General features: G+C 42.1%; 6 protein-coding genes and 2 long non-coding RNA genes across 18 annotated transcripts in view; 1 reads left to right on the top strand and 7 right to left on the bottom strand.

Annotated features, from left to right (window-relative positions):
- LOC143136705 (uncharacterized) overlaps positions 1-9,076 on the bottom strand; it is a 19,068-nt gene extending 9,992 nt beyond the window's left edge. Inside the window, exons 1-7 of one of the 2 annotated variants that reach the window (XM_076297407.1) lie at positions 8,791-9,076; positions 6,786-6,878; positions 6,288-6,467; positions 5,089-5,156; positions 3,595-3,646; positions 1,564-1,846; positions 499-566 (exon numbers count right to left, since the gene is read on the bottom strand). In XM_076297407.1, the coding sequence (XP_076153522.1) occupies positions 499-566; positions 1,564-1,846; positions 3,595-3,646; positions 5,089-5,156; positions 6,288-6,467; positions 6,786-6,878 (744 nt within the window). In that variant the 5' untranslated portion in view covers positions 8,791-9,076. The remainder of the gene's footprint in view (positions 1-498; positions 567-1,563; positions 1,847-3,594; positions 3,647-5,088; positions 5,157-6,287; positions 6,468-6,785; positions 6,879-8,790) is intronic. The other variant, XM_076297414.1, reaches the window with a different exon arrangement.
- Positions 9,077-11,210: 2,134 nt separating this feature from the next.
- LOC143136637 (uncharacterized) lies at positions 11,211-30,230 on the bottom strand. 6 transcript variants are annotated; one of them, XM_076297357.1, is made up of 10 exons: positions 30,000-30,230; positions 29,320-29,398; positions 28,819-28,998; positions 22,343-22,410; positions 22,123-22,174; positions 21,064-21,313; positions 20,889-20,981; positions 18,307-18,374; positions 18,068-18,221; positions 11,211-16,647 (listed from the first exon to the last, which is right to left on the bottom strand). In XM_076297357.1, exons 1-10 carry the CDS (start codon positions 30,110-30,112, stop codon positions 15,881-15,883), a joined length of 1,824 nt encoding a protein of 607 aa, XP_076153472.1. In that variant the 5' UTR covers positions 30,113-30,230; the 3' UTR covers positions 11,211-15,880. The 6 variants fall into 6 exon arrangements, with proteins under 6 accessions (XP_076153472.1, XP_076153485.1, XP_076153480.1 ...); XM_076297370.1 differs by having other exon boundaries at positions 18,068-18,215; XM_076297365.1 differs by having other exon boundaries at positions 22,123-22,171.
- On the top strand, positions 22,593-25,996 carry LOC143137167 (uncharacterized). 4 transcript variants are annotated; one of them, XM_076297568.1, is made up of 3 exons: positions 22,593-23,039; positions 23,841-23,936; positions 25,211-25,996. In XM_076297568.1, the coding sequence occupies exons 1-3, from the start codon at positions 22,737-22,739 to the stop codon at positions 25,220-25,222; spliced, it is 411 nt and encodes a 136-aa protein (XP_076153683.1). In that variant the 5' UTR covers positions 22,593-22,736; the 3' UTR covers positions 25,223-25,996. The 4 variants fall into 4 exon arrangements, with proteins under 4 accessions (XP_076153683.1, XP_076153681.1, XP_076153682.1 ...); XM_076297566.1 differs by having other exon boundaries at positions 23,841-24,054; XM_076297567.1 differs by having other exon boundaries at positions 23,841-24,068.
- Positions 25,999-27,182, bottom strand: LOC143137659 (uncharacterized). Its single transcript, XR_012990051.1, has 2 exons — positions 26,847-27,182; positions 25,999-26,351 (listed from the first exon to the last, which is right to left on the bottom strand). It is a non-coding gene; the product is annotated as an uncharacterized LOC143137659 (long non-coding RNA).
- A 39,137-nt stretch (positions 30,231-69,367) lies between the features above and the next one.
- On the bottom strand, positions 69,368-75,770 carry LOC143137325 (uncharacterized). Of its 2 annotated transcripts, XR_012989894.1 has the most exons (7): positions 75,635-75,770; positions 73,927-74,065; positions 72,821-73,456; positions 71,945-72,142; positions 71,763-71,805; positions 70,417-71,601; positions 69,368-69,556 (listed from the first exon to the last, which is right to left on the bottom strand). XR_012989894.1 is itself a non-coding variant. In XM_076297578.1 (6 exons), the coding sequence occupies exons 3-6, from the start codon at positions 73,207-73,209 to the stop codon at positions 71,572-71,574; spliced, it is 660 nt and encodes a 219-aa protein (XP_076153693.1). In that variant the 5' UTR covers positions 73,210-73,456; positions 73,927-74,065; positions 75,635-75,770; the 3' UTR covers positions 69,594-71,571. The 2 variants fall into 2 exon arrangements, 1 of the variants encoding a protein (XP_076153693.1); XM_076297578.1 differs by lacking the exon at positions 69,368-69,556 and having other exon boundaries at positions 69,594-71,601.
- Positions 75,771-77,857: 2,087 nt separating this feature from the next.
- LOC143137449 (ribonuclease inhibitor-like) lies at positions 77,858-99,974 on the bottom strand. The gene is made up of 3 exons (XM_076297648.1): positions 99,805-99,974; positions 90,877-91,047; positions 77,858-78,070 (listed from the first exon to the last, which is right to left on the bottom strand). The coding sequence occupies exons 1-3, from the start codon at positions 99,921-99,923 to the stop codon at positions 77,884-77,886; spliced, it is 477 nt and encodes a 158-aa protein (XP_076153763.1). The 5' UTR covers positions 99,924-99,974; the 3' UTR covers positions 77,858-77,883.
- A 1,959-nt stretch (positions 99,975-101,933) lies between these two features.
- LOC143137680 (uncharacterized) lies at positions 101,934-123,127 on the bottom strand. The gene is made up of 3 exons (XR_012990060.1): positions 123,002-123,127; positions 119,831-119,947; positions 101,934-102,084 (listed from the first exon to the last, which is right to left on the bottom strand). It is a non-coding gene; the product is annotated as an uncharacterized LOC143137680 (long non-coding RNA).
- Positions 123,128-137,414: 14,287 nt separating this feature from the next.
- LOC143117038 (NACHT, LRR and PYD domains-containing protein 14-like) overlaps positions 137,415-144,179 on the bottom strand; it is a 23,058-nt gene continuing 16,293 nt past the window's right edge. Inside the window, exons 5-7 of the mRNA XM_076278490.1 lie at positions 143,174-143,350; positions 142,132-142,308; positions 137,415-138,489 (exon numbers count right to left, since the gene is read on the bottom strand). Of these exons, the coding sequence (XP_076134605.1) occupies positions 138,480-138,489; positions 142,132-142,308; positions 143,174-143,350 (364 nt within the window). The 3' untranslated portion in view covers positions 137,415-138,479. The remainder of the gene's footprint in view (positions 138,490-142,131; positions 142,309-143,173; positions 143,351-144,179) is intronic.

Below are 144,179 nucleotides of genomic sequence, written 5' to 3'. Positions count from 1 at the left end.
ACTCAGTCCTCGCGTTTCCATTGGAATTGAATAGAAAGAATAGAATTTAGAAATTGGAATTGAATAGAAAGAATAGAATTTAGAACGTAGAATTGGTCGAACTCGCCAGCCTCTGAAAGTTTGTTTGCTGCATGATCGCGACACTAATTAGATTAATTAAAATGACATAGCAGCTGCATTAGGAAGACATGAGTTCTGGGTGCATTTGGGCCTCAGACTCGTGGTGTGAGCGGTTATCGGAGCGGAATTGGAGCGGAACAGATCGGCCGCTCCGGCCTCTAAATTAAAAAGCGCTCCGCACACTCCAACACAACTCCATCCGCTCCGCTCCTCGCTCACGTTCTGCTCCGCTCACTAGCTCTGACACACACACACACACACACACACACACACACACACACACACACACACACACACACACACACACACACACACACACACACACACACACACACACACACACACACACACACCATCATCAAATATCCAACTCAGTACCTGGGTCTGTTCAGTTTTAACGTCTGCAGCTGAAGAGATGGTCTGTTGTGTTCTGGGGTCAGCTGTCTCTACAGGAGAAAACAGAACAGACTTTAACATTCACATCAATTCATTCAGCAGACAAGTAGTGAACACATTTCTAATAGGTGAGCTCAAGTTAGGTTGAGTGTGTGAATGTGAGTATTTAATCAACTTTGAGGGACAGATAAGACCATGCAGGATCATCCAGATCAAAGGTGACAATTTTGCTACATACTATTCCTATTTATGCAAAAATTACCTACATGGTTTAGTTCTTGTGCTATGGGCTTGTGAACTTTGACAAAAAAAAGCAAAACAGGCCGACTTGACTATTTACATTGTAGATTCTCACTGAAGGCATCAAAACTATGAATGAATGCAACATGTTTTCAGTTATTTCACACTTTTTTGTTAAGTGCATAATTCCACGTGTTCATAGTTTTGATGAGTCTACAATGTAAATAGTCATGAAAATAAAGGAAACGCATTGAATGAGAAAGTGTGTCCAAACTTTTGGCCTGTACTGTATGTACTCACATACTCACTCACCCATACACACACCCACACACACACACACAAGCTATTGTTTTTTCTGTGTCCACATGTTTACCCACATTGCTGTGTGTCTATTTTCTTTCTACTGTATTACCTGTAACACTGGCTTTGGCAACACTGTGTGTCTATCTGTGTGTGTGTGTGTGTGTGTGTGTGTGTGTGTTCCTCTCCACCTCCTTACCATACTGACTGCACTCCTCATATCCATGTGTGTGTGTGTGTGTGTGTGTGTGTGTGTGTGTGTGTGTGTGTGTGTGTGTTCCTCTCCACAACTCCTTACCATACTGACTGCACTCCTCATATCCATGTGTGTGTGTTCCTCTCCACAGCTCCTTACCATACTGACTGCACTCCTCATATCCATGTGTGTGTGTGTGTGAGTGTGTGTGTGTTCCTCTCCACAACTCCTTACCATACTGACTGCACTCCTCATATCCATGTGTGTGTGTGTGTGTGAGTGTGTGTGTGTTCCTCTCCACAACTCCTTACCATACTGACTGCACTCCTCATATCCATGAACAGCATTTTCTTCTTTAATCCCGGACACTGGAGCCTCCAGAAGGGTCTGACTGTGAGGTAAGACCATCAGATTTTGACAGTCAGACAACATCAGCGGAATCTGACCGTCAGGCGAGACCAGCGGAATCTGACCGGCAGGCGACATCAGCGGAATCTGACCGGCAGGCGACATCATCTGTTCTGACCAGTCCAGCGGCTCATCAGCTGCCGTCAGCTGGTCTGATTGGATAGGAGAGCTGGGACTCTTGATTTGCTGCAAAGCACATAACAGACGTTAGAATGTGTGTGTACATGAGTGTGTGTGTGTACATGACAGATGTTAGAATGTGTGAGAAAAGTGTGTAGGGTGTGTGTACATAACAGATGTTAGAATGTGTGAGAAAAGTGTGTAGGGTGTGTGTGTATGTTTGTATATAAGCAAGGTGCATGGAATCCTGATTTGCTGTAAAAACACACAACAGACGTAAAGAGTATACATCCTTCATATCTAGTCGATTAGACCAGTGTTTCTCAAACTATGGGCCGCGACCGAGCAGACTGCTGGTCCACAGAGCTGCGGAGTCAAATTATGCTTCTGAAAGAGTATTGTAGGCTATATTTATATTTCACATTAGTAAAGCAGTCCTCAGCGCTTCTGAAAGAGTATTGTAGGCTATATTTATATTTCACATAAGTAAAGCAGTCTTCAGCGCTTCTGAAAGAGTATTGTAGGCTATATTTATATTTCACATTAGTAAAGAGTATTGTAGGCTATATTTATATTTCACATTAGTAAAGAGTATTGTAGGCTATATTTATATTTGACATTAGTAAAGAGTATTGTAGGCTATATTTATATTTGACATTAGTAAAGCAGTCCTCTGACGTGCAATGAAACTACTGTAATTATATTTTACATTAGTAAAGCAGTCCTCTGAGGTGCATGTTTTCACAAACATTTTGTGAACAATGTACTTTAAACCTTGACTGTTTTGAGGAGCATGTATAACAATATAGCAGGCTATAATAATAATAATAATAATCGTGATGATAATCATAATGATGTTATGGACTACCCATATAGATAGCTTTCTGAAGAGCATGTATAACAATATAGTAATAATAATAATAATACTAATAATAATAATCATGATTATAATCATAATGGTGTTATGCACTATTGGGCCAATCCTTAGACTGGGGAGGGGGGTCGTGTTTATTGACGATAAAGTCTGCCATGACCAAACAAGTTTGAGAAAAGCTGTATTAGAGCCTACTGTTTATTTACGTCTTTTTCTGTTTCCCTGTTTCCCTCCTATAGTCATGTTCATACTCATGTTTACCTGTTTCCCTCCTATAGTCATGTTCATACTCATGTTTACTGTTTCCCTCCTATAGTCATGTTCATACTCATGTTTACTGTTTCCCTCCTATAGTCATGTTCATACTCATGTTTACTGTTTCCCTCCTATAGTCATGTTCATACTCATGTTTACTGTTTCCCTCCTATAGTCATGTTCATACTCATGTTTACTGTTTCCCTCTCATAGTCATGTTCATACTCATGTTTGGTCACGTCATATGTTTTTGTTGTGTTATTCGGTCTTTCCTTTGAAGCACATTGATGCTGCACAAATAACTTGACGTCTGTGTGTGAGTGTGTGTTATACATGTGTACATACTAATGTGTGTATGTGTTTGCATATAAATGTGTGTGTGTGTGTGTGTGTGTGTGTGTGTGTGTGTGTGTGTGTCAGACACGATGTGTGTTTGTGTGTCTACTGTATGTATGTGTTCATCTTATGTTGATCTCTCCCAAATGTGAGTGTGTGTGTGTGTGTGTGTGTGTGTTCATCTTACCTTGATCTGGCTCTCCCAAATGTGTGTGTGTGTGTGTGTGTGTGTTCATCTTACCTTGATCTGGCTCTCCCAAATGTGTGTGTGTGTGTGTGTGTGTGTGTGTGTGTGTGTGTGTGTGTGTGTGTGTGTGTGTGTGTGTGTGTGTGTGTGTGTTCATCTTACCTTGATCTGGATTTCCCCACCATGTGGCCTCTCATTCACATCCTGATCACTGCTGGGAGGAGGGGGGGGGGTGTTAATGATGTTGACTATTAATGTTGAATGCCTTTTATACTTGAATAGATTTTTACTGTTTGCTGTGAGTGTGTGTGAGTGTGTGTAAGGGCCGGGACACACCAAGCCGACGGCCGACCTTTGGCAGAAAAGCAGTCAGACTGATCAAAAAAAAGTGCACAAAAATATGTTGACCACTATGGGGGCGCTAGAGTTAGGGAAAGGCTTTCACGTATTGAAACCAAACTAAGAATGTACGCACGGCACGTTCTGCGTAATACGTAAGGGATAACAGCCGCTGAGGTGTCCTGTTAAACGGAATTAATGGACGAGGGCGACGGGCAAAAAAACTCACCGACGCGCAGCGTAGCGTTGTCTCCGCCCGAGTCCATTAATTCTGTATAACTGGACACACCTCGAAGGCCGTTATCCCACTTATCACCCGGTTGCCACTGTAAAGCCATGCCTTTCTAACTTTTGTTGGCCCTATAACAGCGATAGCATGGACAGTTAGCTTGTTTACAGTTGATTCCATTGTTGCGAAGCCTGCCTCCAGACTCAACCGTTGTCCTACTATGGTTGTTATAGTTACCATTCATAAGCATTGATATGGAACAATTATTACATTTTTTTTACCAGATCTACTTCATAGGTGTCCCGTTATTCAGAATTAAAAGCCACCCCGCCAGCCAATCAGAAAAGAGTATTCTTCTCTCCGGGTGATACATTTCATAACAGCAGGCGCCGCTAAAAGATTCATAATAACATACGTTCAGTAACTGTGTGTGTGGTAGTCCACTAGTTAATATGTTTATTTTTAGTTTATCAAAATGGGTTTCATAACTTGCATCGCTGAACGTAGAGCTAATGGTCCGAGAATGCTTAGTCAAGGGCAAGCACTCCACCGATCAGATTGGTCATTGAGGCCGACATGTCAAATCGGCCAAAATGAACGGCGATGCCGACTTCGACTGACGATGGCACAAACCTCTCCCGACTGTCCGACGACGTCCAACGGCCGATAATCGGGTTGGTGTGAATGTGTGTGTATGTGTGAGTGTATGTGTATGTGTGAGAGTGTGTGTGTGTGTGTGTGTATATGTGTGAGTGTGTGAGTAAGAGAGAGAGTGTGTGAGAGAGTGTGTGTGTGTGTGTGAGTGTGTGTGTAAGAGAGAGTGTGCGTGTGTGTGAGTGTGTGTGTAAGAGAGAGAGTGTGTGTGTGTGAGTATGTGAAAGAGTGTGTGAGACAGTGTGTGAGTAAGAGAGAGAGTGTGTATGTGTGAGTGTGTGAGTATGTGAGAGAGTGTGTGTGTGTGTGTGTGAGTGTGTGAGTGTGTGAGTAAGAGAGAGAGTGTGTGTGTGTGTGTGTGTGTGTGTGTGTGTGTGTGTGAGTGTGTGAGTAAGAGAGAGAGTGTGTGTGAGTGAATATGTGTTGAAGAGCACCTATGGTTTTGTTGGCTTTGCAGCTGTTGACGCAGGCACCTTAGTTCAGTCTTCAGTAAAACCACAGTCTACACACACACACACACACACACACACACACACACACACGCACGCACACACACACACAAAGAGAGACACAATTAACTACATTAATCACACCTACACATTAATTATACAAATATAAATCTCTTACACACACACTAGAAGAGAACTATTATACTGAATTGCTACAGTAATAATAATAACAATAATAACATTTCAACTACAGTGTAGTTTAATACGACTGCATCTGTCAGTACTAATACTAATGACTACGTTTATCTAACACTAGGGGAGACAGTGAATAACCGAATTTTATAACAATAATAACATTTCAACTACAGTGTAGTTTAATACAACTGCATCTCTCAGTACTAATACTAATGACTACGTTTATCTAACACTAGGGGAGACAGTGAATAACCACATTTTATAAAACGGTGGCGTGTTCCTTTAAGTGCTTGTGAAAGTATGAAAGGAGAAGTGGTAGAGAAGGAGGTAGAGGAGGGAGGAGAGTTCCAGAGCTAAAGCCACATAATAACATTTGAGTTCCAGAGCTACAGCAACAGAATAACATTTGAGTTCCAGAGCTCCAGCAACAGAATAACATTTGAGTTCCAGAGCTCCAGCAATAGAATAACATTTGAGTTCCAGAGCTCCAGCAACAGAATAACATTTGAGTTCCAGAGCTCCAGCAACAGAATAACATTTGAGTTCCAGAGCTCCAGCAACAAAATAACATTTGAGTTCCAGAACTACAGCAACATAATAACATTTGAGTTCCAGAGCTCCAGCAACAGAATAACATTTGAGTTCCAGAGCTCCAGCAACAGAATAACATTTGAGTTCCAGAGCTCCAGCAATAGAATAACATTTGAGTTCCAGAGCTACAGCAACAGAATAACATTTGAGTTCCAGAGCTCCAGCAACAGAATAACATTTGAGTTCCAGAGCTACAGCAATAGAATAACATTTCAACTACAGTGTAGTTTAATTACCACTGCATCTGTCGGTACTAATACTAAAGGCTATGTTTTAAGTGCTTGTGAAAGTATGGAAGGAGAAGTGGTAGAAGAGGAGGTAGAGGAGGGAGGAGAGAATTCTGCCAGTATAAGATGTGCTACGACTAACTGATTACTCACTCTCACACACTCACTCACCTGGTTGGCCTGTATCAGTGAGTAGTGTTTCTCCTCCAGGTGTTTCTGCAGTTCATCGATCTTCAGCTTCAGCTCCTTGTTTGACTCTACCTGCTCTGTCCGGCTCCGCCCAGTCTCCGCCTCCTTCTCTTCCAGACGACGAATCAACATGCAGAGCTCCTGGTTCCGACCCACTTCATGCTGATAAAGCATCAAGCATGTTAGATCACACACACACACACACAGTTCATCAGAGATGTGATAGATACGGATGGGGAGCTTGATTGCAGTTATAATATATAATAATATAATAATATAACTAATAATGCAGCTAGGTTATTCCATGAAGATGAAGACAAAGAAACTGCAAACTTTGTGCCAATATTATTTCACAATACAAATTCTACCTGTAATGCTTCCTTGCGTTTTCGTGTGCATGTCTTTACCTGTAATGCTTGTGTGATGATGATGAATGATGATGATGATGATGATGTGTGTGTGTGTGTGTGTGTGTCTTACCTGTAATGCTTGTGTGATGATTTGGGTGGCCCTCTCCAGGTCGATGCAGGCTTGCTTGTGACTCAAGTCCATATGCTGACTAACCTCATTCATCTTCATACACACACACACACACACACACACATTATTATAAAACAAGCAAACCCCCAAAACATAGCTACACTATTATAGACCCTTTCAATAGAGTTCCATTATCAGCATCATAGTTGGCCCCACAAGGCTTCCGTTTTAACATTCCATATGTTATCTTAATGCAGAGGAAGTAGATTGGGAACCAAATAGAATGTTCAAGCATTGTTTTTGTTTTTATTGTAGAAAAGGTCTATAAATAAATTCCGACATAACTGGTGTTGCGCATCTCCTGCCTTCTGTGTTCACTCTGCAAATTACTCGTCAGGAAAGCTGCTTGAACAGCTGCAGTCACAGCCAGCAGGCTAACGTGACACAGAAGGCAGAACTGATCCGTGCAAGTAGCCTAACCTGGGAGAACCCAGACGAACCTGCTAACAATTGAGATTTGACAAGCGGTCTGGGTTAACAGAACTAGACGGAAGTTAACGTGCCCCGGAAAATCGAAGACTAATGGTGGTAACTAAAGAATATATTTTCGTCTAGCGCAGTGGTCCCCAAACTTTTTCTTCCGAGGGCCAGCTCACTATGCCTGGCTCTAAGAGAGGGCCAGAGACTCGGAGTATATCAGTAACCATAAATAGCTTAGTGCTGTGAACAACAGCAGTCTACCTGAGTTAGAGATAGATAGATAGATAGATAGATAGATAGATAGATAGATAGATAGAGATACTTTATTGATCCCCAAGGGGAAATTCAAGAGACGAGGGAAAACTAGTTGAATATTACATTTAATAATAGGCTACTGCAATTTAATACCATTGTTAGCTGTGTTTATGTTGCCATCATGCCAAATCAGTGTAAAATGTAGCTCAAATGAAATAATACTAATAAAAGACTTTAGCATTCCCAAAAGTATTAGCAGGGAGTCCCAAAAGTATTTTATTCAAAATGTGTGAACTCTGAACTCTGTGTCTTTGCACAGTTCAAGTTGTGAACAAGCAATATCCTACAAATAATTTGAAGTTCTCAACCTATGAGAGTTAATGAAGTGCTGGCAAAAACATCTGAAATCACCTGATGAGAACTTTGTGAACTCTATGAACATTTGAACGAGTGAATAAAAAATAGAAATAATTATCCCAGAAATTACTTAAATAGAAGTTAGTTAGTTAGTTATTAACAATTAATTGATAAACTTTTAGAATACTTTGAGCACTGATGCAGTCAGCATAGGCCTCTTACATAGTTTGCAGGTAGGCCTATTCCGTTTTCGACGGCAAACAGCGCCAAAACAACCACCAGTGGACAAAAAGAGTATTACATGTGTACTGTTGAGACTCGCCATAGAGAATGAATGGGGGAAATTACCAAGTAAATTACGGAGGTCATAGTTTGACGATGTCGTACTCCCGTGCGGGCCAGATGCTATATACCACGGACATGTTTTGCTGGGCCACCCAAAATGAGGTGGCGGGCCGTAGTTTGGGGACCACTGGTCTAGCGCGACACCGGTGCAGAATCCGGAGGGGACACAACGCTTAGTAAAAAAGAGAAAGAAAACCGGATACCAATCTAGATTTGACAAGCGGTCTCGTGTTAACAAAACTAGACTGGAAGTTAACAAGCCCCGAAAATCGAAGACTACGGTGGTGGCTAAAGAATATATTTTCGTCTAGCGTGACACCGGTGGTGTAGAATCCAGAGGGGACACAACGCTTGGTAAAAAAAAGATAGAAAACCGTGCGGGGGGCGAAAACCTGTAGCTGTATAGGTAGGCCTACTGGGGAACGAGTGTCTGCTGCGGCCTCATACACATTGTATACAGTAGCCTAGTGTTCACTGATGTCGGATGATGTTTTATTATTGTCACTAGGCAGAACACCCTCCAGAATTTCCTCCAAACAATTTACCCAAGCCGGAGCGCGACTCCTACCTTATCCGTGCCAAATCTTCGTAGCCTCCCGGAATCGGTGTGGTTTGGCAGCGACAAAAGCTTCAGGCGCGAGGTCGAACCCTCCTGCAAGTCGTCTCCCAGCTAAGATTAGCCGGTGACTTGTGACTAGAACAAAAAGAGACTACAAGCAGTGACAAAATAGACAAGTGTTAGCATAAGCCACTCACAACAACCAGGCAGCTTTTGTTTTGTTTTTCTTCTTCTTGAGCTTATTGACAGGTTGCATACCGCCACCTACTGTACAGGAGTGTATAGAGTGTTGCAGCAAACCTTTGGCTACTCAACCAAAAGGTCAAATAAATATATAGGCTACATGATAATTATAATTACAAATAATAATCAAACATAATCCATTGCCTTTTCTTACCAGTGTTGAGTATACTATTTTGTCCTTCCTATTTTTCATATTAATTATTTTTCCTCCAACCTGTTTCTGACTATTCTGTAATAGCGCATGTTCATCACATCACCAGAAACAATACCTGTTTCTGACGTGTGTACTCACCACAAACGATACCCGTTTCTGACTATTCTATAATAGTGCATATTCATCACCACAAACGATACCTGTTTCTGACTATTCTATAATAGTGCATATTCATCACCACAAACGATACCCGTTTCTGACTATTCTATAATAGTGCATATTCATCACCACAAACGATACCTGTTTCTGACTATTCTACAAGTTTCCCAGGATGATTCCTTATGTTGGAATGTGTAAAAATGTAAAAAAAATCGTGATTCGTGCGTGATTTCTACAACAGTGGTAGTGAAAGCGTTATAAGATTCTGTCAGTCTATCTATGCTGTAGGGTAAACTGATGACACACATGTACAGAAAACATTTAATACTGAATTTATGTGCTATAATGTTGAATGTCAACAACGGTTTATTAAAACAACATCACAGTAATTTATTTAATCAATCATGTTAATTTGAATGACATTAAAATAACTAGATGTACCGCAGAGCGGTACAAAATATGACCGCCGCCCAGTCCAGCACATTTTTTCCACAAAAAGAAATCACGCTGAAAGGCCTATATGATTCTAACTGTCTCACTAAATTGCATTATCCACACTCAATTCTCACTGATATCTGCTAGACAACAAGTACCAAAACATGATTAGTTCATAGATTTCACATGTAAAATTAATTTTATACAACCCCACCTCCATCTTGCCTGTTCATAATTCTGAGAAATTCTTGAATTGTGTGCATATGTCTACTGTGTGAGTATGTGTCATACGTATGATTACTGTGAATGTATGTGTGTGTGTGTGTGTGTGTGTATCTGTTTGTGCACATGTGTGCACATGAAATGGGTTAACATGACCCCTGGAGGCAAACATACGGAAAAAAATGGTCATCCTAGGCCCTACAGTTCTCAAGATATTCACAGAGAACTGTGTCTGCCCTACCCTTCTTTCAGGGGGTCCAGTCCAGCGGGGGGGCTACAGATCAAAACGAAAAATGACGGTTCCATGCTATCCATGTGGGGGTACATGCCCACCAAGTTTTGTGTACCCCGGTCTTTCAGTGTCCCGGGAATCCTTGTTGGTGTACGTCACTAAATGTACACATAAATTATTTTATTGTAAGGCCCCCCATGAACGAAAGTACACAAAACTTGGCATGCATTCGGAGGGTGTCATAATGATCCTACACTTTAATTTCGTGCAGTTTTGACCTTGTCAGCCAGAGATATTGTGATGAAAACACCTAATTTTTTGCTTTTTAATTTTTAACTAGGTGGCGCTATACATGAAATAAGTGGTAATGGGATGGGTTGACATGCCCTCTTAAGACCAACATACATAAAAAAGGTGGACCTCCTAGGCCCTACGGTTATCGAGATATTCACAGAAAACTGTCTCCGGCCACCTACAGGCCAGTTGGTGTATAGTAACATAAATGAATTTATTGTGTGGCCCCCCATGAACGGAATTCCACGAAACTTGGCGTGCATACAGAGGGTGTCATAATGATCCTACACTTCCAATTTTGTACAGTTTTGACTTTGTTAGGTCACAGATACCTTCAATTACAACACCTCATTTTTACTTTTTTGTGTTTAACTAGGTGGCGCTATACATGAAATGAGTGGTTATGGAATGGGTTGACATGGCCCCTTGAGATCAACATACAAAAAAAAAATGGTCCTCCTAAACCCCACGGTTTTCGAGATATTCACAGAAAACTGTGTCTGCCCTACCCTCCTTTCAGGGGGTCCAGTCCAGCGGGGGGGCTACAGATCAAAACGAAAAACGATGGTTCCATGCTATCCATGTGGGGTTACATGCCCACCAAGTTTCGTGTACCCCGGTCTTTCAGTGTCCCGGGAATCATTGACGGAAATTTGGGCATGCGAAAAAAAAAAAAAAAAAAAAAAAAAAAAAAATCTGACTAAACCTATATGACCGCCGCTTCGCTGCGCGGCGGTGATAATAATGACCCCTAAAGGACGTATTCCATGCAAACAAAATTCTGCGATACTCCTTTGAGTCACACAAGCTGGAGGGTGTATACGACTATCAAACAACCAGTGACTTCCCAGCACATCATGTTCTTCTATAGAGTATATCCATTTAAAACCAACAATCAAAAAACTAAAATGCACTTTTTTTTCTATATTAGTTTCTAAAACCACAAAACATGGATAAAGAGTCGTTTTTTCATTTTTCCAATTTTGTACTCAAAAAGAAAACAGACAAATCAGATAACAAGACACCCCCAGTTTTTCTTTATTCTTTTTCTTTACTTGCCAGAACACAATTGATGTGACCTGGAAGTCACTGTTGTCCTCAAATGGAGAGGTGCCTATGGTATGTGAATTTACCCAGTCAATGTTTTCCATACATTGACTTAATTGTGGCGGGCGGCCCACCACAATATCAACATTGACCACCACACAATGATTTTCCATGTCGTACTATTTAAATTGGATGGAATTTGTTCATTGTAGAGATATGTGCACCTTTGCACAGCCTCCCCTTGTCTCTCAACAAACCTACATGCACGTTTAAAGAAAACATTAACAATCCTGCAATTGTTGGCATAAAAGTCGACTTGCTAAATTGTGCTTATATCTGCATCATAACCATGATCATAACTGCGCTAATTTGTTAAAAACTGTTGCATTCAAGTTAATTCTGCAAACCTACCACCATAAATAGAATTCATTTCTGTGGGAAAAACTGCAACTCTATTTATTTTCGGGAGTCAGTTAGTTTACTGATCCAATGTTGTTTAATGAGTATGTCCACACATAGATTACGGGGGATTAAAAACACAGATTGTTCCTATAGGTCATTGCAAAATAATTCCATCCGATAAGCAAAAACAGCTGTTGACACATCAAAGATATGGCGATATTGGCCAATCTCAGATCTGACATGTTAAAGAAAAGGAAAAACACGTCACAATCCAAAAACTTTTGGCCAGTTTTTATTTTTTAAGTAATAGCTGAGTTTTCATGTGGTGAAAGACCCAAATGCATTTGAGCATTTAAAAACCCCAATTATGTGTACACATGGCGCAGGTTATTATGTCAGAGACTTGTCTGGCCATAGACTGTAGGCTAACATGAACGTTGATTATGTAAACTGAAGGATTTCACATTTCAAGTGAATTGCCAAACTGCAGTTCATTCCTGATCTTATACTGCCACCTAGTGGATAATATTTGCCATATCTTTGATTGACATGCTCAGCCTTCAACAGCTATTTTTGCATATGTAAATGGAATTATTTTGCAATATGTACAATTTTAAACTCTAGTATGTGTGGACATAGTTTTTAGGTAAATTAACGTTGTAAGCTATGCTTTCTATTTGAAGACAACAGTGACTTCTGGGTCAAGCTAATTGTGTTCTTACCCTGGAAACCCAGAGTTCTCGCGAGAGCACAATGGAATTGTCTCTGCGAGACACTCTGGCAATGAGCAATGATGCACGTTACTTTTACCCCTTGCATCCCGGGGAACCAGCTAAACTGATGAAGACAGCGCTGTAACGCTGTAAAGGACAGTAAATATTGGTCGTAGTGTTATCCGATTGCGTTGAAGTCCAGAATCATTCAGATTAAACATTGGTCTAGTGTTATCCAATTGCGTGCAGTGAGATTTTTAAATGCATGCTTGTTGCCGTCCCTCGAGTTGGGCCATTACATTGTTCGTGGCCAGACCCTTAATCTTTCTAGTCTTGTTCTAGCAAGTAAACAAAATTACTTGTTCTCTGTGTTTTTCATTTCGATTTTAAAAACGAATTCCATAATTTCCCAACTATTGGCTGCGGCTTATACAATGATTTTGCAAAATTTCTTCAGCTATGAGGTTAATACACAGGGGCAGTTAATATGGTATTAATATGGTTTTGTTTCTTTTAACTTGCATAAAACACTATCCTGCAGCTTACAGGGATTAAAGTGAAAAAAAATCATTTGACTGAACTTTTTTCAGGCCATAAGTCATACGTTGTTCTTATCTACCTATAGAGATAACACCACTTTTGCAGTCGCGACCTATTGGTTTTTAATGTACAAAAAGATGCAAACAGCAAAGTAAAGGGAGTATTCGCCTTATTCACACGGCGGCCATTGTTTAAACCAAAACGAGGCTACAGGGTACACTTACTATATAATTAATGCCACCTACAGGTGAATGCATAGAACATAACAATCCTATGGTTTGTGTACCCTGTAGCAAAGTCCTTTTAGACAAGTCCCTCCACTCGGCGGCCATATACCAACGTTTTATGGGCACTCATCGGGCACAGTCTTTGGGTCGAACTGCGCGTGCGCAAGGCTTCACGACACCAATCTTGCTCCAGCGGCGAGATCACAACACATGATTGGCACGATGTCTTCACAACACACCATATGATTGGCTCAATGTATTCACATCACACCACATGTTGGCTCAATGTATTCACATGTCGACGTTTTGCCGAGGAGAGGGTGGGATATGTGTAGACAACGGCCATATTGGCGTGACAAACTAGCCCCATGCATTTCTATGGAGTATTTTTTGAGTGCTGTGTCTCTACATTAGAAAGTCTCTGCCTGTAGCCTCGTTTTAGCCGCCAATGGCCGCCATGTGAATAAGGCGAATTGAGAGTGTTCTTGATTGAGATTGAGTTTTCCTGATAAACAAAAATATATTTTAGTACCATCCCTGACCATTGCTGATTAGCCATTGCTGTTCTTTTCTACTGCAGCAATATTGTAGAAAGGCTTTAACACACTCTTATTTAATTACTTCAGGCCAAAAGTGTTTAAAGGGGAGATTTTTTTCTTGTTAATATGCAATTCAACACCAAGTAAAATCTATAAAATCAAGTTTGCAAGACTTCCCATTTCCTCATCAAAGTAAGGAATCAGAGCATTCTAGATATTGTTCATATTTCCATTTGTTGCCTCATCCGCATTTAATGAAAACATGGTAATTTTGAGTTTTACAGACAACTCAGTTTTCCAATGAGCAGCAATACTGTGTGTGCTCATGCAGGAGGTCTGCGCATTTGATAACGACAATCTGGAGACGGTGCTTTTGTCTTCAGCAACAGATTATAAGGTTGACAAGAGGTTGCGATATGGTGAGGGATAGGTCGTGTTGCGCTATGAAAGAACATGCATAGCCTACTTTCTAAACGTAAAAACGGTCAGCCATAGATAAACGTAACCTGTCGTGGTGGCTAGTTGCACCAGGTAGGGAAGATGTCCTGAAGTGCACGAACGTTAACCTTAAGGCGGACTTCTGATTGGTGGCGTGCTAAAACGTTTTCCTATTGCATCCATAAACAATTTACTTGCAGCGAACTGCGCAAAAGCAAACCCCTGCACTTTATTTTTTTACACCATGGCTTGTTAGTTCTCCCCCGTTTCCAACAGCTGCCCATCTCCATTTATTTTTTAACTTTTGACACCTGCCTTCCTTTAGCAACAACGCATCCATGACAGCTAGTGGCCTTGCCAAATATACGCACACAAATCATGACGCTAATTTGCGAGGTTCTGGTAAGCCTACTGGTTATGGTTTTGTGCTATAAATTAATAATATTTTATAGCAAAGTTTTAAGTTGACTATTTTAATTGTATGGTTAGTTTTTGTCAACATACACTCACGTTAAAAGTAAGCAAAATAGGCTAAGGCTGTCTGTGCGTCACAAACAGACTGACCCCCTTACTCAACAGTTCGCGATGATGACAGTGATATTATTTTTTTTTTTATGCTAACACGCTCAGTCAAAACCTTCCGTCGCAAATTGTGAAACACATTGTTGTACATGTCATAACAGACGGGATAATAAATTGCATAGGCTACGGTTTATATTGCGTCGATTTACACATAATGTTAGTTGCATTGATTAAAAACAATAACAATAATAGTAGCCTACATCGGGTGGCATAGAAGGCCATCTGTTCAAGTCATAGGTGACACCCAAAATGAATGACCTCCCCTGACAAGAGTTCGCGATAGTAAGAAATTGTCTACATTGATGCACGGAATTCTCCGAATTCGCACATAGAGCTCACAATATCATATCCAAAAAAGTTAAACGGATTGGCCAACCTCATCAGCTGTATCTAATGTGTCACTATAATCCAACTTTTAGACCGTATAGTCCTCCATACGTGTTCTTTGGAAAAGCAAAGGTGATAGCCGCCGCCGCCCCCCCCCCCTCCTATTTTTTTTCCTTATCGGATCTGCATCGATCTCAAATATGACATTTCTAAACTCAAATTGACGGAAATCCGTCCTATGACGGAGAACTTTAATCCTTGAGCTTATACACAATGCGGCTAACACACAGGAAATTACTGTATAGAAAAAATAATTGGATTTTCGTTTTTTGATTGGTTGGTTTAATGGAAAAAACAAATGAACGCATCACACACAGACCGACTAGAATGGGGTGGAGCTGCACTGGTGTTGTTTAAGTTTGTCCTCTCGAGTGAAACACTTGCCTCACAGAGTTCAGAGTTCAGAGTGCCGGCCCTTCTCCTATGTGACTGAGCTGCTGTCGTTTGAGTTTGTCCTCTCGAGTGAAACACTTGCCTCACAGAGTTCAGAGTGCCGGCGCTTCTCCTATGTGACTGAGCTGGTGTCGTTTGAGTCTACCCAGGTAAGTGAAACTCTTGCTACACTGAGTGCACTTATATGGCTTCTCTCCTGTGTGAATGTGCTGATGTGCTTTCAGATTACTGCTTTTATAGAAACCCTTCCCACATTGAGTACATTGATACGGCATTTCTCCTGTGTGAATGCGTTGATGTACTCTGAGACTTGTCTCTTGAGGGAAACTCTTCCCACACTGAGTGCACTGGTATGGTCTCTCTCCGGTGTGCGTATGGAGGTGAGTTTTGAGATTATGATTGAAAGTGAAACTCTTGCTACACTGAGTGCACTTATATGGCTTCTCTCCTGTGTGAGTGCGCTGATGTGTTTTGAGGTTACTGTTTTGATAGAAACCCTTCCCACATAGAGTACACTGATACGGCATCACTCCTGTGTGAATACGCTGATGTATTCTGAGATTTGTCTTTTGAGGGAAAGTCTTCCCACACTGAGTGCACTGGTACGGCCTCTCTCCTGTGTGAACGCGCTTGTGATCCTCGAGATGCCTACGTCGAATGAAACTCTTGCCACACTGAGTGCATTGGTGTGGTTTCACTCCTGTGTGAATACGGAGGTGAGCTTTGAGATAGTGTATGAAAGCGAAACTCTTGCCACACTGATTGCAGAAGTATGGTTTCTCCCTTGTGTGTGTGTTCTGTTGTGTTGTGGTCTTCGCCTCGGTGTGTAAGGTGGACGGGGAGGGAGATGATCCTTTTCCTGTTAAACACAAAAAAAAGGAAGACACAGTCACCTAATGCAACCTGCCATTATGGTTTTCCGTAAATATAGACCCTTTCAACAATAAAAACAAAAACAATGCTTGAACGTTCAATTTGGTTACCAATCTACTTCCTCTGCATTAAGATAACATATGGAATGTTAAAACGGAAGCCTTGTGGGGCCAACTATGATGCTGATAATGGAACTCTCTTGAAAGGGTCTATACACGCCACTTCAAAAATAGCCAACTCGCTATCAGCGTGTAAGTCAACGATGCGTAAAAATACACGCCACTTGTGAAACACAAAAAAAGGAAGACAGTCACCTAATCAAACACATACTGGACCAGGTCAGTTTTAAGTTGCAGCTGTTGCAGTACTGCAGCTGAAGAGATACACAATTCTGTTCGCACTGGTACTGGCTCTGTCCTGAGTGAATGCGCTGGTGTTCTCTAAGATCTGAAGCACAAGTGAAACTCTTGCTGCAGTAAGGACAGGAGTGCGGCCTTTGTCCTGTGCCTGTGGACTCGTGTCTTAACTACATTATGCAGTGTAGATGATCAACTCCCTAAATACTATCACAATTTCATGTTAAGAAGCATTAAAATTACATTGTGTCATCATTTGTCCACACAGGTTTACACAGAGTGATGAATATCCCTACATCTTTACTTCTAAGAGACCCTGCCTTTCTGGGATGCTCCTTTTCATACCCAATCATATTGCCAGTTACCTTAATTAGTTGACACATTCTTCATTTTGTTTTCTTTATAATAACACAACTTTTCCAGTATTGTGTTACCCCCATCTCAATTTTCCATGACATAGTCAAATTTATCATGTTCAACATCTGATATTTAGTTGTAAAAAGGACAAGGCCAACATAAGAGTTTACGACATTTGCAGATTATTACATTCCGTTTTTATTCACATTTTACGCAACGTCCCAACTTTTTCTGATTTGGGGTTGTATGTTCCCGGGTGTCCTATGTTCTCGGGGTCCTCTGTTCTCAGGGTCCTATGTTCTCAGGGTCCTATGTTCACAGGGTCCTATGACTTACTGTACCAAAAATGAACCGTACTGTGACCTAAAAAACGAGGTACCGACAGAACTGTGAGTTTTGTGTACTGTTACACCCCTAGTTCCTATGGTCCTGGGGGACTATGACCCCCTAGTTCCTATGGTACTATGACCCCTAGTTCCTATGGTCCTGGGGTAGTATGACCCATAGTTCCTATGGTACTATGACCCCTAGTTCCTATGGCCCTGGGGTACTATGATCCCTAGTTCCTAAGGTCCTGGGGTAGTATGACCCTGGGAATATAGGGGTGACTCCTCCTTTACAGGAACAGAGAGGAGTGGTGTATTTATTGGTGTAATAAACTGCTGGGAGTCCGACTTCTCTGACGTCTCTTACTGTTCTCAGATGGGTCGGCATCTCTGCTGTCCTCCTCTTTCTTCTCTTGTCTGTCCTGTGATTGGTGATAGTCCACCAGCACCACGCAGACTGTAGGGGATGGGTCTGGTTTAACCCTGAGGACTGGAGCCGTGTTTGATTGTTCCTCCTGTACCTAAAACATATGAGGGAGGTGAGAAATGCAACAACTCTACGCAAAACACACTCACAAACCCTCCATCAAATATCCAACACAGTACCTGGGTCTGTTCGGTTTTAACGTCTGCAGCTGAAGAGATGGTCTGTTGTGTTCTGGGGTCAGCTCTCTCTACAGGAGAAAACAGAACAGACTGTAACATTCACATCAATTCATTGAGCAGACAAGTAATGAACACATTTCTAACAGGTGAGCTCAAGTTAGGTTGAGCAGGTGTGTGTGTGTGTGTGTGTGTGTTTATTTAATGTTAAGCTATTGTATTCTGCTTAGTTTTTCTTTCTTTTCTCCCTTTTTGGCTTGAGCTACTTTTGTAAACAAATACCACCAACATGGTTGTGGGGCTCTTCACTTCTTAGGTTGGTTTGACTTAAAGAGGCCCTATGCAACAATTTTAGCAAAAATTACCTTAATTATGCAGGTTGAGTCGTTCTGATGGTTCTACAACACTTTTTGGGTCGTTTGGTGGGTGCTTCGTCTCCCCCTAGTGCTTCTCCGCGGAAAAAACGAATATGCAACTTTCTGGCCGCGGTCCGAACACATCCGGATGTTACTCAGCGGAAGTATCCAATCGTGCCTCGAAAATGTAGTCAGATTGTAGTTTCTAAGAAGACTGCAAAACGGACTCCGACTTGGCTTTGTTGCTGTTGAAATTGTAAGTAGCCTACCCTTGGGTGAACTTCGTTTTTGTAATGTGATTTGATAGTCTCTTGAACAATGTGTTTGATCGACCATTTTATTGAGCCCTGTATGTGTTTAGCTTGGTTTCTTGATGGCTAGCTCGCTAGCTAGTGGGGGTTTAGCGTAGCAGTCACTTGCTACCGAAGCTCCAGGGGGAGCTATGTCGTGAAAAATGCGAGCCCAAATCAGGCGAAAACCCAGAAACAGCGAAGAAATAACCAGACCTGCATAGGGCTTCTTTAAAGTTGGTTAAACTTCAGAGTCATAACAGTGTAAGTCTAACAAGTCTAACCAAAAAACGTCAAAGGCACACTGCTTTTTATAGTTAAAAAGCCTTTAATTTAAATAGGCTTACGAGTTGCGACAAAATGTCTTCATCAGAGCATATAGGTTGCATGTTCACAGGTACTGGGTAATTTGGGGGCCACCTGGTAATAGTTGCCCAGGTCTACAAGTCTCATATCCCCGAGACCTCTGTGTTCAGACCGTCAGGCTACTAGCCTCTCCGGATTACACCTCGACACGCCTCCGCTTGTGAAAGTCGCGTATCTCTATTCTGTATGCTATCGAAGTCAGTCACCAATTTCCACCCTTTTACATGTATGTCACTTAATATTAATTTCTATACAAAACCAAACCAAAAGAAACGCACACACAACATAGGTGTATGAAAAGATGCTCCTGCTAAGAACCAAACCAGACTTTGTTCAAATATACACACCTATGGCTACTGGAAAATGTAAGGTTCATTTATCAAATGTTATTTTGAAGTATTAAAAAACATCTTTATTTTAGAATTTTCAAACCAAAGGGGCGGGAATTGGAGCTTTTTTTGTTAGTTAACTCATAAGTTCACTTTTTACTGTGCTACATGGCGACCTCTGAACAGAGTTAGCCTATTGGCAGGCAAACATCTTTAATACGGACGTAACCGCTATCTCTAAACTCGGTGTACTGCTAGCAAATACTGCTGTGCTTTCATAGCCATTCAATCATGTTTCTCGACTCCACACACAACGGGTTGACCCCGCCTTCACCTTGACCCCAACCCTAGCCCCTCTCTAGCACTAAGTGGCGCAGCGTTTAGGGTGGGCCACAAATAGCACCAAGTGGCGCAGCGTTTAGGGTGGGCCAGAAATCAGGGGTCAGTAGCACCAATATCGCCCCCAAGTGGCACCAGTTAGCACCCGCACCTGAAGGTGTGAAAGCAATTAGCCCCGGCACAGCCTGGCTAGCTCGGCTTTTGGCTCGGCGGTCTGAAGGGGGCTATTAAGAGTCACTATTTGAAATATTATATATATTAATATATATATATATTATTATATAATGGCCAGAGCATTGTGTGTTAGAGAAACTTAAATATGTTTTTTACAATCTATGCTAGTAAGATATTCTAAAACCTTCAAAGGTGGGACCTTACTAAAAACATCAGCTATACAGTAGACTTTTGGTGATAAAATTGTTGTCTTCTGGTTTATATATTTTAAGGTGATCTGACATGGTGACACGGTGGTCAGTTCCTCCCCGGCTGCCAGAAGTCGGACAGTATTTCTAACCAGTATGCATTGCGTCCATCCCAGTATGCATTGCGTCCATCCCAGTATGCATTGCGTTTATACCCAGTATGCATTGCGTTCAACCCAGTATGCATTGCGTTTATACCCAGTATGCATTGCGTCCATCCCAGTATGCATTGCGTTTAAACCAATGTGCATTGCATTCAACCCAGTATGAATCACATCAAGTCAGATCTGCGATCTGCATCAAATCGAATAAGCCATACCTCCATGACTACCTCTGATTGGCTCTGACCCAGAGACCTAACCCTACTCTATGTCTGATTGGCTATGATCCAGAGACCCGACCCTACTGTGTGTGTGTGTGTGTGTGTATGTGTGTGTGTGTGTGTGTGTGTGTGTGTGTGTGTTCCTCCCCACAACTCCTTACCATACTGACTGCACTCCTCATATCCATGAACAGCATTCTCTTCTTTAATCCCAGACACTGGATCCTCCAGAGGGGTCTGACCGTCAGACGAGACTGAGAGAGAGAAAGAGAGAGAAAGAGAGAGAGTGAGTGAGTAATTGTGTCTCTGTGTCTGTTCCTCTCCACAACTCCTTACCATACTGACTGCACTCCTCATATCCATGAACAGCATTTTCTTCTTTAATCCTAGACACTGGAGCCTCCAGATGACTTTGAGACGAGACCATCAGATTTTGACCACCAGGCGAGACCAGCGGAATCTGACCGCCAGGCGACATCAGCGAAATCTGACCGTCAGGCGACGTCATCTGTTCTGACCAGTCCAGCGGCTCATCAGCTGCCGTCAGCTGGTCTGATTGGAGAGGAGAGCTGGGACTCTTGATTTGCTGCAAAGCACATAACAGATGTTAGAATGTGCGAGAAAAGGGTGTAGGGTGTGTGTGTATGTTTGTATATACTGTAAGCAAGGAATCCTGATTTGTTACAAAAAAACACAACAGACGTAAGAATATACATCTTTCACATCTAGTCAAATTATGCCCGGTGCTTCTGTCACTCGTATGATAACCGCGGACCGACAGAAAAAGAAAGAGTATTGTAGGCTATATTTATATTTTTATAGTCAGATTTGAATATAAAATGGCCAATTTGTTAAGGCTATAATGGATTTTTGCAACTTCAATAAAAACGCAGCAGGGACTGGATAACACACTGTCTAGCATTGAATATTGTAGGCCAAATGTCAGATTTGAATATATCGGGGCCAAAAGCTATTGTAGCCTACTTCCTGTTTAATAAAGATCTCTCGATCAGTGATTTACGCCCATCTGCTCCGCTGTTTACCAAACACAAAAGCTGGTAGTTGTGTTTCCTGAATCCTTACATTCAGACATCCAAAAGTAATTTAATTAAAAAGCACACATATAATTGGTGTTGTTTCTGGAAGTATTTTTCATGCAAGCATCACACATTTGGGAGAGCCAGATCAAGTTAAGATGAACACTTACTTACTGAATAATTACAATGTTTCTATGTACAATAGTTTACTCAGCATGGTTGCGTGTGTGTGTGTGTGTGTGTGTGTGTGTGTTCATCTTACCTTGATCAGGCTCTCCCAAATGTGTGTGTGTGTGTTCATCTTACCTTGATCAGGCTCTCCCAAATGTGTATGTGTGTGTGTGTGTGTTCATCTTACCTTGATCTGGATTTCCCCACCATGTGGCTTCTCATTCACATCCTGATCACTGCTGGGAGGAGGGGGGTGTTAATGATGTTGACTATTAAAGTTGAAGGCCTTTTATACTTGAATAGATTTCATTTGTGCAATTTAGCCATGCCCTCTGTTTGCTGTGAGCGTGTGTGAGTGAGAGTGAGAGTGTGTGTGTGTGTGTGAGAGAGTATGTGTTGAAGAGTACCTATTTCTTTGTTGACCTTGCAGCTGTTGACAAAGGTCCCTTAGTTCAGTCTTCAGCAAAACCACAGTCTACACACACACACACACACACACACACACACACACACACACACACACAAACAATTAACTACATTAATCACACCTACACATGAATTATACAAATATATCTAAATATATCACACACACAAAACAATATTATATTGTATCTTATTACAGTAATTTGGCAGACACTTGACTTACAGCAATTCATAGTTATCACTCACGTCACGTTGTTAATTGTTACGTCATCCGCTCTAGGTACCCAGTGAGAACTGCGCCATTTTGAGTACCTACTTGCGGCTTCCAATGCCCCTCCCCCGTCAGCTCAGCTGTCAGACGTTAACTATCGCCTAAACATGAGTCTGTCACATCTAAACAGCGAGGAAAATCGGAGATACGAGGAGAAAATTGCGTGTATTGGGTGTGATCCGTATACAGTACCGGGAGAGTTTTTTAAATCAGTTTTGTCCACCAACACACTGCCTGACATCCACTTCCACGATATTTACATTTACCTCATACATCATCCATCATCGTACACCGGAGCATCGCTTAAAGCTTTTAAGAGCACGGAGGCGTACAGGTATTTTTTTGCGGGCTGGGTCCTTGACCCGAAAATATGTCTCTTCAAGAAGAAGCACTTTCTCGTCAAAGGAAGGGTAAGTAGGCCTACTCTTTTTTATCAACTTTGTAAACAGCTGCTCACCGATATCTACCTCAGCTGTAGGCTAGCTGATACTCTTAGCTGCTAGCTTGTCACTGTAGGTTAGCTAGAATGAGGCTAAGCTAAAGCATCAGTACCATGGTCTGCAAACTACTTGAAAGTGCTGTCAACGTTAACGTGTTTATCACATCGACCTTTAAAAAAAAAAAAAAAAAAAGTCTTACAAAAAATAGTGTAACTTCAACTTCAACGCGAGCACTCCACTATTGAGTTGTATCATCTTTCAGAGCCTCGCTCAATCCTACAGCTACAGTATGATATCATAAACTAGAAGACTTCGCCTAATTCATGCTTAGCCTAATGCAAAACATGACGTTTTGGATGGTTGTTGTTGACGTTTTCATGTTTTGGGGAAGAAAAGCACAGGCGTCGCTGCTACCCCAAGCAATGTGCAGCTTGTCAACTCTCTCAAGAGTAGAAATAGATAGATAGACTTTAGACTCCCCAGTGGAAATTCAAACAACCGATTTGATTTGATTACTGAAGTGATTACAAGGCCTGATAGGGACTGATCCTGTGATACTGACCATGGTAAAGTGCTATGGTAGAGTAGCCTAAGTTCAATAGTGCAAAAGTAAACAGTGCAAGGATAGGCTTGGCAATAATCTGTTGTGTAGTGGATGGCATGTCCTTACCCAGGATTTCCAGTATTCTGTTTAGTGGATGTTAAAACAAATCAGATGTCTTAACATTGCAAATTCTTGCTAAACTAATTGATCTTACTTCCTCACTTCAGGTGAACCACTCTCAAGCTGTCAACACAACATCCACACAGCCATGGATCGTGGTCCATGAGGATGGGACCATTCGTGTGGCCCACTGCACCTGCAAGGTGGGACTGGGTGAAGCTTGTTCACATGCAGCTGCCCTCATGTATGCCCTCTCAGCTGCCGTTGAACAAAAAGACAACGTGTCCTGCACGGACATGCCCTGTGCCTGGGCCCCGCCAAGTAAGACCGGCAAGGTGCAGTACAATGAACTGTCAAGTATTTTTGTGCCACATAGGCCTGTAATCAATATACCATCACCCAGCATAGTTCCTACAGAAGCCGAATATATGGAGCTATTCAACAAGCTTTATGAGTGTGACATGGAGGCCAAAAATAGCAAGGGGACTGCTATTTTGTCAGTAATTGAGGGTCATTCAGATAGGTATATGCCGAAAACTTTGCAGCTAAATTTGCCCGAGCCACTTTCAAACCTCTACAACAGTGCTCTGATAGGCACTGATCTAAGGACGTTACTAGCAGAGAGTGAGAGGGTCTTCAAATAGAGGCATCATGTTGAAATAGCATTAACCGTCACAAAATATTTCAGTGCTTATCAGTTGAAGAGGCAACTAGACAACAGGCAGGCAGTAAGCTTTGGTTTGAGCAGAGAGCTGGGAGAGTAACAGCATCAGTGTTCCATGAGGCAAGCAGGACAGACAGCGCTGTGTCCCTGAGGATCATCATCCTGTAAGTTGTCCACAGAGGCTATGAGGTAAATATTTAAATGCATAAGGAAAGACCACATAACTAAAGGAACTCTCACAGTGCTGGTATTCATTTCATTTGTCAAAGACATTTGAAGCAATACACCACGGTTGATCATAGGGTTGGCAATGGATATTCCCACGAGTCACAACTGCGTTTTACCTGGGCCACCGAACCATCTCCTTGGGAATATCCATTACCAACCCCACGATCATTGGTGCTATATTGCTTTAATACAAACAATTTTGCCATCAACTAATTCATATTTAAGTACCACACTTTTTACATTTCTTCTTAAAGTGCTATGATATAGCCTAAGTAAATACAGTGTCTGTGCAATGCGCTGACAGCATGCTGTAGGTGGAGTGGGTGTTTCACGACTGGTCCCCTTCTTTCACACCTCTTCCTAATTGATTAAGGAGCCTAATACCCATGTGATGTGCCACACCCTGTGCAATACTCCCCCTAATGGCTAGGATAAGCAATAGCGAACACAATTAAAAGGTGAATCATATAAATGATGCTCTCCATAGAAAAGAGTTAACACAGTAGTTTGGAAGTGACGTGGGATACTGTAGTTTTTTAGTGAAGTATAAGAAGCCTGTCTAAACAATTCTTTGTATTTTTCTAGATGGGGAAATAAGAATGAGCCCACAGCAAGGACACAGTACATCACAGCGATGCAAGGGCACACAGATCTTCAAGTGCAGACATCAGGCCTGATCATCAACACATCTTGGCCATGGATCGGTGCCCCTTTACACTTAATAAAGACTCTGTTATGAATAGCTGCAACACTGACACCAATTTCTGTCTATTGGCGAAGGACAACGTCATAGCCCTAAAACCGAATCACAAGTACATGTCACAAGTCCAAGTCCAAATGTGCATTGCAGGGGTACAGTATTGTGACTTTGTTGTCTGGAGTCCCACTGAGATGTTCATACAAAGAATTCAGTTTGATGAAGTGTTTTTTTAACGAGACATACAGCAGAGTAGAGCGATTTGTTAAAACAAAGATTCTGCCAGAACTTCTTGGAAAGTATTACACAGTACCCCGCACAGTGTTTTCTTCAAGCTCAGAGCAACAGCCCCAGTCAGGATGCTACTGTGGTGAACCGGATGGTGATTCAGAGAATGTGGTTATCTGTGCATCTAAACAGTGCAAAAGAGGGTTCATGTTTCTTGCTTGCAGCTGACTAGAATTCCTAAGGTGTGGAAATGTTGTGAATGTAGGAAAATACAGAAAAAATGAAGCACTTTTTTTATATTTTAAGTTGTCTAATGTTATTGTGATGATATATTGGGACCTTACCACTTGAAATGCAATCTGTAAATAGTGATTTTGTCTTACCATGTGATTTCTTCTGTCCCAACATGGGTATTTAAGTAAAATGACAAATTGACTACACGTTAATCCTCTGTTCTCAAAACTTTCTTTAATAGATAGAAACATATACTATGTAATTGACAGAAGTCATAGATGTACAGGCCATCACTCTGATGGAACAACAGGGGCACAAAAATTACATAGGGCACAACACACTCTCACCATCTTGTCCAGTGGACAGAGTCCATCTGGAGATGCGTAACACAGTGATAAGGGTATGGTTCCCTGCAGAATGGTGTACTTATTCCTTACAAGACCTATTACCCTTTCTATGTGAATGCGCACAGCCGCCAGTCCCCGAGACGACTCAATTTCAGCTGGGTGAAGCTGCACAATATGGTTGGAACAAAGTCGGGGCACAGAGGGTTTGAGCTTTTCCCACCTGTCAAGACAAAGGTGGGAAGCACAACTGACATTACAGAATGAATAAACAAGGTAATACAAGGCAGAATTTAGGTTATGAATAGTAAGCCCAACTGTTTCAGAGCAGCAACAGTAGTCACTATTATATATATCTTACTAGAAAAATATCCAATGTCATTCAAATGAATGGTATTCACCACATAAAGTTGATGCAGAACAGTGGCTACAAGCATAAGGCTGTCATGATGAAAACAGATTGTCCTGCCTGGACACTAACACTAGTTGCTTGTGCCATTAGTTTGAGAAAGCTACATTGTAAAGCCCACAGTGAGCTACTACTCTAACCTTGTGCTTCTGTTAGACACAGTGTCTTAATTCCTTCTTAATGCTTAACATTTGTCATGTTATAACATATGTATACAAATATCTAGGTTAGCATAGCTCGCGATAGCTAGCTCGCGATAGCTAGCCATAGACAGTAGCTAGCTCGCTATGTTATGAAATCCTTACTCACCAGAGACAAAATGTGCACTGCAAAGTCGACTGCTACCGGTGGGTGTCCATTCTGCCCTTTTAATCCCTGCAAGCCATCGTTGACGTCTATCCTCGTCTTTGGGAAGTCTATAAAATGACACGTTTGGTCCCCTTTTTTGTTGCTACATCCCACAGCACAACAGATTGAAGGCATCTTTGTTTAGGTATAGCGGCTGACGAGCGAGCTCGGAGTCGGACTTGGTACCCAAACCAATGCGTTCTATACATAGACTGTCAGTGGGTACCAAGGTACTCAATATGGCGGCGGTGAGTTTTATCGAACGTCTGTGAACGTCTATGACATCAGCTGATATTTATGAATAGAATAACATTTGAGTTCCAGAGCTACAGCAATAGAATAACATTTGAGTTCCAGAACTACAGCAACAGAATAACATTTGAGTTCCAGAGCTCCAGCAACAGAATAACATTTCAGTTCCAGAGCTACAGCAATAGAATAACATTTGAGTTCCAGGGCTACAGCAATTAGGCATATTCGATCTACGTAATAATCAGATAATAACGTTCGCAGTGGCCATTTTGTTGATATAGAAAATGCATAGGTAGGTCTATTTAATGCAGCTGTCAATTGACAAGCGCGACAGCGCCGGTATGATCGCTGTAGGCTATTTATTTATTTGTACAAAATTTAACGTGATGGTAGGCCTATGTTGTGCAATAGTACAGGCCGTTCTAACAACAGCAAAGAGCCCTAGAGTCACCCACTGTCAGAAACATACCTGTCAACTTTTTTCCAGCTGTCTTCCTGTTTTAATATTTTCCCGTAAAATATCCCATATTTTATTACTCTCATAACATTAGCCCCATCGGACTTGGCCGTCTCTGTACTGTTGTCCTGTACCCCCTGCCCTTCCAGCGAAAATATGTTTTTTAAAGCATCGTTTTGCTTGCCTGAAGGCAACCTTAGAGTGATCAGAACAGTGTGGGAGAGAGCACGATTTGACGCCAATCTTTCAAGCAAAGTCTCATTAGACCTAGCTTCACACCTCGTTTAATTAGTGCAGCAGTTTTGTAGTAGGCCTACGAATTCTTGCTCTCAGCAGAGGGATAGCAACAGAAAGACGAATGTTGAAATTTCCCTGTATTTTGGGTGAGTAACCCGGACAATCTCCCTTATTTTCGTTGCTCAATGTTGACAGCTGTCAGAAAACGAGAAGAGAACGAGACTGAGAAGTAGTTAGCGCAGGAGAGACTTGTGGCCAGGATAAATAGCTTAGGCTAAACTTACAGCCAACTCCTCACATCCATCGCCATTATTATATTTGTATTAATACTATATTATATTGTCCTCTGTGGGCTTAAGTTAAATAAGTTTTAGACAGTGCAGACAGCTGCCCCTATGCAATGTGGAGACATCAGCAGTAGCCTGATGTAGTCGCCTACCTTAGATTACCTTTGGACATTTTGCATTTGCATAGATAGCATTGCTAGGTAGGCAATGTTAGCCAACGTTTACAGTAGCCTATAGGCTAATATATTTATTCATGATACGCCCTTAATTCTCAGTGGAGAAAGATATCAGTAGATAATTCTATTTGTATAGTGTTTTGTTCACTTGGATTTTGGAAATGTTACAGAGAAATATGTTAGCCCTTTCTGCCTCCAGACCATGTAGTTGCATCATAGATCCTCTTGTAGAAGTTATCAGACAAAAAGCCGTAGGCTGTGCTCTGCTCAGCTAAAATCTACGCGCTACAGGCGATTGTCACATAGAATAGCCTATAGAACTGGAATGTCATATCAACAATATGGCGGCGGTGTTTGCGAATAAGCCCAATAGAATAACATTTAAGTTACAGAGCTAAAGCAATAGAATAACATTTGAGTTACAGAGGGAAGAGGAGAGGAAGGAGGTAGAGGAGGGAGGAGAGAATTCTGCCAGTATAAAATGTGCTATGACTAACTGATTACTCACTCACTCACACACACACCTGGTTGGCCTGTGTCAGTGAGTTGTGTTTCTCCTCCAGGTGTTTCTGCAGTTCATCGATCTTCAGCTTCAGCTCCTTGTTTGACTCCACCTGCTCTGTTAGGCTCCGCCAAGTCTCCGCCTCCTTCTCTTCCAGATGACGAATCAACATACAGAGCTCCTGGTTCCGACCCACTTCATGCTGATAAAGGCAGAAACACATCAAGCATTTTCGATCACTCACACACACACACACAAACGCGTTAAATCACTCACGCAGGCAGGCAGGCAGGAACAGTTCATCAGAGTTGTAGGTTATTCCATGAAGGCGAAGACAAAGAAACTGCAAACTTTGTGGCAAACTTCTCACACTACAAAAATACAAATTCTACCTGTAATACTTCCTTGCGTTTTCGTGTGCGTGTCTTACCTGTAATGCTTGTGTGATGATGATGATTATGATGATGGTGTGTGTTTGTCTTACCTGTAATGCTTGTGTGATGATGATGATGGTGTGTCTTACCTGTAATACTTGTGTGATGATTTGGGTGGCCCTCTCCAGGTCGATGCAGGCTTGCTTGTGACTCATGTCCATATGCTGACTAGCCTCATTCATCCACACACACACATACACAATTATTATACAACAAACAATCCTCCAAAACATAACTACACCATAATAAATAAATTCCGACATAACTGCCAAAAAACACTCATATTATGTGCGGCTGTGCCATGCTAACCGGCATCTCCTGCCTGCCATGTTCAACCTGCAAATTACTCGTCAGGAAACCTGCCTGAACAGCTGCAGTCAGAACTGATCCGTGACAGTTTTCAAGACCTAATAGCAAATAACCTGGGAGAACCCAGACGAACCTGCTACCAATTGAGTTTTAACACGCGGTCTTGTGTTAACAAAACTAGACTGGAAGTCCCGATGGTGGCTAAAGAATATTTATATATATTTTCGTCTAGCGTGACACCGGTGGTGTAGAATCCAGAGTCCCCTTGTAAAAAAGATAGAAAACCGTGCGGGGGGCGAAAACCTGTAGCTGTATAGGTAGGCCTACTGGGGAACGACAGCGTCTGCTGCGGCCTCATACACATTCTATACAGTAGCCTAGTGTTCACTGATGTCGGATGATGTTTTATTATTGTCACTAGGCAGAACACCCTTGATAGAATTTCCTCCAAACAATTTACCCAAGCCGGAGCGCGACTCCTACCTTCTCCGTGCCAACTCTTCGTAGCCTCCCGGAATCGGTGTGATTTGGCTGCGACAAAAGCTTCAGGCGCGAGGTCGAACTCTCCTGCATGTCGTCTCCCAGCTAAGATTAGCCGGTGACTTGTGACTAGAACAAAAAGAGACTACAAGCACCTTAGTGACAAAATAGGCAAGTGTTAGCATAAGCCATTCACAACAAACTGACTGAAAATTCTTCTTTGCTTTATTGGCGGGATTACAACTCTTTGGTCCATACCGCCACCTACTGTACAGGAGTGTGTAAGGGACTTAACAGACTGTTATAGCTAAAGTTTAGGAGGACGGGGGGGGGGGGGGGGGGGAATAAATAAATAAATAAATAAAAAATAGGATCCTAGATCATTTTAATTAAACCTGTATCATTCAGAAAAATAAATACGGATTTGATCCTATAACTCTGCATTCCTTCTTCCTTAAGGATGTTCTCTATCCCATTTTCAGTCTCTCTTTCTCTCCATTGCAGCCTGTGTCCTGTGTATTTGTTGCAATTAAATAAAATATGATCTACATCTTCTATAGCTTGACATTCAGTACATGAACCCTTTCTCTTCCCAATTAAATAAAATATGATGTACATCTTCTATAGCTTGACATTCAGTATATGAACGCTTACTCTTCCCTATTAACCGTAGCGTGCCATTAAGACCTGTGTGACCCAGTCTTAGTCTACTATAAACCACTTCTTCCCTTCTGTTGAGATCTAATGTAATTCTTTTTCTCCACACATTTTCCTGAATCGTGTGATAATGCCTTGCATTGTACTCTACCTTCAATTCATTTTGCCATTTCAGTAGAACTTCTGATTTAATTTTAGATTTAGCTTCTCCCTTCCCCATTGAAATATTAATTCCTGTATGTTCTTTTCCCAGCATTTCCTTAGGAATTTTGTCAGTAACTTCACTTGATTGAAAATTCGTTTTCTTTTTATATGGCGGTTGGCGACCAGCTTTTTGGTGCATTACCGCCACCTTGACTGGAGTGTGGATCAAAAGGTCAACCTACACTTTCTTAAATTCTTTTTAATAACCCCATTACATTAAAAAAGAAAACAAACAAAAAAAAGAAAACTAATTTCACCAGATTCTCTTTGCAGTATATCATGTAAATTTAATGTCATCTGGATTTCACCAAGTTGAGAGATCAATCTTTGTCTGGCTTGATGGTACTTAGGACAATACATAATTGCATACTCTATGGTCTCTTGACTATTGCAATATTCACACATTCCATCAACATGCTTTTTCATGGTAAACAATGGTCTATTTAATCCTTTATATCCTAGCCTCATTCTAGACACCACATCTTCTTGCTTATTTCTGCCATGGACTTTGAACTTTCGAGCCCCTGGGCCCAGTTGTATTAAGGGCCCCCCACTAATTGTCGCATATGTGTGAAGGGGGGTTTGGGGGTCCTCCCCCAGGAATTGTTTTATTTGTATGATGTGATTTCCTGTATTCTGGTGCATTTTGGGGATGGCCAATACTAAATTCAATCAGATTCATAGTGTAGCTACTGCTGGTGTCAATAAAACCTGGTCCACGCTTCATACTGATGTCATGACTCTTTATTTTCTTTGCTCGTCATGAGCACCGTGAAAACTGGCAGACAACAAACAAAGCACATACCATGCATTAATATTAAGCAAGAAGACATACAGAAATGTATAAAGAAAATACAATAAATTCAAGCAATTACCGTGTACGCCTTGTACCAGCGGTATTATCTCTGGAGCGTTGCAAACGCAGTGCACGCAAACTCATTTCAGAAGTCCTTTCCCTGACCTTAACGCTTCCAGGTCATATAAGTTCATTCAAGGTCACATGACATACACGGCTCATGAAATACAACCAAACGATAAATTAAACAAAAACACATGTGTGGATTGAAAATTGTCTGTGTGCTTCAATTTTAGCAACAGAAGAAAATTCCAATATGGCCGCCATTCTCAAATCCTTCGAAATTAAAGTCAGAACTTATTCGTTACTTTTTCAATTCATGAAGGGGAAAACTTTATTGTGTTACTACAGGGAAAGTAAAGTTAGAACATTATCAAATCAGACATTTATCAGACCTTAGAACGCTATATTTCTACCTTATTAGTAATGTAGAAGACAGCACTTCATAACAACAGAGTGAACAACACAATACACAGAATGTCAGAGTGAAAACCAAGCCACGAGGTTGAGACAATTGTTCGTAGACCTGGAGATTTGGATGGCTACATTCACATTGCGAATCTTAATGCTCAATTCGGATTTTTTGCTCAGATCCGATTTTTTGTTTGTCTCTCCACATTACCTTTTTATATATTTTTTTAATATTTTTTTATTTATTTTTTTTGGGGGGGGGGGCTTTTTTATGCCTTTAATGTGATAGGACAGTGGAGAACATCAGGAAGCGAGTGGGAGAGAGAGATTCGGGGTGGGATCCGGAAAGGACGGTGCAGGTGCCCCAGCCAGTCGCGCCACGGCTGGGGCCCACATTGCCTTTTAACCCTTAAAGGTGTAGGTTTTTGAACATTCTAAGTTGAATTCAATGAACCCAGATATTCTTTAGAACGTTCATTTCCCAACATTCCCATCACACCGGTGTGACGGTAGCATGTAAATTCATGTATCATTCATGTAGCATGTATGTTCTACTCCGTTAAGGGTTAAAATGGCAGGCCTGAGCACTTGTGGTCCATGGCATAGATATACATAATAAAGGCTAGATGTCTTACGGCGGAGTCTCTAACGGCATCACCTGCGGCCATCTTGTCACAGGCAAGCTATCTGGTGGGCTCTGTGGTACCTGATGTAAGGCAAAGATTGTTAAGGCGGAGCAAGATACTTCATCAGGAGCCACTTCCGGGAACCCGGATCGCACAAGGGGGGGGTCAAAATCCCCCTTTATGCAGAGCAGAGGCAGCGACTGCTCCATTGAAGAATTTTACCACAAATGCTTAGTCTTAGTTCTATAGAGTTAGGAATGTGAATTTCGGGCACGTTTTCATGATCCTCAAACCCTTGTGAACATTTCAGGTACATTTTTAGCATTTTTGAGCATTCCAGTCTGGAGAAAATCGACTTTATATCAGGTGTGCGCCGGTTATTTATGCCGCTGCTGTTGGCGGGTTGCCACGTACGCTCATCAATACGTCATCGACACGCCTCTTTATGCAGACAGGATTCGATCCCCATTTCGCGCCCATAGACATGAACTACGACGAAGTATCTTGCTCCGCCTTAACAATCTTTGTGTAAGGTATATCTCTTCTTCTACTAAGGGCAGAACAATGCCCCCAGGCAATAACAATGACACCTTCAGGTCACTACCTGTCATTACAGTGCACCATTGAAACACAATGTTGAGTTAGCGAGCTGACTGTGGCTAGATGGCCGCGAGGTGCGGACGTCGACCTCCATTGGCCAGCAGCGCGGACGAGACATTTACACGAGCCTTTATTATATATATCTATGAGCGAACCCTTCTTTTTCGGTGAGCTTTTATGGGGGTTGTTGCTAACATCCCAAACATAGCCTAGGTCAAGAGAGAAAATTTCCCTCACGGGATCAAAAGAGTATATATACTATAGAAAGGCTAAGGGACTTTGTGATATCATTATCTCTGTTAATATGAACCTGTTTAATGGGTCATTAGTATGGGGGACATTTCCTGATGTGTGTGTGTTGTGTGTTGAAGGAGACTTCAGCTACAGAGAAATAGATGTAAAAATAAATCACGTGCCTCAATTTGTTTCCACCCTCTACTCCAGTGGTTCTCAAATGGAGGTACGCGTACCCCTGTGCGGAAATGTTTTCAGTCAGAATTGCACGATCATTGGTCCAAGCTGCCAAGGTAAAAAGTTCCCTTCCACGTCAGTCAATTTTCTGTTTTCAAACAAGTTTGTAGGGATTTATTTGCGTCAATAAACTAGTGGATCGGCCAAATAAAGACCTTTGAATGCTGGAATTATCATGAACTACAATGCAAACTTTGTTCAACTATCAAACATTACCTCATTATCAGGGTCAATAAGTGGTGAGAGTCTAGGGATGGGCCATATGGCCTGAAATCCATATTGCGATTTACACTGCAACCTCTTCCAAAAACGATATATCACAATACAAAAATTATATAGAACCATTTCAGAACTTGTTACGTAGACCCTAAGGAAAGCCAAACTGCTAAGTATTTTTAAAAAAAGAAAGAAACGTAGTATGTAGTTTTGAACACATTTATTGTGCAAGCCTGTAAATATATCACATAATGTTGCAGATAAATCAAATTCAAATACACCAACTGCAGAGACTTTAACAAAGAAAAAGCTTGGCAATGCTGATAAAGAAAAAGCTTGGCAATGCTGGTATTCAGTTTTGAGGTGGTAGAAGAGATTACAGATTAGGAACTGTTGCCCCACACACTGCAGCACACTCGAGTGAAACTCTTACCTCACAGAGTGCAGTGTGGCAGCCCTTCTCCTAATGTGACTGAGCTGGTGTTTTTTGAATGCACTCATTGTAATGAAACTCTTGCTACACTGAGTGCACTGATAATTATGTATTGTGCGTTGATGTTTTCTGAGACAACTATTTTGTTAGAAACGCTTCCAACATTGAGTACATTGATACGGCAACTCTCCTGTGTGAATGCGCTGATGTATTTTGAGATTTCCCTTTTGAGTGAAACTCTTACCACACTGAGTGCATTGGTATGGCCTCTCTCCTGTGTGAATACGCTGATGTCGTTTAAGAGGTCCCCTACTCCTAAAAGTCTTGTCACACTGAGTGCAGTGGTATGGCCTCTCTCCTGTGTGAATGCGCTGATGTTCTCTAAGATATGAAGTAGAATTGAAACTCTTGCTGCAGTAGGAACAGGAGTGCGGCCTTTTTCCTGTGTGTGTGTTCTCGTGCTGTTCCAGCTTCGAAGGGGAAGGGAAGGTTTTGCCAGAGCAGGAGTGTTGGTTTGATTTTTCCGACTCAGTGCATGAGATGGAGGGGGATGGGGGAGGGAGATGCTCCTTGTCCTGTTTTCCAAAACAAAACACAAATGGAGGACACAGTCACTTAACTCATTGAGTGCCAAAAACGTAATATTACGTTTTTCCTTCCCATGCGTTGAGTGCCAAAAACGTAATATTACGTTTTTAGCTTTTTTTTTTAATTACGAAACTAGACACTCTAACACACCTTATATGTGATTTTGGGAACTCTGTGATGAATGGAAATGAAATATATGACGATCAAAAACTCATGAAAACTGGACATTTTATCTGGACATTTTATCATAACTCGGTTGCCGCTTTGGGTCGAATCAGTGACGCATACACGTCATCTCAAAACCATTTCTCCATTTCTAGAAAAAAATCTCCATTTCTCGAAAAAAACAGGGATTTAGCTTGGGATTTCTCAGGAACAGAGGCGTGTAGAAATACACGGTTTGCACCCACTGAGAGCTTAAAGTCTCACCTTTTAATCGAGCTATTGTATGTGTTCATAGCTATAACACAGAATATGCTGTGGCTGTACAAAAATCATCAACAATGGTCTAGATTGCTGGCACTCTAGGACAAAGCTTCCGAAAACAACTTGGCATTCACTGAGTTGTTTCTTTTTTCCATACTTATCCAGACCTGGAAATTATTAAAATCAAATTCCATACTTTTCCAGGTTTTCCATACTCCGTAGGCAGGGGTGTCAAACTCATATTAGGTAGAGGGCCGGATTTGTTGGAATGAGACCTCGTGGTGGGCCGTCATGGTCATTATATTTTTCTGCATGGGTATCAGAGTGTTATTTGATGATCTCACTTATGAGCAAACAAGTACAAATAATGTACTGCTGTCATACTGCTCTTTCTCTCTTGAAATACCCTACTTTTTTTCTAATTTTCCCTTCCTACCTAAAACATCTGGAGGGCCGTATGAAACCAGCTGGTGGGCCTGATCTGGCCCCCGGGCCTTATGTTTGACACCCCTGTTCTATGGTGTAACGTAGGTAGCGATAGCCTTTTCAGCAACACCTCTGTTTAGGAGAATATTGCAACTACTGTCTCGTCCACCACGCGCAAAATGGTTACGGCGCTCCCGTGACGTCACATTGTGGCATGACAGGTGGCGACAGACGGGCGATGCGGCTGCAGGCTGGACACTGGAGGATGCGGCTGCAGGCTGGAGGCTGGAGAATGCGGCTGCAGGCTGGAGGCTGGAGAATGCGGCTGCAGGCTGGGCACTGGAGGATTCGGCTGCAGGCTGGACACTGGAGGATGCGGCTGCAGGCTGGAGAATGCGGCTGCAGGCTGGAGGCTGGAGAATGCGGCTGCAGGCTGGGCGTCAGGCTGGACAGGCGGCAGAGTACCCCAGTAAGGTGACTCCTCCAAACAAGGGGAAAGGGGTCCACTGGAGTCAGTGTGGCATTATGCAGTGTTTCCCATACATTGACTTATTTGTGGCGGCCCACCACAATATCAACATTGACCACCACACAATGATTTTCCAGGTTGTACTAAATTGTGCTTAAATCTGGTTAGCATCATAACCACACTGTGCTAATTGTTAAAAACTGTTGTATTCAAGTTAATTCTGCAAACCAACCACCACAAATGACATTCAATTCTGTGGGAAACACTGTGATGGTTGGGGGGCTGAGTCTCAGCCAACTGTGTACTCACACTGTTAGGAACTGACTGAAAGCCTAGGAAACCTACCCTAACTGCCTGAACTTCTGGCTGGGGTTTGGGGAGTTCCATACTAAGCTCAGCATACGGAACAGATGAGTCAAGGCTTCTCCTCGGGCCTCCAATCTGTGAGGCAAACTTCTGCATAACAGGGAGGTCCATCAGCCAAGGCTTGGCAACAAAAGTTTGTTCCATCAAAATAACTGATGCCTGTGATTGGGATCCTGGTCATTACAGACGACATTGAACAGCTTCTGAAAGGCAAAGTTTAGGCTGAGGCTGATTGCAGTTCGGAATACAGCCTACCAAGACATTCCTTGGTCCTTGCAAAGTCCTTCTTGTCAACAGCGGCTGCTGGGTCCAATCGTTCTGTCACATTTCTTAATGGAGGACCCAAATGCAGGAAGCCAAAAACTTGGATTTCTCCGAGAAGAACTTTATTGAAACAAAAACTATAAACTGAGTTACAGACAATGAGGACCGCCTGAACTGGCCAGAACTGGCGATGCACACATTGCAGGATGTTACAAAAGGACTTCAATCCTGATAACTTAACACACAGATGTCCTTCTTGCAGATTTCTTCAAAAAACAAGTGCATTTCCACAACAAACCCGGTGCATGCTGACTTTAGGGAAAGGTGCAAAGTTCACAGTTTCGTCCACTGTATTGGAGGAATATTTAAAGTCACAGTCACTCGCACGTCTTTTAGAAGACAAAGTCGGCTTAGAGGAACATTTCATAACTTCCAGAGAATTTCACCTCTCCTTCATTGGAGAGCGCGTCCTGACATTAAACTCCTGTAAAAGAGAGGGACAGCAATATTCGGCATTCGAGTTGCGCGATGAAGAGTTCCTATCCATTCGAGTTGCACGATGAAGAGTTCCTATCCATTCGAGTTGCGCGATGAAGAGTTCCTATCCATTTGAGTTGAGGGGCAGACAGGGGACCAGAGAAAAAAACAGCTACTAAGATGCCTTAGTGGCCTTGGAATTTCTACATCTGATTTTGTGTTTTTTTTAATCTAGTCTTTGATTTGAATCTAGTCTTGTTTTTCATTTTATTGAATTTCTTAGTTTTATTAAGACTTGTGAATGGTTTGTTATTGTGGCAAATGTTTTTTTTTCCCCCATGAATGGAAGCCACAAATTAAATAAATTTACAAAGACATACATGCTACTGTGTGAAGAGTCTCTTTGGGGAAGGGGGGAGGGGGTGGCAGTAATGCTAGGTATGGCTGAGCAGCTACCACTGTCAAATTTGTTGGTGTCCCTTCACCACTCGGGGCACTATATTTGGCAACACTTTCAAAAATCAAAAACAAACTTGTTGTAAAGGCTGTTTCTCAAAGTCAACATGGGATCCTTCAATATTTTGAAGGCTATTATGTCAAGTCCCACTGAGGTACTGTTCCAATGTGAAGCATCCATCAAAGTATACTAAATTCTACTATGCCCCTGCATTTTGCCAGTTTTTAAGGATTCATGTGCATATCCTCTATCTTTTTGGAACACCCTGTGTGCATATTTATGGAGGATTTAAAATCTGTACTAAACAAGGCAGTTCACTATATTTAAACATAGAGACTGCCTTATCACTATCACCCAAAGAGAAGAAATACTCTTTTCTGATTGGCTGGTGGGGTGGCTATTAATTCTGAATAACGGGACACCTATGAAGTAGATCCAGAGACAGTTGAGTTAACTATAGAATCTTTGGTAGATCTGGTAAAAAAAGTTTTAATCACAGTTCCATATCAATGCTTATGCACGATATCGCTGTTATAGGGCCAAAGGAAGTCGTACAACAAACTGAACAAGTTGGCTTCTTTTTAAACGGAAACCGCTTGTTTCCTTTGCGTGCTATTAAGGCATGACTATTGCCTATAGTGGCAACCGTGTGATACGCGGAATAACGGCGTTCAAGGTGTCCTGTACGGAATTAATGGACTTGGGCGGAGGCAACCATAGATATATATAGAATGGCTAGATGTCTTATGGCGGAGTCTCTAACGGCATCACCGGCGGCCATCTTGTCACAGACAAGCTATCTGGTGGGCTCTGTGGTAGGTATATCTCCTTTTCTACCAAAGGCAGAACAATGCCCCCAGGCTATAACAATGACACCTTCAGGTCACTACCTGTCATTACAGTACACCATTGCATGTGACATCACGTTTTGTTCGCACCACCGCAAAATAGCCTAGTGGACAGCAAGAAGACGAATCAAATCAATGGGTTGTAATGGGACATATCGCACAGCTAGGAGATTATAGTGAGATTTAACGTAGTAATGCCCTTTCACGACTGCTGGCTTATTGTTTGGAATACAACAACATCCCATGTTCTTGCATAGATATATTTTGGTTTGTTTTCTTTGTGTTTCGGGAGTATTTAAACCACAATTGCACGGTTATCTCGTCAGTGTATGAAGCACAGCAACGGTTACTATAGCCACTATAGACTCTGAACAGGACGGCAGACTACAAGCACTTAGGCAAAGTCTATGGCAAGATCTGAATGTAAACAGATAATACCGTTCAATCGTTTCCTTTATTTCCTATTTCTGTCAATTCTTTAACTTAAGACATGTAAGAAGTAAGCTTACTTATTCGCTGGGCAACTTAAAGACGAGTTACATTAGCCCTAGCACTATGAGCTACGATAAGCGTTAGCTAGAATAGCAGCTAAAGTTATTATTTCATGTTCTGATGTGACATTCTTAACGTTTTGACTATGTTACAACTGATAAAAGGATGACAAATAAAGTAACCAAATCACTTTGCAATATTTTAGTCCAGAAATACTTATCGATATGGGTGTCATTTACCATAATGTTAATTACAGTAACGTTAACATTACAACCTAACGTTATCTCCCCTTGCTTTTACCACCAGTTTTCACATTTGCGATCATGACCCATTTCATCTAACTACACCACTGGCATCTTTCTTTGACCATCAGACCCCGAACAGCAATACATTGAACTACAAAGATGTTATAGTAATGGTGTTCAGTTCATCATAATCATTGACATAGAAGCTAATGTAATTTGCTGTCAGTCTCCTATCTTTTTGCCATCCAGAATGGCGCCATCACGTAAATAAGTCACGTCACAGGACACCTCGGCGGCCGTTATCCCTCATGTAGCATGTTTTCGCTGACATCTTATTTTGTGCGTGTGTCTGCCGCTGCTCACCGGGTGTCTTCCTTGCTATCGCTGGACTCCTTTCTCCGTGTCGATTTACCCCCAAATCTAGTGGAATACTAGCCTAGAAATCTAGACGCACCCTAGCGGCAGCAAATTACATTTACCCCCAAATCTAGTGGATTACCACTTCTCCTCCCGGTGTCTGCTGAACCTTCCTGCCCTGTCGCTGGAGCATTGTTGCTTTGTGGCTTGCTGTTGTCCGTGGATTAATGCTACAAACTTGCTCCTCCAGTTCTGTTTGCCACTGCCCGGCACACCTGCTCTTCCCCTGCATGAGCTCTCTTCCTCTCTCCCCTCACAGTGACTACTGCAGTGGTGAGTGTGTCTCTACCCTCTTGCCTCATTGTTGTCCCCAGTCTGTTGGCATATTAAACTGTGCTGATTACATTGCGGACTGGGTTGTGTTGTGAGCCTGGTTTGCTAACATGTAGTAGCGTGGTGTCGCTTGTGACAACTTCACGGTGTCGATATCATGTTTTCCGCTGGCAGCTGGATTAAAGTCCTCTCAGCTCGCTTTATGCTGTTGTGCCCGTGTGCTTTTTGTAACTTGGCAATGGAGCCTGTTTACACCCCTGCTGCTCTTAAACTTTTTCGCTGCCACACCCCTCTGGACCCGACGCTATAAACTCTGCTGCTCGCTTGGAATTACTCGTCGTCCACGCTATGCTCATCGCTTCAGAAAAGGACCGACTCTCATCTATGGACACGATGCTCAAATCCCAACTGTATACACGCCCAACCGTCGACGACCCCAGCCAAGGAACAGGGGAAGTAACCTTCGTCGCCCTCCTAGGCTGCCTCCTCCTGCCTCGTTGTCACATCAGAACTTTAACATTGAGCGCACATTTAGGTGGCCAATCACAAACAAAACGGCCTTAATAAACGATCTGATAATTGACAAAAAATGTGACCTGTTTTGTCTCTCAGAGACCTGGCAACAACCCGGTGACTGCATTAATTTAAACCTGCTGACCCCCTCTGGCTACTGCTACTTATCCAAACCCAGATCTGTAGGGAGAGGGGGCGGGTAGTAGCCTAGAAATCTAGACGCGCCCCTAGCGGCAGCAAATTACATACCGTTCACTTGTGAGCTCTAGAAATCGAAACTAAATCTGGCATTGAAATCGTGTATAGAGTCGTTTGTTGGGCTTAACATAATGATTGATGGCAGAGTTGTAACGGTTTGGCTTGAATTCCCTGCTACTTGAAAACAAATATCCTATTGCCTCCTATTGCGTGCAGAGGGAATTTGAAAGACAACTGATTATCCCGACCCTCGGACTGAGCACTGCGAACGGTGAGTGCCCAGACCCTACATTTTAATGTGGGTCTGGCTCGCCAGGCTAGGCGGGTAGTGTACAACTCAGATCTGACTATTAAAGAACTTAGGCCATTTGACATCCTTTGAATATATTGCTGTAAAGATTGGCTCTACCCTACCACTTTTACTATTGGTAATCTACCGCCCCCCAAAACCATCTGCAAACTTTGTCTGAATTGAATGAACTTCTCACTGTTATTTCATCCCTTTGTTCTGCTATGATTATGTTATAGTTTGACACAGCATGTTGACTTTCCCACTCACACTCATGGCCACACGTTGGATCTGCTCTGCTCTTCTGGTCTGAATGACATCTCTGTCTCTGGTTCCATCTCTGGTGTCTCTGACCATAAGCTCTTTGAATGCCATTTTCATATGATCTCTCCTCCTCCCTCCTCAGAGAAAACAACTATCACAGGTCGTAACATCAGATCAATTGACCACAGCATGCTTGCTTGCTGTTTGACCTGGACGAGCTCTCGTCCGCAGATAACCTGGTTGCTATGTACAATGAATCCTGACCAGCCTGCTTAATAGCTTAGCTCCTGTCAGGACTAGGCTTGTACCAGCAAACCGCACATGCGTCTGATAGATAAATAGATAGATACTTTATTGATCCCCAAGGGGACATTCTTGAACGGCTATACAAGAAAACTAGCCTAGAAATCTAGACGCACCCCTAGCTGCCAGGGCTAGTCTAGCAACTCTCCATTGGCTTGTGAGCTCCAGAAATCGAAACTCAATCAGGCCAATGAAATCGTCTGGCTTGAATTCCCTGCTACTTGAAAACAAATAAGAAGGATGTTGCTGTTGGCGAACAGTGTGACACGAGTTAAGCTTTTATTAAGTTGGCAAACGTTTGAACTATCCAACTAGCTCCGCTGGTGGGAAACGCATGGGACTCATAGCGCTGCCGCTGTCCTATTGCGTGCAGAGGATATTTGAAAGACAACTGATTATCCCGCCCCTCGGACTGAGCACTGCGAACGATGAGTGCCCAGACCCTACACTTTACATTTTCGTCAGGCTACAAGAAAACTGGCCTTACAATTCACTCCATGCTCTACACCGAACATATTCAGACATATAGGGATGCACTCAATGCTGCCCGCTCAAACTACTCATCACTCATAACCTCCTCCATGTCCAGGCCAAAAACCCTATTCAGGACTGTGGACAAACTCCTAAAACCCCCTGTCACTGCCTGTCCTAAGACCCCTGAACAGTGCCAGGCCTTCTTACACTTCTTTGATGATAAAATTAGCCAAATCTACCACTCCTTCAACCCCAATGCTATCTCTCTCTCTTCTTCTCCTCCTTCTCTGGGCCCTCAGCTCTCTCATTTCACCGCTACTGACTCCCTCACCATCACTGACATCATTACTAAGTCCAACTCCTCATCGTGTCAGCTTGACCCTGCCCCCACCCCTCTACTTAAAGCCTGCTCCACATCCCTGTCTGAACATTGATTGTTAACACCTGCCACAACTCTGGTGTGGTGCCTGCTGCCCTAAAGATTGCTGCAGTTACACCCGTTCTCAAAAATCCTGACTCCGACCCTACATCACTAATAAACTACCGCCCTATCTCCAACCTCCCCTACCTGGCCAAGGTACTGGAAAGAATGGTGGCCTCACAACTACACTTTCTTAACCACCGCAACCTGTATGAGCCCTTTCAATCTGGCTTCCGCTCATGTCACAGTACAGAGACTGCCCTTCTACGCTGCTGACTCTGGTTCACTTAACCCTTTAGGTGCCAGAGGTTTTTTTTCAAAACGATCAATTTTGACATCTTCATTTCAAAAGGCTATATCTTAAAAGTGATAAGAGATAGACTTTCTGTAAATTAGAGAAATATTAAGGATGACCCAAAGTTTATGTAGAGATTAAATGTTTATATATAATTTGCATATTATGACATCATATGGTGGCGGCCATCTTGGATTATAGAATTTTCATGAAAAGTTGCATATTTGAATGATAAAATGCACCACTTCTTTCCCCCCAAAATGTCCCTCACCTTCTGTATGCTATATTGCACAATACTGAATGCTCAGGTAAATAGTAAGTAGTGAACATACTGTGTAAATCATTACTAGTAAATGGCAGAAACAAACCAAATGCATGTAGCGGTAGACTGGCCTTTTGCTGTCGAGATTTTCCATTTACTACATACAGTAGGCACTCTGATTCCACGTATGGGGCACATATATATTATTCAGATGACACACAAACACAAGTAGACAAGATCTGTTTAGTTCAAAAGCTCATTTGCCACGGCAAGGCACAGATCAGGAGTGAGATGACGAGACAAGACAAGAGACAATGTTAGTGTTTCTTTTCTTTTTGTTGTTTTTGTTGATGTTTTTTTGTTTTTTCTTAGCTGACAAAGACACACATCACAAGGACATGAACACACAAAAAGGAACACATAGTGTATGTCCTAAATGATCAGGGAAATAGATAGCAAATCAACAGTGTAAATCATTACTAATAAATGGCTGACATTTTTTTTTTTTATGTAACAGGCCTTTTGCTGTAGAGATAATGACTCCCTATCCCTATCCATACAGGGCCGGCATTCTCATCATCTTGTGATAGACTATGCATGACCTAATGGCTCCCCTGCCCCGTGTCACCACCTCCACCATGCGGGCAGCATGGCCAGATCTGCCTCGCGCGCGCCGAGTGGAGAGAATTTGCGCAGCTCGGACTAGGCCTACTATCATTCTCATTGCGACTCCCCACACTGCCACTACGCTCCCCCCTTACTGTCCTATGAGCACTTCGACCTCATCTAACATACCCAGTGGCATTAGACAAAGGCTCCACCACGTTACTGTCGCCGCGATTGCGGAGAGGCACACGGTCAGAAGACAGAAGCTAGCGCTACATGGACATTACCTCCATCCTCGTTCGCCACACCACTAACACCCTTCTAACTTCCCAATGAACACTCCGACCCCGTGAAACATTATTCCCACCACTGACATTGGGCAAACAATTCAACGTTGGTGCTTGGTGTAAGCTAAACTCTCACTTTGTCCAGCTGCAGCATTGCAAGGCAGGGACGCATCTGAAGCCTCACTAAACGAATCACCGTCATTTTCTGAAGGCAGATATTTCCCTTCAGAATCAGGGTCCGCGAATAGAAGACCCAACACTTCATTTCAGGTAAACTTTTTTGATGCCATTACACGATAATCTAATGCAAATACTCGCTGACGTTGACAATATCGCTCTGATAAAGTGGCTCACACGCACACTAGCTCCGGTATTGCACGCACTGATTCAATGCGCTGTAGCTCAAAAGTTTTGTTTAAAGCATGACCTTTTTCGGACTCGGGGATGACGTATGACATGTCTGCCATCTAGTGGAGTGGAGGTCTAACGAAATATGACACCCTATTTGACTAAATTGGCCGTTTTATTCAGTACCGCATCTTGTCGAGTAAACTCGACCGTGGCGCCTAGAGGGTTAACATTCTCATCCTCCTTGACCTTAGTGCTGCTTTCAATACCATCAACCACAATGTTCTAATCTCCCGTCTGTCTGCTATTGGTGTTTCTGGCACAGCCCTCAATTGGTTTCAATCATACCTCACCAACAGAAAGCAGTTTGTAACACTTGGTCCACATCAGTCCCCCAAGTCCCCTGTCACTCGTAGTGTCCCCCAGGGTTCTGTACTTGGGCCCCTCCTCTTTCTCATATACATCTGTTACGGCCCTAGTGTGTTTCGGCCGTCTGTCTCGTGTTTTGCCGTTGCCCTTGTTTAGTTCCCACCTGTTGCTGATTGCCGGAAAGGGAGTTCCTAATTGGGGTTGATTGGACAGCCCTTAAAAGACCCAAGATGACATTAGTTCAGAGGGGTATTCCAGAAAGGAGGTTTAACAAACACTAAAGCCCTCCTTACACTGACAGACTTTGGAAAGATTTGGAAAAGATTTTTGAAAGACTACAGTCTCAGACCCTCTCACATCTAAAGACAAGTAGTAGAGTTTTAAGTCACAGACTATGATTTTGCAATGACTAGGGATCTTGCAGGGTCACTATTTGCAAGACTGCAACTAGATTCCTTTAAATTATTACCCATCGTGCAATAGATAAACAGGAACTGAAATGATGGCCTACTAAACTCAAAGTCGTATTTTCGTGTTTCTGCAGCATTGTTTCATGCGTGACATCCCTAACCGATATAGAGTTGTTCTGTTACGTGGAAGAGCCGACTAAATATGTATAAGAAATGACAAATATTATAAGAATAACAATTAATCATATAGGCTACAGCTGTCGCCTACTTTGCCCCTTCCTGTTTGGTGTTGGAGAGAGGTCACTATTGGTTTTTATAGTTCACGTCACTATTTGCATGAGCCACGACTAGAAAGACTTGCGATAATATCAAACATGTTTGATATTGTCGTAACGGCAAAACTAGAAAAGGACTGACTCCGACTGACTTAAAACCGCTAAGATTGGCACCTTACACATAACGATCTAGTTGACGGGAGCGCGCCGCGATTCCAGTACAACTCCCATGATTTCAGTCCGACTTTGGAAATTTAGTCGCCGACTGTGAAAACAGACCAAAATCGTACAATGTAAGGCCGCCATAAGATAAAACTTAACCTCTGGGTTGTCTGAACCTGTGGCGACTAAACCCGAGATGTCGGTTCCAAAACACCGGTTACCAGTTAGTTCAATAAACCCTGTGTTAGATAACCTAGAGTTGTGCGCGTTCACGGCGAACTTAGAAAGGCATCATCTATTGAGAGTCGAAACAATGAGTGAAACCGGCGAAACGAAGAGCACCGTATTTTTCAGAGGCGGAGTAGTCGAGGCTTACGAGGAGGAGAGAACTGTAATAACAAAAAAAAGAGCAATACTTAAGCGCCTGCGTCCGAGACCTTGCTTGGCAGAGAATAGCCTAACTGACCGTGTAAATCCGTACGTTTAGGATAGCCTATTTAATGTCAAATTGACTGCTTTGAATGATGCTTTCTTAAACTAGCCTACCTTGTCACAGATTGAGTGGGCCATAGAATTCTTTGAGAATCCCAAATGTAATTTTCTATTTTAACGCGGGTTCTGCAGCTGTGGGCCAATAAGTTAAACTTTTGCGCTCCATCATCGGAAGGGTGAATGTCGGAAGGCATGGGTAGCCTATTGGACACATTTCGGTGAACATTTGGAAAATGTAATAAGTGATGCTGACCTGCCAGTTGGTGAAACTACACATTAATGATCCTTGTGGGTTTGTGTCCAGGAAAACGAATGAAGTTGCGCAGGACCTGCTTTAGCGCAAGGCAAACTTTACGCACCGACCGACAGCTTGCCGATATGCTCTGCGTCTCCAACACTTGAGAGTGGCTACGATGTAGCAAAATACTGGCCTAGTGTGGCCAGGGTGTGCCGGTTCGGCAAAACTACTCCCAGTGGGGAGGTTAGTGTTTGTATGTTTATGTGTTTGTTTGTTACTATTTGGTTTAGGCCTAGCCGTCTTCATACTTTCAGTGTGATTTGTCTGTTTGAACTTTTATTTTGATTGTTTTATTTTGATTTAAACCGGTCATCTCAATCATTTACTTCCTTGTTTGTGTTTACTGTTCTCCTTTAAGTTAACTAGTTACGCAGCCATATGCCCCTAGGCATTTTGACATCCAGGCGTAACACATCCTCCCTCTTGGCCAGATTATTCGCAGCCACGGTCTCAACTTCCACTGCTATGCAGATGACATCCAACTCTATCTTACCACTCCCTCTGACCCCCCACCACGCTCCCTCACTGACTGCCTCTCTGACTTAAAATGATGGATGCAAATTTTTTTTCTCAAGCTCAACACAGACAAAACCGAACTAAAAGCATCCTCACCAAATCTCCCCATCTCACTCTCAACATTGATGGCTCATCTGTCCACTCCACCCCTGTTGTTAAAAACCTTGGCATTCAGCTTGACTCCACCCTTAGCTTTGATCCTCATATCAAATCACTCACTAAGATTGCTTTTTTTCACCTCCATAACATTGCCCGCCTCCGACCCTTCCTCTCTGCTAGTGATGCACAGACTTTGGTTCACTCCATCATTATGTCCCGTCTAGATTACTGCAACTCACTTTTCCTTGGTCTCCCCACTAAACCCTTCAAAGACTACAATATATTCAAAACTCTGCAGCCAGGCTCCTCACCCATACCAGATGATCAGCACACATCACCCCCATTCTCCATCAACTCCATTGGCTACCAGTTCCGTCCCGGATCAAATACAAATACTATTCACCTTCAAAATTGAAGTGTTCCCTTAATTTTTTTGAGCAGTATACAAAGCACTACTACTCACCTTTAAAGCCCTTCACAACCTTGCTCCCCCCTACATCTGCAACCTCCTGACCCCTTACACTCCTTCCCGCTCACTCAGATCCTCTGACCAAAACCTCTTGGCTATCCCCCGCTCCAGACTACCGCTACCTTGTCTGTGAACATCGTTATTTGCAAAGCCGGTGCTGGATAAACAAATAGCGTGCGTGCGAGGAAAAGTTCTTTGGTGTTGCTTTAAGGCGACCAAAAGCACACTCAATGACGATGCGTGCCCTACACAAACATAGCCCGAAGTAGGGCTGGGCGATATATCGATATAAAAAATATATCGATATATTTTAAAATGCGATATGGAATTAGACCATATCGTATATATCGATATAGTTCAAATTTGCGCTAGAGGTGGATTTTGTCATTCGTTCTCATGACACAGTTCGCGTTGTTCAGTTCGCCAAAATGATTTGTTCTGAATCGTTCGTTCAGTCGCATTTCCGGTAGCATACAACGTAGTTCAGCGGTGAATCATGGAATGCAGGTTCTCAGCTCCTCATTTGTGAAAACGGTCAACACAACACTGTAATTGTAGCGGCAAATATAGCTGCAACTTCATGATTATGTGTACTTTTAGACAAAACAGCAGTAGCTAATGTGTTCATTCACCTTGACATTACATTGACATATTGAAGGTAAATAGAGTAGACAACGGCTAGATCAGCTAATTTCTTTTTTAAAAATGTGTTCATTCATAAAGGAACAAAGACCCAGTAGGCTATGCCGACAAACATGTTTAAAGGCTTGGCAGAAAGATTATATTGATGAAAAGGTTTCAAGTCCCCATTTTGCCTAGGCTACAGATCCATAATCACTCTGCTTCTTCTGCCAAGAACGAGTGACTAACTTAACCCTTTAGGCGCCAAAGTCACATATTTGCGACACCACGCGGTACTGAATAAAACAGCAGTTTTCTACGAGTAGAGTGTTAAATCTCGTCTATACCCTCCACTAGATGGCAGACATCCCATACTTACGCAAGCACAGCATTGCATTATGGTTTCAATGCAAAAAGTTTCGAGGAAATGCCATTCAAGCTGTTGGGTGAAAAACCGGAGATAGTGAGCCACGGAGCTATTGAGCTGAAGCGGTGTTACTTGGTTTAGCAGGATTTTAGTCGAAAATGGCAAGCAAAAAGTTGACCCGTACTGAAGTGATAGGTCTCCTATTCGCCAATTCTGATTCTGAAGGAGAAAATCTGACTCTGGGAGATGATGGTCGGTCGTTTAGTGAGCGTGATAGCCACGTTGTGTCTGGCGCTGCCGGGCAAAGCGAGGAAAACACACAAACACATACACAAACACACAACCCTTTTCCCAACGTAGGTGGTAGAGGAAATCATACACGAACTCGTAGTATCAGTAGGGGAACTGATGGATGTGTTGGACGTAGCGAGATGGGTGAGATTAGCGCTGGGACCAGCGTTAGTGTTCACTCGTTTTATCAGGCCGGCCACAGTGCCTCCATGCGCGGCAGTGGAGCAGCCATGTGACGCAGCAGTGTTCACCAAGCACAAAGCACACACGAGTCCAATTCTAGTGGTGATCGCAGGGGGAGACGTGGGCGAAGTGTTCGGTGGGTGTCGTAGAGGCAGCATGGATGGTCTAAATAAGGATGAATGTAGCGATAATAACCCGTTGCAAAATGGAAGGGGGGGGGGGGGGGCAGAGCCACATGAAGTCGCAGTGTCCATAGGAGAGGTGGACGTGGTAGAGGCAACAGGGGAAGGCAGAACAGGGCAGGAAATGATGATGATAGTAATGATGGCTGGGTTTACTTGAGAGATGAGGAAGTGTATGAGGAATGGATAAAGCCATTTGATGAGCAAGTTGGATATCGTGGTGACAGAGAGCTTAGCACTGATTCAAGGCCTATAGATTTTTTGTCCCTCTTTCTGACCGATGATTTCTGCAATCACATTACAGTGGAGACAAATAGATATGCTCATCAGTACCTAGGTTCTCATGAACTAATGCCAAGTTCACGTTTTCATGAATGGTATGAAGTCACTGTCTCTGAAATGAAAGCCTTCCTGTCACTCCATTTGAGAATGGGGCTGGTGCAGAAATCAGAGATTGAGGATTATTGGGCAGAATTTTGGGCCACTCATACACCTGGATTTGGGAAAAGTGATGTGTAGGAACATATTTGAAATCATCCTGTCTTTCTTCCACTTTGCCAATAATGATGACTTATGTCGAGAGGGGCCAGCCAGGTTATGATAGGCTGTTCAAGCTGCGCCCAATCATTGACCTCATCATCCCATGCTTCTCAGCTGTATATGGCCCACGCAAAGAACTTTCATTGGATGAGATGACAATAGCTTTCAAGGGCAAGTCCACATTGAAATTGTACAATCCGAACAAACCGGATAAATATGGTTTCAAGGCATTTGTTTTGAGTGACGCCAAGTCAGGGTGGTCCCTGTGGAGTGGTCCCGGTACACTGGACAGCATGGTGATGAGGCCACTGATGTAGGTGCCACCCATCTTCTAGTTCGGCAGCTGATGGCCCAGCACATAGGGAAAGGGCATGAGCTATTTATGGATAGCTACTACACGTCACCAGCTGTAGCAAATTAATCGGCCAATAATGACACTGGCTTGTGTGGGACAGTCAGTAGCCAAAGGCGAGGTATGCCAAAGGCTATGGGAAAAACTGAGTTGCCCTTGGCCAGAGGAGATGACCCAGTGTTCATGAGGAATGGCAAAATGTTGGCATGTGCGTGGCATGACATAAAGCGTTTTCATTTGTTGTCCACTCTTCATGGGAACTCGTGTGTCCGGAAACGGATCAGATCCAAAAACACAGACAGTGGCTTTCGGAACATAAATAAACCAGTGTGTGTGGATAGGTACAATTCATTCATGGGGGGAGTAGACACAGCTGACCAGAGGATGAAAACCTATCTCTTTCCACATCGGTCAAAGAAGTGGTATAGTCGGATTGTGAACGCAATCCTTAGCATAAGCGTGGTCAATGCCCATATAATTTACTGCAGCATGACTGCCGTTCCACATGTTATTACTTCTCTGCTTGAGGGCTTCTCCAAGAGAGAGAAAAAAATACGGGGAAGGCCTTCAACACTGAGGCCACTGAGGCTTACAGAACGCCACTGGCTCTGTGCTGCTGACGATCGTCCAGACTGTGCTGTTTGCTCCGATCGTAGCCGCCCTAAAGGTCGTCATCAGACACAATACAGGTGCAAACAGTGTGGGGTAGGCCTGTGTGCTGTGCCATGCAATGAGAGGTTCCACACCCTGACAAACTATAAACAGTGTCATCTGGATAGATAGACACACATTAGGCCTCTGTACACAAATCACCAGCTTTCTGTTCATGTGTGTGTGCTACTATATGCCACAGTATATAAAAAGAAAATTATATTAAAAAAAAGTATAAATGCAAAAACAAAAAAAGGGATGCCTACTGTTTAGATGAGTTTTGCAGTATGGTAATAGTTCTGGGGGGGGGGGGGGTTCTAAATATTGTTCATCGTTCGTATTGTCTCTGTACTTTGCTTTGCAATGAGATGTTCCAAACTCTATACTATAAATGTTTATCTGGATAGATAGGCACCGATTAGGCCTCTGCAGCTAAAAAACGCCTACTGTTATTATCATTATCATATTATAATGACTATAATGATAATAATAATGAAAGAGAGAAGAAAAAATTAAATAAAAATGTTCTCTAATAGGGATGGGTGGTGGTGGGTAAAAAAAAAACAAAAACAATTTTTTTTTTACATTTTGTGTTTGAGTGTTGTGGTATAGTAATAGTTCTAGTTTACGTCTGTTGGCTTACAATTTACTTTTCTCCTGTTCATTTGATATGTGGACAACATAATAAATGGATGGAGGGGTTGAATCTGCTGAAATAAGTTCAACTCTCTTTCAAAATATCAGGTATTTCCTGAAAATCACATAATCCAAAATGGCCGCCGCCATATGACGTCATAATATGCAAATTAGATGGGAACATTTACTCTCTCCATCAACTTTAGGTCATTCTCAATATTTGTCTCATTTACACTTTGTCTCTATCTCAAACCACTTTCCAGCCAGAGCCTTCTGAAAATTAGATATCAAAATCTAGTATTTTTAAAAATAAAACCCGGCGCCTAAAGGGTTAATGAGAACGACAGACCGAAGTGAAACAGGTGGGGGGTCTTGGCGAGAACGAACGAACGAACGAGACAGATTGAAGAGACATTTATTAACCTGGCATGACACAGAAAATACAGACAGCTTGCATTTACCATTAGACAGATATTTAAATGTAAATGCCAATATTTAAATGCAAAATGGAATTGTTAATGTAAACCATTATCGTTATTTTTTATCGTATGCTCTCCCACTAGTCTCACTAGCCCATTTGTTTTTTTTTTCGTGGAAACGGTTGCTATGCTTTCATGCCCCTTATTGTGGCTAATTCGAAGAGAATGTTTTAGAAACAATACAGACAACAGCACACGATTGGTTTGGCTCTCGCCTTAGGAAGCTGGGCCATAGGCATTCACAGCAGCACTAGGTCAGTGTGATTCAGCGACGAACGAAAGAACGAACAAGAACTGGAAAGGCGAACCGCTAGGGGGCCCCCGACCTGGTCTCAGCGCGTTTGCCTGTGGGTCAAGCGAGAATTTCGAGAGATTGAATGATGTATTAAATGTATGTATTTTGCGTGCTCCTGCCCTGTTGTACAAACAGTATGTGCATATGTAGGCCCTATGCTATAGCCTTATGAACAGCGGATCTGTGTTCAAAAAAGTTCAAAGAATCCGCACATATTTAGGCAACTGTGGTAAACGTCAATCGAGGGTGCAGTGATGACTGGTCAACATCGGATTTTGGCATTTAACCTACTCAATGAAGTTATAGTAGGCTAATGTTAATGGGCAGAAAGATTGAACATGGTTTGCTACATCTATACGACAGTAAACTTCAGCTAGCTAGCGGCAGTTACAACTAGTTAAGCAAGGAGATGGTTAACGTTATGTTTGTATTAGGGGTGTCAGCCATAACATGTTAATCGCGATGCAGTAAGGACCAAGCGTTAATTTGTTAGAACCCGATTGACGCAAAGTGCGTCAAAAAATAGACCCTTTCTTCTTTGTTACATTGCTCCGGAACTGTTATTGCAGCGCAAACCAACGCTGCACACCCATTACTCTCGTTTGAATTACTCGCGGACCCGTGATCAGATAGATATGCCACGCACGTCAGATGAAAGAGGAGACACAGAGCTATCATTTGATATCAAGTACATCCTTCTGGGTTATAAAACAGACAAAGTGACAGCAAAATAATAACTTCATATAGCTGGACTTACCCCACGTTTATGAATTTTTGTCTGTTTTTGTGGCAAAGCATGTTTATAATCCAACGCTATCGTGTGTTTCTTTATGGCAAAGCATGTTCATAATCCGGTTTTGAAATCCTAGCAAATTCCTGCATGGCATCCAATTCAAGGCTCACATTGCATCCCAATTTGTTCAATAAAGAAACCCCTTTTTTGCTTCTACTTTGTTCATGGCAATGCAGTAAAAAGACGTAGAGAATCACTATGAGTGCATACACCATGCACTCAAAATTATATTTTGTGAGATACATTTCAAAATATAAGAATTTTTATAATACGGTTTTTGTATTTTTATTATTTTACATAAAAACCTAATGGTGATATAACATAATGGTTATAAAACTTGTCGGTAGGGCCCCCTTGGAATTTTTGCTTGGGGCCCCCACAGACTCTAGAATCGCCTCTGGTTCAAAGGAACTATCGTTCGCGACCGACCCACCTCTAATAGAGTGTCCCAGTGACGCCACTTCCATTTCTAAAAAAAAAAAAAAAAATTGAACGCCAGTCTATGGCGAAAAAGAAATGATTTTCTGGTCCCTGTTGACTTGTGCCTTGAATTACCCATATGATGTCTGTCAATTTTAAAGACAATTTTTCATGTAAAGACATTTGCAGTTTGTTTCGTAACTATTGAATTACAACATTGTGAAAGATCGTAATTCCAACGACTACAAACCCATCAGTCGTGCCAGTGACGTTAGCTCATTCACAGCCACACTAGATTGTACAAGCATACCACAGTAAGTTGTATTCGTCCATAGACTGTACATTAGATACTATTAAGTGACATAGCAGGCAGCAAGATGCAACCGTTAACTAGCATAACAGCTAGCATGCTAATCTTATCATTTCATTACGTTGGTGACGTACATCGTTCGAGACGAGAGATGTACTCCACTGAGCGGATTCGCACAAAACCAACATAACTTTTGAAGTTTATCGAACAACAGTACTGTCTTGACGTGAAACATTATCTTTTAAATTCACACACATCATAAGTGAAATTCGTGGCACAATTCAAACTGGACCAAAAAATAATTGTTATCTCTCCATTAACTCCCGTTCATATTTTTTTGAAAGACAGGTCCCTTGTAGCAGAAGTAAAACGGAAGTCATTGGGACACTCTATTTGCGCCGTGATCCTTGCTCCACGCAAGCCGCTGACCAGAGCTCTTTGCACTGCTGTGAAACTGCACGCTACTTTTCTCATATAAATATATTTATTTCAGAAAAAGATTGGCCTATTTTATAGGCTATTTTTATTTAAGATATTTTTTTATTTAAATGTGCACCTTACGGAACTTTGATTTCAAAAAAGGCACTCCAGTTTTGTTTAAATTTTTTTGTTATTTGAGTAGTGAGTTTTCAATAACATATTAGACTGAACATTTCATTTTACAGCTCCAACTTTGTGGAAAAAATATCGGGATATATATATCATATATCAATATTCAACCTAAATATATTGGGATATGACTTTTGGTCCATATCACCCAACCCTAGCCCGAAATACTGTTCTTGAGGTGTGGAGCCACCACTGGAATATTCCTTCATCAAGTAAGGCAGCAGAGGGTAGGCTGGGTCACCAAGAAGGAAAATGGGTATGGCCTCTTCATTGTCCACAATCTGCTTTTCCAGAGCAGGGATCTTGCCAGTCTTAAAGTTTGAGTTGAGGGTTGAATTAGCAAAAACATTGTGCATCGTGTACACTCTCAGGCCCCTTTATCACAACGTCCATGCAGTTGAACTTGTAGTCACAGACACCCTGCACATTAAGGGAAAGCTTGCCTTTGCTGTTGATGTAGTTCATGGAGTTAGTATATGGCTGCTTTATTTTGATGTGGGTGCCGTCGACCACTCCCAAACACTGTGGCATGCCATGAGCACGATGGCTCGGGCACCGTAAAAGGCAGCTATGTACAGTATTCTGAGCCAAGATGGATAGCAATAGCTTTGCAGGTCTGCCTGGCAACAACATACACAGCCTGTTGTGACATGATAAAGGCGTTAAGAGTCTTCCGTAGCCATCCTTTGTCGCTCAAGTAGTAGAGCATCAATGCAACCCTTTTGACCGTCTTCGTTGGTGCACACAGGGCTGTTGTTTGCCTTTCGATGTATGGACGGAGTTCTTCACTCAGGGCGACGAGAGATGTTCTGGACATGAGAAAGTTCTCCCTCCGTTCTTCGTCCACAACGCGGTGGATCTGAAATGTGGCTTATGTGGTTGTCCATAAGCCTTTTTTGCTCAGCGTGGTGGTGGCACAGGAGCATAATATTTTGCCGTAGTAACCTGCTTCAAATGTCTTCATAGCCTGTAGAGGTGGGTCGGTCGCGAACGAATCAGTTAGTTCGAACGGGTCTTTAAAATGAACGACCTGAACTGATTCGCCTTTCCAGTTCTTGTTCGATCTTTTGTTCGTCGCTGAATTACACTGACCTAGTGCTGCTGTGAATCCCTATGGCCCAAGGCGAGAGCCAAACCAATCGTATGCTGTTGTCTGTATTGTTTCTAAAACATGGTCATCGAATTAGCCAATGAAGGGCATAAAAGCATAGCAACCGTTTCCATGGAAAAAAAACAACAAATGGACTAGTGGGAGAGCATACGATAAAATATAACGATAATGGTTTACATTAACAATTCCATTTTGCATTTCAATATTAGCATTTACATTTAAATATCTGTCTAATGGTAAATGCATGCTGTCTTTGTATTTTCTGTGTCATGCCAGGTTAATAAATGTCTCTTTAATCTGTCTCGTTCGTTTGTTCGTTCGTTCTCACGCCAAGACCCCCACCTGTTTCACTTCTGTCTGTCGTTCCCGTTCAGTTAGTCACTCGTTCTTGGCTAGCCAGAGTGATTATTGCTCTGTAGCCTAGGCAAAATGGGGACTTGAAACCTTTTCATCAATATAATCTTTCTGCCAAGCCTTTAAACATGTTTGTTGGAATAGCCTACTGGGTCTTTGTTCCTTTATGAATTAACACATTTTTAAAAAAAAATAAATTAGCTGATCTAGCCGTAGTCTACTCTGTTTACCTTCAAGATGTCAATTTAATGTCAAGGTGAATGAACACATTAGTTACTGCTGTTTTGTCTAAAAGTACACATAATCATGAAGTTGCAGCTATATATTTGCCGCTACAATTGCAGTGTTGTGTTGACCGTTTGCACAAACGAGGAGCGGAGAATCTACATTCCATGATTCAACGCTGAACTACGTTGTACCGGAAATGCGACTGAACAAACGATTCAGAACGAGTCATCTTGGTGAACTGAATGACTCAAACTGTGTCATGAGAACGAACAATAAAATCCACCTCTAATAGCCTGATACAAAATCCATGTTACAGTACTGTTTACTCATTGATGTGAACTATGGCAGTGTACATGTTTACAGATGTAGCCATCTCATTACAGTACAGTACCTGCAGACAAAGTTAGGTGTATGGCCTATTAATTAGGGCATGTTAATTATCAGTAATCCAGATAGGACTAAATTATTAAAAGCCTTATATTTCATGCTACACATTAGTCTGGCTAACATCAGACCTCATCTCATTGGGTCTGGGAACTATCTGGCATTCATTTTCTCGTATTTGAAACGTGGTTTACGAACGCCCAGAGCCGTTTATTGGGCACTACGAATGTCTATCAATTGCGTCTGTACGTAGCTCATAACGGCTTCGGTGTGTCGTCATCGTCTTGCTGCCCTCCCTCCGTTCTGTGATTGGTCCCCTAACTGAGGCGAAAATTTGCTCCATGGTATCCAGGCCGACTAGCAGCGTGAATAAAATTGCGCGCGTAAGGCAGCATGGGAAAACCCAGGCTAGCTTCACATCTGATTGAGATTTGAACAAACTCACCTCACTGAAATCATATGGCTTTTGGAGGGTAGCATACATTGCAAACTGAAATGAACATAAAAATGTGGTAGTTGTCCTGCAAACTAGTCGTCAGTCTTCATTTCTGAAAATTGTTTTTCGGCTGTTGTGAGTCCTAACACCTTGGATAATGCCGTCTGCTAAATATCAGTCAATTTAACTTTAACTTATAAGAGGTTGATGACTAGGAGTTTTAAGTCAAAAATCGATCTAAATTACATCTCAATCTCGAACTTTTATTCAAGTGAAGAATCAACAATGCTGCCACACCCCCAATGTCACATCCAGCATGCATGCCAAGAGACAAAAAACACACTTTTTTGCTGCTTGTTTTCTCCCTCAGCTTAGTTCAAGAAAAGTTCTACCCTGGAAATCCAGAGTTCTCGCGAGAGCACAATTTTAATTGTGTCTGCAAGACACTCTGGCAATGAGTAATGATGCACGTTACTTTTGCCCCTTGCATCGCAGGGAAACATACAGATGACGAAAGCGCTGGAACGTTGTAGGTCAGTAAACATTGGTCGTAGTGTTATCCAATTGCGTCGAAGTCCGGAATCATTCAAAGTAAACATTGGTCTAGTGTTATCCAATTGCATGCAGAGAGATTTTCAAATGCATGCTTGGTGCGGCCCCGAGTTGGGCCATTACATTGTTCGTGGCCAGACCCTTAATCTTTCTAGATTACCAGGGTCTGGATACGTGAACGGTAATGTGTTTCTTTTTAATAAACTGCCTGTACACTTACAAAGTTCTCAATGCTTCGGTTTACATGTAGAGACCCTCATGCTACTGTGTAAGTGTGGTGCTATTTTGAGCCTTGTTAGTGGTATAGAAATAGCGATTTCTTTTTACTGTACGTGTGACCCGAAGGCTAGCGTTAAACGCTAATTCGCGGTTTGCAATAAAACTGGTCACATTCGACTAGCATGAAAATACATCCCAGCGAACTCGGTACACATTTGTTATTAACCCCTACGTTCATTTTGCGCCGGAATTGTCCTTTAACATTTTTTTTTTTTCTGCGACATTTTTTTTCCATTGTCGGAGTAGCGGCACTTGACCTTTTTTCAAACGTCCTGCCATTCCAACACGAGGTCATTAACAGTGCCATAGCCAGGATTTTTCAACGGAGTGGACTTTTGCGAAGTAGGCCTAGGGTGGGCCTTTATTTTTTTTTATTCCAATATGGGCAGTATAGCCTAGGCCTACAGTAATCGTCCCAACTTTAAACAACACACGATTTCATCACAGCTCAGACGATTCATGGCAAAAAAACATTGATAAATAGCAGGGGCATCGATAGGATTGGATTCTATAATAGTCTACACACAAGAACTTTAACCGAATGAAACCGAAAGGTTAGTCGCGTCTTTAAGAGTGCGCCTCACACACACCAGCTCCGTTGAACATTGTATTTTTCGTGTTTAAGAGCTAAAACAAGTTGATTAGAGAGTCACATTTGAAATGTCGGGTAGTCTAAATTATAGCCTATAGTGCGTGCGTCTCAGAGGAAGAGATTTTGGAGAGAGAGAGAAGATTTAACCTAGGTGATGATTATTTGTGTCTGGTGGTAATTAGACTTGAGTATAGATACCTACGAATTGTTTTGAATAAAAAAAGATAAGACAACAAATGAAATGTGACCCTGCAAGGCGAAACCAGTCGTTTTGGTAAAATTTACAAAATTAAGTTATTGTACTCACACGAACGGCCATAAACTAAACTTTCCAATAATGTGCATATCGAGGGTATTACAAATAGTATTGGGTATTGGATAGTCGCCGACCCTCATTAGATGTGGATATTTGGAGGTTAGGATAGCCTTCAAGAAACAAGGTTATCGCAGTTGCTGTGAGACATACGGCCCTTCTCCAGTCTCTCTCAAAATCAAAACACACCCAATTCACGCTTGGACTTTTCGATTATGTTTCTACATGTTGGGACTGATGGACACTGAACTCTGGGGGTTATTTGAACGTTCGTTGTGAAGTGGTTTACTGTAAAAGGAGCGTCGGATATCCCGCCTGTCTTTGCACAATTATAGGGCCATGATAATGCATGCGCTAGCCTAGAGTCTAGAGAAAGAAGACTAAATAAATATGCAGACATGTTATGTGCAATTCAACAACTGCACGCATGACATATAAGATATATTCCTAGCCTACATTATTGTGTAGTAAATTGAGTTTATCCAACCTGCTGGCAAGCCAAAATGCGTTGCATGGCGTACATGGCTTTATCATTGTCCTCTAAAATGCAATATAAGCAACTTGAATATATCACACACCCAGTTTGAACACCCTGATGGACACTGAACTCTGGGGGTTATTTGAACGTTCACTGAAGTGGTTTAGGCTACTGGAGCAAGAATTCCGCCCGTCTTTGCGCAATTGGCCATTGATTGACGGCCATTAATGAATTAATATAGGTGGCCTGCACGCACAGAGTTTGTTTGATGCAAGGAGTTTCCGACCGTTTTCCCCTGAGAGCTTAGAGAATAAAATGAGGAGAGCTACCTGTGTTTTACATATAATGTGTAACATTTATTCACATGGCCAGTTCAAAATCACCTAAGGTTTTGACTGAAATGTGTGCCGATATCAATTATTGGGAAAAACATTGTTTGGAGTGGATGGTGGGTGGATTGTTGATGTAGTTGCAGGTGCAGATGACATGACTACAGCTCATCCATGCATGTAGGATGTTGGAATTTGATAGGATACAGGAACTGAGATAAATTGAAAATGAGGATTGGTAATGTCGGAATAGCGGTACTAAAAAAAGTCGGAGTAGGGGCATGGCTAAATAGAGGCATGTCGTAATAACGGTATGTCGTAATAGAGGGTTGTCGTAATAACGGGATGTCGTAATAAAGAGTGAACCCCCTCCCCAATCCCAGACTTTCACATTAGTGGATTTTATCGTTCGTTCTTATGACACAGTTCGCCAAGATTCGTTCTGAATCGTTCGTTCAGTCGCATTTCCAATACAACCAGAGCCCTAGACATTCTCTGATACAACGTAGTTCAGCGGTGAATCATGGAATGCAGGTTCTCAACTCCTCGTTCACAAACGATCATGCAAACGGTCAACACAACACTGTAGTTGTAGCTGCAACTTCATGATTATGTGTACTTTTAGACAAAACAGCAGTAGCTAATGTGTTCATTCACCTTGACATTAAATTGACATATTGAAGGTAAATAGAGTAGACTACGGCTAGATCAGTTAATTTCTTTAAAAAAAAAATGTGTTCATTCATAAAGGAACAAAGACCCAGTATGCCAACAAACATGTTTAAAGGCTTGGCAGAAAGATTGTATTGATGAAAAGGTTTTAAGTCCCCATTTTGCCTAGGCTACAGAGCCATAATCACTCTGGGCTAGCCAAGAACAAGTGACTGACTGAACGAGAAGAACGACAAACCGAAGTCAAACAGGTGGGGGGTCTTTGCGTGAGAACGAATGAATGAATGAACGAACGAACGAGACAGATTGAAGAGACATTCAATTATTTTATTAACCTGGCATGACCGAAAATACAAAGACAGCATGCATTTACCATTAGACAGATATTTAAATATAAATGCAAATATTGAAATGTAAAAATGGTATTGTTAATGTAAACCCATTATCGTTATTTTTTTATGGTATGATCTCTCGCAAGCCCATTTGTTTTTTTTTCTCATGGAAACGGTTGCTATGCTTTCCTGCCCCTCTTTGGCTAATTCAATGAGAACGTTTTAGAAACAACACAGACAACAGCATAGGCTTGGTTTGGCTCTCGCCCTAGGAAGCTGATTCACAGCAGCACCAGGTCAGATTCAGCGACGAACGAAAGAACGGGAAAGGCAAATCAGTTCAGGGCGTTCATTTCATAGACCCGTTCGAACGAACTGATTCGTTCGCAACCGACCCACCACTATTTCACATTGCATGTTTGTTTGAAATGGATGCAAAACAGCCTAGGCTATTGCTGAATGTCTATAGAGGGACGAATGAAGCTGTCCTCCCGACCAGGCAACCCCATGTATTCTAAGTAAATACACACATATCTGTGTTTATAGCCTACTATATTTTAAGCAGGTGAGGCATGGAAAAGCAGTTTTAGAAAAAATTGTTTTGCCATGGAGAACGACGGCCTGTGGGTCATGAAGGGCAGTTATCTGGATGTGCGGTGGCCTTACCCACGTAAAAACAGAGTGAAATAACATTTTGTACTATAGAAACATTATCATTGGAATGTATTATTCTAGCTATATAAATAGCATAGTGCATGGAAATAACACCTATTTGAAGTAGGCCTGTTATTGTCACATATTGTGTTAGTGTAGGCTACATAGCTTAAACTGTAGGCTATGTTTAAACTGTATTTCGAGTTTAATGCGGTATGTCGACTTTAAAGTCGGCACGTCGAGATTAATGCACGGATTGCTGCGTACGCACTTTCATACATCTGAATTTTTTTGTGCGTGCGTGTAAGTAACAGAGGTCATAATTCGTCCACCGCTCACGGCCCTCGAACCTGCCACCTCGACACACACTGGCATGGGAGTCGAACGCTCTAACCACTGAGCTAATAGCCCAGGCTCCCTATTCAGTGGTTAGAAGCGTTCTTAAGGTTAGGGCTGTGAGGATTTACACGGGCAACTAGCATGCTAGCTCAGTTCACCTCTGTTACATGCGCTACTTTCCAGGGTTTTGCGTACGCAATGTTTTAGTAAGAATCCTACTCTCAAGTCTTTGTACATGAGGCCAACTTGTACATCAACTTGACTAAAGGAGCAATATAACTGGACTGCACTTTGAATCTATGTTGGACAAGCGGAGAACAATGGTCTGATTTGACAATAAAAACTTTCAACATCTTAAGCCAGTCTCAGAGTCTGTGTATACTTAATCTGACAGGGTGGTGTACATTTTTTTGCAATTGACTGATCCCATGCCCCACCTCGGTCAAATTACTGGAGTTGGCTGGAATTGCATGTTATCAGAAGTGCTAGCATTATGACCAAGACATGAGGCCTTTCCCTTTTGTCTATCGACTTATGACCTCTTACCGCCGATTTAAAGGATAATCCTGGTATTTAGCACTTTGAATCCCTTTTATTGTGTTACATGCTCCAAATGTAAAGCACTTTGAGCTGCATTCTGTGTATAAAAGGTAGCCTGGGTGCCATTCCGAACTTAGTCCCGCCCACAACGTTTGAGGTCGGGAAGTTCGGTCTGGCATTGATCAATAGTGGCGCGAGTATGCTCGCCCAAATACTGGCGGGCCAATCAAATTGTCAGGGCGGGCTTTATACGATGATGGACAGATGCTCAACAGTAACGTAATCCACCACGTCACCAAAGAGCGCTTAGGTTGAATTCGTTTACAACAACGATGGCTGCCGCTGGAGAATTGAGATGTGTAGATTCTGCTATCAGGTCTGTTCTAGAAGATATCGACAGCGAATTAATTTTAAAAGAGGAACAGAGTAACGGGATCAAGGCATTTGTTGATAAGAAAGATGTTTTTTGCCGAAGGAACTGAAATGGGCATCACGGCGATGCAACTCGGCGTGCTCGACGAGGTGGATATAGCCAGCGGTCGTTGCCAGGTCCTTTTTTGAAGCCCGGAATCCTGGCTGCTGAACAACAAGTGGAGGGACATGCTAGGCTCCGATGTTTTTCAAGCCAACGTAATGGGTATCGTCATGGACGAAGTTCATCTAACTTACAAATGGTAAGAGAGTCTAACTGTCTGACTTAGTAAATAACTCCCAATGTCGTGATCTGAATCCCATGTTGTAAACATAGTAGCCTAGGTATCGTTGTACGTTCGCTAACTCAGACTTGGTACAATCATAACGTTAGTGTGATTGTAGCGAACTAGCTGTTAAAACATTCTAATGTAGGTTACTGTTTTATTTCTATCAGTGGTCAGGCTGCAAAAGGGCAGAAGGCATTTGGGTGTTGCTTTATGTACTCAAGCACCATACCCATATTGGTAGGCTAGTCACTGTACCCCTTATAAGTGATGTATTCTTTTTAGATGTCAGTACAGTCATTAAAAAGTACTAAATGATACTACTCATAATTTCTTATTTTTACTGTTACTTATTGGTTGCTTTTTGTACTGCTATATATTCCAGGTACACCTGTGCTGACATTGACCGCTTCTGCTGATCGGGAATCCAGAGCCAGGGTTATGAAACAGCTTCAGATGGACAATCCAATAAATTTGGCCCTGAGCCCAAACAGAACAAACATCAGAGTGGGTCTGATTAAAGTACCTGGCCATACACTGGAGTGCCTACACTGGATTGTGAGGGATGTTAGTACAAAGCTTGACCCAGCAGTTAAGACGGTACTTTAATGGAGTCACTAGTTGTCTGCGGAAAGCTTTGTACTGCCATTTTGAGGAACACACCACATCTGTTGATCTAGGACATCTGTGCTGCACTCACTGCCATTCTGTTTGTTCTTGTGAACCTGAAGGTTGTGGGGAGCTAATCCCCAAATATGAACACTTTCAAGGGGAGGTTTCATCACACCACAAACACAGAATAGTCACACCTAAGGGCACACTTTTGATCAGGGAACTGTTACAAACTTACAGGAGTAGTTTACTTCAGGACCATAAAAACATACCACTTTACACAGTCGACACAGCCTGCACTGGTTTTGGAGATGAACTCATTGATCAGTTTTAGAACAGTGCACACAGATATTTGACCTGGACTTCATTATCCATAATCTCCCTACATACAAGCTGGAACATGCAAAAGAGATACTATGAATTATGCATGAGGTTTTTGATGACATCGAACAGAGTCAAACTAATTTGTTTGATGACTGTTGTTCAGGATGACCGTGTTCAGGTTGACATGGATTACACTGGTTACTTTGACGAGGATGAGGATGATAAGATACAATCATCCCCAAGTAACTTGGAATCAGGCTTGTCAATGTTGAAGATCTCAGGCTAGCTTCAAATTCAGGCTCAAATTTGTAGCTTCAGGGTCCTGTTGTTGTGCAAATTCCTTTTTTTTTACCTCTGTTACATTAATATTTTTGAATAAAATTAAAATGGTTTATACTTCTCTACTGGTTGGTGATGTTTCTGCATTTAAAGACAAACAATAAGACATGTCAATAAAGATTTTTAATATCTACACATAATAGGTAATGTTTGAAGATATACGCTGAACTTTGAACATACAACCAATAAGAAAACACAAAAATGTTTTCAAGAATGTGGATACTACTAAACTATTATATGAAAACAATTAATTACATTGTCATTTACGAAAACAATATTTACAAATTACCATCACCATTTACATTTCACATTTACTTAATTATTTAAATAGGCACATTTTGCCAGTCCATTATTTTCTCCTGGTAATTCAGCTTTGCCAATACGTTTCTCTTGAAATTCGGGAATGCATGAGACTGCCTGCCTGGGTGATTTTTGTTGGGAAAGTTGTGTCTCCCTGAAAACGTTTACCAGTGTTAAAACGTCCTGTTCTCGGGCCACATGATGAATGCCAGCCGGCCTTGTCAGCTCCAGCTCTGTGTCCGTTTTGTCCATTAGCTCTTTGACGATGCCAATGGACCTACTGATTCTGGCTGCTGACATTTCTGACATGTTTGGTCCCAATCCTCATAAATTATTTGAGAAAATTGTTTAGGTGTTCCAGGTGGAGGTCAAGTGGATGGAAAATGGGTGACAACCTGAAATATAAGTGAACACATCAGTGTGAAGAATTACAGTATAGCCTAATAAGTATAACGTGCATTGACAATACATTGGAAAATACAGACTGTTAAATATGGTGACACCAGATGCAATTGCTGAGCAGGTCAGAGAAGCACTGCCCACCCCCCACAGAGGTGCAGAGCACAGAAGTGGGGGTTGGATAACATGCTAGTCCATTACAAAATTAAGTTTCTACATATTGACAAAGTGACAGAGGCCAACTTACACATCAGGTACAAGTTTATCCTGGTAACATTTGCTCACACTACACTGAAATTCGGGCTGGCTTCCAGAATACTAGGCATGTCAAAATATGACTAGATGATTTAATCATAGATAGATTTCACGGAAATGAGGAGTGTGGGAATGCACAGTGTTTATCACATTGGACAATAATCACGACTCACTATTAACTCATGTGAAACGTGGCAATCGAGGTTATTCTCATAGTCATATCATAAGAAGTAGAAATGTATTAACAAGCTTACCTCTGTAATGCTTCTTCGCGTTTTTGTACCGGTTGGAGTTGACGGATTGGGGCAGAACTTCTTCAGAGTCCGGGGCGTCTCTGATGCCTCAGATGAACACGGTTCTTCAGGCTGGTCTCCTTCGTCTTCTGTCCATTTTTTAAACACGGGCATGTCGCGTTCCAACCGTGTTATAAAGTTCTGACAGGACCGACAAATGCGATGCGATTTGTTTGCAGTGTTGTGGAGTTGTAATCCTAAACGGATAACTTGATCGTATATGCATTCACCTTTACTGTTTCTCTCAAAAATGAGGTTCGTGTGTTGAAGAACTCCGTGTATCCTTACATTATTTTTACACCTGCGAAAATCGCTCACATTTTCTTCTTCTAGCGTGCAGTTGAGTTCTGTTGACATCAACTATGCGTCGCTTAACATACGTCACACACTCCGTTGCTCTGATTGGTTGTAGGTCTATCCAATTGAGTGCAGAGGCATTTTTTTTCCTGGTTCGTTTGAAACACGCCCCATAATCACAGCTCTATGGAGCAGTATCAGACTCAAATTCTGACTAGAATTGAGTATGACTACGTCAGGCTATATAAAAGGTGCTATACAAATAAAATGTATTATTATTATATTTTCTGGTTTGTTTTGGATGAACTAGAGTGGTGGACACCGACATTTTGACGATGGGTCCCGTCTCGACTTTCTGACTCGTTTGAATCGCCTTTGACTGACTGACTGGCTGGCTATGGGCATGCACAAACATGTCCTTAAAACAACCCTTAACATTCATTTTTAAAACTGCAACTCACTGAGTCTGAAGTACCAAACCATTGGTGATACAGTTTTTTGCAAATCTTCAGGACTTTGCCCCAGAAGATCTTCCTAGGCCAAATTCTGTGTAACTGATAAATCTTGCCTTCTCCCGGGGCCAAGAACAACACCATCCTGCTCTTGAGGTGCCGAAGGCGAATTTGTCATTTGGATGAATGCAGATTATCAAAATAGCTGCAGACACGCTCCATTTCAAAGTTACAGTTTCTGGCCATGGCTGGAAGACTTTTCATGAGGAATTTGTTTATGAATTGTGATGCACCATATCGAGGGTCACAAATCATGTGCTTCAACTGATCATTACTGGACTCAAACGACTTTGACAGAAGACACCAGGTGCGTCAGTTGATGGGCATCATGGACATCGTCTTGGTCATCATTTCCTTGTTGAGCTGCAATGACCCACTAGTCCGATGACCCTCTGCTCTCTGACAACCCATTGTTCCAACCATTGGGGGGGGACAATGGGAACAATGGAAACATACGTCAGCTGATGGACATTGAATGTGCCATATAATTCTGCCATGGATATGACGAATTTGCCCAGATCTATGAGTGGAATTTCTATATTTTCCTGAACAAGGGTGTTAATGCTCAGGAGAAAGAGGAACTTCAGAAACCTTAATGGAAGGTCTCTGTCTCTCTCACGCAAACACACAGTCAGACATAAACTGGTAATACGTGAGACAAGAGAAAACTGCCACTCTAAAGCCTTCCAGTACTTCCTTTGCAAAAGAGACCTTGGTGGTCTGGCCATGTCAAGTGGACTTGTGATTGATAGAAGTTGCTGATCAATGGAATTGGAATACTGCACCCAATGTACCAGGGCATATTGTGATTGGGTGAATCAAGCCAAGGATTAACAGTATAACCTGTCACTCCAAGCAGTCGCCACTATATTGGCCCCATTGTCATGGACAACTGCCTTCGCCTTTTCAAAGGGTTACATTTGGCAGTCGTCTTCTCCAGCCAGTCCACAATTTTTTGCCCGATGACAATTTTTCGACGATGGCGAGCGGCCTTGCTTAATTTTTCAGAAGCCCTGAAAAGGGCTGTTGCGGGCTCTTCCTGCCCCCATCCCGCGGTCAGGTCTCCTGCTCCCATCCCTTCCGGGACGTGCAATTCCATACTTTTTCCATACTCAAATTTCCAAACTTCTCGGTAGATTTTTCTGACCATATTCTCGACACTGTGACCACTTCTGGTTTGGGATAACTCGGTGAAAACAAAGGTATGGACACCGGAAGTGAATTAAAAAATGACACTTAATATTCATCCATTTAGCTGGGTAATTTTTAGTTGTATCTTGACAATGGGGACTGACAGTTAAGCTACACAACAGTAGGAATCGTTCATTATGACCTGAGTGATTAGTACTCCAAATTAAATAGTCTGGAAACAAATATTTCTCCATACCCTTGTTTCTTTTTTCCCCCATACCTATCCAGACCTAGCCTGGCGAGCCAGACCCACATTAACATGTAGGGTCTGGACACTCACCGTTCGCAGTGCTCAGTCCGAGGGGCGGGATAATCAGTTGTCTTTCAAATATCCTCTGCACGCAATAGGACAGCGGCAGCGCTATGAGTCCCATGCGTTTCCCACCAGCGGAGCTAGTTGGCTAGTTCAAACGTTTGCCAATTTAATAAAAGCTTAACTCGTGTCACACTGTTCGCCAACAGCAACATCCATCTTATTTGTTTTCAAGTAGTAGGGAATTCAAGCCAAACCGTTGCAACTCTGCCATCAATCATTATGTTAAGCCCACCTAACGACTCTATACACGATTTCATTGGCCCGTCGAAGTTTCGGTTTCTGGAGCTCACAAGCCAACGGAGAGTTGCTAGACTAGCGGGCGCGTCTAGATTTCTAGGCTAATCCAGACCTGGAAATTACTAAAAATCAAATTCCATAGTTCCAAATTCAAAGTTCCATAGCAGGAGCCCTGTGTGCAGGTGGTGTCTGGTCCTGTATGTCCATGGCCTTATGTTGTTCGTCAGTTTCCTCCACATTTTCAACTGTGTCCACATTTGGATTTTGGGATGTTTCAATTTGCTTAAGGAGCTAACTAAAAATTCATTACGAGTAATTAAATAAAGTGTTATTAATAGATGAATGAAATTATTGAAAATGAAAAACATGTAATTTTGAGGACACATCTCATTAAAAAAGTCATGCAGTTGGTATTTGGCAAACCACAAAATATATTTTAGGCTATGTAATGTTGGGAAGGCTATCCATGTGTTATGTAGGCCTATTCATGTTATTGACAATTAGGCCTACTTTTCAGTGTAGTTGTTGAACTAGCTTGAATGTTCATTAGAATTATTAGACCCATATGTTTTCACAGTAAATATAAATTCCTAAAGCCAGTATATGCAAACTATCCAATACACGTGTGAAACTGATGCCCACCTTTTTATAACGCCCATAATGTCTCCAGATTTTACGTCTGTTGTTGTAGGTGTTTAAAACTTTCACTACATTAGCAACATTAGACCAAAAACCTTCTGCTGACCAGCGATCACAACCTCTTAGACTGACTGATGGTGTCATACGCTTCACTGATGTCCTTGATGGCTGATATTTGCTGGTTAGCTATCCTTAAAGCACTTGTATAGTTGATAGCATTCTGGTGTATCCTGATTGATTAGGATATTTGAGTCAATGTTTTGTCCAAGTACCCCAAATGATTTATTCTTACCATTAAAGCACACATCAATCAATGTAAATCCCACACCTCAGTTAAAAATGAGAGTGCAGGTAAAATACTGGAGTATAAATATAGGTATACATAGGTTAGTGAAAAACCTTGAAAGTGTTGTCTTTCAATACGACAAAGGTAATGTGTAGGCATCACCAAAAAAATTCTAGAAAAAGCACATCCATTAATGCTCATCTCAATAAATTAAATTTATTCAACACCAACAATAACAAACAAAAAAACAAAAAACAACCAACCATCAGGTTCAGCCCCTCAAGGACGAAGTCCTCCTCTTCCTCCTCCTCACAAAAGGAAAATAAATAATGTTACTCAGTTTTGCACATAGAATTACGGCTCCTACACACAGCTGCGTGCGTTGCGTTGCTGAAGACGCATCCCATTCACTTTACATGGGCTCACGTCATCCGTTGCCGAACTGAGTTGTGGGTCCATTGCATCGCGTTTCTCACGTTGAGAAGTTCAGCTGTTGCTGCACCGACAGACGGCACCGGCCAATCAAATTACGGTTATACTTCAAGTCATTTGCATGGCTACCGTCGGAAACACCCACTGGCATGCGTTGATGGAACGCAACTGTGTGTAGGAACTGTTACCAAAGCAATTCAATAATTAATAATTTGATGGAAATCATTTGCAGAAATTCTAGCTCACGTAAGACATATTGCCATAACAAATGAGCAGATTTGGAACAAATTACTTTCACATAATGTGTCGTGACCTGTACAAAAGTACACAACAACCCCACATGTGACACGTCGTCTATCATTACCCAGGTGTGGCTTGTTTTGTTGAAATGTCGCTGAATCATGATTTGCCAAGCTTACCTGGCAGCAGGTGGAAGCTATTCCGCGGTGTCAGTCGCTCAAGCTCCACGCTGGCATCCCGCAGCTCCACTCCCCTGTTCTACACAGCCAGAGGCTGAAAATTCAACAACTCTAACTAACCAAACCAGGAGGAAACCTTCAGCAGAGCACAACAGCATCATATGTGCACAAACAACTATGAGGTTAGACTTACTCCACAGAGCACACCAGCATCATTATGTACATAAACGACTATGAGGTTAGACTTACTCCACAGAGCACACCAGCATCATTATGTACTTAAACTATGAGGTTAGACTTACTCCACAGAGCACACCAGCATCATTATGTACATAAACAACTATGAGGTTAGACTTACTCCACAGAGCACACCAGCATCATTTGTACATAAAAAACTATGAGGTTAGACTTACTCCACAGAGCACACCAGCATCATTATGTACATAAACGACTATGAGGTTAGACTTACTCCACAGAGCACACCAGCATCATTATGTACATAAACAACTATGAGGTTAGACTTACTCCACAGAGCACACCAGCATCATATGTACATAAACAACTATGAGGTTAGACTTACTCCACAGAGCACACCAGCATATGTACATAAACAACTATGAGGTTAGACTTACTCCACAGAGCACACCAGCATCATTATGTACATAAACAACTATGAGGTTAGACTTACTCCACAGAGCACACCAGCATATACAACTATGAGGTTAGACTTACTCCACAGAGCACACCAGCATCATTATGTACATAAACAACTATGAGGTTAGACTTACTCCACAGAGCACACCAGCATCATATGTACATAAACAACTATGAGGTTAGACTTACTCCACAGAGCACACCAGCATCATTATGTACATAAACAACTATGAGGTTAGACTTACTCCACAGAGCACACCAGCATCATATGTACATAAACAACTATGAGGTTAGACTTACTCCACAGAGCCGCCTGGTGGTCCTGGACATGGCTCTTCACTCCAGTGGTGGCTGAAGGGGGAAGAGAGGGGTCAGATGGCTTCACTATGAGCGCGAGAGAGGCCGTACCATCAGTGTGGCAAGAGCTGTCTCTAGTGGTCGCTGTAGATGGTCCTGGAGGGGGGGGTAGAAGTGATGGGTGGTGTTGGCTGAAGGGGAGGAGGTGAAAAAGAGGGGTCAGATGGCTTCACTCCAGAGAGCGCCTTCACACTGGAGAGAGGCCGTACCATCAGTGTGGCGCGAGCTTCACTCCAAAGAGCTCATTCACACTGGAGAGAGGCCGTACCATCAGTGTGGCAAGAGCTTCACTCCAAAGAGCTCATTCACACGGGAGGGAGGCCGTACCATCAGTGTTCACTCCACTCCAAAGAGCGCATACACACTGGAGAGAGGCCGTACCATCAGTGTGGCAAGAGCTTCACTCCAGAGAGCTCATTCACACGGGAGAGAGGCCGTACCATCAGTGTTCACTCCACTCCAGAGAGCGCATACACACTGGAGAGAGGCCGTACCATCAGTGTTCACTCCACTCCAGAGAGCGTATACACACTGGAGAGAGGCCGTACCACTGTGATAAGTGTGGCCAGAGCCGTCTGCTCACTCCAGTGGTCGCATGTAGGTAGTCCTGGCTTCACTCCAGAGAGCGCCTTCACACGGGAGAAAGGCCATAGCATCAGTGTGGCAAGAGCTGTTTCTAGTGGTCGCTGTAGGTGGTCCTGTAGAGGACTTGCTGGCTGAGGGGGGGTGTAGAAGTGACTGGTGGTGTTGGCTGAAGGGGGAGGAGGTGAAAGAGAGGGGTTAGGTGGCTTCACTCCAGAGAGCGCATACACACTGGAGAGAGGCCGTACCATCAGTGTGGCAAGAGCTACTGCTCACTCCAGTGGTCGCTGTAGGTGGTCCTGGCTTCACTTTGGAGAGCGCATACATACTGGAGAGAGGCCGTACCATCAGTGAGCGCCACTGAGGGTGGAACAGAGGGGCCGGCAGATCGTCTTCGCCCTCCTCCTCTCCGCGTTCCAGGGCCCCACATTGTTGATTTTAAATTTTAAAGGATGCTGCGGCTGGTCAAGAACTTTATAAAAGCGCTGTGCAGTCCCAGGGTCGTGGCACAGTGCCTCACTGACTGGGGCAAAAAGCCCTCTGCGCCTACAGTGGAAACATATCAAATAAATGTCAGGGAGGTAACTAAAGTGACCACTTACAGGTCATCAACCTAACTCAAGATAAAGTTGAGTTGACGGACGTGATGTAGCCCCCGTTTTTGGCCTGACGGGCCAGCATGTTCTGGCTCTCAGCAATTAACAGACCTGCTTTTCAGGTCCTCTGGGGCCTTGGACTCCTGCAGGTCTCCTATGAAAGATATGTCAAGGTTCATATGTTCAGTGAGGTCTTGAATCAACACATTCTATTAACTTATTTATCTGAGTGAATTACAGACTCCCCTTGTCTGCGTCCCAGATCACGTGACTCATTACAATACATCACAAACCTGCTTTCTTGTCCTTCATCCTCTCTCTGTTGATGGCTGACCACGTCAGCTGCAATGGCCCTCTGGTGCCAGGAGATGGCAAAGATGATCCCGGCCACCGCTTTGGCCGAGAGGTGGATATCCTCACAGCGAGCTTGCCCTCCTGCCATCCTAAAATCGCCCAGCAGTCTCCGGGTCGTGGCGCATAACTCTAACCCTCTAGAGAGCGCATTCACACGGGAGAGAGGCCGTAACATCAGTGTGGCAAGAGCTTCACTCTAGAGAACGCATACACACAATTAGTGTTCCATTTGGACTTAGTCACCCCCAAGCACACTATGTGGATACTGTTTTAGACTTGATTTAGATTTAGTGTTATTTAGTATAATTTGTATTTTAGTACATTCTTTATCTTCTACTGTCCTTATTGCTTAGTTGTGTTTTTTATTTTATATATTTTTATTACTTTTTCTGCTGTTAGTGATGTTGTGAAGTGTGTGTGATGTCTGTATGCTACTGAGACCTTGAATTTCCCCTTGGGGATCAATAAAGTATCTATCTATCTAAAATGATTGCATGCTGGCTTCAGTTACGAAACAGTTTTGTTTCCAGGGTATTTTAAGACGTACTGTGTTAGCGCAGCAGCAGGGACTTTGCCATTTTGAGGAAGCTGACATGACATGGTCAGCCGCCCTCGCGACCTTCTCTGGAATAACATGAAGCACCCAATACACATGGTGAAATAAACTGGCTACTAATCCTCGGCCACCTTCAGATACGTCAAATTTCATATGTTCAGTGAGGTCTTGAATCAACACATTCTGTTATTGGTTATTTATCTGAGTGAATTACAGACTCCCCTTCTCTGAGTCCCAGATCCCATGACTCATCACAAACCTGCTTTCTTGTCCTTCATCCTCTCTCTGTTGATGGCTGACCACGTCAGCTGCAATGGCCCTCTGGTGCCAGGAGATGGCAAAGATGATCCCGGCCACTGCTTTGGCCGAGAGGTGTATATCCTCACGGCGAGCTTGCCCTCCTGCCATCCTAAAATCGGCGAGCAGTCTTCGGGTCGTGGCACATAACTCCGACCCTCTAGAGAGCGCATACATACTGGAGAGAGGCCGTAACATCAGCGTGTTCACTCTGGAGAGCGCATACATACTGGAGAGAGGCCGTAACATCAGTGTGTTCACTCTGGAGAGCGCATACATACTGGAGAGAGGCCGTAACATCAGTGTGTTCACTCTAGAGAGCGCCTTCACACGGGAGAGAGGCCATAGCATCAGTGTGGGAAGAGCTTCACTCTAGAGAGCGCATCCAACTCCTTGTCCCCTTCTTCCAGGGCCCCACACATTTACCTGCGTTGTTCTGTTTGCTGGTGCCTGGACATGGCAACGATGAAGCCACCGCTTTGGCCGAGGGGAAGACACCCTCATGGCAAGCCGCCACTTAAAAACCTGACGAACGTCATTTAGTGTCTTTTTGATGTTGGAGGGGTGAAGCTTGGCCTCCTGCCATGCTTTGACAGCACTGTAATACAAAAAAAAATGGGTAGGACAAGGACAAGGGAGGCTGCAGTGGCTAAAACGCACAGCTGTTATTTGCTTTGAGGAGGGCCTTGTCTTCCCCACCTGACCCTTAACAGTGGCCACTTAACAGCTAGAGTTAAGAAACTGGCACAGCTGTGATGGAAAGGGTGTGCTGCTGAGGAGTCCCGATATACGTGATAACTGCATGAGGATTTTTCACTTTGTTGTACTACTTTTTTGGTCAGAGGGTATTTAGCTTTTTTACAGTTGATTCCATTCTCGCGAAGCCTGCTAGTTCAACCGTAATTTACTGTAGTTGTTCTAGTTAGCATTCAAAAGAGTATTGACATGGAACAATGATTACCAGATCTACTTCATAGGTGTCTTGATAAACAAAATTAATAGCCACTCTACCAGCCAATCAGAAAACAATATTTATTGTCTTTGGGTGATCAGTGAAAATACACTTACCATATCCAGGCTGTAGATCATCATCCCCTGGCCTGGGGCCAGGAATGGGTGGCAAGTCTTCTGAGGTGATGTCCAGGAGGGTGAGACTCTCTCAAGGCCCTCAGTTTTCCCATCACACCAGGTCCACCCTTTTTTCCACCTGAAGTAAATAGAAAAAAAAGTTAATAAAGTAGAAATTGAAAAGAATTTCCTGAAGGAACAGAGCTAACATCAAGCCAAGAATTTCTAGCGTTGTATTGGAGTGGGCTATGTTACAGGGTTGATGATTTGCAGTTACTGAGTGTGCATCGGTAAGTAAAGAATCCAGGCCGAGACTTTTTCACAACTGGTTCTGCTTTATTCTTTCTGCAGATAATGTGTATTGTGTATGTATGTGTGTGTGTGTGGTTCTACAAAGCAAGCACAATAAAGGGAGATATACTTACAAAAAAGGCATAGTAGCCACGCATAGGATGATACACAATCAAATGCTAATATGGAATGCTAATCCAGAATACTATTACATTACATTTGGCTGACGCATTTTTAACCAAAGCGACTAACAACATGGTAACAGTTAAAGGAAAATTCCGGTTTTTAGCACTTTAAGGCCCTTTTCTGGTTTGTTTTGGATGAACTAAAGTGGTGGACACCGAAATTTTGACGATTGGTCCTGTCTCGACTTTTCTGACTCGTTTTGAATCGCCTTTTCACCTCTCAGGGTGGCTGGCAATGGGCATACTGTAGGCTACTCAAACATGTCCTAAAACAACCCTTAACGTTCGTTTTCAAAACTGTGCAACTCACCGAGTGGTTAGTCGAGTTAAAACCGGAAGTTTTAAAGCAAATCTCAACAATTTTAGGACAATTTATTTTATTCTATTACAGTGTGTCCTTGAAGGCAAGGTCACCAGGTAGCCTAGCCATTAACATTAGCAACATCACTACTGCCACTGAATATATTAGCATGCTACACTCTCAGATAGCCTGCTTCACATGAATTGCTATTAGCTTATTCAGCATACCTAGATGTATTTTCCCCTTATAACAACTACACATGTGCTACATTAACTACAAACAATAGCTGCTACGTGTATACGACAGCATGCTAACTCCAGAATGGATTAGCAGCCCTCTAGCCTTTGCTAAATGTAACATAGCATCATTTTAGCTAAAAGTCCTAACAGAACAGCCTGCTCCACGTCTATGAATCGCTATAAGCATAGTCAGCATACCTAGCATATGTATTTTTCCCTTATAACTAAACATATGCTACATGAACTACAAACGTGTATAGGACAACACGGTAACTCCAGAATAGATTAGCAGCCCTCTAGCCTTTGGTATAACATAGCATCATTTTAGCTAAATATCCTAACAGAACAGAACAATTATATAGCTTAACATCTTACAAATAATTTTCTAGTTCAAACATTTATCATACACAGATACTCACAGTTACATGGTCGCTCACATCAACACTGAAAATGCTTTTAACTAGCTTTGCAGAGTAGCCTAACAGCAGCCCACAGCAATCCAACTGCACCATGTGGTCGGTCTCTTCTAAATGAACTTCTAACAGAAATGCCTTGCTTATAAGGAGCAGTACACCAATTGGCCTCAGAGGGCGCTATTTTACAAATGTCCATATATTATTGTGATCTCCACAACAAGTTTGTTAGACTGAATCTATGAATTCAGAACACTTTTAAATGGCCTCAAATCTTACCGGCCGGTCTTTGTGGACAGACGCCATGCGCTTGTCAAGGCGCACAGTAGGCTTCTTGCAGTAGGGGATTCTGAATCCTCATCACTACTCATCACTCTGGTGTTGTTTCATTGTAGTCCTGAATAATCTGGAATGACCTGATCTGAAAATTCATATATTCAGTTAGAGATTTGATTTATATATAAGTATATATATATATATATATATATATATATATATTTAATAAACCAATCAAAAACAATATTTAATATATTCAGTTAGAGATTTAATTTAGTAAACCAATCAAAAACAATATTTCATGTCCACACACTCACTCACTTGGGCGAGCACATTTGTGCAGCTGATTCGATGAAACATATACGCTGATTTGACGATACCAGAGTAAGAAGCCATGGATTTTTTTTTAAATAAACCTCCTGTACACTTACTAAGTTATTGTGTGGAGGCCCTACTCGTACTACTGCAGAAGTATAGTGCTATTTTGAGCATGGTAATTGGTTGAAAAAAATCCTTTTTGATACATTTAGCAGCCTGCCCTTAGCACTTCCACTGTTAGCCTTTTGGATATGTTTAGCAGCCTGCCCTTAGCACTTCCACTATCAACATTTTGGATACGTTTAGCACCCTGCCCTTAGCACTTCCACTGTTAGCGTTTTGGATACGTTTAGCAGCCTGCCCTTAGTACTTCCACTGTTAGCTAAGTTAGGTCACAGATACCTGCGATTACAACACCTCATTTTTACTTTTTTGTGTTTAACTAGGTGGCGCTATACATGAAATGAGTGGTTATGGAATGGGTTGACATGGCCCCTTGAGATCAACATACAAAAAAAAAAAAGGTGCTCCTAAACCTTACGGTTCTCGAGATATTCACAGAAAACTGTGTCTGCCCTACCCTCCTTTCGGGGGGTGCAGTCCAGCGGGGGGGCTACAGATCAAAACGAAAAACGATGGTTCCATGCTATCCATATGGGGTTACATGCCCACCAAGTTTCATCTACCCCGGTCTTTCAGTGTCCCGGGAATCATTGACGGAAATTTGGACATGCGAAAAAAAAAAAAAAAAAAAATCTGACTACACACACACACACACACACACACACACACACATATAAAAACACACATACACAAAGACACATAAACACACACACACCCACACTACACATGCGCACACACACACACAGTACAACAGTACATGGACACTCACAACACGCACACAAACACATAAACACACATACATACACACACACACACACACACACACACACACACACACACACACACAAAAACACACACAAAACACATATACACAAAAACAACCACACACTCTGCACACACTCAATTACAAACACACAAAAAAGGAACAAATTAGGAAATGAACACAATTTGACAAGCATGACTTATTTTTGTGGAAAAAATGTCCTGGACTGGGCGGCGGTCATATTTTGTACCGCTCTGCGGTACATCTAGTTATTACATTGTGTGATCGATCAATATGCCAGAATAAATACACTGGTACACATAGCATACACTGGTATTTGTACCAGACGGGGTATTAATAGAACAACACATTGCTGTGTGCACCGGGGTACGAATAGCATACATTGATATTTGTACCAGACGAGGTACTAATAGGACACATTACTGTGTGCACCGGGGTATGAATATAATTCACTTCTAATTGCACCAGGGTACGAAGAGCATACACTGCTAATTGTACCAGGGGTGCAAATAGCCTTACCCTTATAATATTTACTTTCCTCGCAAACCGTTCACCACAGCAATTAGCAGCTAACATCGTTTAAAAGCTGAAAAAAAGCTCTTTCATGTGATGTGATACTTCTGATGTCTGTGTGATGAGTAGGCTACTTCGGGAGCAGTTCAACTAAGAAGAATGGGTGATTTTGGACGCACTTTCTTTCACTCCACTGCGTAAAAGACAAAATTAATTTGCGCTGTGAATGCTAAGATTATTTTGACAGGCTATAGGCTAAATAAAAATAGCTATTAGTCTGACGCAAAGCAAAATATTGAAAGAAGGGGGCACCAAGGCCACTGTGGCCTGTAAACCTCTGATTTTCAAAGGGGCATCACGGCAAACACAAGGGGCATCGATGGCCATGGCTGTCGTGGCCGCCGTGAAATTCTTACCCTTGTAAGTATGTATGTATGTATATAAATAAATAAACAAACACATACAATTTAAATAAACAAATAAATCCAGACTACAACTTGATGTTTCTGGTTCTCTAGATTACATACTGAAGTGTTTCAACTTTGCGGTGAGGATCCTCCAGTGTAGCAGATAACAGCTTCTGTGCTGATCCTCCAGAATGATTGTTGTTCACGTACAGATCTTTCACACAGGAGGGGTTCATCATCAGGGCCAGAGCCAGACAGACATAACCTTCATCTGACACACCACACTTGCTGAGTCTGAGAGAGAAAGAGAGAAAGGGGGGGCGGGGGGGCATTTTATAATTAAAAGCCTGTACACACCAGATACGTCATGAAATCCCGGAGTGAAGATGTATATTTAACACGTCACATATGATATACTGTAGGCCAGTGCAGTGCAGTCGAACCACAAAACACAATCGGTTGAGCCCATCAGGTCAGGTCACTCATCCATCCCATCCATGCACGCACGCACACACATGCACACACACACACACTTTGCTGTGACAAGAGTTCATCAATGTATCAGTTCAGTCCATGGAGACCGACAGACTTTACGATAACGTTAGTGATGGCCGTTCAAACGAGTGTCTTTCAAGAAAAATACTCCTTGTTAACTAGTCTACGTGTTAGGTTTAGCAGACATCCCAACCTGCAAAAAGTCATTTCAGGGAGGTATCACGACCCCCCCCCCCCCCCCCCCCACCCCCCCTCCGAAGAAAAAAAAAAAACTTTAGCCTAGTCAGTCGGCCTACACCAAATAAGGAAGGCCTATAGATAGAAAATATTTAGATTTTGGTAGTTTGGTGTAGCCTTTGGTAGTTTGGTGTAGCCTTGGCAACTAGCCATCTAGGCTATAGGCCTGAATAATATGCACATTAATTGGCACTTAAACTCACCTCAACCTGTCTTTTGCAATCATTTCACCTGGCATGGGCAATGCTAAAGTCACTGTTACAAACAGGGCAGCGTGCAAGACTAGGCCTATCATTATTTTTTACTCTTATGAGACAAGGGTAGCCTACATTTTCGTTTTTTTTGAGGCACTGACTCTGCTATGACGCTCTTATTCATACACTGAACTGATTAATTAAGGAGAAAAGAGATCAATTAAAGCCCGCCTACACTGAAAACTGATTGGTTGATTTAGCGAAACAGGCCAATCAGGATGCTCTCTTTCTCTTGGATGCGCTCAGGCACACACGCACCACCCCCCTCTCTCTCTCTCTCCCGTCGTGTGCGCGCTACACTCAGATGCACACGCGGTCTCGAATGCTCGCTCTTGATCGCTCACTCTAAATTCCGGGAGATTTTATCTAATTTGCAGGCGTCAGGGAGCCTTTATCAATATACGGGAGACTCCCGGAACTTCCGGGAGACTTGGGATGTCTGGTTTAGTCTACGTTGACTGTTCCACTAGGTCGCTAAAAGAATGTGTAAAACAAACCGTAGGCTACAGTACATTTCAGGCGACACACAAACACAACACACCTCTTAGCAGGACCAGCAACGGAGACTGGTCACTGGTGGGCAGGGAAGACACGAGGCGACCGTTGCCCTGAGAATCGCTGTTGAGTTGGGAAGGTTGGCTGCGCGAGCGATGAGCTTCCAGGCTAACGGTTTCCACTCGAGGCTTTTCCAACGTCCACCAAGTTGTAACGTTAACGTTAACTTAGTCTCACTATGGCAGCCTCCCTCTTCTCTGTCCTTCCCGATCGACAGTAAACAGCTCCCAAGACGTTTGTACCGGAATGTGTTAATACTCTCTTGCTGATCTAGTTAGCACTAGCACTTACCGCTTCAGTCAAATGACTAACGTTAACGTCTTCCCTCAAACAACTGCCACATCCAGCTACTAACTGCTTACCTCCGCAATGTCGACTCAACAGACTCATACTGAAAATAATACGTGACTATCGACCTCAGTGACTGTACGACCTAACTTTACTACAGTAGACTGAACTGTTATGACAGCTTGTAACGTTAGCCTTTTTAGTAACTTTTTCATCCCACTGTCAAAACCGTGTAGCTTCATGTCTTCTCTGTTTTCCAACTGTCCCGGTTGCTAGGCAGCGACTGCGAGTGCGACCCAACAAAACTAGATGCGCGCGAGTGCTCCTTTACCAACAAAACAAGATGCGCGCGCAGCCGTGGGGCAGAAGACGCTTGGTGGCCGTCCACAACGTTATAAACTTAATAGTCGGCTGCTGTAAGCTACAATCTTAAGGTTACTCACGTAACCCCGGTTCTCTGATAGCATGAGTGAGGTATCTCACTATGGGACACGCCCCCTCGCGAGTTCCCCAGAAGCCATTATTTCATTACGCCAGCCACCATTGGCTGGACGACTGACGTATGCGACGTGGAGGAGGTACTTCCTCCTCCTTTATATTCTACGGCGCAACGTCATTGCTTCAGTCTAGCTAACCAACCTCTTCTCGCCACCGACAAGGAGGGTGGTCTGGTGAGATACCTCACTCATGCTATCAGAGAACCGGGGTTACGTGAGTAACCTTAAGTTCTCTTTCAAGCATTCATTCGGTATCTCACTATGGGATATCGTGACTCCCGGATTGCCAGACAAGCTTGCGATCCCCAACAACATCAATGCGCCCCCGGCGTCCCAGTGCCTAACACTGAATGCGCCAAAGTCGGGGCAGTGACATCAAGTCTGTAAAACCTGACAAACGTTGTCGGGTTTGCCCAACACGCTGCCAAGCATACATCCTCTATGGGGAAGCCCTGAAATAAAGCCCATGATGTCGATATTCCTCGAGTGGAATGGGCTCGTAAACCGACTGGGGGTTGTAACCCCTTAGTCGTATATGCCAGGGCAATAGCCGCCACAATCCATTGTGATAGACGCTGCTTAGTGAGCGGTCTACCCAGATGTGACTTTGCACAAGACACAAACAGCTGTTCCGTTTTCCTTAACTCCGCTGTTTTGTCCACGTACGCACGCAACGCCCTGACCGGACAGAGCGCATTCAGCCGCTCCTGCTCCGGGGAGGCGAAAGGCGGTGGGTTAAACGCAAATAGTTCAATCGGCCGACACGACAGTGACGGGTTGAAAACCTTCGGAGGCGTTGAGCCCCTTTCATAAATTGACGTATGAGAGGGTGCTGGCCCGCTGTTTTGTCCCCAAAACCTACATGGCAGGCCGAGATGGCAGCCAGGTAAACTTTTACAGTGGAGAAGGACTTGTTTTTATCCAGTAAGTCTTGCAGAAACGTAAGGATAATGTACACAGAGCACTGGAAGGCTATCGTCCCTGTTTTAATGCAGCAGTCATTAAATACACGCCATTTGCTATCATACAACGTCCTAGTTGATGACGCCCTAGCGCTCTGAATGGTCGCTATGACATTGCAGGGCAGTCCTGCAGCTGTCAGATTCAGCCTTTCACGGGCCAAACCCAGAGGGCCAGGCGCTTTGGATGAGGGTGAAATATTTCCCCGTTCGCTTGGGACAGCAGGTCCCTGCGGGGGGGCAGCGGCCACGGTGGGGAGTGGAGTAACGGGACTATTTCTGCTAGCCAGGGTTTCCCTGGCCAGAGCGGGGCTACGAGAATGAGTGAGAGGCTCTGTTCCCGCACCCTGGCGAGCGTTGGAGTGATCCGTTCCAACGGAGGGAAGGCATAGAGCAGGACGTGTGGCCACTGGTGGGCCAAAGCATCCATCCCTAACGGGGGTTTCTGATCGCGCAGGGAGAAAAACATCGGACATTGCGCATTCTCCTCTGAGGCGAATAAGTCCACTTTCGCTCGACCCGTTCGCAACCAGATTTGAGCCACCACATCGCTGTGGAGTTTCCAGTCTCCGTAGCGGGGGTTGCCCCTGGATAATAAATCTGCACCCAAATTCAATACACCGGGGACGTGTGTGGCTTTCAACGACAGGAGCTGTGTGCTGCTCCATAAGATCAGTCTGTGTGCCAACGTGACGTGTAGGAACGCATCGGTCAGATCCCCTGAGGTGAACCAATCGCCCGGGCGCACGAAGCGCATTAATGCGTCGTTGGTTAGCATCCTGAACCTGTACATTCTTAGGTATCTGTTCAGTGCACGCAGGTCCAATATCGGGCGCAAGCCCCCCCCCCTTTCTTTGGGACCAGAAAATACCCCGAGTAAAAACCGTGACTGCTTTGCTCGATGGGGACTACTCTGATCGCTTGTTTGTTTAACAGGGAAATTATTTCCCCCCCGTAGAACACGGGCAGGTTCCCCTGTAGCGTGGGATTGTACAATCCCATTGAACGGGGGTGGGGGTGTAGCGAACTGTAGGCGGTAGCCTTTCGCTATAATCTTTATTATCCAGTCTGACTTCACGTACATCCGCCAGTACTGGATGCGCTCGGTCAGTGGCAAAATGACGCCATCTAGTGGCGCTAACTGGCGCGACCGAGCTGGCGTGGGCTGCAACCAGGGGGTCAAGAGCGTGCAGATTAGCTTCGGCATGTTAGCATACGCCATTTTCAAATGGCGTATGCTAACATGCTGCATTTGGAACCAGCTCCATGCACGAAAATCCGTGTTGGGCACGAGCTCTCATGCGCGTACATGTTGGTGGGCGGGTACCTATCCGGCGGCTACAGCCAAACGTTATTCAGTGCGTATTTCTTGAGGATCCTATGAGAAGACGTGCATATTATGGTTGTTTATCCATCATATGACAAATAAACAAATAAATTAAATTGTATTGATCTTGTTTCGTTGTTGTTTGTCCCGAACAAACATAGCCTAAACATGATTAAAGACAATAAACTACACAACAGCGGCATAAAGACCTTGTCTCGTTACACCATGGGTCTCCAACACGTTGCTCTCAACCTATTGCCGCCCCCTTTGGAGCTTGCCAGAGGCTGAAGCACTAGGCTACTACATTTAAACACAATTATTGCCGCGAGGCATTCCAGCCTACGAATTTAATAAAAAAGTAAACCATGCATAATTTAAAAAAAAGTTCAATTTAGGCTACTTCGCTATGCAATAAGGTTTCCATTAGATCACAGCGCACGTTCAATGAATGAAGGAAAGGCCTTGTCTCGCAATAAACAGCTGGAAATTCCAACACTTTTTCCACTACACGAAACTTTACAGTGATCATCAAATACCCTCTAGATTTAAATGCCCATCAGTCTCAACATTTAACTATGTAATAAAAGTCAAAAAGTAAATTAAATCCCATACCAAAACCGAAAATCGTCTGCGTTTGATAGCCTGGTATGCCGCTCCAAACAAAACGCATGTCTCACAATAACGTACAAAGTAAGAAATAAAGGTCTGCCTCGAATAAGTCTACCTCAAATAAATACCTGTGCTTTGCAGCCTAAGTAAATAGCAGACCCTGGACATAATTTAGGATTTACGGAAAGTATGCAATCATACGATGTTGGACGCCTGGCGATGCTCTGGTCGTCTACTGTGCCTCTGACACCGCTGCCTCATTTGGATGGTAATTTCACAGGTGAGCGCGAAGATTGGATGTCGTGGATGCGTAAGTAAACTGTTTTTTGCTGAGTCCGCAGACAACATTCTCTTTAACTGTTACTTTACCATCTGCGGTGTACAACTCAAAGTAAAGACACCACATTTTAGATGAGTTGGGGACGTAATTGTCCGCTCAGGCTGACCGTTCTGTGCGTTATCTTCAATACTATCTTCAATATAATTTTCAAAACAGGGTGGCTATTGAGGGCTCTGGCTCCAGTCATTATTGTGGCTACTGGCTATTATTGGCTTGATTTGGTCATGGGCCAACGCTAAAATACGTTTAGAGCACCCGCTGAGATGGCAAACAATAAAATAAAAAACAAACTAATCATAGACTGTAAAAATGCGCTACACTTGGCACTAAAAACCGAATAGTTTATTTATAGTTCGACTACGGATATTTCACGTCATGTTCGAATGCATATTTGCAGCAGGACAGCAGGCAGACCCACTGATCTATAATAGATCAGTGAGGCAGACCGCTCTTAGTTAGAGCCGCTGTGTTATCCAATGAAATTAAGTTGCGCTTCAGGCCTACTCCACTCGGACTCCATGCGCGTTCCCGATCAACTTTTTCTTCTTCTTGTTATGAGGCAAGGACTTTATGTGCATTATCGCCACCCTCTTACTGGAGGACGACTCTCTTTTTACAGAATATCCAATAAAAATCGACGTTGGTCCATGCGTCATTTCCAGCTTTGTAACTTGGCGCATGGTCAGAGCCGACTGGCGCTGGATCCGAACCCCAGTGTTCAAGATGGCGTTGACTATGAATTGGCCGGATTTACTAGCCTAGCCTCCGCCATTCATTTGTATGGAGGGCGGGACTTAGTCACTCTCTCCAGTTATATATAATACCTCCATGGCTGCAACGCTAGCGTGCTTATGTTGCCCATCGCCCCCGGTGGAGCTTTGGCTCCGCCTGGTGGCGTTATTAGGGAGTGATTGCACGCCATTGCCACTGAACATGGCTTGTGACTTTTTGTGAGAGCTTTTTTTTTTTTTTTTTTGTTCATTTGACAATTTTTTGCATTCTTTTGACGGATACGCCCTCGGCCCTCGGCCTGGCTGCGCACCGAAACATTTATTTTTGAAGGGGGGCACTGGTGTGTGCTTGTGAGACTCTGTTGGGGCTCGAACTGGCCCTTTAGGTCTCTTCTCCGCTTCAGTGGGCTGTGAACTGCGAGCGCCTCTGTGGCCTCTGCACGCCTCTTGGGGGGCAGTGAACATGCCTCTTTGAACAGGCCCAGGAACAGGGCCGGTGAGTCGAGGAGGGGGGAGCGTCTGGCTGGACTCGCCCCCCCCCCCCTCGCCTGCAAGCCGCGTACTAGGCGCGCTTCTTCTTCCTCGCTCCCTGCGCGGGTGGGGGGTTTTGCTGACCTCCCTGTGTCGCGTTAGGGTTAAAGGGCTTTTTAACCCAGGCACCTTTGAGCTCGGGGGTCTTACCAAGGCCCTGAGTGGCAGTCTGGGTCGGGAGCTGACGTTTGGAAGCGGGGGCTTGTGCCTTTCTGGGGAGGCACAGCTGCAGCGCTTCACCGTCCCGTTTCTTTTCCTCACACCGCTTTTGCATAGTGGCCACGGCTGGTCCAAAGAGGCCTTTGGGGTCCACGGGCACATCTAGCAGCTGGGTCTTCTCCTTGTGGGAGAGGCTGGAGAGGTTGAGCCAGCGAGCTCTCTCTTGGGAGACCATGAGGGCCATAGCCCGTCCCGCCGTTTGCACCGCACACCTGTGTAGCCGTAAGCAGAGGTCTGTGACCACACACATTTCGTCCCACACAGCTGGCTGGTTGGGGGCGGACGAGAAGTCTTCCTCCAGCTCGGCTTGGTAGGCCATGAGCAGAGATGAGGCGTTGAGAGCTCTCACCGCCGACGCCACTGCTTTGTAGCTATTTACAGTCACGGCGGACTGGAAATTGTCGGCTATGGAGGGGAATGCGGGTCCCGAGGGGGTCATCGCAGACTTCTGGGTGGGGTGGAGATGGGCGGCCAGGGAGCGGTTCGACAGGGGGCAGATGGGAGAATCCACTGCTTTCCATGTCTGGCCATTCCAGCGCTGCGAGCCCTTGAGCCGGGATTTTCGCTGAGAATGGGCTGCTCCATGAGCGTGTGGCTTCCTCGAGGCACTCGGGGAAGACGGGCAGCAGTTGTCTGGTGGAGCTTTTAGCCTTCGCGAGCCTCTTTCCCTCGTAACGAGAAGACACGGTCTCCTTCTGGGCCTCCGGCCAGGGAACGCCGAGCTTTGCAGCTGCTCTCTTGCAGACGTCGTGAAGGCCCCCGCTTGCGGCTTCATCAGCCCCAGTGGTGGTGCTATCACTACTCACGCCGCTCGGGCGAGCAGCCTGAGTGGCTGGGAGGAATAAGTCGTCGCCATCCTCATCCCCCAGGGATAGTAGGTCGACGGAGTCATCCTCTGAGATGAGTTCAGCTTCGCCAGTCGCACCTAGCATCCCCATTGGGCTGTCTTCGGTGTCGGATATAGGCGATAGAGCGTCAAGCTGGTCGCCCCAGCTAGCGCCCAGTTCTCCAGCGCCGGCCGGCTCCTGGGAAAGGGTTGCTGACTCAAGGGGAGGGAGGTCATCCGCTCCTAGCATGGGGTCGTCGTCGGTGAGACTAGCTAGGCGTGCTAGCCTACGTCGGCGAGACCGGAGGGAAAGTCGGGCGCAGTGTTCACACACTTCCGGGGATGTTAACACGGTCTGGGCGTGTTGCAGCCCCAGACACGCGGCACACACCTGGTGGGTGTCAGCGGCCGAAATCTTGTTCCCACACAAACACATCCTAGCCGGGGCTTCGCACTTCCTCGCGGGGAGGGGGGGCACTGGCGTCGACATGTTTCGCTACTGTTTGAGGACAGACTAGCGGTTGCTACTGTTTGGTGACAGACTAGCTTTGGAGCTACTGTATGGAGACAGACTAGCTTTGGGGTTTGGAGGCTACTGTTTGGAGACAGGCTAGCGGGCTACTGTTTGGAGACAGGCTAGCGTGCTACTGTTTGGAGACAGGCTAGAGGGCTACTGTTTGGAGACAGGCTAGCGTGCTACTGTTTGGCAACAGGCTAGCAAGGGAGAGGCTACTGTTTGGAGACAGACTAGCCAAGTCCAAACCAGTGCTCTTCGAAGATGAAGCGGCGTTAAGGTAGCGTTCGGGGACCGAGTCGTTACCTCGCTCAATGAACAGTTAAGCCACCAAGCCACAGCACCTGTATACGAGAGAGCAAGCCTCTGGGGGCGAGAAGAGGTTTTAGACTGAAGCAATGACGTTGCGCCGTAGAATATAAAGGAGGAGGAAGTACCTCCTCCACGTCGCATACGTCAGTCGTCCAGCCAATGGTGGCTGGTGTAATGAAATAATGGCTTCTGGGGAACTCGCGAGGGGGCGTGTCCCATAGTGAGATACCGAATGAATGCTTGAAAGAGAACAGATTTTTTTGTATACCCCTGTTGTCTCAATGATAATAACATCTCATCTCAGACTATATTTCAGAGTTTGCCGTTCATTTGCATTATTAATATAACATCGTATTTTGTCATTTTTGGCGAAGACATGCATTCCGATATTGAACAATCTAACCATCGTGATTTCGAATTGGTGCAGTTTTCAGCACAAAAACTCATTTTATTCTTTTCATGGAGAGCATTGTTGCGCACGCATGTTTTTGTGACGTTGCATAGAAATCCATACATAAATAATATTTATCCCATTACATAAAACATAAATCAACTCCAGTTACATAACACAGGCTATGTTTAAAAGTCTGCTAAGAAGCAGAGGGCATAGCCTCAGAGACTTAGCCTGGCGGGCCATCCTATACCATTGAAATGTATAGTCTGGAATCGAACCATTCACCTCGCTTAATCCAAGGGGCGGGCAGAGAATTGTCTTTCAAACTGCCTAGGCATGCAATAGGCCAGCGCTACGACCATATCCTTATCTGGTCGGCAAAACGGCAAATACATCCTTCTTCGAAAGGAATGACTTAAATGCATTGTGTTGCTCAACTTTCAAAGAAAAGCACAAGTCCAACTCCTCCAAAGTTGACGCCAACGCCGATTCAAACAACCGCTCCTCGTTCGCCATAGCCACCTTCCTTGTTGTTCACCGTCGCAGGACTGTCGTTATCCTGTTAAGCCGCCTTAATACTCTCTAACAAAATAGAGCGCTGTGACTGGATGACGTCCACGGTGTCAGCCAATAGAAATCCCTATGGTTTGATACTAGACATACAGGGTGAGCAAATTAATTTGCCGCCGCTAGGGTGCGTCTAGATTCTAGGCTATCAGAGACTGATCTGCAGCACTTGTCAGTGTAACGGATGCCAGCTAGCTTAGCTGTGCTTGTGGAACGTTGGTAAACCTCACTCCCCAACGCCTCAAGAGTGCTGCTGGCATGCGAGCCAGTAGCCTGGGCTATTGGCTCAATTGTTAGCGCGCTCGCCTCCCGATCCGAGGTGATGCTATTTGCGGGTTCGAGTCCGGACGTGTGCAGGGCTGAATCGAGCAGGTTCAACAACGCAGGTTACATCAGCATAGCCTATAAAACTATGGCAGGCTGCACTGCATCCTGGGTTAAAATACCTAAATAGCCTATTCTAAACTAACATGATGCACATTCCATTTCTGTCAATAAACATAATTTTTCTTTTCATGCACATCATGTGCATCGATAAGTTCTCTGTTCATTGTTGCAGTAAGATTCCATTCTATAGAGCCCGTCGAAAAAATCATCACACCTTAAAAGGGCTTCAATGAATTTATATTAACAGGGACACCATGTCACCATGCTGATTATATTGCTAATTATAACAACAGTGTGCGGGGACTGATATTGTACGCCTATCTTGCCAGTGGCAGGGGGGTTGCTGTCATCACCCCACATTTCATGAACTGTTGTGAAGTTAGGGATTAGGGATTTCAATTAATAGTACCCACCAGGGCCGGAGTGGGGCCACTTTTCAGCCCGGGAGTTTCACGCCCAAGACCGGCCCACTTTTTTAGTGGTGGTGGAAATTAGATAAATAAAGCAACATTTCAGCTCTTACTATTCTGTAGTTTTTATTAGTAGGCTACCAATATTCCACTATTCCACAAGGATAAGTTGATAAGGTTGATAACAAAAACAGGAAGGAAGAAATAAAGCATTTGAAATGTATCCCACAATTACACTAAGAGGCATATTGAACTATTGTTTACATGTTTTTTTTTTGCATGGGTCAGCTATCATGTTGTTGTTTGGTGATTTACTCCTTTACTACACCCACTTCTGAGCAAACAAGGCATATAGGTTGATCACGTAGCTACTGCGGTCATATACAGTTCTTTCTTACATAAAAGAACTTTAATTCATATGGTTAACTATTATCCTTTCTACTTGTCCCTGTAGTCATAGTTAATTTCGGGCTGATCATTTTCAGCGGGGGACTGGCTGATCTGCTGCTCAGAGGCTACTTTTGCTTTTAGGCCTAGACTACTGCATACAGATCAAGCTTGAGTTTTGTAATCAATATTTGCATGCTATTTGCAAAGTCTATGAATCGCCATATTGGATGATACAAAAAGGCTAATATTTCAATTAATTTAATATGTTGCTTGCGAATAGGTTGCCAATGCTACAACGTCCATAGCCCATTATCCCAATAATTACGCTGCTATAATCATGGCTATCTCTCTTTACCAGTTGCCACTTATGTTTGTCTTCTTCAAAAAAAATCTGGAAGCTTGGCACATTTGGCAGCATTTTCCTCCAATACTTTTCGTCTTTTTTACCTGGCCTTTTCAGTCCCTCAAGGCATCTTTCTACCATCCATCCTCCCTGACGCTTATCACTACGGTAGGGCCGGCCCGGCTGGTATCTAAACTTTTTAGAAAAGACGGGCTATATGGACCCAACCAATTAACTCTTCTTGGGAGGGGAGAACAACCCATGCAGAGGCTGTGGTGTTAGGCATAGAATGTGAACGTGTATAGCCAACTTTAAGAGAAGATAGATTAACGTGGCAAATGTCAATATTTTTCCTTTGACCGGCCCAAAAGTTAAGCGGCCCACCGGAAATTCTCCCGATTCTCCCGATTACCCACTCCGGGCCTGGTACCCACTGTAAAATATCAAATTAGTCCTTTCAGTATACTAAGTCCTTCCTTAGTATTTTCAGTGTAATTTTACTACTAAGGTCTTTGATCATTGTAAGGGCCCTCTATTATGCTAGGCTATATAATTTTCAAGACAATAGGCTATGATGACATTGTGATTAAATCCGCAGACAAGGGGGGTTCAATTGTCATTCAGGACAGGGTTGCTTATGTACAAGAAATAGAAAGACAACTTGGTGACGTTAACTTTTATACTCGCTTACACAGTGATCCCACAATGAAGTTTAGTGAGGAGATAAAGTCTATACTCAAGAGAGCTGTGTCTGACTCAATCATTGATGAAAATGAATATAAATACTTGCTACAGGCCAACCCGTTAAGACCAGTGTTTTACACTTTGCCTCTGTGCATGCCATGATCAACTTTTGATTCTTTGATATGGAAAGCAGGTTCTTTATTTTGGGCTGCTATTAGGCTACATTAGAATTTCAGCTCAAAGTTGGATACCATGTAGAAAGTTGCTGCAATTTCAAAACTCAGGAACGGGAACGGCTACTGTACAAAAGAATGTTTCATATTGTCGTGTTCGATAAGGTCTACTGTTTATCCTTATAGCCTATATGATTTACCATGCGTTGATTTTGTGAGATACTGTATACCACCGACAGTAATGGGTGGAGATGGACGAAGCGCTGTGTGCTGTGAATGCAAATATGATGAAATGTCATATATGCCCAACGTTAATTTTCACGCAAACCATTTATTACAGCACATACTGTAGCTGCTAATATTATTGGAAAGCTCCGGTTCCGCTCTTTTATAAGTAAGTAAACTTATATAAGTACTCCGTGAGCTATTCAGCAGAGAATAATGGATGTGAATTCGGACGCATATATTATTACTATATATTTTTAGGGGGCTTTTGATCATCTTAGGGTGGCTTCAGCCCCCCCAAAATAGGTCTAACGACGTCCCTGTGTGAAATGATGGTTAGGTGGGGAAAGCTGTCTGTGGTGGAGTTCTCACTCTTGAACACCTGGGAAAGTCTGATGTAACGTAAATTCTTTGTGACTTTGGCATATAGGCCTAATGAGACATATCTCATATACAATATCATACAATACAATATCATACATTTTGTCAGCCTTTTCTGCTTGTCATTCTACTTATGACATCGCTGACATCGGAACCCTATAAAGTCATTATTCAATTAGTCAGGAACTCTATTGCATACGAAATTCCACATCAAACGAGACAGTTTTATTTTTTTTTATTATTGCTTTTTTTTTCATTTTCATTTCATCCTCAGTGAGTACAGACTAATTAGAATAACTGTGTTTATTAACCTGCTTAATTTTGTGTGAATTTCATCCGAAATATTGGACTTGGTGTGGACAGGCCTTAAGACACATAAAACACCAACCAAACCATAATGTGCCACACTAGTCCTAACAATAATCCTTTACAAAGACATGTCTAACACCAACCTTAATGTCTGCAGTTTGCAGTTAGGACTAGACAGTCCCTTAGAGAGAAGCTGAACTCCAGAATCCCCCAGGTCATTGTGACTTAGGTCCAGCTCTGTCAGGGAGTTTGGTGACCGTAGAACAGCAGCCACAATTCCACAGGATTTCTCTGAGAGTTTGCATTCAGCAAGTCTGCATAACAACACAAATAAAGACAAAATATTGCAGAGATGGATAAATGTAAGGGATACAATGTGCCCCGATAAATCAACACAATCAAGTGATCACATACATTCACAGTAAACATACGTATAACACATACACACACAGTAGACACATGTATGCATGCATGCACATGCACACACACAGGCACACCCACAAGCCACAAGCACATGCATGCACACACACACACACACACACACACACACACACACACATAAACACGTACATGCACATAATTCAAGAATTTCTCAGAATTATGAACAGGCAAGATGGGGGTGGGGTTGTATAAAATGTATTTTACATGTGAAATCTATGAACTAATGGCGTTTTACAAACGGAAGTTCGGGAGGAGCGTGACGGAATTTGCCACGCCTCCTTCTTCAATCAGTCAGGTTATTTATTCGCAGTCTACCTGCCGAAGTTGCAGCATCGGTGTTACTCCGCTCGCAGTGACTACCGGTTTGCTCGCTTGTCTCAAGCAGAACTTGCTGCCCACTATCTGTTACAGACTTTCATGGTCTAGGTTGCGTGGGAAACTACTGCAGGGAGGTAGTTCTTATCTTGTTGCTTTGTATTAGAGCTGTTTGTAAAGCCCACTCGTTCCTGCTGAATGTTGAGATACATGTCACAAACATGTAGGCTAGCCTACTAGATGAAGGCACTTGTTTAGCTATTTGCCTTACTTGTTTTAGATAACAACTTTTCGGTCACATTGGCTGTGTTAATAGCTACAGGCTCACGGAGTGCTTGTCTAGAGGCATAGGGTGAACTGAAGTCAGTGTAGGCTAAATATCCCGTGAATCACACTTGAACATTGCAAGCGGCTAGGGATGTAACGATTACCGGTATAATGATAAACCGTGATAAAAATGTTGACGATAACAATTACCGTTTTCTTTTGAAATATCATAATTATCACGGTTGATTATCACGGTGTTGAAACCGTGTGTTTAATCCTTCCCAGCTTCATCCGAGCCTGCTTTTGACATACAGTAGGCCTGGTACAATGAAGCAAAATTGGTACCCTACTGATTCTGTTGTCTAATTGATGGTTTTAACTGCGAATTGGATTAGGCTACAACTGATTTTAAAAGGCGGAACATTTTCACCGCAAAACTTGCACTGTATCATTTGCACTCTGCGTCTTTTTATGTTCGCGTGTGCACATTAAATCCATTCCACTCACGTTATCAGAAGAACACAGTAGCCTAAAGTTTTATTTCGAACACTTACTTTGGTCTCACTCAGGGTAGGAATTTCACGGCGGCCAAGTTTTTGCCCCTTGCGTTGACCGTGATGTCCCTTTGAAAATCAGAGGTTTACAGGCCACGGTGCCCTTGGTGCCCTTCTTTCTATATTCTGCTTTGCATCCTACTAATAGCAAATTTTATTTAGCCTATGGCCTGTCAAAATAATCTTAGCATTCACAGCGCAAATTAATTTCTTTTACGCAGTGGAGAAAGTGACCGCGCAAGAAAGAAAGTGCGTCTAAATTCACCTATTCTTCTCAGTTGAACTACTCGCGAAGCAGCCTACTCATCACACAGACATCACAAGTATCACATGAAAGAGCTTTTTCTCAGCTTTTAAACGATGTTAGCCGCGAATTGCTGTGGTGAACGGTTCGCGAGAAACGTAAATAATATAATTAAATTTAATCATAAATTCTACTGAATGTTTTAGTCCATCTCCCTACCCATTCCTCTCGGTGCAATACTTCACGAACCTTTCGTTTAACACACGACAAACCATATATCAGAATAAACAGCAGACCTTACCGAACATAAAGGTGTAAAGCAGTCCCCTGTAACGTTCTAGAGTAATCCACTTTTGAATTGGCAGTAGGCCTACATTTCGACATGCATGGATGTCTCCAAATTTGGGCTTTAAGTTTTACAATGTGTTTAAATTGTTCCACATGATTTCATAACAGGCCAAATACAAAATAAATGTTACAAATATCGCCTATATATCGGTAAATCAGAGGACAGCTGACTAAGAGTTTGTGAAAGTAGATCACAAAATGCTAAGCATGCATCTAGGCTATTTGAGTTTCTTAAAGCTGAACTGTGCTTAAATTGTTCAATACATGATTTCCTTAACAGGCCAAATATAAAATAAATGTTAAATATAGCCTAGATATCTGTAAATATTAGATGTTCAGATGATTTGCAGTTCTATATAATATGTCATGTTTCATGTTTTTGTAATGTTTCATACAGTGATGCAGGTCTACTGCAGTGAATAGGCTATACAACTTTGATATTTTTTATAGCCTATGTGGCCTTTGTGCCCTCCACCAAATATGCCCAACTGAAGGCCAAGTGGCCTTGCCCCCAGAATGGTGAAATTCCAAGCCTGGTCTCACTCATTGGATCCAAATAACAGTAATAGCAACCTCCAAGTCATGGTAGGGTAAGTTAAAGGGGTGGTTCAGGATTTTGGACATAAGACCTCATTTCCAAGTAAGCAAGTGTGATATTTATCAGTGGAGACCGTTTTCAACACGTTTCATCCAGTCCTTCTAATTGCAGAGTTCGCAGGTGCTAGGCTAGCACAAGTCAACGGTATGTGCTAGCCTGCCACTAAAAACAGTCTTACCCACTCCACAGTACACCCGAGGCAAATAAATTATAACGCCAGACTATCGATGTAAATGTCTGTATTGATACTGTTATTTCTAACGTTATTCTATCCTTGCATTTCAACGATCGCATTACATTTTGAGGGATTAGTTTCTTACCACGACGGAATTATACTTGCTCCGGTTAGTAGTACTGCGGCGAAAAGTAAACAGTAAAGCGCACCCCAATGGGGATACTTAGTAGTAGCCTTGATAATATCAGTCCGCTGCTGAGATGCAAAATGACTACTACCAACTTCAGGGACCAAAGTATAACTATTGCAACGCGATGCGAGGGTAGTTGTATTTCTTACACTATTCTATCAACACAGACATTTACATCGATTGTCTGGAATTTGCCTCGGGTGTACTTTGGAGTGGGTAAAACTGTCTTTAGTGGCAGGCTAGCACATACCGTTGACTTGCGCTAGCCTAGCACCTGCGAACTCTGCAATTACAAGGACTGGATGAAATGTGTTGAAAACGGTCTCCACTGATGAATATCACACTTGCTTACTTGGAAATGAGGTCTTATGTCCAAAATCCTGAACCACCCCTTTAAGCGATAAGCACATAGCCAATTAAACATGAAAAACTGAACGGGACACTTTTTGAAACTATTTCAGCTTGTGTAGGCCTATCAGTGCTTTCTGAACATATTTAACACACTTTTAAAAATACCGTGATAATACCGAAAACCGTGATTCTTTTGGTCACTATAACCGTGAGGTTAAATTTTCATACCGTTACATCCCTACAAGCGGCCATGTTATATAGACGTGACATTTCTGATAAATCAGGCTTCCAGTCCTTCGTGGTTCTTTGGTAAAGTTTGCTTGGAATTGTGTTAACCAACGTGTTGTCTATCCTAAGTTGTTTGTCACTCAAATTTGCTTCAGTAGCCAATGTGCCTGTATTCCGTGATTTGCATGGGTCCCAGCTTGTAACTTCTAACACGTTACATCTCTTGCCACTTTGTTTGTTTTAGCAAGCAACTAGCTTCCCTCATTGCAGATGGCTAATGGTTAGCCTACACATGAAGTTGGTACTATGCTACAAACTGCTGCCGTTTGCCAAGGATAATTGTATAACGTTAGCTAAAATTACCTAGCCTACTGTTTTGATTTTAGTAGATCTCATTAAAGATCAGTAGTAGACCTACATAACAAACAGCTAACAAACTCAGCTGCGTTCTACAGCTAACACATCTACATGTTGCTGACTGCTACCACTTTGCCTGTTTAAAGAGTCTTATCTCGGCATTTGATTTGTGATAAGAACAGTTTAACATGCATTAGTATTGAACGCATTGTGCTGCGGTGTTCATGATGCTAACCTTTAATGAACACCAGGCTGAACTGTCATTCGACCAGATTCTGTGCCGCAACAATCTGGTATCATTCTGATCCAGACATGCACAAATATGGAGTCCCAGTGTGTGTGAGATGCGGAGTTGAGGTCAGTTTTGCCGCTTTTACCCCCACCTCAATGCCGGCTTTGGCCGTAAGGCAGCTGATACACAGGAGCTGTTGCTCTGTCGCTCATTGCTAAGAGGGCAAGGAAGGAATTTTTTCTCCTTTAAAGTGTTTGGGAGTTTTTTCGCCTTCCTCTGTGTTGAGAGTGCCAGCATATTAAAGCCTTCCCTAGCTGACCATGGGAGCACAGGTACAGCAGCGTGTAGCTTTGCTCTGCTACACTCCTAGCTGACCATGGAAGCACCTACACCAGCGTGTAGCACTGCTGTTCCGTGGAATCCTCTCTAATAATGTGCTGCTCACCACTTTTCTTGCTGTTAGCTACAGTATTTTAATTGGTTTCCATAGCACCTCATATTGCTAAATTGGCGCTATTGCTATCCCTGGATTACTCAAAGTCAATTATCACAACTCTATGTAATTATACGCACTATCCTGGGGTGTTAGGCCTGTATCATCAAGCATGTTGTAAGCAACAGCCTACAACTACTAGACTACTATCGTCTCCATTGTACTTGGTGGCTAAATGTAATTTGCTCATTTTGAATTGCTTGATAGGTGTTGGCTAAAATGTTTAAGAATGTATGTTTCAATTTCAAATCAAGGCCAACACTTTCCCGATTTTCTCCTGAAACTTGTCCTCAGTCAAAGGTGTTGAGCTCAATCCTTTTTCTTTCCCTCCCGCTAGCCAATCAGCCAAGCACCTGCGCCGTAGTGTGGAGCTCCGTTCCTCCGGCGTCTCTCCCTTTGTGCAACATGCTTTGTCAACCCAGCAAGTTATGGGTGCCCGCGTGCAGCCCTCTACCTTGCCTTCCACTACTGCGGTCTCTTTTCTCTATTCCAGCTAATCAAGCCTCTTCTCTTTGCAGACCCAGGGTGCTGTGCAACCTCCTCCCCCTCCCCTGTAGCGACCGCGTCGCTACCTTTTCCCTTTCCCCATCATCTCCCACCGGCGTGAACCGCGTTCGTGCCCGTGTCTCTTCCCCAGCCAGGGACCGCGTCCCTGGTTCTCCCTCACCCCTCTTTCCCTGGATTGGTGCCACCACCCATGGGGTCACCCGGTGTTTCCCATACATTGACTTATTTGTAGCGGCCTACCACAATATCAACATTGACCACCACACAATGATTTTCCAGGTTGTATTAAATTGTGCTTTAATCTGGTTAGCATCATAACCACGCTGTGCTAATTTGATAAACTGTTCCATTCAAGTTAATTCTGCAAACCAACCACCACAATTGGAATTCAATTCTGTGGGAAACACTGGTCACCGCATCCTTCTAACAATGTTTTCCAGATCACACCCAGGTCAATCTTCTCTTTCCGCTCTTCATGTTTGCTCTTTACAAACCCTTTTGCTTCCTTTTTTTAAGGTGCCTTAGTTGCCCTCATCTTTGGGCTGTATACACGGATCCTGCTGACTCCTGCCTGCACAGTGACTCCTGCACGATCCCCCCAGAGCAATTTGGCTGAGCCATAGACTCTGCCAAGCATGGGTTTCTTAACATCCATTAATCCGTTTTAGCTTCAAGATGGCTCTTCAGGCTCTTCACTTACTAATCTATGTGTCAATGCCTAACCTACTCCAGCCTAGCCGCTTGCTCTCATTCTCTAAATTTCTTCTCATGCTCTTGAATGCAAACTGCCTCTATTAAAGTGTTTGCTACAGGTTCATATTTACTCTCTAGATTGGCTACCATAATGCTAGGTAGCTCAGCGTTCTCTACAAACTTAATACAGCAAAGTAGAAACCTGTAAACCCTCATTGGTTTTAAGGGCAACTCGGATATCTACCAACGCATATTGGTATTGGCACAGACCGTTTAGGTTTCATTCAGGCAAATAACGGTCTACCCGAGTAGTAGAATACTCTAGGCGCCTTAGATACCTTTCATATCACCTTATCTATAGCCTACACGGTCCTAGCCAGGGTCTCTTCAATTGGGTTGCAATTTTTGGGGTGATCACATGACATGGATCCTGCTTGATTCCTGCCAGCACAGTACACTCCTGCAAGATCCCTGCAAAGCACTCCATGACCCTGGCTAGGGATCTTGCCAAACAGCAGAATTGTAGTTTGTAATTTGGAATGTTAACTTTATGAATCACTCACAAATCTTCGAATCACATGCCATGAGCATCAGCAACTACATCAGTCCTCTATTCCCACTGCACTGGTCCCGAGCTCCGCTACTGCAAGCTGTACTCCCCTGCACTGACCCCGAGCTCTGCAACTGCAAGCTGTACTCCCCTGCACTGACCCCGAGCTCTGCAACTGCAAGCTGTACTCCCCTGCACTGACCCCGAGCTCTGCAACTGCAAGCTGTACTCCCCTGCACTGACCCCGAGCTCTGCAACTGCTAGCTCATTGCCTTGCATGTCATGTTAAGTGCATGTTATGTGTGCAAGTGCATGCCTGTTAAGTTAGCTCTCAAGCTTCCCATTACTTCAGGATTGGTACAGCCACCACCGCGGCTGGTGGTCTGACCAATCCGCTAAGCACTCCTTTACCCTGGTTAGGGATCTTGCCAAACAAGTTTGCTGTTTTGCGTGTCAACTCATAGATTGGCATTTGCATCATCATTAGACCTCCATCTGCCATAGACGACAGGCGCCCCTGGCTGTCTTAATTGAAGTCGTTCCTCTATCGCATCCCCATTAGATCCCCCATTTGATACAGATGACGGACGCTCCGTCACTTGCTTCTGTTTTCAAATGCAGCTCAAAGCTGTTCTAACGCAAGTCGGAATCCCAGCAGACCGTTACTCAACTTATTCTTTAGGATTGGTGCAGCCACCACTGCGGCAAATAACGGTCTGTCCGATCAAGCCCTCAAAACTCTCGGCCGGTGGTCCTCCGACGCCTATCACTCATATATCAGATCACATCTCTGATCTGAGGAAGCGCACCTTGCGCACTCCCATTGAATTTGCTCAGCGTGGTTCTGGCCATAGGGTCCTTCATCTTCAAATGCAATTTTTGGGGTGTATGGCGGAATCCTGCCCGACTCCTGCCTGCGCAGTCGACTCCGGCACGATTCCGCGAAGCCCTTCAGGACCATGGCCAGAGACCTCGCCAAACATGCTTTTCTATTATGCTTTTATGTCTTTATGCAAATTCAGGAATGTGAACTAGTGAAATCATGTTTTGGTACTTGTTGTCTAGCAGATACCAGTGAGAATTGAGTGTGCATAATGCAATTCAGTGAGACGGTTAGAATCATATATGCCTTTCACCTTTTGTTTTTAGCCAGCAGCCAGACCAGCAGATACCCTGACTTTGCTGAATTACTGAAGCTAAGCAGGCTTAGTAAGTACCTAATAAGAAACCTCCTTGCAAGAGTAGGTTCCTGCTGGAAGTGGTGTTGGTGGCTGGCCAGTAGGTGGCACTCTTCCCTGTGGCCAAAAGCCACCAAACAAATACCAATCCCAATGTTCTATTGCAGTGACAGGGACACTGTACTGCAGGAGACGTTTTCCTTTGCATGAATGTTAAATTGAGGTCCTGACTCACCATGATTGTTAAAGATCGCATGGCACTTATCGCAAAGAGTAGGTGGTTCCCTGATTTGCTTTATTTATCTACACATACATAAAGACACACACACATGCACACACACACACACACACACACACACACACACATATAAAAACACACATACACAAAGACACATAAACACACACACACCCACACTACACATGCGCACACACACACACAGTACAACAGTACATGGACACACACAACACGCACACAAACACATAAACACACATACATACACACACACACACACACACACACAAAATCATATTTTCATATTTTGTACCGCTCTGCGGTACATCTAGTTATTACATTGTGTGATCAATATGCCAGAATAAATACACTGGTACACATAGCATACACTGGTATTTGTACCAGACGGGGTATTAATAGAACAACACATTGCTGTGTGCACCGGGGTACGAATAGCATACATTGATATTTGTACCAGACGAGGTACTAATAGGACACATTGCTGTGTGCACCGGGGTATGAATATAATTCACTTCTAATTGCACCAGGGTACGAAGAGCATACACTGCTAATTGTACCAGGGGTGCAAATAGCCTTACCCTTATAATATTTACTTTCCTCGCAAACCGTTCACCACAGCAATTAGCAGCTAACATCGTTTAAAAGCTGAAAAAAAGCTCTTTCATGTGATGTGATACTTCTGATGTCTGTGTGATGAGTAGGCTACTTCGGGAGCAGTTCAACTGAGAAGAATGGGTGATTTTGGACGCACTTTCTTTCACTCCACTGCGTAAAAGACAAAATTAATTTGCGCTGTGAATGCTAAGATTATTTTGACAGGCTATAGGCTAAATAAAAATAGCTATTAGTCTGATGCAAAGCAAAATATTGAAAGAAGGGGGCACCAAGGCCACTGTGGCCTGTAAACCTCTGATTTTCAAAGGGGCATCACGGCAAACGCAAGGGGCATCGATGGCCATGGCTGTCGTGGCCGCCGTGAAATTCTTACCCTTGTAAGTATGTATGTATGTATAAATAAATAAACAAACACATACAATTTAAATAAACAAATAAATCCAGACTACAACTTGATGTTTCTGGTTCTCTAGATTACATACTGAAGTGTTTCAACTTTGCGGTGAGGATCCTCCAGTGTAGCAGATAACAGCTTCTGTGCTGATCCTCCAGAATGATTGTTGTTCACATACAGCTCTTTCACACAGGAGGGGTTTATCATCAGGGCCAGAGCCAGACAAACATAACCTTCATCTGACACACCACATTTGCTGAGTCTGAGAGAGAAAGAGAGAAAGGGGGGGGGGGCATTTTATAATTAAAAGCCTGTACACACCAGATATGTCATGAAATCCCGGAGTGAAGATTTCAACTTAACACGTCACATATGATATACTGTAGGCCAGCGCAGTGCAGTCGAACCACAAAACACAATCGGTTGAGCCCATCAGGTTCAGTCCATGGAGATCGACTTTTCTTTCAAGAAAAAATCCTCCGTGTTAACTAGTCTAAATGTTAGGTTTAGTCTACGTTGACTGTTCCACTAGGTCGCTAAAAGAATGTGTAAAACAAACCGTAGGCTACAGTACATTTTAGGCGACACACAAACACAACCCACCTCTTAGCAGGACCAGCAGCGGAGACTGGTCACTGGTGGGCAGGGAAGACGCGAGGCGACCGCCCAGCTAACACACAACTAAACAGCCACGTTGCCTATAAGTTGCCAGTTGGTCACGGCCAACTAACATTCTGGCAACCTTCCTGCAACGTGGCCACAACGTTGCCACTATGAAGTGGCCATTTGGTGACTTGAGCAACGTTGCCACAACGTGGCGCTAAGGTCATTTGGTAATGTTGCCGTTTGGTGGTGTAAATAACGTGGCCCTATGGTCATTTGGTAACGTTGCCATTTGGTGACTAGAGCAACGTGGCCATAACGTGGCCCTACGGTCATTTGGTAACGTTGCCATTTGGTGGTGTAAATAACGTGGCCGCAACGTGGCGCTATGGTCATTTGGTAACGTTGCCATTTGGTGACTTGAGCAACGTGGCCATAACGTGGCCCTATGGTCATTTGGCAACGTTGCCATTTAGTGGTCTAAATAACGTGGCCGCAACGTGGCGCTATGGTCATTTGGTAACGTTGCCATTTGGTGACTTGAGCAACGTGGCCATAACGTGGCCCTATGGTCATTTAGCAATGTTGCCGTTTCCCAACACCAATTGTTAGCTGAGGTTATATCAAATGCAATAATGAGATATTATTTATTTATTTTTTAAGTCAAACTATCTTCCAGCCAGAAAAATGGACCACTGGTTTGTACTGTTTATTTACTACCTGATGACTCATCCCCACAAAAATAATGCTAAACTGAGATTAATGTTTACCATCCAGAACTACAATTTTCTAATTTCCACAAACTCTGACCCAGTTGAAAAATAGCAATCAAATATATTCAGATACTGAATTGATTAATCATTTATTTTAAATGCATGTAGGGAACACATTAATAAATCACACTGACAATTCTTTCTATTAACATTTGAAGTAAAATTCATGTGTTTCATGAATTCAAGTGATGTGTACAAACAAACCACGTTGCAGGGTAGGCATTGGTCAACCAGGAGAGAGCATAAAGACCTTGGAGAGGCTGAGGTGGAGAGTAGCTAAACCACTGACTGCTAATCAGAATCCAATCCAAACTATGCTTTATATTAAGTTATAAGAAAATAACAGCAGTCCACATGACCCACAGGATAAGACTGATAACTGACAATCAACCTAAGTTTAATTTTAGTATTCAGTTACCAAGGCTGAAAAGAGATTAAGCAATTTGAAATTGTGTGAGTAGGAGTGTTGGGTAATGATATAATCACAGGTGTTTTGTTTGGCTGTAACCTCGAGGTTCTGAGGCTGAGTGGCAAAGGTAACAACCCTGCGATCACAAATGCTGTGTTGATTCAATACATTAATTCTGCTGCCGACTAATTAACCTTAAAACACCAGATTATTCTATTGACCTGGGATATTCCCACTTTTGGGAATAGCTGTCTCCTGTCCAATAAGAAAACAAATAATTCCATAGAACCTAAATGTTGTATGAAATCATAGCATGAGAAAATAATTCTACATTACAACACCAGCTTAATTATAATTAAATGATTATATTGTATTCACAAAATTATTCGATCAGCAAGTAGGCTAAGTGGTGCCAATCCAACATCAGTTCATATGTCAATTAAGTGTTGCAAGTTTTCTATCAAGCTGAAGTTGTCCTTAAGCCGTAGAGATGCTGGTTCTGCTGTCGCAACTGAGTCAGGGTTATCAATGTTGCCTCCGGTTGTCTCCAAAATGGTGGATCGATCCCTCTTCAGTTCGGTCCCTGGAAAAGAAAAAAAGGTAAGAATGTCTTAATACTTTCTGTTCACACACTCACAGTTTAATAAAATATCAAGCGAAATGAAAAAGTGTGCATAGACAGCTATACAAGAACAATTGTGTCTAGCTAGCTGAGTTTGACTGCTCCAAAGTCCTTTTAGGCAAGTCCCTCCACTCGGCAGTCATATTGCAACGCTTTTTGGGTACTCATCGGGCATCCTATTCGGCAGAAATACGCGTGCACAAGGCTTCACGACACCAGTGTGCTCCAGTGGCGAGTTCACAACACATGATTGGCACGATGTCTGCACAACACAGCACATAATTGGCTCAATGTAGTCACATCACACCACATGATTGGCTCAATGTATACACACAGGGTTTAAAATTAGCACCCGCCACTCGCCAAATGCGGGTAAAAATATGTTTTGGCGGATAAAAAAATAGGCTTACTCGCCATTGGCCGGCTGATAAAATCCCTAAGACCCGTCTTCTGTTTTTGCACGTAGCGCTTCAGTTAGGCTACGCGCCCGGTGTAGGCTCCCTGTGAAACACTTGTTTGTTTGTTTGAAGTGCGTATGTATAGACTGCTTCTGTGAGAGGGGAATCGAGGCTACAGTAGGCTACTTTGATTTCAACTTGGTAGTTGCAGTCTACGCGATTAAAAAGCATGTCTACTTGTTTGTAGGCCTAGTATCCAAACAATCCAACTCCAAATCAAACAACACCTTGCAAATTGTCCTCGCGAATCAAACAAATGATAGCTATGTTTAACCTAAAGCGAAAGTATCTTCCGACCGGGCTGAGGTGAATTCAGATTAGGCAAGCAGAGGTAGAAGTTTGTGGCAATCGCCTTGTTGCTTTGTACTTTTAGTTCAGTTTAAAACGAACAACTTAGTATCCAAACAACACCATTCAGATCTAAAACTTGGAAGAAAAAAGTCCACCGGGACGTTCGCTTATATCTGTCAATATGAGCAATGAGCATAGTCTCGTTGAGCATAGTCAACATAGTCTCGCTTAGTAGTGCTTAATAACCTATACAAGAACATGTTCGGTTCCGAAAAAACCTTCACGACACTTTAATTACGACTGCGCTGCGTTAGCCACAGACCTTCAGCTATCTTCAGGCTATTTGTAGCCTATGTGTATGGAACAGTCTAGGCCTGCATTTCATGGGTGCACTGTTTGACATGTCAGTTACTGTAGCCTACTCATTTGCACCACTGGTTATATGTAAAACGGTATTTCACTCGTGCAATGACAATAAGGTTGAATGTAGGCCTACTCTAATCTAAAAGCTTAGACATATGAATTAAACGTGAATTAAATCTTAGTGGAATAAAATTTTCAGCATATCTCCTACAAAAATAAATGAACTGACTTCCAATGCATATGTATAAGAAAAATTAACAAAAAATCCATGGCATGACCTGTCTTCCTGATAGAATTGTGTTTCCGAGGGGAAAAAATTAGTGGCCGGTAAAAATATATTTTGGCCGGTAAGTATTCACACCTTACAGGTAGGTCAAAAAGTTAATTTTATACCCTGTATACACATGTCGACATTTTGGCGAGGAAGGGATGGGATATGTTTAGACAACAGTACCCCATGCATTTCTATGGAGGATTTTTTGAGTGCTGTCTCCTCATTAGAAAGTCTCTGACTGATCTTGTTTTTATGCCTGTAACTCTACTCTACACCAGATGTGAGGAGTACCACCATGCTGCCCTCTGCAGCCTGTGCATTGGCAATGAGGAGACCAAACATTGTTAATTCAAGCTTGCCTTTTAGATGTAACATTAGGTTGAGTCAATTGTCTATGCTTACCTAAATCTTATTTTGCTTTGACATTTTTATGTGCATGCACTAAACAAAGTCGATGGAGAGGGGTGAAGGTGTAATGAGCATTGGTTACTAAACCCAAAATTAGTTGCCAATGTTAAATAAATAGGTACATAAATTGAATAAAAATAATAAAAAATCCAGAAGAAGGACATACGATTTTCTAGTCAACGGGAAATGCTTTTATTTTGACAAGCGTGTTGCTTGGATACCAGAATTCGTTTATTTTACGTTCTACTCGATAACGTTACACTTGAATGAATAGACTTTGAATCAAAACCTTTTACTCCTTGACACCTTTCTATCGTGAATCATTTTTAATACCTCTTAAGTCGTTTTACTATTTCTACTTTGTCCTTAATCTTCCCTCATTGTTTTCACGTCTTTATCCACTTCTTTTGAACGCCGGTGAGTAATTTATCAGCTAGCAAAGATTGTTAAGGCTAGCGAGTGATTAGCATCGCGTAGCAGCAATTGCATTAGAATGGGGCTAGCATGTAGCATGCTAGGATAACTTTGAGCTAATTGAATGATATAAAAAACCAATCGGAGATTTACGTTTACTGTACTGCTTTGTTACTGTACTTTACTGTACTGTAATGTTAGTGTTTTAATATATGATATGTGAATGTTATTGAATATGACAAGTGTAATTAGTAGATTAGCGTTTCTCAACGGGGGCGTTTGAACACCGTCGGGGGGCGTTGTGAATGAGATAGCTGAGAGGGGGGCGATCAGGCACAAATGGGGGGCGTTGATCACTGATATTTATCATAATGTTTAAGCATTACATTTGTTTGTTTTGACACGAAATGGAATGATTTGTGCCTGGTGGCTCCGTCTAGTTTCCTCCTTAGAGCGCTCCGATTCGAACCCGAAATCGCGACATTCATATCCACGATACTGTGTCGCAGTGTGAAAAGGTAGAATCGCGACACACCCTTTCTAGTGTTTCACGTACTGCTTTGCAGCTTACGCGGCCGCAAAAGCAACCCACATCTCCCGCTTTACTTAGCCTACGTTGTCCAAAAACAAATAAATAAATAATAATTTCATACCTCTCCTTGCTTTCATTGTAGACTATGTGTGCAACTTTACCAAACAGTATAGAAGTAAACCCCCTCTCCTTGCCCCGCTCTCTCGCGCTCCCTCCCTCTCCCTCCTGCTCAATGAACACGCACGACTTAAATAAAACATTCACAATCGTGAAAGCAAGGACGCATAGAAGACGACTAGCTAAATTACTATTAAATCCGCTTAGCATCATTAGCTATCATTGCTGCACATATTTGTTTAAAACTCTTGCATTGAAGTTGACTGATCATCTCAATACCAACGTTTCCCAAAAGGGCCTGTCCCAAGGAGAGCAAGTATTATCTTGAAACTTAAACACACATGGGGAAACTAAACAGTCCAATCAGTAGACTATGATAGGCTAAGCTAGCCAACTATGCTACTTTGTTTACAACATTTCCAGGCTTCAACCAGACAGCTGAATTAAAGAGGTAGAGTTGTAATAAAAAAAACAGTAGGCCTAGGCTATAGGCTAATCTGCATAAAATGTGCTGTCATAAATATCAGTCATTCAGAAAAATATAAAGGATATAAAATAAAATATATATTATATTGTAAACTTCTGGTGTTCTAAGGGAGACTATTAAAATGTTATTTAATAAAAATACTGGTTATTTAATAAAATGTCTAGCCCCCCCCCCCCCCCTCCCCACCCACTAACAGTAACACCTAACCCAGCAATCCACACAGGCACCACTGATCTGTGTTACAAGGGTCTCAGAGAGTGAATGTCACACAAGGCTGTTCTGGAGTCAGTCTCTCACCACCCATGTCATCATGTAATGTATTGTTCTTGTAAAACGTGTAAATTTATACAAATAGGATGAGTGACATTTATTGACAGTGACTACACATTAACAGTCTAGATCAGGGGTGCCTAATTTAGGATCCATGGGCCAAATGTCCCGGCATGTATGTCAGACTGGGGGAATTCCTGTCCCAACAGCTATTTAAGGGTTAGCTGCAGTTCCTTATCTGACCACTATTTCACACAGGGCAATAAGGGGGGCACTGTGGTGCTCCTGTCAGCAGAGATCAACGGACCCATGACATAAGTGAATAGCCAGGGTTACCACCATGGAGTGCTGTCTGGGGAGGTGGCGCACTGACAAAAATATGATGCATCTCAGTGTAATCTAAAGTGACATCATTTTCAAATGAGTTGCAAAAACGAGATCACTTTATGGAAATGCACAGAAACACAGGCAATACACAGACAGAGTATATAGACCTCTATTGTATTGGCTAATTACCAGACTAAACCAGACTAAAATGTGCACTCAATACAATGCTACTGATCTTAGATGTTCAACTTCAAAATTGGAGCGAAAACAAACCAGATTCCAGATTCAGTTAATATTGAACACAAAATGTAAGGCTAATATTAGATGTGTGTTATATTTTATTATAAAATATTTTTTTTTTTTTTTATTATTTGCATAAAAGCACAGACATCTATAGACCTCTGAAATATTGTCTCTACACCAGCTAAAATATGTTTAAATCTGTGTTAATGATCACTTCACCTTTGTCACGTGTGTGAAATGTTGTCTGCAGGAAACATCTTAGGTCTTTGACTTTTATTATGACATTTATTTTTACATTGTTATGTATACAAGTAGGGCTATTGTGTACATATTGTGAATATTACAGAAGTTCCAGACTCAATATTGAACACAAATCCCAAGTGTGTGATATTAGATTAGATATTAGATTACTTTTTTACAAGGCATGCTTTTATATTAAAGTGAGGATTTCAGAAGCCAACACTGCCCTTACAGAAATGTCAGGTTTTTGGGGAACACATGCCACAAATTTGCAGCATGGTCATATTTTCACATACAAATGAAGTTTCTTGCAAACAGTTGTTATAAATGCAGCAATTTCATATGCAAATTAGGTTTGTCAACAAAGTTTTACATTATTGGCTAAGTGTGGTGGCAAATCACTGGTGAACACATTTGCCAATAGTGGCAAACTACTCATTATTGCCAGAACTTTGCTGGATGTTTGCCACCCAAAGGTTTGCTGCAAATTTGTCACAAACATTTCATTTTAATAAGGGTGAGTAAACATAAAGCAAAACAAATTTACAAAACTATTTGAATATCTGTTTTAGCTTTTCCTATTTTTTTTCCTATTCACCCATACACGCCATCAACTCTGTGGCGAAGTGCGTTATGGCCGTCTGATGACAGCCACCGGTGCGCATCAATTAACAGTCACCTGTCCAAGAGTTTGAATCTGGGTTGAGGTTTTGACAGCAATATTCACATTGTTGATTATGCATTTTGGGAACCCAAAAGTCCTATGGGGAGTTTCCATAGGGCATTTTACAAAACGCATGAGCATACCTTGGCAAATAATGGTCCAAAGCACTCATTTTTTATTATTCTATATTGATCTACCTTTGCACACAGTTTCACAAGACCTGGTGCTAGGGCTCAAATATGTCCCTAAGTCATCTCAAGTGACCTAGGGCTGAAATGGAGTCAGTTCAGAGATACTTGTTATCTGGCAGAAATACAAAACAGTATTCGAGCCTCTGTACATTTTCGCCAAGGGCGTAGGTTTGGTCTGAGCTTTGGTGGAGACACTACCCACTACCCACTAACCCCCCCCCCCCTGTAAAAAAGCCACTCAACTCTTTCACCAGCCACTACAGATATATAAATGATTAAAATGTGCTACTGTCCAACTTGATCTAACTATACTGTGATAGAGATAGATAGATTCAAGCCTAGTGTAGCCTACATAATCTGATTTTAATATGTACAGATATGTAGGCTATATTTAACATTTAACATTTATTTTCTATTTGGTCTGTTATGAAATCATGCATTGACCCATTTAAGCGCAGCTCAGTTTTAACCCTTTAATGCGCAAGCTAGGCTTACCCCTTCTAATGCGTAACATGGGTCAAAAATGACCCGCACTCATTTCCTATGGTAACGCATGCATAGTTGTCTTTTTATTTGCAATATGTTAACAAATATATGTATTTTATCATTCAATATGTCAGCTATCCATTAAATAACCTGTTTGTGATCACTGCAAATCATATTTTTTATTTTTCCTCTTTAACATTATGAACAAACAAGGTTTTTGCTTCATTACATCCAGTTTTCAGACATGGGTCAAAATCTATTTCATAGATATTTGTATGTTCCTAGCTATATTAATTGAAATTGAAAGTGATTTATTTTATCATTCAATATTGCTTGTATTTATCAAGATAAAGATGTTTGATTGCTACATATAGTTATTTTTACTTTTCCTGTCTTATTTTCTGAACAAACATAGCTTTTCTATTACTACATCAAGTTTATGTGTGTGGGCCAAAAAGACCCATGCATTCAAGTTTGTTTGGTTTTTAATAAAAATAAAGTATAACAACATGTTTTGTTAAAACAATAATCTTAGAATAATGTTCTTAGACTTATAGTGTTTTAATCCAAATAGCAATACAATATATAACACAAGTTTATTTCTCAATTTGTCACACGTTAAAAACACAGATAACTAATAGCACTTATGTTTGACTGTACTATGTCTATAGTATTGTGAACTGAAGTGAACGTCACCAAAAGTGTAGTTAATTCACTTGGGAATAGGAAATAATGATCCATCACATGGGCACCCCACCATCTGATATTTCATGTCTTACATGCCCCACACAAATGACCACCATGTTTGTGTTCCTTGAGGTCAGTTTCTTACTTTTAGTGTCATTGGTAGCTGGTCAGATCTCTTCCTTTTCTCTTGACCAGCATGTCTGATATCACATTGTGACTGTGGTTTCTTTGTCCCACATCTTTTCATATCCATATAGCTCTGGAGGTCAGACGTGCCCTTCATGCATGTGCTTCTTCATATGTGTCATGAGAATACTTCACCTAGTCCAATTTTGAACATCCATAGTAACTCCACCGATACAATCAGGATGCTGATCAGTTAAACTGCTATTTGTATTGAGGGGTGACAACATGCAGCACTCTGGACCAGGAAACCATGATAAATATTTATGTTATCTGCATAGATGTGTAGACATACTAATGAAAGCAGGGATAGATATGGCCCATGTGTCCATAGTGCTCTTATCCAATGTACTGGATGCACTTGATGCATATACTAACTGCACAATACCCTGATAATAAGCAACAAGCTTGTCATGCCACAGAGGATCAGCAGAGTAGAGGTCACTTCCTTCTTCCTAACACATATAGGCTGAATCCCAAGACCAGTGTTGGGAACATTACTTTAAAAAAGTAATTAGTTATAGTTACTCACTACTTGTTCCAAAAAGTAACTGAGTTAGTAACTGAATTACTCTATGATAAGAGTAACTCGTTACCAGGGAAAGTAACTATTTGCGTTACTGTTAAAAAAAAAGTTGCTATATGTCAAAGAATTTGGATTTTTTGAGCAGTTTTGAAAAGCCAGTTGAAATTAGTAGAACAGACAGGTGTTTGTAGGCTACATAACTTTCTATATTTATTAGATAGATAGATAGATAGATAGATAATTTATTGATCCCCAAGGGGAAATTGTACATAGACAGACCTACGGTTGACTTCAGCCTGTGTCATAGGTTTTTGTTGTGAGGCAGAAAGATCTAGCTTTTGCTGCTTGGAGGATATTGCTCCGAGTCCTTCTTTGCTAGTGGATGGCGAGCTATCATCTCTGGTGGAGGGGGGCTATCGGTGTTTTTAGCCGCTAGCGTGTGTGAGATGCCTCATTAAATTAGAGTTGCTTACAACGGATGTCGACAAAGTCTTCGCTCCTGGACATAATGTACACATTACATACACGTTCTTGCCTTTGACCACAATGAATTTGAAGTAGTGCTTATATCTCCACCTTGAAAATGCCAACTTTTCATCGGATTGCTCCTGACCTCTGCTGTTTCATCGAATCTCTACTTTAGCTGTTGCGTGTGTGTGGCGCGTGTGCTGGCAAGTGTGTAAAAACACTAGGGTTGGGTATCGTTTGAATTTGAACGATTCCGATTCCAATTCCGATTTCTTATTTCGATTCCGGTTCCTAGCGATTCTCGATTCCGATTTTTTTAAGAGGCTGGGTCAAAAAAAGTTTAGGATATTTTAAATGAGCTAGCTAACCAACAGTCTTTCTCAGGGTATCTGCACATTTTCCAAGTGCAAATTCAAAGACTTTTAAGACCTTTTCAAGACATCTAAATGAAACTTAAGACTATACCACAGCAAAAAGATATATATGACTGTTTGCAATAGTTTTTTTTTCCTACTAATTTTAACCCCCACCCCATTTTGGATGTCTACAGAAGTTACCAAATATATTTTGGCGAAAGAAAAATAATTGTGTGTGAATTACCTTCAAAGCTATAAATGCCCAATTTTAGGGTCTGGGCTGCTTGCTTTTGAAGCTGGCTGTACATATTTGGTTTTGCTTACTGCTGAGGCTGACTGTTCTTCACCTGTGTCTGTAGTAGCCTAGGCTACTTGCCAAAGACATGTGCACTGGACTGGATTCCCTTCAATATTTTTTTTAAAGTTAGACTAAGCTATTTACATATTTTAATAAGCCTACTTTATATAATTTACTATGTGCATCTATTGTCCAATATGCAGCACAGCAAATTAAAGTTAATCCACTACTTTACATTTTGCATACCAGTTGTATCTAAACCAACCAAAGCTTGACTGAAACATTGTAAAACCATTGACTTGTTTTAAATTAATTAAGAGACAGGTCCTCCTCGCATGATCCTGCTGAAAACAGCTGGTTTCATCTCAAGCACGCATGTATTATGAACACACGTTTTTATGTAGCCAGTCGCCGACATTCAAAAAATATGCGGTTATAGTTCACAACTTTTGCGAAGTAGGCCTAGCCTACTGGGAAACGCTGGCTGGCAAGCAAGCTGCTGGCAGATATTACAGATAGGCTATTATAACTTAGACAGATATTTTCTTCCCTAGGCTAGGCCAGCAACACACGCTGGAAAGATGCAAACAGATCAACTTAACATATACAGTATTTCCTCCTAATTGCGAAGCACTGCACATAATTTGACCAGCAGTCTTTGCGTCCATAGTTTGTGAAACGATGCTGCGTCCGAGCAACGATTTTAGATGCCAAGCGCAACTCCAAAAAGGAGAACAAATGAGCGTCCGGCTTGAGGCTGCGCCGGACGCCGGACAGGGCTTTTAAAATCCATATGTCCGGCCTAAATTCGAACGTATGGCCAACCTATCGCTCTTTCTTTCTCTTGCTCATTCTACCGTAGGCTTCCTCATTCCACGTCCTGTGCAGTTAATGTGTACAACCTTTTGTTTTTCAGTTATTAATCAGAAAAGCGTGACTGAATGGATACATTTATGTCTGTGGTTGCCTAGCAACAATAAACAAATAATAATAATAAAATCAATCCCTTGAATCTTTGGTGTGGATCACTAAGAGCTCACTTGTTAAAGCATGGGGTTTCCCTGTTATTATTAAAAAACATTTTGACAGAATATGAGATACTGCATACTGCAGGCTCTGCTTTACTATCTATACTGAAGTACCGTTGCAGAGCAGTGTGTCACTTTAGCCACTAGGGGCACCCATCAGGACCTGATCGCGAGGCTATGAACCGTAAATTTACATTTAGACTGGGTGGGATTCTTACATAATACCCAATAGGAGTCTTCTACCAACCCTCTCATTAGAATTTGCATAATAGCCGTTTCAGGCACTAGTTAACTAGTGAGCTGCTTCACTGCCACACATGCAAACTAGTGAGACTTCAATTGTTCCACTAGTTAACTAGTGGACAAAAACAGTCAGCTTGTTTGTGTTTTTAGGTGTAACTAGTTAACTAGTGAACAAAATATGCATGCCACTAGTAAACTAGTAAGGCCCACAACACCCTCACTAGTAAACTAGTGGGTAACAAATCTCACTAGTTAACTAGTGGGGCTGAAATGGCCTTCACTAGTTAACTAGTGGGCATTTTGGGGCACACTAGTAAACTAGTGACACATTTTGCACCTCACTAGTTAACTAGTCGATTGGAAATTGACATCACTAGTTCACTAGTGGGTGTTTTGGTGCACACTAGTAAACTAGTGACACTTTTTAGACCTCACTAGTTAACTAGTGGGCATTTGTGTCTTCACTAGAGCAGTTCTGCCTTCACTAGTTTACATGTAAGTGTCACACTGAAGCCACTAGTTTACTAGCTAGAGTTCCTTTGGCCAGCATGTTAACTTGTGTGCCACATGCAAATGTCCAAATAGAACATGACAACCAATCACAGTGCAGTATTTCACAAAGTCCCACACATAGGGAGCCAATAGAAAGCCTCAATTTCCAGAATTCTCCGCCTCCTAATTTGAATTCTGCGCCACTAGTTGACTGCGAAGTGCTGCGAGAGTAGGACGTTAAAGCTGCTACATTTTGAATAATGCTAGCAGCGTCAGTCTGTGATTGTATCATTCTGCACAATCAAGTCATGGAAACTTTTAAGTGTTTTCTTGAAGTTAGTGGTTAGCTTTGGTTTGTAACGTTAACATTCGTTTCGTTGACCGCTCCGGTTTTCTTCTTGTTCTTATTCTGTCAATCCTGGGCTTAGAGATCCCGTTCTTTTTTGAAGTGTTTCCCCACTGCTATATAGATTTTCATATGTAGATCATTTGATGATGTTAAGGCGAGACACTACAGGAGAATAGGGTAAAATTTTTAAATAATAGATATCACCATGAAACTTCCTCAGTTGATTACGTACTCAAGTATGAATAAAAAATGTATTGCAAGTTTTTGAAATTTGTATGTTTAATTATGCAAATTAAGCATTATCTAATTAAATATGCGTGATTTTGCATATATTTTCGGTAGATAGATCTGAACATATGATAAAGCCAGGTTATTTTTTTTTTTTTTTCATTTTGTTAACACACAATAGGAAAACAAAATTACAGAGGGATTTCAATTTTAATATGGGGCAGCATGGGGCATAAGCTAACTGCTAACTGCTGGCTAATTTGTTTTGTGTTTGGGATGGGGCCTAAGATAATGGGCTAAGCTAACTGGCTAATTTGTTTTGTGTTTGTGATGGGCTGTGCCTAGGGTGATGGTACTTGGCTAAGGTTCTTTATGGTTTATGGTTCAGTCCACATCAACGGGACGGACCGACCTAGCCAACTTAGACCATGCCTGGGCTGGTTAAGAGTATTTTGAGTATTGGATATTTCAATGTGGTAATATGGTGGTAGCATGGAGGGGAGTGTCTCCAGGACGCTGGTTTCACTGTTAAGCCTTCATGAGGTGTCGTGGGCCTAACTTAACGAAACATCAGTGAATGAGGGTGCCCACTTGATAACCCCAATGACATGCCGCATACTATATAGGCTACTGCTGTTGGATAGGCCATTTGCATTGTGCTTGTGACCATTTGTTGGCGGATTTGTGGGTAGTGTGCTTTTTAAAGTTAAACTTGAGCAGGGGCTTCTGAATGTGTTTTACCTTGGATTTTGGCACAAGGGATTTTAACATCTAATCCTGTGTATTAATGTAATCAGGATATCTGCTTTCATTATGTAGGTAATCAAAATATACTGTCCATAGCCTTAAAAAAATCAATTTTCGCCATGTTTTTTTATTAAAATGTCACATAAATCAGGCCAGGAATGATTTATTAACAAATCCCTCTGTAAATATCTTCAGAATACTGCTAAGTGTATAACTGGAAAGTTTGGTGTACATAGGTGCTACATAGGCTGAGATGTATCTACCGGAGAATGACAAAAAACTCATTTTTGAGAAAACGCCATTTAAAGATTTAAATAAGGGATTTTAATAAATTTTTATTGGAAACAATTGCTCAAAAACAGAATAAATGCTCAGGCCCTTAGTAATAATAATATGGAATGTCTCAAGCTCATAGAAATTGATTATTTAATAACATGGCAGGCATATAAGGCCTACAACTACAGTAACTCAGTGACATAACATTGGCGTGTCATACAGAAAGTTGCCCACAAAACCCACGCCAGTTGAATGGACACAGAACAACAATAGTAGATGTCACATCTTTCTAAATGTCCATTCCAGCACCATATGTTGTTCCCTCTGACATCTCTTGCTGGTGCCTTGCCACTTTCTTGGCTGTGCTAACTAATTTGCGTTTGCGTTTCGCACTTTTGGACTGAATGGCATTTGCTTTTGACACCCTGAGCAGGTCTGCCTGCTTGATGTTGTTCACGGTTATTAGTGTGCTCTCCAGCCATAAGTTTGCCATCACATTAAGCATAGCTGAGGCACCCTCATTAAAAGAGGAGATGGCCATGCTTGCTGCTGCCTCAACCCTGTTCTTGCCTACAAAAACAGTTTTTGGGCATCGGGCCCATATAACAGAATTGAGGCACTCGTTTGCATTTTGTGTGCCCCCATGCTGCATTTTTTGCAGCAAGCTGTCGCTAGACATGCGGTGGTAGATGGGGAGAAGTTTCTCGCCCACCTCTCGGGAAAGGTAATTTTTAGCATGTCGTGTGTGGCTTTCGGGGGTCTCACCATTGTCTTCCGCCCTCCGATACCAACTCCATGTTGGATTACACCTAGTGTGTAATGGTGTTTCGTCCGTTGACATACTGTGGAGAAGGCCTGCCCATATTTCGGCTTTCATTGTATCAATTGACCCCTGATTATTTAAAATTGCCCCCCTGTAATAATTTTGTAGTGTTTTACATTTGTTTGCCGTCAGGTTCCCCAAACCCTTGCCTCCCAATTTGCGCTCTGCACTAAATTTTCTGAGCGCTGTACCCATTCGTTTGTGAGCATGGTTTATACACTCCAACTTAATAATTTCATGCCCAGGGTATGGATTTAGTGATAGCACTTCCTTAAAAGCAGCGCTATCTCCATCTGAGAGCATCTCAGTATACCGCAGCTGGTGGCGACCGACTGATCTGGCCCACATCCACATCTCCACGCCCTTTAAAAACGACTTCCACCCTGTTACCCGTTGGAGCTTCTTTTCTTTTGCCCAATTGCTTTTTTGCATGCAACACGCTTTCATCCATTGTCCACTCAGCCACACACTCACGTTACACTACTGACTCTGCTGACTTCCACACTCTACGGTTTAGTCTGTCTACTTGCGTTACCGTTATAATAAATTACTTATTATTTTGGCTTTAATCTCTGCGTCCTTCATCTTTTGCCATGGCCTTTGAGCCGGGTCATGACATAACACATAAGAAAGGGTGTGTTTTTTGACGCACTTTGCGTCAATCGGGTTCTAAGGGTTAAGACATTGCACTGACGCTGTATTTGTTGTAGGCTATTCATGGACTGCTGCTGTTCTGTTCCATTCCGCTGCTTGGCGTGTTCTAGCCTAGCTTGCCTCTGCTAAGGCCCTGTAGTTTCCTCAGTGTGCAACAGATTGTTGCCGACTATCGTCAGCCGAAGGGTGTCCGCTATCTGTGGGTGCTTGGGCTTCAATTTGTTTGGTTGCGTTGCATGTGTGTGTGTCTCTGTGTGTGTGTGTGTGTTTGTGTGTGAGAACAAGCATGTACGTGTATGTGTGTGTATTCTGTCGCTTTTGTTTTGTTTAGTCAATGTTAGTGTTTAACTGCTTGTGTTTGTTTAGTTATTGTGCTGTCTGCATGCTGGCTCCGCTTTGCTGGTGGCTACGCTTGGGTAAATGTGTATACGCCATTTGGTGCTAAATCCTTTGCTTGTGCGCTGTGGTGTTTCTTATATGTTTCTTTGGTTTGCTGTGGCTTTTGGTTTGCTTATAATTTCTGTACTTCTTATTGTTTTGTTTTGTAATTTCCGTTTATTGATCCCTTGAAGTACGGGATAGTGCCCCAACTGATTTGTGATGTAAGCTCAACCCAGTTAGCCTGTCAGCCTGTTGTCTCTATGTGTTGCATAGCCTAACCCGTGGAGAATGTAGTGGGCCCACTGTTAGTACCATTTTACTGTTAACTGCTAAATTATTGAGAAAAATAAAATTAAACTTTGTATGGATTATAATTCTGCCGCCGCCTGTCCTTCAGACTGCCTGTCCTGCCTAATCTTCTAAAGGTAGTAACAATAGAGTTTTGATGCTCAGTTCTCTGTCCTGTCACATAGAGGAAGGTATTTTTTGCCCTAAAATGCATAAAAACATGCAAGTTCAAAATCCCGTCGGTAGCCACAATACATCTCTGTTTCATATTTGCCTAGGCTACTAGTCTACAATAAATGAATTGAACAAACTCAACTGACAACAGGTAAATCTACTGATTCGGTCATTGAGACTCTATGAATACAGTACAACAAACTTTCTGTCTTTTTGAAGTTTATTTTTGTATTCCGGGGAACAGTAGCCTTTTTTCTCATTATTTGAAAGTATAGCGTATGAGTGTAGGTGGCCTGCATCTGAGCGAGTGGTAATGTTGCTGAGTGTTTTCACAGGTAGGGCACAGGAGGCATACACTGCGTTGGCAATTGAGGATTGCAGGGATTACAACAAGGTAAAAACTGCGGTGCTGAAAGCTTTTGAACGATTAAGAACTTGGTGTAAGAGGGACAAACAATGCTATGTGGAGTTGGCTAGGGAACTCTTCCCATTTTGATCGTTGGTGTGCATCATTAAATGTTTGATGAATTGAGGGAGGTAATTGTTGTGGAACAATTTAAAAATGTCGTGCCTGACCGTATTGCCACCTACCTAAATGAGAATAAGGCCAAGACTATGTCTGAGGCTGCAGTGTGGGCAGATGAGTTAAGTTTGACTCATAAGATTTATCAGAAGGATTATCATATGGGTGCAGATTTTGACCGAAGAGAGTATTCTGATGCGCAACGTCCGGGCAGATTTCATGTGCTGTCTCATTCGAAGGGGTTAAAGAGTGTCGCCCGTACTAGAGGGGTTCCCAATAACAATTCCGCTTGTCACTACTGCTTTGAAGAGGGTCACTGGAAGGGGTAGTGCCCTGTTCTTAGGCAAAAGTATTGTAGATATGGACCGGACAATTCTCCAGCGTCTGCGTTGTTGGTTAATACAGTGTCCCAGATAGCAATTTCCTTTGGGCCGGATCCGCATAAAAGCCTTTAGATCCGCCTGTAGCGGACATACAGTATCTGACTGTGGGCCAGATCTGCTCCTGATAGAGGTTTCAGCTCTGCTAGTAATGCTGTTTTATCACCGGTTTACAGATTTGTCCCAGGTCCGATTTCCGCAACTCAACTGGAAGTCAGGAGATGCGTTTAAAATACAAAACACTGATTTGGCCCAAACCTGGATTACGGATATTAGCCGAAGGACCATTTTTTCACAGCAGACCCAGGTGGTAATGGCATTGATTAAGGTGCTGATTCTGCTAAATTGACTGTCCTTTCCCTACTTCATTGTCAACTGGCTGCTAAAGGAAAAAAAAGGTATTTTGGAATGGCACAAATTTAGAAACCATGGGGGTGCACCATGTTCCCATGGCCACTTCATTTCTACAGTAAGGCTGGAAAAGCTCAATATTGATCATATGCTCGTTTCATTATTTGTATTATTACCTAGCAGTGGTAAAAGTAGTCAATTGTTGTTTGTGTCAGATCTAACAGTGTTATGAGACAACCCCATATTCTTGCCACGCATGCAAGTCCAAGCAGTAACGTTAATCAAGGATCTTTGGTTTGCTCACTATCAATCTTTCGACATGATTTGCCCGCCTGCGGTTGGACTAGGACGCAGCCCAACTTTTCAAGGTAGGCTATCTGCTTTTTTATCTCTGTTGGTTTATTCAGAGACAACAACAAGCAGCCGAGTGATTGCTAACTTTACTGTAAGGTTATATGCTATTATTTTCCAGCAATATACTAGCTTAGCTTGAGCAAAACACCCATCACAATAACTATTTTGGAAAAACAGTGATAATGCTAACAGGATAACTGATGATAAAAAACTAGTGTAATTGTGACTTAGCCTATTTTCAAAAAGGAATAAATGGCTAATGTTTATTTTGTGTTGTTTCAGATTGACCACGGAGATGACTGAGGAAGACAGCCTGAATATCGATGGGAACAGTGGAATTAACACGACTTAAACTTTTTCTGGGATTGCACTTCTACAGCCAGGTTGTTGAATAAAAAATAATAAGACACTTATGTGTAAAGTCCCCTCCCCCCCATTGTCTTTGTAGCCTAGCTTATGTTTATTAGTTGAGCTGTTGGGAAAACTTAACAAACTTTAGCCTGGATGAACCTATAACGAACCTGTTAGCAAATGTGTAGCAAACAGACAGTTCCGTCCCAGTGTATGTTTGCTATCTGGGTCATCAGGTGGAAAGGACAGATAGAGCTGTGTGTCGTCTGCATAGCAGTGGTATGAAAAGCCATGCGAACGGATAATCTGTCCCAAGGACGTGGTGTAGATAGCAAAGAGAATGGGGCCAAGCACTGAGCCCTGGGGGACCCCTGTGGTGAGATGGTGAGGTGCAGATAGCTGTCCAAGCCATGATACGTTGAACGAGCATCCTGTGAGGTAGGATTCAAACCAGGAGAGAGCAGAACCGGAGATTCACATGTTAGAGAGTATAGAGAGAAGGATGCAGTGATTAACTGTGCCAAAGGCAGCCGAAAAGTCAAGCAGAATGAGTACTGATGACCGAGTGGTCGCCCTGGCTTCTTTTAAGGCTTCTGTTACAGACAGCAAAGCCGTTTCGGTAGAGTGGCCGCTTTTGAACCCAGACTGATTTGGATCCAGAAGGTTGTTCTGTGAAAGGAAGTCAGAGACCTGTTTGGAGACTGCTAGTTCAATGCCTTTGGATAGGAAAGTCAGGAGTGAGACAGGGCAGTAGTTCTCGACTTAAGCAGGGTTGAGAGAAGTTTTCTTAAGTAACGGTGTTACCCGGGCCATTTTGAACGCTGTTGGAAATGTGCCAGAGGTTAGCGAGGCATTGATCATATGTGTGATAGCTGGTGCGATGGTCGGGCTGATGGACTGAAGTAGATATAGGGTCTAGGGAGCATGTGGTAGGATGGCTACATGTCAGGAGTCTAGATACTTCACTCTCGGAGAGAGGCGCGAATGCTGAAAAAGATGTTCCAGCAGCCCCTAGAGGTTGTAGGAGTGCGGTATCTGAGTCAGATGCATTGTGTGGGCATGTAGAGAATTGACTGCTGATTGCCGCCACTTTGTTTGTAAAAAATGAAGCGAGGGTATCCGCAGAAAGGCTGGATAGAGGAGGAGGCAGCTGAGGGTTCAGTAGCGATTTGAAGGTTGAGAAAAGTTTTCGAGTGTCTGTAGCGCTGTTGATTTTGTCATTGTAGAAAGCCGTCTTAGCAGCAGTGATGCTGGCTGAGAAGGAGGTTAGGAGTGTCTGGTAGTTTTTGAGGTCATCAGTTAGTTTGGATTTGTGCGGTATCTGAGTCTGATGTCTTTTGTGGGCATGAAGAGAATTGACTGCTGATTGCCGCCACTTTGTTTGTAAAAAATGAGGCAAGGGTATCCGCAGTAAGGCTGGATGGAGGAGAAGGCAGCTGAGACACTTGACAGTACAACGAACATCTCCATCAGTGAAACATTTATAACATGGTGTGCAGGTGTGTGTGTGTGTGTGTGTGTGTGTGTGTGTGTGTGTGTGTGTGAGTGTAAGTGAGAGAGAGAGAGTGAGAGAGGGAGAGAGAGAGATGGAGAGTGTGTGTGTATATGCGTGTGCACATGTGTGAGTAAGAGTGTAGTGCGTATGTGTGAGTGTGTAGAGAGTATGTGTGTGCATGCGTGTATGTGTGTTAGAGAGGGCATGTGTGAGTGTGTGTGTTTGTAGAATTGCATGCATACACTGACATGAATAACTTTCATAAATCCTTTAAGCTGATGACTTACTTTGCATCAGGTGTGACTGTTCCAGTGCTGAAAGTGGGCAGATCAGCACCCTTGGACTGGTCACTCCTCATGGACACACAGCTGGGCACTGGAGACGGAGGTCTGTGTGTCTGTGGTCTGGTTACATAAGGAGACACAAGAAACTAGTCAACATAGACTCACTTATTTGTGGGATGGTTCAAATTATTTTTATAAATGTATTTTACCATTTCCAACAGTGAAAAATAAATCTCTTTGTGTCTATATCTCTCTCAAAAATACACACACCAACATAAAAACACACTTAAACACACAAATCATTACACATGCAAGCTAACACACAAACACAGAGAGAGACACACACACACACACACACGTGATTGGATGTGACGGGCGAACGCTTCTATCAATTGTTACAGAAATAAATGAAGTGACAAGGCATGGTCTGAAGATGGTCTGTGCCAATTTTGGTGAAGATCAGATGAAATTTGTGACCTGTGCGAAATTGTTGGTGTTTTTGATCAAATCAAATATGGCGGCCGAATAAATTATATTTATGTGACAAGTTGCCCTCAGTTGACCTAAGGACCTTTCAAAGTATTACCAGACACCACTAGTACAATTTAATTCTAAGCACAGGCCAAAAGGCATGTTTGTGAATTACAGCGCCCCCTAGAGGTCAAAGGTCACCAAATTTCTTGAGGGTCCTCCTGATGGGGTCATGAGTCAATATGTTTGGTTTTGATACATGCAAGGGTTGCTGAGATATGAGCTCACTTCCTGTTTGGCGGCTTCGCCGCAGATTTTGATTGGCTTTTACGGGCGAACTGTAATACTTCCGAAGACAAAAAGTGATAACTTTTGTGAGGCTTGGTCTGAAGATGATCTGTGTCAAATTTGGTGGGAATCAGAGAAAGTATGTGACCCCTGATACATGTTTTTGATGAAATCCAAAATGGCGGAAAATCCATTATGGCGGAAAATGACGTCATAGGGTGCGTTGAACTCGGCTTGGTCCAAGGATTCCAACAGCACCTGACTTTTGAAAATCGGACCAACAGGTCAAAACTTACGTGCATGAACGCACGTCCAACTTTGGCCTGTTGGTGGCTCTAGAGGGTTCGAGTTGCCGACATGAAACTTGGTGACATGAATCATGGGACCGTCCCCAATCAGTGTGCCAAATTTCCCAACTTTTTACCATATGGTTCTATGGGCTGCCATAGACTCCCATTGTATATAATAATAATAATAGGAAAACGTAGAAACACAATGAGGTCCTCGCAGCTTCGCTGCTTGGCCCCCAATAAAAAATAGCAATGATAAAATACATGATCCCACCACTTTGGACATTCTATGCACTTTAAGGACAGTTTCTTGGCTGTCCATCATTGCGCTTCAACTTAATTCTGAATGTGGTGTGTGCGTCAATAATAACACTCCGTGTGAAACAATGGTCCCTGAGCTGGGCAGGCCACATAATGCTGATAGGAATGAAACGAAGCCACGAGGCAGAGAATTTTCCTCAATATTTTTTGTAATCAAATTATTCGAGTTACTCAAGTAATCGTTTCAGCCCTAACTCACACACAAACACACAGACACACACACACACACTGCAGATTCTCGACTACTGTGACCTGCTGCTTCCATCACATTTGCATGAACAACACTTCTGTGCATCTGTGAATCTGTGTGTGTGAATCTACTGTGTGTGTGTGTGTGTGTGTGAATCTATGTCTGTTTGTGTGTGTGTGTGTGTGTATCTATGTCTGTTTGTGTGTGTGTGTGTGTATCTATTAGGGGTGTAACGGTTCATGTATTCGTATTGAACCGAAACGGTACGGGCGTCACGGTTCGGTGCATGAATTTACACGGAGAATACACGGTATAAAAATACATAAAACTCGTGTGCGGATTAATTAATGTCATGCGCAATTACTGTTAAGTAGCGAGAGTTACGGGAGTTCTTTAGCGACACCTAACGCTTATCTGTAGCCTCGCCTTAGCTCTGAAGCTCTGATTGGCGCCTATGTTTTTTTTTTGTCAGGTCGTCAGTCGAGTCCGTCAGTCATTAGCAGCACTAAGGTTAGACCCACAAGAGTTAGAGGATCCGCTAGTCTATTTAAGATCGCAAGTTTGAGAACTTCAGTTACAGTAATGTTAGTACAGGCGAAAGAGTGGTGGATAAGATGAAACTGTGTGTCAGCGTTGTTCAGCAGTTATTGGGTATGTGAGTGGAAAAAATGCTACACATATTCGAAGCCATCACCCAGATGATGTAGGCTACCAATCACTGAAACGAGGGGAAAAAAACTTCCCCTGCGCTTCAGCAGCCTTTGGATACACATACAAATAGGGCCAAAACCTATGGCTTAAATTAAATGATTTTCGTAATGACAGAAAGCTATGTAAATCGCGTGGTAAATACCTTTAGGTTGGGGTAACTTGTAACTTCTCACATGAGGAGCTGGTAGTGTTAAGTGCATAGACAGTAAAATAAAGTGACAACGCTAACCAGGCTAATAAACAAACCATGCTAGTACGGTGAGTTAACGTCAAAGGGCAAAGTCACGTGACTTCTAGTTGTAGTCTGTAAAGGAGCAATTTCGTTTTTAAAAAAAAGGCAAAATAGTGTGATATTTTCACAGTTAGTAGGCTAGATTATTACTTTACACACAATGAAAAATATTGAGGCAAATTGTAGACCCTTCCATATACAACTAAACACAGATGTTGAAGGTCTTGCTTAAGTGGATTTTTAAAAATCATTTTTCTATGTAATTTGCACTTTCAGAAATAAGAGATGCTGTAGGCCTATTTTCAGTTTTATAGCTGATTGTCTTATTTTGTTTACAAGTTACAGATGGAGTCTGGGTACTTATTGTACTGTTTAGCCTACATCTTACACACTTCAGGCTGTTGCAGATAGCTCAGGGAAGAGACTGTATGACACTAGGTGGTACAGCCTGAGACATGCACAATAAAAAAAATGCTTTCTGCATTTTTGTTTTGCTTTTCCCTCCATTGTACCGAACTCGTACCGAACCGTGATGTCCGAACCGAGGTATGAACCGAACCGTGACTTCTGTGTACCGTTACACCCCTAGTATCTATGTCTGTTTGTGTGTGTGTGTGTGTGTGTGTGTGTGTGTGTGTGTGTGTGTGTGTGTGTGTGTGTTCTGTACTCACCCTGAATTGGCCGGTGTTGATGTATTGTTCATGTTTACATGTGTGACCACAACAGCTATAGACTCTGGTCTACTGTGACGTTCTGCCTCCTCAGCCTCTTGACTTATTCTGGAACTTGTGTCTCACTATGCCTGTAGATGACCACTAGCAGTGTTTTATTATGATATACTTTTTCACTGATTTTATGTGACTTTTATTTTGACATCACGCTATCTGCATGATGAACTAATCTCTTACGCTCACACTCGTTCAAAGAAAAACACAAGAAGGCACGTTACAAGTCTAGAGCCAGAGATCGGAAAATATTACTATAACCTTTAACTAAAGTGTTCCTTGAAGTGTTATACCACTTTGCAGCATTCCTGGTCACCCTTTTGAGTCAATGCTTGATCTGCTTTGGCAGTAATAATTTAAGAACATTTATGAAGTTGCTAGCTAAGTAGTTAAGTTAATGGCGGTAGCCTTCCCTGGATCACCACTCTTTAACCCTTAAAGGTGTAGGTTTTTGAACATTCCGCAACAATTGAAGGTTCTAAAATTCTATGTTGAATTCAATGAACCCAGATATTCTTTAGAACGTTCATTTCCCAACATTCCCATCACACCGGTGTGACGGTACTCCTTTAAGGGTTAAAGACCCTAACCCTAACCCTAGGTTATACCCACTTAAAAAGCATCACCATCTCAGTATACCCACTTAAAATAGACTAAGATACATTTGGGGTTGATCACAGTATAGCCTACCCACTACAGCTAACTACTAGCCTGCATCACAGTAGCCTAGATCCAGCTACATACAGTATATCTACTAGCCTACTAGACTACACCACTGCTGCCAAGTGACTTGCCTAAAAGGATGAGGCTGAAGTTAGCACCACTTTCGTTTCCGCGGGGGAAGACCACTTTCAGATCGCGGGGGAGTTAAGTTTCCGTTCCACCTTAAATAATGCAATTTTCTACCTCGTCCACAAGGGGCCAGTGTTGACCGCAAATCCGCGATAACACAGGCATGTGCCTGTTGCAGATGAACAGGCATTGTTCACAGACGTTCAAAAGCCTGTATATCTTTTTTCTGTTGACTCCACTGCAGAATGTTTTGAGAAATGTTGCCTTTTGTGTTCTATTAAATAATTTGGAAATTTAGAGAGGGGGGGGGGGGGGGGGGTTATGTAGAGGGTGGCAGATTATGTAGTTTTTTCTTTATTTTCTGTGCTGGATCTTTTGATACATGTTGTGTTATGTTTTTTTCTATTCAATAATTTTGTTCATTTTACACTGGGGGGGGGGTATGTAGTTGGTAGCAGATTTTGAAGTTTTTCTACAGTAAATGTATTCCCTTCGGCCTACATGTCATTTTGCATCGGACTTTTCAACACATTCTGAAACTACACTCTCTCCTCTTTCCAATGACACCCCACTTGTGAAATTCTATGGTTGAAAATGCCCTTTTTTGCCCCTCTGAAAATACAGTATATATTTTGTGAAATTGCAGAATTTCAACACTTGAACAGGGACAGATAGCCCATGAAGGATTTTGCAATGGATATTTCACCACATTCTATAACTACACTTCCTCCCCTTTCCAATGACACCCCACTTGTGAAATTCTATGGTTGAAAACTGGATATTTAGCCCCTCTGAAAATATAATATGTATTTGTGAAATTGCAGAATTTCAGCACTAGAACAGCGACTGATGTCCCATGAAGGATTTTGCAAGGGGTCTTTCACCACTTTCTGAAACTACACTCTCTCCTCTTTCCAATGACACCACACTTGTGAAATTCTATTGTGGAAAATGCCCTTTTTTGCCCTTTGAATATATAGTATGTATTTGTGAAATTGATGAATTTCAGCACTTGAACAGCCATACTCATCTCAGGAAGGATTTTGCAAGGGATGTTTCACCACATTCTGAAACTGGGTGCATGACAAATAAGCCTGAAAAAAGGAATTTTTAAAAACTTCAAATATCATCCCTAAAAAGTGTTTATATGTGTTGCTGTATCTCTAAACTTGACTAATATACATTTTTTTCAAAAAAAAAAAGTGAAATATATATTTATATGTGAATTTGTCATGTTAGTGCCTAAAATTGTCATATGGTGTGACGTGACAATAATTTGAAATAAAATGAAAATTAGATACTTTTTTCTACTTTAATTTATGTTACTGTACATTTTAATCATGTTTGCTTTGATTTTCCTTGTTTGCAACATTTCCTTGTGAATATTTAGAAGAAAAACCTAACATTTAACAAGTTATTTTGTCAAGGTGGAGAATGCTCCTAAGTGTAACCAGATATTTTAGCTTAATTCTGATATTTCTTGTAAGAACTCACTCAAAATTCTTGAGGTTCTTGCAGATACCATTTCCTTTGTGTGCTATTGATGTTTTAATGATTTTTCAATTATAAAGTCTTTTTTTGTGACATTATTTAATGTCACACCAAATGACATGGTGTCACGCCATACGATGAACTGCACCACTCCACCATGTGTCAGAGCAAAACAGGGTTTTTAATGACTATAAAATCATTAACAATGAATTTTGAAGTCACTGTATGAATGGTGTATGCGTGTAACAGCAAAATAGATGAAAGTTTAGTATTTATTTTTTAAACTTACATCGCATGGTAACATAAAGAAAAAAGTATGAGAAATATGAATTGTACAGATACATTTTTTCCCAATTATCACAGATTTAACAAAAAACATATAATATCTGAATTTAAAACATGTTTTTACAAGAACTTTTATATAAAAATGCAATTTGGTCATAGGGTGTGACAGAAATGTCATATAGTGTGACTTTTTTTTGTGTGAAAAAAGCTGTCACACCATATGATACAGCATCACACTATATGACATTTTGACAGTTAAGCTAATTTTCTAGACAGTTAAATACAGCTAACTATTATTGAGCATGCAACTGACCACATGGCAGTAGTGCTTTTTAAGAATTCATGAAGAATATTTGTGAAAAAAAGCTACTTTTTAGGCAAATGATGTCACACCATAAGACACTAAAATTTGGCCACGATTGATGATGTCCAATTCAAAGCTTTTTATATAAAAATCTAAAAAGCAGAACTCCCCTCATGACCATGCCAATTACTCCTGACATTCTATTGTTACTTCCTGGTTAAGCAGGGTCCTCTTCACAATAATAATGTCCAAATGAATGCCCGGTCAAAATATACAATATAGTGTCACGCCATATGACAACCATTTTATGGACAAAATATATTTGATTATAACTTAGTTGGACAGCATGCATAAACATCAAAACTTTCTGTGGTTGTAAAAAACATCCAATTATTTTATATGCATGGTAAAACTTTAAAGTAATTATACTTTTTATGGATATACGCGCTTTTTAGGAAGTTCGCACACATGGTGGACAGTCACACCATATGACATTTTTTATGTTTGGATGATTATTTTAAGTCAAAAGTTAAATACAAATCCAATAAATTTAATATGACAGAACTTGAATCTACCAGACCTACAACATTTCCATATCAATTCTTAACAATTGCCATTTTTTATAAGTGTGTGACACATGGACAGTCTGAATTCTGCTATTTGTCATCTACCCAACTACACCCTCTCATCTTTCCAATGACACCCCCTATATGAAATTCTATCGTTAAGAATGGCCCTTGAAAATAAAATGTATTTGAGAAATTTATTATTTTCAGCACTAGATTTGGTCTAGACTTCCCATTTGTCATGGGAAATTTATTTTGGCCTATTTTTCTGATTATACATTTTCAGCACTACATTTGGTCCCTATCACTTAAAAGTCATTTGCCACATTTCTGTCATTTTTGGGGCCATTAGTGTTTCTACCTTGTCTTATTGGGGGGCAAGCATTGAAGCTGCGTAGGGACCCTATAGGGCTAGTAGGATTTGTTATTATGCTTCTTTCTAGTGCCATGGGAGTCCATGGCAGCACATACAAATGTACATAGTAAAATGCTCAAACTTTGCACACTTATTCTACTCAGGCCACTTTTCACACCTATATGTATCTCCACAATTGGAGATACATATAGGAAGAAACCTTGAGTGGATACAAGACTCAAGGGCCTGACCCATCTGCCTAGGGTCAGTTACAGGGCAGTAAAGTCTGTACTGTATACATAATAAATGAATAGGTTAGTTAGGTGTACAGAATAGAACACAACAACCTGAGGTATGTTACAAAGAGTTAAAATGGTTACATAACCAGTACGATGTATGCATGAATCCTATTTAGTGTCAGGAAATTCAAATAGTCCAATGTAGGGCATGTATTGTCCATAGGGATTAGGAATTGTCATATGTCAAGTACTGGGTAGCTAGGCTGCACGGGCCAGGAATCCAGACAAGGGGACTGCTATAGGCAATGGTAAGTGTTACGGCCAGCTCGTTCCCAGACCGAAACATAAAGAGGGACACGGACAACAAGGTTCAAACCAAATATATTAATTTATTAAAGTAAAGCACAAGGTTACCAATAGCAAAATGTCTAGGGGGAAATGAATGGGAGTGGTGGCGTGCGTGTATGAGTGTATGGATGTATGGATGCAAAGAAGCTAGTGAAGTAGGCCTAAAGACAAAGAAAGAGAAAGAGATGTAGAGTTAAAAATGAGGGGAGAGAGCAAAGTGTGAGAGAATCAAAGTGAGTGCCTGCAAGAAGTAAGAAAAATGCCTTATCAGAAAGATAGGGAACCCCTAATATAGCCCCACCCTAACCATAGGTGTAATCAATGAGGGTATTAGCCCAACCAGGCCCAGCCCTGCCCGTGCACTGACAGGAGAAGGCCTGAAGGGGCACAGGGTCATCACATAGGGCAGTCATCATAGGGATGGGACATCAGGTGCGATGAGGGCCAAACACAAGGATGGCTGATGACTGGTAATAGTTTCTCACAAGTGAGGTAAGAGGGAAGAAAGAGAGATAAATAGTAGGTATAACTATAAGTCATGATGGTTAGTATTAATAAGTATATCAATGGTATTATATAGTGTTATACTATATATATTATATAGAGACAAAAGGCAAGAGAGGGAGAGAAGAGGGAGTTGAACTTGCCTAGGAGAGAAGAGGGAGTTGAATGGCAAGACAAAGACAAGAGGTAAGAGGGGGAGTTGAGAGAGAGAAAGAAGCAGAGTTGTACGGCGTGACACATGAAAAGTACATGACAGCGCTATGCTACAGCAGCATACCTAAGGCATGGTGAAGGGTAGTCAATTGCCACCATGACACGCATGACTAGAGCGCCAGTCACATGAGGACACAGCAGAGGTGGTCCATTCCAATAAAAACCCGGAAGTTCCACACTACACCATACCTAACTATGGGAGGCACTAAAGATGTATGTTTTAAGTCTAGACTTGGAAATAGGGAGGGTGTCTGCTAATAAAATTGATGGAGAGAGTTACTTCCAGAGGAGGGGTGCGCTGTAGCAGAAAGCTCTGCCTCTACTGTTGGGATTACAAGAAGTCTAGTATTCTGTGATCGTAGCAGTCTAGGTGGGTAATATGGTACTAAAAGATCTTTAATATAGGTGCCCAGCCATTTATGGCTTTGTATGTTAGAAGTAATATTTTTAAGTCAATGAGACTTTTAACAGGTAGCCAGTGTAAAGATGCTAGGATGGGGGAATTGTGTTCATATTTTTTGTGAGTGCTTCAGTGTTGACTGAACAGTCCAGTGTATTGTACAGATGTATCCCCAGATACTTGTAAGTGCTTACCACCTCCACATTGACCCCCTCAATGGTAACTGGGAGCAGAGCGGGCTTAGACCTCCGGACATTGCACAAAGTCCTTCACCAGGCTCCTATATTCCTCCTCCTGCACATCCCTGATACACCGCACAATTGCAGTATTGTCTGAAAATTTCTGCATGTGGCATGACTTTGTTGTAGCAGAAGTCAGACATGTACAGGTTGAAAAGGACTGAAGAGAGCACTGCTCCCTGTGGAGCTCCAGTGCTGTTGATCACGGTGTCGGAGAGGCAGTTCTTCAGTCTGACGAATTGTGGCCGCTCTATCAGGTAGTCTGCAATCCAGGATACCAGATGAGCATCCACAATCATCTGCAGGAGTTTTTCACCCAGTCTGAGGGGTTGGATGGTGTTAAAAGCACTGGAGAAGTCAAGGAACATGATACTCACAGCACTCTTCCCCTTGTCCAGAGGGGGGATGAGGGGTATTTGGTGGCTGTAGACTGGTGGCTTGTGAACAGCGTTAGTGTAGTCCAGGGGTCTCCAACCTTTTTGGGAATGAGGGCTACCTGAAGACCCGAAATCATATGGAGGGCTACTCATTTAAAACAAACATACCCTCACCCCTTTTTTGCGAGGGTAGTCCTCCTAAATAATAGGCCTATGTGATTTTTACTTTTAAATGATCATTATTTGTGCAGGCCTATACGTCTTTATATATTAAGCAACTGTATTTTCAAATTTAATATCAATAACCTATGCAACACTACCAACATTTTTGTTCAGTTTGTTCATTTCAAAGTTTGCATGGGGAATCTAATCTATTTTTTTTTTTTTTTTTTACAAAAAAACTTTCTTTTTGTGCAATTAATAATTTGGGTTACAATTTGTACCCAATTTATACCAACCCACCATTATGAATTCAGGGGATGTTTAAGTTCTGATTTCAGTGGACAATTCGGTTTTAACATTTCAATAGTAATCGCCCACACCACCCTAACATATGAAAACTCCTTTTAAAGTTATTGCACACCTGAAATGATCCATGATCTGACAAAAAAGGGTAATGCACAGTCCTGCTCAGTCATGCATGCTATAACATTTTTAGCGCTATTATACGGCAGTTGCCTACGGAGGAGAAAAGGCCTGTGAGCTAAAGCAATTGTTTTTCAGTCCTTGAACAATCATGCAAGAACCGTATTTGACGAACATGGAATGGCCACAGAACTTTTGCAAAGATATGCTTTCATTGGCTACACCAGACAAGCAAGTTTTTCCCCCTTTACTGTCTATGCGTGCGAGCAGCGTGTGCGCTCCGCTTCCGTTGTTGTTTAAAGATTGAATGGGAAACGGATTTGAAGCCAAAGGCTAAATTTTAACGCAGCTACAATTTATAAGGTATCACCAATATCAATTTATTGTTACAGATGTATGGCTACATACATTCTTAAAATGGTTCTGGTCTAGACTTAAATATCTATTGAAAACTTCACAATGGAGCGTGTTTTTAGAGCGTGATCTGCAGGTGACCTGTTGGCTATTTTTTAGAAAGTGCGCTGGGGGCGCCTCATAGCCGTCCCGCGGGCTACCTGGTGCCCGCGGGCACCGTGTTGGAGACCACTGGTGTAGTCGCATTGTTCATGAACATGTTGTGGGGGAGGCGTGCATCAGCCTTTGATGGTGGAGGTGCATGTTGCACTGAGAGTGAGGGGTGAAGTGTGAACCGGCAGGCAAGCAAGCAAGAGCAGTGTCTGAATTTAGTTGACTTTGTACTCTGCACAATGACAATAAAGTTGAGTCCAATCTAATCTAATCTATCCCTAGTGACCAAACATCACCAACATTATTGTGTGGCGAATCCATGACCCAAGTCTGGTTTCGGTACGAGAAAGCATTGCCAAGATATGAGCTCATTTCCTGTAACTTTAGTACCTCCTAGTGGTCCAAGGTCACCAAATATATTGTGTGTCCTCGGGATGGGGTCCTAAGTCCATATACCATATTGTTTCGGTACGCGAAAGCATTGCTGATATATGAGCCTACATCCTGTGATTATAGCGCCCCCACAGTGGTAAAAAGACTCCACATTTATTGTGTGTTCTTAAGATGGGAAAACATATAAACACAGTGGGTGCCTTGCAGCTTCGATGCTTGGCCCCCAATAATAGGAAAATGTACAAACACAATGGGTGCCTACACTGCTTGGTCCCGAATAATAGGAAAGCGTAAATATACAATTGGGCTTTGCTACTGGCCCCCAATAAGAAAAGGTAGAAACAGTAATGATGCTTCGCAGCTTCACTGCTTGGCCCCCAAAATGACCGAAATGTGCCAAATGACTTGAGTGATAGGGAGAAAATGTAGTGTTGAAAGCCACAATCAGAATAATAGCTTGAGGATTTTAAAATTAAAAAAGCCTATTTTCTTGGATAGAATTGCTCATGAAGGAAGTCATTGGAAGAGGACACACTCAACTATTCATATACGGTGAAATTGTTTGCAACAAATCAGTCTTGACCAATAGGGACAAATTTTAGTGTATAAAAACTGCAATGAGAGAAATAGGCCATGGGAGTTCTAATCGAAAACAAAGCCATTTTATGCGATGGGGGTTTCACATGGGGGGTTGTCATTGGAAAGAAGAGCGAGTGTAGTTTCGGAATGTGTTGAAACAGCCGATGCAAAGGACATTATGGGATGTGTGTAGCTGTTCACGTGCTGAAATTCTGCAATTTCACAAATACATATTATATGTTCTAAGGGGTGGAAAGGTCACATTTCCAGGATAGAATTTCACAAGTGGGGTGTCATTGGAAAGTGGAGGAGGTGTAGTTTCAGAATGTGGTGAAAGACCCCTTGCAAAATCCTTCATGGGATATCTGTCCCTGTTCAAGTGCTGAAATTCCGCAATTTCCACAAATATATATTATATTTTCAGAGGGGCTAAATATCCAATTTTCTACCATAGAATTTCACAAGTGGGGTGTCATTGGAAAGGGGAGGAAGTGTAGTTATAGAATGTGGTGAAACATTCCTTGCAAAATTCTTTATGGGCTATCTGTCTGTTCAAGTGTTGAAATTCTGCAATTTCACAAAATATATACTGTATTTTCAGAGGGGCAGAAAAGGGCATTTTCAACCATAGAATGTCACAAGTGGGGTGTCATTGGAAAGAGGAGAGTGTAGTTTCAGAATGTGTTGAAAAGTCCGATGCAAAATGACATGTAGGCCGTAGGGAATACATTTACTGTAGAAAAACTTCAAAATCTGCTACCAACTACATACCACCACCCCCCCCCCCCCCCCCCCCCAGTGTAAAATGAACAAAATTATTTAATAGAAAAAAACATAACACAACATGTATCAAAAGATCCAGCACAGAAAATAAAGAAAAAACTACATAATCTGCCACCCTCTACATAACACCCCCCCCCCCCCCTCTAAATTACCAAATTATTTAATAGAACACAAAAGGCAACATTTCTCAAAACATTCGGCAGTGGAGTCAACAGAAAAAAGATATACAGGCTTTTGAACGTCTGTGAACAATGCCTGTTCATCTGCAACAGGCACATGCCTGTGTTATCGCGGATTTGCGGTCAACACTGGCCCCTTGTGGACGAGGTAGAAAATTGCATTATTTAAGGTGGAACGGAAACTTAACTCCCCCGCGATCTGAAAGTGGTCTTCCCCCGCGGAAACGAAAGTGGTGCCAACTTCAGCCTCGTCCTAAAAGGACTGACTGTACACTAAAACTAATTAAAAGAAACGGTAGCCTAGTGGTATTATTTGTAACATCAACGCGAGCAGGTTAACACGATGACACAAAACATACAATGCCGCAAAACATAACACGTTGAGAACAGCAGCAAACAAAGACTAACGAGCAATGTGCTCTGGTAAATTACAAACTTGGCAGAATCGGAATATAACAAAGCCCTACAAGTGAAAGGACTTAAGGTTAAACCTCAAACCCTTGCATTACAACCACTAGGCCTACATCATAAAACTGTAACATATTTCACTTACTTTCGTGAGATCGAATTCAAGTCGAGTGTAATCCATTCCAAGACTTCTTCCAGCGGTGTTCAAGAATCACGGAATTCAAACAGAGTCCGTTTACGGAAGTCAGGACAAGACTTCAATCGATCACCTGAAAGCAGAGGCGCTGTCTTCCCCCTACTGGCGTGGGGGTAGGCCTACGTGTAAGGGAGAGCCTGTCTGATTGAACTGAAGTCATTTGTTGGAGCATCTAAAACTCTTAAAGTCACAACCTTCAACAAAGAGCCGTGGTAGGGAAGGACAAATATTGGGATCTGAAATTATTCCTCTAATTAGGCCTAAAATGGAGTCAGGTATGGCATCAAATACAGAATGATATGTATCAATGTTGCAGGTTAACTCATACTTCAAACAAAAGCTTTGATATGTTAAAAGACAACCATTAGAATCAATTAAATGCAGGACTGACCAGATGCCCTTCTCTAGCCAGTCCTTGATAAACAAGGATGACTTCTTTACAGTAATGTATCTGTTGTTCCAGATAGGTGTGTTGTGAGGGGTAAAATTATGATTGTACAGAATCTTCCAGTATAGAGCAACCTGCTGATGGAAGAGGGATAATTTGATGGGCAGTTTCTGAATACAGAAATCACATTTAAGGAAAAAATCTATACCACCTATTTTTTTGAATATTTCATGGGGGATATGGTACCAGAAGCTGGTACTGTTGTTTAAAAATGATTTCAACCACTTGATTTTTAATGTTCCGTTTATGGAGTCAATATCAATGGCCTCCAACCCTCCATCTCTGATGTCTTTTATGATTTCTGATCTTTTAACATAGTGAACCCTTTTCTTCCATATGTAGTCAAAGTTTATTTGATTGATTTTTTTAATGGCTCTCTTGGAAATAGCCATTGAATAAGCAGGATATATACACCTTGAGATACTCTCCATTTTTGTTAGAAAGACTCTACCCAGTAAGCTAATGTCTCTCAGTAACCATGAATTAAGTTTAGCCTGACAATCCTTGGTTATCCTTGACACATTCATGTTCTCCCTTTCTGTTGGATCACTAGAAATAAGTATACCTAAATATTTAACTGTAGATTTTATGGGAATGTTATAGGCTTCGGTTAGATTGCACTTGTGGATAGGCATTAACTCACACTTATTTAAATTCAATTTCAGGCCAGAGGCTTTAGAGAAAGACTCAATCGTCTTCAAAACTTTTGGTGTCTCGGCCAGATGCTTCATAAAAATAGTTGTGTCATCTGCCAGCTGGCTAATTACAACTGGCAATCCCAAAACGTCAAGTGGGGCAATATTTGAGTTTTTTATAAGAATAGAGAGCATTTCTGTTGCAATTATGAAAAGAAGGGGAGAAATAGGACAGCCTTGTTTGATTCCACGTCCAATATTAAAACGGGGTGAAGTGCCCCCTGGTAAGGAGATGGAGCTGTTAGTATTGTTATATAGGGAAGCTATACTATTTCTGAATTTATCACCTAAATGTTTTATGTTAGATAACTTTGACTTGAAGGACATTATATATGGACTCTGTACTGTGAATGATAACGATGATCTCTTAGTCAATGTGATTGTTATTCTCTGTAAATTTTTTATACATAAATGTAAATACTCAAAGGTTAAGCCCACTTTTAGTGGGTTTTACAATGATTTCCTCTATTATACAAAAGCCCTTAAAGCTATGAAGGCTAAGAAAGCAGTACAACTTTTGAACAGTGTTACAGAATATGATTTAATGACTAAGCCCTAGTTATATGTTTTTTTTTTTCTGTTTTGTTTATTATTACTTTTTTTTTCTCTTGCTTCCTCCTTTTAATTACGCCTGATCCTGTACATAGATGGATTCCTTGTGGATTGTTTTGACCCATGCTTAGTGTACTTGAATTACCAAAAAAAAAAAAAAAAAGATTGAACTGAAGTGAATTGTGAAATGAAATAAGTGAATTTTCTTAGTTGTGAAAAGTGTTCTATTGATAAATTCTTAAAAGTTCATTCACCTAATAGGCCCTACGGTAAAAAAAAGCACAAAAGTATATATTTTTTATTTAGTAAAATTGATATTAGCCTAAAATGAATATTATCTTGATATGATGTTTACCTTACTTAGATTTTATAAGACCAATCATTTGAGTGGATCTAAATCAAGTGACTGCAAACATTTTGTATGTTGCTTCAAAAACTGAAATGGAGCTTGTTTAAATAAACATTTCAAAACCGCACTCAGAACAACCAAAAAACAACCAAAGACAACCAAACGGGAACGTTGTGTGAAGGTACTGTTCAACCACAGGAGAACGTTTTAGTTGGTTGGTTCCCTTAACGTTTAGGGAACATTAGAACCCTTAGGGAACGTTCCCTAACCGTTAGTTTTTGGTTTGGTTCGAACTAACCTTTAGGGAACCATACACTAACGTTCCCGAACGTTCCCTTAACGTTTTGTGTTAGTGGGGTTAGCACCCCTTGATACGCGGAGCGAGGTATGTGGTTCATTGTAATGTACTGTACTATGTATTTCATATTAATTCATTTCATACGTTCATGTAAAATGTAATGAGATTCATTTCTTATAATGGTTGTTGCCTGCCAATGCTGTTATCAATGTGATGCTAGCTTGCTGAAGTGCATTTGTCAAAGGACTATTTTGTATCTGGCTAAATTGCCTTTGTTATTTTCCTTTCAAGTTTTTACGGTGTTGGTGCTATGCACACTCGTCTGAATTAAAGTACACCCGTATGGAAACACTCCCAAGCCTGTTTATTCCAAGTTGAGGGGCTGCTACAACGCCATAGCAGAAAGAAAACTCTACTGAAAAGAACAAAAAATAGAAATGACAGAATATAATGAAAGCATATCTAAACTGGTTGTCCTGGAGATGTGCAGTACACTTTATGAGGATACATCGGTATCAATACGACTTCACAATAAAAAAGGTTAGACTTGATTATTTTTTATATATCTATCTGTTGTGCGTTTCTAAATCATTTTAATATTTTCTCAATAATATTTTAGAGGATTAACAGGCTAGGTGCCCTATCTCATAAGATTCCATCATAGAATTTTGACATAGAAGAGGGAGTGGGGGCGCCGTGAGTGCTGAGCGAGCAGGTACGAGTAGTGAGTTGTCGGTGGCTAAAAACAGAAAAAGAAAGAGGGAAAAGGAGATGGCATGTCAAGGGATGCGACAGCAGTTAAATAAGTGGACGGTGAAAGGCAACAGGTAGGATTTAAAGTGTGACGTCTGTGCTTGGAGGCTTGCAAATATTCATGTTAACAGACTAACTAGCGTTTGCTAAGCATATGCCGATTGAAACAGCCTATTCCATTCAGATAGCTAGGTGGCTACCATGCTCATACTGCACTTTTAATGGAAAACTGCAAACAAAAATGTCACGCTAGCAACAACTCATTACATGTTTCCATATCCTAACAATGAAAGCTCCTTGTAATCACTTAATATTGTGTTGTTAATGTGGCGCAAACAAACAAGGCTAGAGTTGGATCAGCCTTTGTGAGCAACAGCTGGCAAAAGGACGTTATGAGAACTGTTTAGACTCTCTTAAAGTGACAATGCACCATTTATCAATACTTCATCAAGTTAAACATCAAATTGGCAGCATTTCTTTTAAAAAAAATATTTAATACAAAAGTGTATAATATTGGCCTTCTGTTTTACTTTAGTTTTTTTTTTTTTTTTTTTGGGGGGGGGGCACAATATTGTTGTTGCATACCCCTCAAAAATGGGTAGCTGCGCCCTTGCTGATGCACACACAGGTGGAGTAGTGCAATAAATGTACAACCACAAAGAGTCAATCCGTGTCAAATCAGATAAGGTTATTGCTGCACCGTCTCAGATTTTGTTCAAACCTTGTCTATATCATCAATGGGTCCTAAAACCAAGGCCTGTGAAATATTTCTGTGCAAATCTTCTGTCAAACCTTGACATTCTTTCATTTTTATAGCTTGAAAAAAATGTGCCATGTTTGGGCATTAATATCTTGACAAATATTTCCCCTAGCCTCCTCAAATTTTTTAGGGTGGAAGACCATCTCATAAAAAGCATGTGTAAACAATTTAAAGTCTGTACTAAATGTCTCTTGACTTCCGAAAGGGCCCTGGATTTTGGAAAAAATGTGCATTAAGTGTAATATTGAGGGCATTAAAAACTGTTTTTTTTTTCATTTGGTATCAGTCACTATTTCTATCAATTGACCATGACAATGATAAGGACAAAACAAGGAGTGTTTGTATTTTTGTGTCATTCTCAAACAACTGAAATGGTATGTGGGGTAGCTAGTAGGACCATAAAAATCTATGTGGAAATAGCTAAGTATATAGATATTTAATATGTATTAATATATCGCTCTCTTTAATATTGCTCTCTTTCTCTTTCTCACAGAGAAAAGTACCAGAAGAAGCCTAAGAACAATCACTAATAAGTAAAGTGAATGTTACTTGATTTCTCATGAATGTTACTTGATTTCCTCCCTGATTATCATTTATACTCATCTCTGTACTTTAAATTCTTCTGGACATAATCTGTCAGTTTATTCATTCTCACATGTACACAAGCCCAATGCGATGCAATGATATTGATAATTGATAAATATCTGTGATAATTATTCTGTATCTTATTTGATTTTGAAATAGTACTACTGTAGATAACATGTCTACATTTTACAATTTCAATTAGCTATGCACAAACCCATTTGATAGACATCCGTGGCACCCAATAAACGGATGTGCATAGCTCATCATCGTCTTGCTTTCCCCCTTGTTCTGTGATCGTTCCCTATCTCAGGCGAAAATTTGCTCCATGGTCTCCAGGCTGCCTTCGCAGCGTGAATCAAATCGCGCGCAAGGCAGCATGGGAACACCCAGGCTAAGCAGATCTTAAAACTGACAACAATCCTGATAAAGTGTGCACGTGATCAGAGAGTTCCCCATACAACCTCTCATGCACAAAAGAATCCACACCTCCCCTTTGTATGTCCTCAGCACATCGTAAAACATCACCAAAAAAATGCCTAATGTCATCTTCATTGGCACATACCAACAAAATACAACTCCACAAAAAGAGCACTTGAAAAGTACACCTGAAGGCTTTGAATAACATCATACTGAGCAACAAATTAGGAAAAGTAGGAACAATAGGAATAATGTCCTGCAAAGTATTTCCTGATATGTCACTTCCCTCAATATTAATGTCACTTCCTGGTTAACTTCTAATGTATGTATGTGAAAGTAGAATGTATGTATGTGGGAGGAGAATGTATGTGTGTGAGAGGAGAATGTATGTATGTATGTGAAAGGAGAATGTATGTATGTGGGAGGATAATGTATGTATGTGAGAGCAAAGAATGCATGTATGTGAAAAGAGAATGTATGTACGTGGGAGGAGAATGTATGTATGTGAGAACACAAAGAATGTATGTATGTGAGAGGATAATGTATGTATGTGGGAGGATAATGCATGTATGTGAGAGCAAAGAATGTATGCATGTGAAAGGAGAATGTATGTACGTGGGAGGAGAATGTATGTATGTGAGAACACAAAGAATGTATGTATGTGAGAGGAGAATGTATGTATGTGAGAGGAGAATGTATGTATGTGAGAGAGGCAGTATGAATAATGTCTTGCACGGCCCGTCATATGTGTTGGATCACATCCTCATGTCATGAGTTCCTGCATCACTGACCCCCATCCGCCTCAGGGCCGTAGCTCAACACTCCTAATCAGTTCTGCAGGATAAAGAAGAGAAGAGGATCATCAATCAGTGTCCATACATACAAACAGAACGACAGAAAGAAAGAAAGACAAATATTAAAGGAAAAAATGGCAAGAGGTAAGGGGGGAGAGATGTGGGCTGAGGCAGAAGGACACAACCAAACACACACATATGAGGAGTAAAAGATGAGAAAGAACTTTTACACATTTCTGTCACTCATTTCAACACATTTGTGACCCTGCAAGGCGAAACCAGTCGTTTTGGTACAATTTACAAAATGAAGTTATTGTACTCACACGAACGACCAAAAACTAAGCTTTCCAACAATATGTATATCGATGGTATTGCAAAAAGTATAGCTAAGATAACCTCATTCAAAGTTGGCATGGTTCTCCTGTCACGATACGCCAGAAGAGGAGAAAATCACCTTTTTAAGTAAATGCTTAGTGCTGGGCGGTATGACCAAAAATGTATATCACGGTATTTTTCAAAATTCTTACGGTTTCACGGTATATGACGGTATTTTTTTTTTCATGCATAATCAGATGTTCACAGCATTTTCTACAGTAGGCTACAATGACTAAGGATGGTCTATTTTACTGTCATGATGTAGAATAACTCCACACTAGTGGTAGGCTAATGCAGTTTTGCATGGCCCCAGAAAATGATGCTGTTTACAAAGAGCCACTCATGATTCTAATGAAGAATCTAATCAGAATGCAAAGACAATTGCAGTCAAAATACAGAACTTTTACTGTGCAAATTTCACAAACATCTTGTATAAAACCAATACAAAAAGTAGTGCAACTTGCAATAATTATACTTTTTTGAAAATTATACAATTTAAAATAAAACCTCTCTGCTAATATGCTTACTCTGTCAATAGGCCTATCAGAAACATGCCTTAATGTTATTGTGTGGTTTACATGACGTTAGTGGTAGGCTAATGTTAACTTCATGTGGATGTGGATGTCTTGTTAGCCTGCCATAAGCTTCGGTTCGGTTCGCTAGGCAAAACATTAACAAAAAAGTTTGTTTTGATGCACTGATGACAGTCAGGATCATTTCTAACTAGCCAGCTAGTATTGCTCAGTGCATGTCTATAACATGCTTTACTTGCTATCTGGATAATTTCAGCGAATATTCTTAAGGTGAGATGAATGATAAGAACATTAAATCACCTACTAGCCACCTAGTTACAGCTGTTGAACAATCTCAATAGAATTTTCGTGAACCCCTAAATCGGTAAATCCCTTTCAATGCAGTATCCCTTAAGAAACAATTTAAACACCCTTAAATAAACCCCCTACCTAAAGAGAAATTAAGCCTTAAGAGTCATACTTCAGGGGAAAAACTTAGGTGTTTTGTGTTTACCCTCACTATGCCTCGCAGTGGCACCATGCGTGCGTGTGAAAAAAGTCCCGTCTGAAACACTGTCGCGCAGCGTTCCAAACGTCGTGTAATAAAATACACCGGTATGGCGGTATATTAAAAATTCATATCATAACGAAAATATACACCGGTATATGGTGTGAACCGGTATACCGCCCAGCACCTTAAATGGTCATGTGCGATAGTGTGAGGGCACAGCTATGATTAGCCTTACGGTAGCGTGACTTTGAAGCGGATGACTGACTATGCAGTTTCAACCATAGTCAACCGTGCAATGAGTCTTTTTCTGCCCCCTAGTTAATACCTGGGACGGTCATAAGGTGTCACTATAGAATATAATTAATGTATTTCCGGGGAAGTAAGGGGAGAGGAAGTTCTGTGTACACAAATTGTATATAGCCAGAGCCCGTCTACTGTCTTATTAGACATTCTCTGGTATAGCCTAGCCTACTTTTAAAATGCGCTAGCCTACTTAAATGGAAAACTTCTCTTGGTCCCTAAAATGACCAGGATATTTCTAAAAGTTTGTGCTTTTGACCGTTCGTGCCCTGAAAGGCAAGTCTTTCACATTCATATTTTGGTTACATCTGCCAAGAACGATATAGAGCTGACACATTGAGTAACAAGTAGCCTAATGACCAAATTAGCTCTACCGTACCCTACCGTAAAACCTTATAGCGGTGTGGACAAAGGGAATGACTGCCAATGTGTTGAATCTTCACCTAAATAAAGTAAGGGTTTAACAGTCAAAACGTATGTTTATCCATGAAATTTGTTCACAATATGAAAGTGTAGACTGTATACAGTCGAATTATGCGAAAACATGAAATTCGAGTGAATTTTAACCTGTACGTTTGTTTATCGTGGATTTTCTCAAAATAGCACTGTTTGGCCTTGCAGGGTCACATTTAAACAACTAGGCTACCAACTTCAGAGAGAGATATATAAAGGAAGTAAAATGTAAAAAGAAAGAAAGAAAGAAAGAAAGACAAAATGAAAGAAAGTGTATGATTAAGCATGAGGCGCTTGCAGTGATAGGGCAGGGACTGAGCCTGTAATTCTGTATGCATGGTAAGGTGCTCTATGAGAGTGAGTGTCATGGTGATGGTGCAAATAAGTAAGTCCAACAGTCCAACAGTGCAAGAATAAAGTCTAGAGACCAGCATAAAATAAATATGGACATACAGTATGAGAGAATAATGTAGACAAGTAATATACAAACTATATCAGTGCAAGAATAGGTTGAAGTAATGGGGTTACAGCCATTGGTCAAGTATTAAATAAAATGTATTCAGTATTAACAGAGCTGGACAGTAACGGAGTACATTTACTTGAGTACAGTACTTGAGTACAATTTTGAGGGATCTGTACTTTACTCGAGTATCATTTTTGGGGAGTACTCATGACTTTACTCAAGTACATTTGAGAGGCAAATATTGTACTCTTTACTCCACTACATTTCTATCCATAACCGTGAGTACCCGTTACTTCTAAAAAAAAAAAATGAAAAAAGAAAAATCTCGGAAACCCTCAATTTGTTGTTTCCCTCTCAAACGTGATTGGATTGTGCAGGCGCCACTGATTGGGACAGCCTATCAGCAATCACCTTCAGCTTTCCGCCAAAGTCAACTCCATGGTCAGATTTAGATAAGAGACGAAACCATGGACGAAACAATGGATGAAGACGCAGCAGGTCCATCCCGGGAATGTGCCAACCCGTGGCCCCACCTCGCCAGACTATTTCAATTTTCTGAACAAGTTAATGATAGCTTTCGCTTCAAGTGTTTTAATTACAAAATAGTATTTTGTATTTGAAATACATATTTTAAATACATGTATTAGAAATACTGCCCATCCCTGGCAACATGGTAAAAAGATGGAAATGACTTGATTTTACTTTCAATTCCTTTTACATTCTCCAAGGTATTAACATTAAAATTTTTCATAACTCCATGTAGGACGTTTCTGTACATAAATGTAAGCACTGTGGCAGTAGTAGTGCATTATTTAGAAAATCTAGTAATTTAGAAAATTACTCTTGTACTCTTGATACTCAAGTACTTTTAAAAACAAGTACTTCAGTACTTTTACTTAAGTAGACATCTGACTGTTGTACTTTTACTTGTACTTGAGTAAAATTTAGCAAAGGGATGAAAGATAGATGGATGAGTAAAAGCAAACAGACAGAAGAGAGAGGGCAGAAACTAAAAGACAGGCATGTTGGGTCTCATGTTCTGAGTGACATGTTTAGATATTTACTCACACTAGTTTCTCCAAATTACAGTGTGAGTCCTTCACTAGAGCACAGAGCGGCTCTACAGCTGATGCACTCATCTGGTGATTGGCCCTCAGGTCCAACTGTCTGAGATTTGAGGAGGGAGACTTAAGAGCAGAGGCCAGATAGGAACAGCCCTTATCGGTCAGATCACACCATCTCAGCCTGAAACAGAGTTAAACATCTGAATATTAATAACCAATCCTCTACACACACACACACACACTCACACTCTCTCATCTCCCTCTCTCTAACACAAACACATTCACACACCCTCACTCTCTCTCACACACACACACTATCCTATATATCTTTAACACACTAACACCACTCATTATACTACACACACACAGACACCCTCCCTCTCTTGCACACAAACACACGCACACACACTCCTCCCTCTATTTCATACACACTCTCCACCCTTTCACACACACACAAGCTCGATGGTGTTTTAAGCACCCAACGTCGTCTTCTAGGCAGTGCTGCCACCGTTGACTTAAAGGCACCTTGTCCTAAACCTAATCCTACCCTTAAGCAATGCCTAACCATAGTCCCTTCCAGGCAGCGCTGCCTTGAAGACAACGTTGGGGGCTTAAAACACCAAGAAACCACACACATACACACACACACAATACTCCCTCTCTTACACACACACACTCCTCCCTCTATTACACACACACACACTCTCCTCCCTCTTACACACGCACACACAATGCTCTCTCTCTCTCACACACACACACTTCTCCCTTTCTTACACACACACCCTCCCTCTCACACACACACACTCCTCCCGCACACACACACACACGCATACATACACTCCTCCCTCTCTTAAACACACACACACACTGCTCCCTCTCTCACACATCCACCCCTCCCTCTCTTACAAACACACACACACACACACACACACACACACACGCACACACACACATGCACACACACACACACACACGCACACACACACACACACACACACACACACACATCCTCTTCACACAAACTCACTACATGAAATGATGCTTACTGTAGTTCCTTCAGTTTGCAGTTTGGATGACACAGAGCAGAACATAGACGTTTCACTCCTGAGTCCAGCAGATTATTGAGACTCAGGTTCAGCACTCTGAGATTTGATGAGCGTGATGTCTTCAGTGCAGAGGCCAGATAGGAACAGCTCCTATCGGTCAGATCACACTTATACAGCCTGAAACAGAGTTAGAGAAGGAGAGGGAGAGAAGAGGAGTTGTACAGCGTGACACATGAAAAGTCCATGACAGCACTATGCTATAGCAGCATAACTAAGGCATGGTGAAGGGTAGTCCACACTAGGGTTTAATCCCGGGAGACGGGATTCCCGGGAAATCTGATCAAAACTATTTCCCGATTCCCGGGAAATTTTATGACAGGAAACGGAAAATGAAAGTAAAAAAAAATTCCAGTGCGCTCCTATTGGAGTGCGCGTCTATTGTTGTCTTACGGTAACGTTGCATTCAGTAGCCTACGCAGCAGTATCTACCGCCTAAGGATGTCTGCACAGTTGCACATTTCTGTGGGTCGTTTTATTTAATTTATTTGAACTTTGTGATGTTTAAAAGATAAATATGCCTGTCCTGCCTTAATAAAGAAACATTTGGTTAACTTTGAGTGATTATTCCCGTTTGCAGCCATTAACAAATCTCAATAGCCACATCATGGATTTCGTTTATCAGAATTGTTTAGGAATCATTCCATGGTTTACTTTAGGAGATTTCATCAGTTTTTATAATGGAGTTCTGTAATATATTGGTTTTATAAGGGTTGCCTAGACAATCCACTTGGCATTTCATAGTTAGTGCTGCGGCAGATAGGCCTATCACGCACGCAGCAGAAATGATAATTGCAAACTTTGTCGATGGACATAAACTGTGTTCTTTTGGTGATGATACAAATAATATAAAAATGTCAGTTTGCGATTTTGGGAACGCATATTTGAGTGATATACATTACTTGGGCTAAAAACTACAACTACAAAAAACAGCTATTTCCTGGGATTC

This window comes from Alosa pseudoharengus, unplaced genomic scaffold, assembly GCF_046254945.1.
Source record: "Alosa pseudoharengus isolate Yale_2024_CS ecotype anadromous, Long Island Sound unplaced genomic scaffold, YU_APseudo_1.1 YU_APseudo_1.1_scf_1, whole genome shotgun sequence".
In the NCBI taxonomy this organism is placed as follows: domain Eukaryota; kingdom Metazoa; phylum Chordata; class Actinopteri; order Clupeiformes; family Clupeidae; genus Alosa; species Alosa pseudoharengus.
Note: the sequence above shows the minus strand (reverse complement) of the source record. Positions and strands in the feature narration are given on the sequence as shown.

What these genes read in the sequence shown, in the direction of transcription:
- LOC143137449 (XM_076297648.1), bottom strand. Translation starts at nt 99,923, where the DNA reads ATGATAAACCCCTCCTGTGTGAAAGAGCTGTATGTGAACAACAATCAT. An exon ending in CGCAAAGTTGAAACACTTCA is followed by an intron (nt 91,048 to 99,804) that starts GTATGTAATCTA and finishes GTTGTTATGCAG; the next exon opens with ACTTGCTGAATGCAAACTCT. An exon ending in TGCAAACTGCAGACATTAAG is followed by an intron (nt 78,071 to 90,876) that starts GTTGGTGTTAGA and finishes TTTCTCTCTCAG; the next exon opens with ACTCAGCAAGTGTGGTGTGT.
- LOC143137167 (XM_076297565.1), top strand. Translation starts at nt 22,737, where the DNA reads ATGAGTCTGTCACATCTAAACAGCGAGGAAAATCGGAGATACGAGGAG. An exon ending in ACTTTCTCGTCAAAGGAAGG is followed by an intron (nt 23,040 to 23,840) that starts GTAAGTAGGCCT and finishes TCCTCACTTCAG; the next exon opens with GTGAACCACTCTCAAGCTGT.
- LOC143137325 (XM_076297578.1), bottom strand. Translation starts at nt 73,209, where the DNA reads ATGCTATGGCCTCTCTCCCGTGTGAAGGCGCTCTCTAGAGTGAACACA. An exon ending in GATGAAGGACAAGAAAGCAG is followed by an intron (nt 72,143 to 72,820) that starts GTTTGTGATGAG and finishes TGCGCTCTCTAG; the next exon opens with AGGGTTAGAGTTATGCGCCA. An exon ending in CCAGAGGACCTGAAAAGCAG is followed by an intron (nt 71,602 to 71,762) that starts GTCTGTTAATTG and finishes TTTCCACTGTAG; the next exon opens with GCGCAGAGGGCTTTTTGCCC.
- LOC143136637 (XM_076297357.1), bottom strand. Translation starts at nt 30,112, where the DNA reads ATGCAGGAGAGTTCGACCTCGCGCCTGAAGCTTTTGTCGCAGCCAAAT. An exon ending in TCATCACACAAGTATTACAG is followed by an intron (nt 28,999 to 29,319) that starts GTAAGACACACC and finishes TGCCTTTATCAG; the next exon opens with CATGAAGTGGGTCGGAACCA. An exon ending in CACTGACACAGGCCAACCAG is followed by an intron (nt 22,411 to 28,818) that starts GTGTGTGTGTGA and finishes GTGTGTGTGTAG; the next exon opens with ACTGTGGTTTTGCTGAAGAC.